Source organism: Marmota flaviventris, chromosome 2, assembly GCF_047511675.1.
Source record: "Marmota flaviventris isolate mMarFla1 chromosome 2, mMarFla1.hap1, whole genome shotgun sequence".
NCBI classification, from domain to species: domain Eukaryota; kingdom Metazoa; phylum Chordata; class Mammalia; order Rodentia; family Sciuridae; genus Marmota; species Marmota flaviventris.
In genome coordinates, this window is record NC_092499.1 from 37,856,372 (window position 1) to 38,000,550 (window position 144,179).

At 40.4% G+C, this 144,179-nt stretch overlaps 5 protein-coding genes and 3 pseudogenes across 5 annotated transcripts; 2 read left to right on the top strand and 6 right to left on the bottom strand.

Annotated features, from left to right (window-relative positions):
- Window positions 1-21,139: 21,139 nt before the first annotated feature.
- Window positions 21,140-22,760, bottom strand: LOC139704612 (mast cell protease 3-like). The gene is made up of 4 exons (XM_071607401.1): window positions 22,699-22,760; window positions 22,106-22,244; window positions 21,680-21,937; window positions 21,140-21,311 (listed from the first exon to the last, which is right to left on the bottom strand). The coding sequence occupies exons 1-4, from the start codon at window positions 22,758-22,760 to the stop codon at window positions 21,195-21,197; spliced, it is 576 nt and encodes a 191-aa protein (XP_071463502.1). The 3' UTR covers window positions 21,140-21,194.
- A 9,480-nt stretch (window positions 22,761-32,240) lies between these two features.
- LOC114079003 (granzyme B-like) lies at window positions 32,241-35,731 on the bottom strand (annotated as a pseudogene).
- Window positions 35,732-40,273: 4,542 nt separating this feature from the next.
- On the top strand, window positions 40,274-41,859 carry LOC114082946 (nuclear receptor subfamily 5 group A member 2 pseudogene; annotated as a pseudogene).
- Window positions 41,860-50,268: 8,409 nt separating this feature from the next.
- Window positions 50,269-53,800, bottom strand: LOC114082947 (granzyme B-like). The gene is made up of 5 exons (XM_027924072.2): window positions 53,676-53,800; window positions 51,928-52,075; window positions 51,367-51,505; window positions 50,923-51,180; window positions 50,269-50,545 (listed from the first exon to the last, which is right to left on the bottom strand). The coding sequence occupies exons 1-5, from the start codon at window positions 53,728-53,730 to the stop codon at window positions 50,384-50,386; spliced, it is 762 nt and encodes a 253-aa protein (XP_027779873.2). The 5' UTR covers window positions 53,731-53,800; the 3' UTR covers window positions 50,269-50,383.
- Window positions 53,801-58,143: 4,343 nt separating this feature from the next.
- On the bottom strand, window positions 58,144-61,901 carry LOC114080260 (granzyme B(G,H)-like). The gene is made up of 5 exons (XM_071607793.1): window positions 61,713-61,901; window positions 60,545-60,692; window positions 59,425-59,560; window positions 59,013-59,270; window positions 58,144-58,397 (listed from the first exon to the last, which is right to left on the bottom strand). Exons 1-5 carry the CDS (start codon window positions 61,882-61,884, stop codon window positions 58,236-58,238), a joined length of 876 nt encoding a protein of 291 aa, XP_071463894.1. The 5' UTR covers window positions 61,885-61,901; the 3' UTR covers window positions 58,144-58,235.
- Window positions 61,902-66,345: 4,444 nt separating this feature from the next.
- On the top strand, window positions 66,346-66,869 carry LOC117794635 (ragulator complex protein LAMTOR5 pseudogene; annotated as a pseudogene).
- Window positions 66,870-77,613: 10,744 nt separating this feature from the next.
- Window positions 77,614-80,869, bottom strand: LOC114081983 (granzyme B-like). Its single transcript, XM_071607794.1, has 5 exons — window positions 80,702-80,869; window positions 79,542-79,689; window positions 78,904-79,039; window positions 78,484-78,750; window positions 77,614-77,867 (listed from the first exon to the last, which is right to left on the bottom strand). Exons 1-5 carry the CDS (start codon window positions 80,754-80,756, stop codon window positions 77,706-77,708), a joined length of 768 nt encoding a protein of 255 aa, XP_071463895.1. The 5' UTR covers window positions 80,757-80,869; the 3' UTR covers window positions 77,614-77,705.
- A 13,966-nt stretch (window positions 80,870-94,835) lies between these two features.
- LOC114088030 (granzyme B-like) lies at window positions 94,836-98,084 on the bottom strand. The gene is made up of 5 exons (XM_027929583.2): window positions 97,918-98,084; window positions 96,750-96,897; window positions 96,113-96,248; window positions 95,694-95,960; window positions 94,836-95,077 (listed from the first exon to the last, which is right to left on the bottom strand). The coding sequence occupies exons 1-5, from the start codon at window positions 97,970-97,972 to the stop codon at window positions 94,916-94,918; spliced, it is 768 nt and encodes a 255-aa protein (XP_027785384.2). The 5' UTR covers window positions 97,973-98,084; the 3' UTR covers window positions 94,836-94,915.
- Window positions 98,085-144,179: the final 46,095 nt, after the last annotated feature.

A 144,179-nucleotide genomic window follows, 5' to 3' on the forward strand; every position in this document is an offset into this window, starting at 1 on the left:
ACCTCCATGCCCCGTCCATTTGCCTCTCACTCCTTTGCCCTTTCTTGAGTTTGTCTAATCTTCCGGTGCTCTCTCCCAACCCCACTATTAATCAGCCTCCTTATATCAGAGAAAATATTTGGCATTTGTTTTTTTTTGGGATTGGCTAACTTCACTTGGCATTATATTGTCCAACTCCATCCATTTACCTGCGAATGCCATGATTTTATTCTCTTTACCATATTTTTGTTACTACAACTCTGTAGTATATAGTTTAAGCTGGTATTGTGAAACCTCCAACTTCACTTTTCTGTGGAAGATTGCTTTGGCTATTTTTGTCCTCTTATTTTTTCAATGAATTTTATGTCTGCTTTTTCTATTTCTATGAAGAACATCATTGAAACCTTAATTGGAATTGCATTAAGTCTGTATTGTGCTTTTGGAAGTATGGCCATTTTGACAACATTAATTTCTTTCTTTAGTGTTCTGTAGTTTTCATTGTAGAAATCTTTCACCTGTTTTGCTAGATTTATTCCCAGATACTTTTAGTTTTTTTTTTTTTTTTTTTGTGTGGCAGTTGTGAATGTGATAGTTTTCTCAATTGATTTATCACTGATATATGTGAACATGTTTGATTTATGGGGTGTTAATCTGATGTCTTGCTACTTTGCTGAATTTATTGTGAGTTTTCGAAGTTTTCTGGTGGAGTTTTTTTGGTCTTCTAAATATAGAATCATGTTGTCAGCAAATGGGGATAGTTTGAGTGCTTCTTTTCCTATTTTTATCCCTTTATTTTCTTTTTTCTCTTTTATTCCTCTGGCTAGAGTTTCCAGGACTATGTTGAATAGAAATAGTGAAAGAGGGCATCTCTGCTTTGTTCCAGTTTTTGGAGGGAAGTGTCAATATTTTTTAAAATTTAGAATGATGTTGGCCTTGGGTTTAGTGCAGATAGCTTTCATAATGTTGAGGTGTGTCCTACTATTTCTAGTTTTTCTAGTGTTTGGAGCATGAATGGATGCTGTATTTTGTCAAATGCTTTTTCAGCATCAATTGAGAAAATCATGTTATTCTTTTTTTTAAGTCTATTGATGTGATTAATGATCTTTGTATTGATTTCCATATGTTGAACCAACCTTGCATCCCTGGGAGGAACCCCACTTGATAGTTGTGAACTAGCTTTTTAATATGTTCTTATATGTGATTTGCCAGTATTTCATTAAGAATTTTTGCATCTATGTTCATCAGGGGGATATCGATTTGAATTTTGTTTCCTTGATATGTCTTTGTCTGATTTTGGCATCAGGGTATTACTAGTTTCACAGAATCAGTTTGGAAGTGTTCCCTCCTTTTCTCTTTCATGGAATAATTTGAGGAGGATTGGTTTTAACTCTTCTTTGAGGGTCTTGTAGACCTCAGCTGAGAATCTGTCTGGTCCTGGGCTTGTCTTTCTTGGTAGGCTTTTGGTGGAACATTCAATTTTCTTGCTTGAAATGGATCTATTTAAAGTTCCTATGTCCTCCTGATTCAATCTGGGTAGATAATATGTCGCTATAGATTTTTCCATGTCTTCAAGATTTTCTATTTTATTAGAGTATAAATTTTTAAGATAGCTTGTGATTTTCATCTGTATTTCAGTAGTGTGTATTGTGATATTTCCATTTTCATGGTGAATTTTAGTAATTTGAGTTTTCTCTTTCTTTCTCTTTGTTAGCTTGGCTAAGGTTTATCAATGTTATTGATTTTTATTTGGTCTATTTTAGAGAAGAATCCATATGCTGCTGATAAGAAATTATATTCTCTCGTTGAAGGATGAAATATTCTTTATATGTCAGTTAAGTCTAAATTATTGATTGTATAATTGAGTTCTATAGTTTCTTTGTTCAGCTTTTGTTGGGAAAATCTATCTAACGATGAAAGAGGTGTGTTAAAGTCACCCAAAATTATTGTGTTGTGGTCTATTTAACTCTTGAACTTGAGAAGAGTTTGATCAATGCAGATGGTCCATTGTTTGGGGCATATATATTCATAATTGTTAAGTCTTGTTGGTGTATAGTTCCCTTGAGCAGTATGTAGTGTTTTTCTTTATCCTTTTTGATTGACTTTAGTTGGAAGTCTACTTTATTTTTTATGAGGATGGAAACCCCTGCTTGCTTCCACAGTCCATGTGAGTGGTATGATTTTTCCCAACCTTTCATCTTCAGTCTGTGAATGTCTTTTCCTATGAGATGAGTCTCTTGGAGGCAGCATATTGTTGGGTCTTTTTTTAAAATCCAATCTGCAAGTCTATTTCTTTTGATTGATGGGTTTAGGCCATTAACATTGAGGATTATTATTGAGACATGATTTGTATTCTCAGCCATTTTTGCTTATTTTTGGTATTTAACATGACTTGCTTTCTCCTCTGATTAGATTTTCCTTTTGTGTAATTCCTCCCTCTTCTGATTTTCATCATTGTTTTTCATTTCCTCTTTTTGGAATATGTTGCTGAGGATGTTCTGTAGTGCAGGCTTTCTAGTTGTAAAATCTTTTAACTTTTTTTTTTATCATGGAAGGTTTTTATTTCATTATCAAATCTAAAGCTTAGTTTTACTGGATATAAGATTCTTGTTTGGCATCCATTTTCTTTCAGAGCTTGATATATGTTTTTTCATGATCTCCTGGCTTTGAGGGTGTGTGTTGAAAAATCTCCTGAGATACGAATTGGTCTCCCCCTATATGTGATCTGATTCCTCTCTCTTGTGGCTTTTAAGATTCTATCCTTATTCTGTATGCTAGGCATTTTCATTATAATGTGCCTTGGTGTAGATCTGTTGTAATTTTGTACATTTAGTATCCTGTAAGCCTCTTATATTTGGTTTTCCAGTCATTCTTCATGCTTAGGAAATTTTCTGATATTATCTATTTGAAGAGGTTATGCATTCCTTCGGTTTGAAACTCTGTGCCTTCCTCTATCCCCATAACTCTTAGATTTGATCTTTTGATGCTGTCCCATAATTCTTAGATATTCTGTTCATGGTTTCTTACTATCTTCACTATATGATCAACTTTATTTTCCAGATTGTATACTTTGTCTTCATTATCTGATGTTCTTTTTTCCAAGTGATGTAATCTGTTGGTTATGCTTTCTATTGAGTTTTTTATTTGATTTATTGTATCCTTCATTTCAATGATTTCTGATTGTTTTTTTTTCAGAGTCTCTATCTCTCTCTTGAAGTAATCTTTTGCTACCTGTATTTGCTCTCTTATCTCTTTGTTTTAGTGATCAATTTTTGCCTATAATTGTTCCTTAAGGTCATTCTTTAATTCACAGGTCATTTTAAGTATGAACCTTCTGAACTTCTTCTCTGACATTGTATCAACTTTGCTGTTCATGGATTCTGTTATTATAGTATCCTGGTTTGTTTGGGGCACTTTCTGACCTTGTTTTTTATGTTGTCTATGTGTCTTCCTTTCTTGCAGTGTGGATCTGAGATGTTACAGTTTCTACCCTATATTCTTGTAGTACCCATGCAGATTTTCTGTATCTCCCTTGATGTTGGGCTTCCATACCCTACTGGTGTCCCTCAATGTATGCTACTGCATGTAAAGTTGGTGGTGGCAATAGCAGAGGTAACTTGAGATAATAGTTAAGGTGCCCCAAGATGGAAGCAATGTCTTACAGAGGTGGGGCTGAAAAAGTGGACCTCACACTTACTTTGGGATGCCTGCTCTGAGATGCAGCTGCTTCTAGGCTGTGTGTGTTGTCAAAAAGTTAGGGGCTATTCTATAGGAAAGGCTATGGTGATAACTTCAGTGTCCCAAGGTGGAAGTGGGTTAGGCTTAGGCTCCTAGGTGTGTGTGGGGAGGGCGAACTTGGACCTACCCTCGACTTGGATTCTTCACAAGCCAGTGTGGATGGATCTGGGCTGGGTCTGGACCCCTGTGGTAGTCTGCTGGTTTGAAGAGTTGGTCCTGTGCCAGAGTCTGGGCTCTGGTCGGTGCCTGCTGGTGGAGGGGTTGACACAGGCCACCTATGTGGGCACGTTTTCATATATTTGTTGGTGGATTGTATTTGTTCTCCTGTGAAGAGGCTGTTTAATTCCTTAGCCCATTTTGTAATTGGATTATTTGTTGTTTTGGTGTTAAGTTTTTTGAGTTCTTTATATATTCGAGGATTAATATTTTATCTGAGGTGCATGTGGTAAAGATTTTCTCCCAGTCTGTAGCCTCTCTTCTCACTTTACTGATTGTTCTTTTGCTGAGAAGAAGCTTTTTAATTTGAATCCATCCCATTTATTGATTCTTGATTTTACTTCATTCCCTTTAGGAGGATTGTTAAGGAAGTCAGATTCTAGGTTGACATAATAAAGATTTGGGCCTATTTTTTCTTCTATTAGGTGCAGAGTCTCTGTTCTAGTGCCTAAGTCTTTGATCAACTTTCAGTTGATTTTTGTGCAGGCTGAGAGAGAGGTTTAATTTCACTTTGCTACATATGGATTTCTGGTTTTGCCAGCACCATGTGTTGAAGAGGCTATGTTTTCTCCAGTGAATATTTTTGTCACCTTTTTCTAGTATGACATAATTTTATTTATGTGGGTTTGTCTCTGTGTCCTCTATTCTGTACCGGTGGTCTAATAATTTTTTAACATCTCCTCTCTGATGTCTTCTGGTATCCATTGTTCATTCAATAAGTTATTATGTATTCACCAGGTATTGGAGGAGCTTTTATTTTTTAATTTATCATTGATTTCTAGTTTCATTCCATTTTGATTAGATAGAATTCTGGTTAACATTGGTATTTTTTGTATTTGCTGAGAATTACTTTGTGGCATAATAAATGGTCTGATTTAGAGGCAGATCCATGTGCTGCTGAGAAGAAAGTATATTTAGTTTTTAATGGATGAAATATATAAGTGAAACAGGCTTGGAGTAGAATATACCCAAGAGGATTCAAATTGGCAGGGTGAAGGGGAGCCCAGTTCACTTCTCCTTTGTGTCTGGCAGCTCATGTGCCCAGTTGGTGTGGGATGGGAATCTGAGTGGCGGGGAATAAGTACACTTATAAAATAAGCCTGGGAAGACTGTGCCCCTGGTGTGCAGTGAGTGGAGGACCAGCCCCTTAACCCCACAGTTTTTTTCCTTTGGAGGTTCCTGAGAACCAAACTCATACAGAGATGGGCTACTGTCAAGCTCTAGGGAGAAGTGGAATAATCTCTTGAAAGCAAGCCTCACCCAACATAGGCCCTGAGGCCTGATTAGACCCCAATGCCACCTGCTGGAACTCCCCTCATAAAATGTGGCAGAAATTGTATCCTGGGAGGGGACTGAACAAGTCCAAATGGATGAAATGTTAACTGACAGAACATCCTAACCCATCTCAACTCACACTGGTGAGAAGGAAAGCTGAATCTTATATCAAACAGCTTCAATCTTAATCATCTCCATTTGGCAACCATAGAGCAATACAAAAATCTCCAACCCTTGCCATATCAGCACATAGCTCAAGAAGAAACAGAAACAAAGATTGTTGGAAATGGACAGTGACCACCCAATATGGTCAACTATTTTGACCATCTCAGTGGAGATATTTCCTTCATTCCTTTGAGATCATTATTTGTTTATTTCTAATACTTCTCATGTGTTTATGTGTGTGTGTGTGTGTGTGCACGTGCGCATAGGTATGTGTGAATTCTGGCTGTGCTGATGGTTAGGAACATAAGTATTTTTTCTTTCATTTTGAGTATTTTCAATTATAATTTTCTGTAATATTATCTTTAGAGGGTTTAGGCTTTTTATTATATATTTTGGTTTGGTTTGTATTATTTTCATGTTTATTTCTTTTTCTCTCTTACCTTGTCCTACTAATGGCCAAATTCTATTTTTCTCTCTCCCTCTCTCCCAATACTTTGCTTCTTCAATTTTCCCCTTGTCTCACTTAAATATCACATGCTACATCTCTTCTGCATTCTCTCTGTTCACTCTTTGAACTGGGCAGTCCTTTCTAATTTACCCATGTGTTTTCTTTCCCCCAAAGTGTATTTTTACCATCTTTCAAAACTAATTGTCTTACATAACTCTGGCCCCCTCCGTTAGTGCTGATATAATCATTACTGCTGTGGATGATATAGATGACACCTGTTGTTTTCTTTGAAGCAAAATATAGTTTGTGATTATTGTTTTAACAGTTAACAACTGCTGAACCCTCCATTTCTTAGATTAACATTGGAGACATCACAGTAGGAATTGGGCATTTATTTTAATGCTGTGTATCCTTTACAATTATCATTACTATTGCTTACTTTGACCATTCTGTGAGGTTTTGGGAACCTATAGGTATACATAAAGTTCACAAGTTAGAGGCTTTGTTGCTGAACTAAACTCTACCAAAGACAATAAACTTTACTCCACAAGTGGAATAATGCCACTTAATCTTCAGCTATCCTTTAATACAAAGAATAGAGAAGACTAAAACCAACAATAATAATTAGACTATGTGATTTCCACCACTTGAATTGGGGTGATCATCAATATACCAGATAAAATAGTAGATATTTTCAGTTAAATTCCTGATTTAGTTCATATATATATATATCTTAAATGTATACTTATTGTATGTATTTTAAAATTATAATCTTATATACGTATTTACTAAACACATAAACATATGTATTTAAATATATACTTAATACTTATATTTTAAAATATATTCTATATATATTTATTCAATAAATACATAAAATATATATTTATTAAGTAAATATATATATATTTAGTAAATATAAATGAACTAGATCTAGAGTTTATTAAACATATGTACATATATATATATATGTTAGATAATGAATATTTATATATTTATTGTTGGTATTATTGTTAAATGCAAAAAGTACCATTACTAATTAGGTGGCAAATAGTATTACAGACATTGAACAAGACACCAGATATTCATCATAAAGTTGTACATTTTCTCTTGACATTTGTGTCATTCCTAGATTCTTGTTCCTCTAAAGGAGCTGAAAAGAGATTGGGGCACTTCAATATCACAGAGTAGATATCTGGCAGCTGAGAAATACTCAGATGTCAACCAGCAACAGTGAATCTCCCTTCACACACAGTCTTCTCCACCTGAGCCCTGACATTACTTCAATTCAAAGAAGTGAAGACACAAAAGCCCCAAAACAAAAGCAAGGAACCTAGGAGGGGCTATCTGAGAGGGTACTGAGGTCTCACCCCTTGGCATCACACCAAAATTCACAATACCTCAACAAAAGGAGCCACTGATAGCATGGTGGATGAAAACCCCCCAAAAGATGATAAGAAATAGATTATTAAAATGTCCATTGAACTAAAAGAAGATCCAAGGAAGGAATCAGGGAGCAATTTCAGGAGATAAAAGAGAGCTTAAAAAGAAATAGAAATAGTAAAAATAAGCCAAGAAGAATGCTTAGACATGAAGGACACAATTCATCAAATTAAAAGCACAGTTAAAAGCATCACTAACAGATGGGATTGCATAGAGAACTGAACCTCAATCCTTGAAGACAGAACTTCAGGAATTGGAGGCAAACCTATATGATATTGAGCACACAGAAGTCAATAAAGGAAAAAGTATAGAAAATGTCCAGATATACAAGAATTCTGAGAAAACATTAAAAGACCAAACTTGAGAATCATTGGGATAGACGAAATATGTAGTTGCAAGCTAAAAGCATAAAGAGCATTTCCAGGAGATAGTTCCAGAAAAATTTTCCCATATCAGAAACAAGAAGGACATCCACATATAGTACACTTGAAGGACCCCAAAGAGACCTAGGCATATGAGGAGCTTGCCAAGACATATCATAATCATAATGTCTATGATAGAATAAGGGAAGAGTATTGCAACCCACAAGAGAGAAACACCACATCACATTTAGAAGCAAACCAATAATGCTCACTTCTGATTTCTCAATTCAGACTCTAAAATCAGGAGGAGTTATATATTCCAAGCCATAAAAGAAAACAATAGCCAGCCATGGTTAGTATACCAGGAAAGCTTCATTCCAAATTTGAGAGGGAAATAAAAACTGTCCATGACAGGAATAAGCTAAAAGAATTCATGAGCACGAAGCTAGCACTAAAAGAATATTCAAAGACAAATTGTGCATAGAGGAACTACAAAACAATCCCCAGAGCTCCAAATTAGAGGAAGTTCAGTTGAAGAATAATCCACTAAATGAGAATCAATACAAGAAAAATATAGCAATAAAAAAAGCAAAATGCAGGAAATCATAAACCCAAATCCATATGAATGCTGAATGTTAAGTGTCTCAACTCCCCTTTAAAAGACACAGATTAGCAGAATGGATAAACAACATGATCAAACAATAGTCTGTTTAAAAGAGACTCATCTTAGAGGTAAGACATCCAGAGGCAGAAAGTAAAAGCATGGCAAAACAGACTTCATTCACATGATCCAAAAAAGCAGGCTTGTGTAGCTATTCTCATATCTGACCAAGCTGATTTCAGCAAAAAGTAATCAGAAGAGACAAAAAAGGGTCACTACATTCTAGTAAAGATAACAATCCAACAGGAAAATATAACAATAATTAACATTAAAGCCCCAAATGTCAATACACACAATTGCATGGAAAAACCATTCTACGAGAGTAAGTCCCATATAGACCCCAACACAATAATACTGGATGATTTTAATGCACTCTTATCACCAATAGACAGGTCATCAAAGCACAAAATCAAGAAAGATATCTGTGAGCTGAACAACACTATAAATCAAATGGACCTAATGTACATCTACAGAATATTCCGTCAAAAACAAATGAGTTTACCTTTTTCTCAGTTGTGCATTAAACCTATTCCAAAATAGACCATTTTCTGATACACAAAGATAAAAATCTAGGTAAGTATGAAAAAGTTGATAAAATTGCATGTATCCTATCAGATCATAAAATCATAATGGAATGAGCCTAGAAATCAACATCAAGAAAAATCATGGAAACCCCATAAACACATGGAGATTGAACAATACTCTCTTATTTGGTGAATGAATCAAAGCAGAAATGAGAATAAATCTCAAAAAATTCTTAAGAGATTAACGAGAATAAAGACACAACATATCAAAATCTCTGAGATAGTATGAAAGTCGTTCTAAGAGGATAATTGATAGTATAGAGGCCTATGTTAAAATATTAGAAAAATCCCTAGTAAATATGTTTATGTTCCACCTCAGGGCCTTAAAAATAAAGGAGCAAACAAATTCCAAACCAGTAGAAGAGAAGAAATAATTAAGATTAGAACTTAAATCAATGAAATTGAGAATAAGAAAATAATACATAGGATTAATGCAATGACAAGTTGGTTCTTGCACAGCTAAATAAGAGTGACAAATCCTTAGCCAAACTAACCAAAGGAAAGATGGAGAAGAAGCAAATCAACAAGATCAGAGATGAAAAAAAGGAGATATTACTCTAGATCCTCTGAAATCCTGAGCATTAACAAAATGTAGTTCGAAAATTTATCCTTCAATGACCTGGAAAATCTGGAAGACATTGACAAATTTCTAGACACCTATGATCTGCCCAAATTGAAACAAGAATGTATAGAAAACCTAAGCATACCAATATTCAGTAATGAACTTGTAATTGAAAGCTTTCTGAAAACTAAAAATCCCAGGACCCAATGAAAACAGCAAATAAAAGCTTTAAGAAAAAGAAAATTCCAGGACCTGATGGATTCTCACCTGAGTTTTTCCAAATCTGTACAGGAGAATTAATATCATTTTTTTAAATAAAATTATTCCATGAAATTGAAAGAGGAGGACACTCCCAAATATATTTTACGCAGCCAATATCATCCAGATACTGACTGATAAATGTGCATAAAAGAAAGAAAACTAAAAAGCAATATCCGTGATGAATGTAGATGCAAAAATCCCTAATAAAATATTAGCAAACCACATTCAAAAACACATAAAAATTATACCATGATGAAATGGGTTTCTTTTCAGGGTGAAAGTTTGGTTGAACATATGAAAATCAATAAATGTAATTCACCACTTAATCAGAATTAAAGATAAGAGTGACATGATCATCTGAATAGATGCCAAAAAGGCCTTTGATAAAATCCAACACACATTCATGTTAAAAATGATGAAAAAATTAGGAATAGAAGGACATTACTTCAACATCATATAGGCCAAATAAAAATATATGAAAACTGTTCAACATCTGTAACAATCAGGGAAATCAAATGAAAACTATGCTAAAATTTTATCTGCATTTTGGATTTGGAAACAAGCCCAAAGCCAACATCATCCTGATATTGAATGGAGAAAAACTAAAAGCATTTCCTCTGAAATTAGGAACAAGGCAAATTTATCCATTCTACCACTTCTATTCAGTATAACACTTGAAACACTAACCATGGTGATCAGACATGAAAAGGAAATCAAAGGAATAAAATTAGGAAAGGAAGATGTTGAAGTATCTCTGTTTGCCTATAATATGATCCTATATGAAGAAGACTCAAAAAATACCATAAAAGACTTCTAGAACATAGAAATCAGTTTAACAATATAGCAAGATACAAGATCAATACCCATAAATCATTAGTTTTACTATATTCCAATAGTGATTCAGTTGAGGAAGAAATCATGAAAACAATCCCCTTCATAGTAACTTCAAAAAGTTAATCTAACTAAGTAGGAAAAAGAGGTTGGCAATACAAATTATAGAACACCAAAGCAAAGAATTGAAGATGACCTTAAAAGATGAAAAAACATGCTGAAATGTTAATAATCTTGAGAACTGTTTGCTAATCTTGTTCCCAGAATATGCTGTCCCCAACTGCCAAACTGCAGAATGTATTCCCTTACCCGGTTGCACGCAAACTTCCCACTCGCTCTGACCCATCAATGAACTTCCCTCCCTGCCCTCTCCAAGGAAAGTATATAGACTCTGCTTAAACTGTTCTTGGGGCTCTTTGCTCTATTTAAGTGAGCTCTGAGCCCCAGCATGCTGGACCCCCAATAAACCCCTTGCTGTTGCATGAGACAGTCTCTTGGTAGTCTCTTCCTCCGATGCTCGCCCGACATTTACATATGGAGGTTCCACCAAGATCCGGCAGCGGCGGACGAAAGACCCCCAAGGGACTCCTCTCGGGGTAAATAAGGCGCCTCTTTCTGGTTTCTGGTTTCAGGTTTCAGTTTAGGGCTTGGCAAAATGGCTGTCGGTGAAGAGCGTGAGCTCTCTCTGACGGTTGCTGACAGACGTGTCACAGAGCAACAGGCCACATCCCTGGGGGATGCCCCAGAGGACTCGGGAAATCGAGGAACAATAGTCTCCTCAACTCGGTGATATTTTATTTCGGATTCGGTATTGCCAGCCCATCGGGTTTTGCCGGCTACTCAGTCCTGGTCTCAGTGTTGGACGTCCATTGCCTGTCTTTATTTTTTTGTCTTGTCTGTGTCGTGTGTCGTTGCTTTCACTGTTTGTGTATCTTTCATTATGGAACAGAGCACTTTAACGCCTCTGTCCCTGACTCTTGATCACTGGACCAAAGTCCACTTAAGGGCTCGAAATCTTTCTTTTTCAGTAATACGCCAGACCTGGCAGACTCTCTGTGCCTCAGAATGGCCCACCTTTGGAGTCGGATGGCCCCCAAAAGGATCTTTCTACTTCCCACTAATTCTAAAAGTCAGAAATATTGTCTTTGTCTTTCAGCCGGGGCCACATAGCCATCCAGATCAACAGCCGTATATCTTAACTTGGCAGGACCTCTGTGAATCTCCTCCTCCATGGGTGAAGCCTTTCCTTGTCCCTGCCCCCGCTCCTACTCCTTCCCCCATGATTCTCTCTCTCAAACCCTCTGCTCCTCCTCCTCCTCCATCCTCTGTTCTCCCTGAGTCTCAAAATTTGACTCTACTGGACTCTCCTCCCCCTCCTTAGCCCCTGCCCTCGTCCCCCAACCCCCAACACCCTCTAAATGATTCCCCTGCTGCTGACTCAGCCTCTCCACCATTGGAGGAAGCTAAGCCGGCCAAGCGCCCTCCAGATGACTCCCCCACGGCACACACAGCCCCTCCTCCCCTGGAGGAAACTGGCCCGGCTAAAAGAACTCAAAGAACTCGCTGGCGTTTTCACACCAGCCTACTTGGGATGACTGCCAACAACTCCTAGGGACTCTCTTCATGACAGAGGAACAAAAGAGAATCCTCCTGGAAGCTAGGAAAAAAATATCCTCGGACCAGATGGGCAACTGACACAACTTCCCAACATAATTAAAGCCGGCTTCCCCTTGAACCGACCCAACTGGGACCCCAACACCTTTGAAGGTAAGGAGCATCTGTCCACTTATTGCTGGGCTCTAATAGCGGGTCTCCGAATGGCCGCTAGGTGACCAACTAATTTGGCCAAGGTAAGAGAGATTATTCAAGGGCCTGATGAATCTCCCTCTATGTTTCTAGAGAGAATTATGGAGGCATATAGGAGATATACTCCTTTTGATCCTCAGGCAGAGGATCAAAAGGCATCTGTCACGATGGCCTTTATTGGGCAAGCTGCCCTGGATATTAAAAGAAAGTTACAACACTTAGATGGATTACAAGATATGACTTTGAGAGATTTAGTCAGAGAAGCCGAGAAGGTATACTATAAGAGAGAAACTGAGGAAAAGAAGGAACAAAGGAGGGAGAAAGAAAGGGAGCAAAGGGAGGATGAGAGAAGCAAAAGACAGACTAAAACATTGACTAAGGTCCTGGTCACAACAACAAATAGGCAAGAAATTAAGAAACAGGGAGACAAGAAGAAATACCTGGGCCCACGCCAAAGGCCACCCCTGGCCTCAGATAAATGTGCCTACTGTAAAGAAAAAGGACACTGAGCCAAAGAGTGCAGCCAAAGAGACAGCCACGCCAGCCAGCCATTCTGACTCTGGAGGATGACTAAGAAAATCGAGGCTCAGATCCCCTCCCTGAGCTCAGGGTAACTTTTGAAGTGGAGGGAACCACAGTAAACTTTGAAGTGGATACAGGAGCAATATACTCAGCCCTTAAGGCCCCATTGGGCCCTATATCAAATAAAAGGTCTCTAGTTAAAGGGGCTAACAGCAGTAAATATCGGGCTTGGAAAACTAAGAGGACCATGGACCTGGGGAAAAGAAAAGTCCATCACTCCTTCCTAGTGATCCCAGAATGCCTGGCCCCATTGATAGGCAGAAATCTGCTCACCAAGCTCTGAGCCAAAATAACTTTTAACCCTAAAGGCCCCCAAATGAAATTTCTAAATCCTTCAGTAAAAACTCCTATAGTCATGGCTTTAACTGTGTCAGTAGAAGATGAACATCAACTCTTCACACCCCCCAAGACTGATCAAACAGGCAAGCTACCCCAGAAATGGATAACAGATTACCCAGATGCCTGGGCAAAAACTGCTGGGTTAAGCCTAGCCATAAAACAACCTCCAATAACAGTGGAGTTAAAAACCTCAGCCTCCCCAATCAATGTCAAACAATATCCTCTGAACAAAAAAAAACTAAAGATGGGATAAGGCCCCATATTCAGAAATATCTGGCCTTAAGGGTCCTAAGGCCCTGTCAATCGGCCTGAAACACTCCCCTGCTACCAGTAAAAAAGCCAGGAACCGGGGACTATCGCCCCATTCAAGACCTAAGAGAGATCAACAACAGAGTGCAGGACATTCACCCCACTGTACCTAATCCGTACAATCTGCTTAACACTCTAAACCCTGAGCAAAAATGGTATACTGTTCTAGACTTAAAAGATGCTTTCTTTTGCTTGCCTCTACATAAAGATAGTCAGTTGCTGTTTGCTTTCGAGTGGGTAAACCCAGAAACCGGAACGTCTGATCAACTAACTTGGACCAGACTCCCACAGGGGTTCAAAAACTCCCCCACTCTCTTTGATGAAGCCCTCCACAGAGATCTCAACAACTTCAGAACTACGCACCCCGAAGTCACCCTGCTTCAATATGTGGATGACCTGCTACTGGCAGCCGACACCAAGGAAAACTGTGAGTCTGGGACCCATGCACTATTATCTGAGAGCTTGGATATAAACTCGGATATAAAGCTTCTGCCAAAAAGGCCCAAATTTGCCAACAAAAAGTAATCTTCCTGGGGTATTCCCTTAAGAACGGTAAACGATGGCTTACTGAGCCCAGAAAACAAACCGTTGTGCAGATACCACCCCCATCTAACAGGAGGGCGGATGAAGAGGCTAAATTGGCAGCCCTAAACGGAGTAACCATGTTAACACTTTCCACACCGGGGGAACATAAGTCAGGAGATTTAACTACGTCGGAGCACCCCGGCAACTTAACATCTAAGGACACTGACACTAAACTCCTCAACTTCACTGAGCCCAGCCTGCAATTTCAGAAAGCACCTACGAGGAACCAGACCAGGACAATTCTGGGAAATGGACTTTACTGAAATTAAGCCAGCAAGGTATGGACTTAAATATCTCCTAGTCTTTGTAGATACATTTTCAGGATGGATTAAAGCCTTCCCCACACAAAAAGAAACTGCGCAAATGGTGGTCAAGAAGATCCTGAAACATATTTTTCCAAGATACGGCCTGCCTAAGGTAATAGGGTCTGATAATGGACCGGCATTCGTGGCCCAGGTAAGTCAGGGGTTAACCAGGACCCTGGAGATTAATTAGAAGTTACATTATGCTTATAGACCCCAGAGCTCAGGACAGGTAGAAAGAATGAATAGAACCATTAAAGAGACCTTAACGAAATTAAGCTTAGAGACCGGCATAAAAGATTGGACTATGCTCCTGACTTATGCACTGTTTCATGCAAGAAATACTCCCTCTGTTTCTTTGTGTAACCTTACCCCCTATGAAATTCTCTATGGTGCCCCTCCTCCAGTAAGGGACCTAACCCCAACTCTAAGACCTAACGATCCCTTCCACACCCCCTTGCTTGACAGACTTAAAGCTCTTGAAAGAACCTATGGAAACAGCTGGTCACTGCCTACCAACCTGGGGACGAAAGGACTCCACACCAATATCAAGTGGGAAACTTCGTCTACATAAGACGACATCAGGTGTCATCCCTGGAACCCCGCTAGAAAGGACCATACCAGGTGCTACTTATAACACCTACAGTGGTAAAGGTAGATGGAATCACTTCCTGGATCCATGCCTCTCATCTCAAGCCTGCGCCCTGTCCAGACTCTGGCTGGAAACTAAAAAAAACTGGTAACCCTTTCAAATTGGGTATTCACCATGTGGATAGGGCTATAGACTCTCCCCTTGACCACCAGTAGTCCTAACCCTCATCAGCCCGTTCAGCAGCGATGGCTGATCACAAATCCTACTGGACAAGAAGTATGGTCTATCTCACATACAGCCCCCTTAGGGAGCTAATGGCAATCTCTCCACCCAGACATTTGTCAGATGGCTATAGGTCTTTCCTATTGGGATATCCCTGATGAAGAGGATCCCACTAAAATTCCATTAAATCCCTTCCATACCATAGATAATGGAAACAAACATTATGGATGTAGGGACACGCGAGCCAGATGCAGGTTGGCTAGCCTAGATTACTATGTTTGCCCGGCAGACTATCAAAGCCACAAACAGTCACGGCTGTGTGGGGGAAAAGCCGACTTCTTCTGTAAGTCATAAGGATGTGAACATACAGGGGCTACCTAATGGAACCCAAACCTCCGCCGGTTCTCAGACCATTGCCCCCTTGCTGAGGTAGCAAGTACTGAGGTACCCCTCCACCCATTCACTCCTCTCTTCTCCTGTCAGTGCCCACACTGGGTCCCACCAGGTCCTCTTACCAGCTAACCCAAAGCTCAAACCAGTTGAGGAGAGCCCTCAGACCCCTATCCAAGATGTAATGAAAATGGCCTTTAAAGTTGCTTTGTTATCACTGAGAACAGGTTACTAAGAATTTAAAGTCCCTCACAGGCTTTTTGGGATACTCACTCCTGTCTTCCCCTCTGCTCTACCTGTTCTACTACTCAAGTTTTTGTTGCTAGGAAAATCCCAAACCCCTTTCCCATTATTCTTTTACATCTCTCCTTCCTCTTTCTCAGATCCACGGAGCTGCTCTCAGCCCCGCCTTTCCCATCTTCCCCCTCTGTACCAGGCCCACAGAAAAGTCTTAACTGACCTTATCCAGAAGTCTTCACCATGGCTAACTTTAAGACTTTCAGCAAAAGAGTCCCTATAAAAGAGTTCAATGTAGATAAACTTCCTCTTTTCATGTTGCCCTGTTCTACTTGGCCACTGGCTAAAAAAATCACTCTTAAGCTAGACACCCCCTTACTAGTTTTTCACAAAATATGTGAACAAGGCCTCTGGCCTTGAGCTGGGGCTTCACAGAGATGGCTACATTTCTAAGATAAAGAAGTTACCAACTGGGCTCCATGGTAACAGCTGGCAGGGAGAAAAGAAAAAGCCCTCCCCCTCCCAGATGTCCTTAAAAAGTTAACTTGCCCAGAACAGAGGAAAAAACAGAAACAAAAACTGCTTTTTATAAACTTCTGCAGACTGTGAACTTCTGAGTCCCTTCCCTTACATGTTGGGTACAAAATTCTGAAACAACCTAAACTTGGGGTTCAGGGGATTAATTGATTACAACAGAAGCAATGCCCTCTGAATCCGATTGCAACCAAATAGGACTGTTTCCCTGTCTTCGGTGCTATCTTAGGTACCTTGCCTTGTCCGTCCCTACAACAGTATAATTCTATATACTTAAACATTGTTTATGTTTTCATAAAATGGTCAATAGATGTAATTAATTATGTAATGGGGCAGATGTTTCCCAGAGTGCTCTATCATGACGCAGGTTCATTTGAAGATCAAATAGGGGGGCATACAACCCGGTTCCGCCGGGAACCTGTATCCCTCACTTTAGCCATCCTATTGGGAATAGGAGTTGCTGCAGGGGTGGGCACAGGAACCACTGCCCTAGTCCATGGGACACAACAAATGACCCAATTAAAAAAACAGCAATAGACCAAAACTTAAAGATATTAGAAACCTCCATCACAGCTTTGCAGGAATCTTTAACCTCTCTCTCTGAAGTTGTTTTACAGAACAGGCGAAGGTTGGACCTCCTCTTCATGAGAGAAGAGGGCCTTTGTGCTGCATTGAGAAAAAATGTTGTTTTTATGCCGACCATACTGGAGTTGTAAAAAAATCTATGAATAAATTAAAAAGACGCCTTTAAGAGCGTCAACGAGAGAGAGAAACCCAAAAAGGGTGGTTTGAGTCTTGGTTCACACAGTCCCCCTGGTTAACTACGCTTTTATCAGCCCTGGCCGGTCCATTAATAATCCTCATATTATTGCTAACTGTAGGACCCTGTTTGCTCAACCGTGTAGTTTCCTTTCTCCAAGCTCAAATTGGACAAGTCAAACTTATGGTAATCAGACAACAATATACCCCACTAGCAGACATAAAATGTGACACCCCCCAATGATCACTTTTATGATTAAAAGTAACCAGAAAAAGAAGTGGGGAATGAAAGGTTAATAATCTTGAGAACTGTTTGCTAATCTTGTTCCCAGAATGTGCTGTCCCCAACTGCCAAACTGCAGAATGTATTCCCTTACCCGGTTGCACGCAAACTGCCCACTCACTCTGACCCATCAATGAACTTCCCTCCCTGCCCTCTCCAAGGAAAGTATATAAGCTCTGTTTAAACTGTTCTCGGGGGCTCTTTGCTCTATTCAAGTGAGCTCTGAGTCCCAGCATGCTGGACCCCCAATAAACCCCTTGCTGTTGCATGAGACAGTCTCTTGGTGGCCTCTTCCTCCGACGCTCGCCTGACCTTTACAATGCCATCTTCAATAGCAGAATCAATCAATATGATAATCAATATTATCAAAATGGCCAAAATACCAAGAGCAATATACAGATGCATTTCAATCCTCCTCAAAATATCAATGACATTCTTCACAGAATTAGGAAAATAATTCTTCAATTCAATTGGAAAAATCAGAGACCCAGAATAGCCAAAGCAATACTAGGCAAGAAATGTGAAGCATGAGACATCACAATACCTGAAGTGTAATTACACCCAAAACTGTAGTAACAAAAACAGCATGGTATTGACATCAAAATAGATATGAAGACCAATGGAACAGAGTAGAAGACCCAGAGAGATATTCACATATCCATAGCTGTCTGATATTTGACAAAGGCACCAAAAATGCCTCTTGAAAAAAGACATGTTAAAAAAAATGTTAAAAGCATGTTAAAACAAATGGTGCTGGGGCAACTGGATAGGTATCTGTAGAAAAATGAAATTAGACTTTTCTCTCACACCATGCACAAAACCCACATTGAAAGGGATCAAAGACTAGGAATTAGACTAGAAACTGTACAACTTCTGGAAGAAAACATAGGTTTAATACTCCAGTAGGTAGTTGCTGACACCAACTTCCTTAATGAGACCCCCAGTGAATAAGAAAAAAAACAAAAAACCAAGTTTCAAGAAGTGGGATTCCATCCAACTGAAAAGCTTCTGTACAGCCAAGGAAATGATTAAGAGTGTGAAGAGAGAGGCTACAAAACAGGAGAAAGTCCTGGCCTGCTAATCTTACAATAGGTGATTAATATCCAGAATATAAAAAGAACTTAAAGCCTTAACACAATAAAACCCCACTCCCACAAAGCATCCAATCAATAAATGGACAAAAGAACAAATGGAAGTTTCTCAAAAGAAGAAACACAATGGGCAACAATATATGAAAAATGTTCACCATTTGTAGAATTAGGGAAATCAAATCAAAACTGTTCTATGATTTCATCTGACTCTAGTCAAGTTGGCAATGATCAAGAATATGAACAACAATAAATGCTGGCAAGGTTGTGGGCAGAAAGGAACACTTGTATATTGTTGGTTGCACTACAGACCAGTACAAGCACTCTGGAAAGCAGTATGGTGACTCCTCAAGGAACTAGGGATAGAACTACCATGTCATCCAGCTATCCTACTCGTGGGTATTCCCCCAAATATAAGAATTGACATACTACAATCACCTCAATGGTTATTGCAGGACAATGAACAGTAGCCAAATTATGGGATCAATCTAGATACCTGTCAGTAGATGAATGGAACAAGAAACTGTGGTACATATATTCAGTGGAGTTGACTCAGCCATAAAAAGAATCAAGTTATAGCCAGTAATGAATGGAAATGGAGAATACCATGCTAAGTGAAATAAGCCAACTCTGAAATCCAAATGTTGAATGTTTACCGTTTTATGCTGAAACTAGAGTAACATTAAGGAATGTGGAGGGAGGAATAAATATTACAAAGAACAAGCAAATATAATTAATTATGCCAACTAATAATTTTGCTAACTTTACTAATTAAATATAATTAATTAATAGATGAGCAAAAGGGAGTCAAGTAGAGTAGATGAAGGAGAATGGGAGAGAAGAGTTTAGATGGGAGGTAAAAGAGGGGAGTGAAAAGATTGGCATTATGAGCCGAATAGATTTTCATGTATTTGTAAGTTTGTCAGGATGAACCCAGTTACAATGTATCACTGTAAACTTGAAATAAAAAAATTAAAAACGATTAGAGAAGACTTCCATTTTCCAAGCATACCTAAGCCTGCCTATCTTGGTTCAATTGTGGGTGTGGCTAGGCCTCAGAAATAACTAGGGTTACTTTTCACATTGGCCCATGCTTAAAGTCAGACCCCAGATTTCAGAAAAATGTGAACTATGATTCGTGTCTGAGTTTGTGTACATGCCACAAAGTTAAATCAGGACAGACTTGCTCACACTGTGGTCCTTCTTCCCATCTTCCTCCTGCCTCCTGGGAGGGAATGCCCTTAAGCACTGACAGACTATAAAGTCTCTATTTCCTCTAGACCCCATAATCAGCACTTCTTGGATCTGCTGTGATAATATGCTCAAAAACTGTACCATGTAGCATCAGTACAATTCAAATAAGTTTTATTATCTTGAAAAGAAGATGCCTGTGATTCTTGTAAATTTCAAACTGAGATGCAGGCCAGGAAAGCCACAGAAACACCACATGGATTCCATGATGACTACTGCTTTGCAGAATGTTGCTTCTGTCCTGTTACAGAGGCAGGCTGTCTCACATAGATGGACATTATAGTCCAGGGTACTAATCAGTGAGTTCTTTCCCAGAGACCAGACTGTCAGTTGTGGCCAAAAGGAAGTGCCTGCAAGGGATCAGGCTGCTGAGTGTGACCTGTCTTTGTTGGGCTCTGAGCTCAGGAGCAAGACTCCTCTGCATGAGGAGGACTGATATGGCCTTGACCCAGGTGAAAGCTCTGGACTAGAGTTCTGAGGACTTTCTCTGCTTCCTGGTCCTTCATGAATGGGGCAGAAGTTGAGCTAGTGCTCAAGATGTATCAAGGATGAGAATCTTGATGAACAAAGATAGAAAGGGTGCTTGGATCCTCACAGGATTCCAGGGAACCTGGACATGGGAGGTGGAGAGAAGCTGGCTCAGACTAAGATGAAAATTTTTGGGGATTATGGGAGGATGGGTTCTCAGGAGACCAGACACTGCACTGGACTCTGGACCCACAACAGGGCTATGACAGAACTCAAGTTGCATCTGGGGACACTGAAAATTCTTCCTGAATGTCTTCATGCTTCCAAGCTGCCAGTTGTGCTGACTTGAAGAGGGAGCCCTGCATGAACCACAGCTTTCCAATAGGCTCCTACCGATTACCACTAGGGTGGGAATTATGTAATTTCCTTTCCAAATATGGGTTCTTTTGTATTGTGTTACTGGCCCTGATGTACGGTGGGGTAGGAATGTAGGTACAGAATGAGGTAAGATGGCACTGAAGGAATGAGTTTTGTCTAGAGAGGGTAGCTTAAACTCGACCTGTGGCAGGGAGCTGGCATTGGGACAGGTCATTTGGAGCTAGTATCAACACAGCATGGTTTTATATTCTAGAGGTGGAAGGTGGAGTTTGCCTGAGAGGAAGCGTGTAAGGAATCATAAATGTAAACAGTTCCTGCTGGACATGCAATCAGAACCTTACAGAATGTTATGCTGGCGAATAAAGGAGGAATCCATCACTTCTGTTGCAGAGATGAAAGTTTATTAAGTACCTGGCAGTCTCCCCTCGACTCATCCACCCAGTGCATTTTGGGCCTTTGTTCAAGAGAAAATGAATATCAATTCTGAAGGCCTCTCAGTCTTGTCCTTGGAGTTTGAATGATTTCATTGTTGTTTTAATCCAGGACCTTAATGCAGAAAGCTTGAGGTCCTCGTGTAGATATTTGGAGGTGTCTCCTCCATTTTCCCATAGGACACAATGCCTTGCGCCACGTTTTTACACACAAGAGGACTTCCTGAATCTCCCTGTGGACAGAGAAGGGCTGCCCTTAGCTAGTTTTTTCCAAATCCCACACCACCCACTCCCCAGGTGTGTGTGGGCACTGTTAGAGGGCTGTGTGTATGAAATCAGGACCAGGGCAGTCCTCATTCAGTTTGGGGGGCTCCAGCCTGACGCTGACTATTCTTCCCAGTTTTACTGATGCCTCTCCTCCTTCAGTAAGTCTCTTTCCATGAAATGACCAATGGCAGTCAGTCTCCACTGATTCCCAAGGACCAGAGACTGAATTGGTGAAAGGCTGAGTACATAGGGGCATAAGTAGTTCCCTTTGCCCTGATTCTCCTCAAACTCTGCTGTGCTCAAGGCAGGGAATAACCAATGCAGGTGAATTTACCTGAAGACCATTCTTCTTCTCTTTTGGGTTCTCCTCACAAATCTGGGTGGTGGAGTCATATGGTCTTTTGAAATGAGAGAGACGTTCTTCGTCTTTTTGGATTTCAAGCTGTACCTCATGCAGTTCTGTTGTGGATATGTTTTGGTCAATAGGTCCCCAGCCGGCTAAAGAGCACACCATCCCTGGTGTAACCTGGGAATGTACTGAGGGTAACTTGAGGAGGCTCACCTCAGCATTCAGCTTGGCCTTCTTTTCCAACTAAAGGCAGATAAAGGGAATTTTGATCAACCAACACTCCAGAAAATCCACACAGTCATGGGGACAAGTGAAGGGGTGAATTTGGAAATGAATAATGGAAACAAGGCCATGAGGATTTAACCCTCTAGGATTAACCTGTATAAGACTCAGTGGAATGGCATGCCTTACCTGAAGTAACATGATGTCATTGAATGAATTTCTTTTAAAATATGGATGGGGGATGGCTCTTCTTATAGGGATGACCTGCTGGGTCATCTCTTGCTCATCAATATCGTGGGCTCCCAGGATGACAGTGATGGATCTGTTCCTAGAGCAGACAGTGAAGTAGAGTCATAGGGGATACACTTCAGGATCCCTGAAGGAAAATGGTTTGCCCAGGGCAGGGCAGGTTGGAGTTGGGAGAAGCTACATGGGAAGACGACTCTGGGCTGAGTATATCTTCATTTTGATTCCTGGCAGCCAGGGTTGGTGCAGGTCCTGGAGCGTTGTAGTATGCTCAGTCATGTACAGAACATGCACAATCATGTACAGAGACTCTCTCCAGGTGAGACTCTGAATTTCACACAATTGCACTCTGGGATCTGGGGCAAAACCTGCCTCCTTCCCATCTAGCCTTGATCCATGTTCTCCTTTTGTATAACAAGCCACCTGCACTGACCTGCTCCTCTCTCCCCAGAGCTTTCCTGCCACCATGGTCTTCATGTATTCAGCCCCAAAGGAGAGGATTCCCTGTGGGGTTTTCTCTAGATGTGTGAACTTGCCTTCTCCAGCAGTGGGCTGCTGTCAGGACAAAGTCCTCACACACACAAGGAAACCCCCACATTTTTTTTGTTTTCTCTGTGGTATTGATCCAAAGATATGCTATGTAGGGATGAGAATGAGGCACGGCTTCCCGGCCCCCGATGATTTTGCCTGAAAGAAAAGTTCTGTCCTGCCCTTGGTGCTCATGGAGTCATAGGCTGAAGAAAGGAGACTGGATCAACTCCAGGGAGGGAAGGATTGAGTGTGGTGGTATTACCATCTAGGGGTGCGGGTTTCATTGGCCTTGATAAGCAAAGAATTGACAAACAGGATGCAGAGAGAGCAAGCAAGCAACAGGTTTATTGCAAGAGCAACAGGCAGATTTCTCTGAAGAGAATGTCCCCAGAGCTGGGAATCTGGTGGTAGAGTTTCTCTTGTTCTTTTATGGTCTCTGAAGTTTACCTTCTCCTCACTATTACTGATTGGTGTCCCATTGGTACACACATCTCTTTTAGTTTTTCTATTGGATCCCCCACTTCGGAGCATAAGCACAGAAGTGTCTGTCTGATAGGTCCCCTCCATTTGCCCAAAATAACTTTCATCAAGCAGGAAGTTGACCTCACCAGAAGATCCTCTCCATGCTCCTTTGTTCTGGCCCTGCCCCTGGTCTCCTCACGTGCCATGTAGCCCTGGATGCTCAAGCCCTTATACATGTCCCTAAGGGCAGGGTCTAAGTAGCCAGCAGCAGCAAACATGGGGCCCTGAGTGTTTGTCAGGCAGCATTTCTGGCTTGAAGAGTGACCCACAAGACTCAGATACTCCCTCTGACCAAGAGCAGGGCAGTCCTTGCTCTGTAATTCCTGCTTCAGACGTCAATGTTGACTGACAGGATTTGAGTTTGGAACAAGCAGCAAAGTCCCTACAGATCCTGGTCAGTCCTTTCTCTGAAGTGTCCCAGTCTTCTTTCCCCCTTAGTTCCCACTGAGCTCCTACTGGGTTCTGCACATAAAGTCAGGATGCTGAGTCATGTTTTATATTTGTCTGCTGGAGCCAGACACCAAGTAGGTGCCCAGTAAAGATCTTGACTGTGTGAGGGAATAGCTCCTGAGAATCCTGTGGCTTATGTTTGGAGGGCAGTGCTAGTGAGATTGTGAGCACCAGGGATGATGGGGTCTGACAAAGCCATTGTACCCATCTGTAACTGAAAATGACCTGAGAGAACACGGGGCTGAACCAAGGCACATGTAAGTGTTAAGGGATGAGAATGCCTACAATTCTGAGATCAAATGGGTCCTTGGCTGTATTCCTGTGCAGTGTGAGAATGACAGAGTTTGGAAGAGCAAGTGGAGATTGAGGGTAGATTTTAAGTAATTTAGAAAATTAGTGAACTTTACCTTGATTACAGAAGCTATCCATTTGCATTTCTGTAATTGCTATCATTCAGTAGCATACTTTTTAGTCTACAAGTATTAGAGTGGCTGGTATTTTTATTATATATTTGATTTCTAATTTCATTTCATTATGATCTGATAGGATGTAAGTTATTATCTGTATTTTTTTTTGTATTTGTTAAGAGTTGCTTTCTGGCATAAGATACCTTCTATTTTAGACTAGGATCCATCTACTGCTGAAAATAAAGTGTATTTAGTCTTTGATGGACAAAATATTCTCTATATGTCTGTTAAGTCTAAATATTAATTTATTTTTTAGTTCTATGTTTTTCTTGTTTTTAGTATTTGTTTGGAGGATCTATCCTGTGGTGAGAGAGATGAGTTAAAGTCACCCAGTATTATAATGTTGTGATCTCTTTGCTTCTTGAAATTGAGAAGGATTTGTTGGATGTACATAAATGTTTCATTGTTTGGGGTATAGATATTTACAAATGTTATGTCTTGTTGATGTATTATCCCTTAAGCAGTATGAAAAGTGCTTCTTTATGCTTCTGATTAAGTTTGGCTTGAAGTCCAATTTACCTAATATGGGGATAGAAACCCCTGCTTGTGTAGGTGATCCATGTGAGTGATATGTTTTATTCCCATACTTTCACCTTCAGTCTATGGATTTTTTTTTTTTTTTTGCTTATGAGGTGAGTCTCTTGGAGACAGCATACTGTTGGGTCTTTTTTTTCCAGTCCAATCTCTCTATGTCTTTTGATTGATGAGCTTAGGCCATTTGCATTCAAGGTTATCATTGAGATGTGATTTGTATTCCCATTCATTTCTTGTTTTTATCTGAATTAGTTTCTCCTTTGATTGACTATTCCTGTAATGTAATTCCTCTGTTTGCTAGTCTCCCCCCACAGTTTTTTTTTCCATTTCTCTTTCATGGAGTATTTTGTTGAGATTGTTTTATTGTGCAGGCTTTCTAGTTGTGAGTTCCTTTAACTTTGGTTTTTCATGGAAAGTTTTTTTTTGTCTTCAAACTGAAGCTTAATTTTGTTGGATATGGGGTTCTTTGTTGGCATTCATGTTCTTTCAGATTTTTGTATGCATTATTCTAAGACCTGGCTTTGAGGTGCTGGGTTGAGAGATCAGCTGGGATCCATGTTGGTTTTCCTCTAAATATTACCTATAATATTTATCTTGCAGCCTTTAGATTCTATCTTTAATCTGTATGTTAGTGTTTTCATAGTCATGGTAACATTATTGGTATGTTGGAATTTTGTATATTTGGAGTCCTATTTGCCTTCTGTACTTGATTTTCCATTTCACTTTTTAGGTTTGGAAAATTTTCTGATATTATTCCATTGAAAAGATTGTGTTTGTGTCTTTCATTCGTGTCTCTGTGTGTTCACCTTTCCCTATAAATCTTAAATTTGGTCTTTTCAGGTTATCCCATATTTTTGAAAGTTCTGTTCATGGCCTCTTAACATATTTTCTCCACAGTTTACTTTGTTTTTTAGAGTATATATTTTGTCTTTGTCTCAAACTCTGTCTTCCAAGTGATCTAGTCTTTTTCAATTAAAGATTTCTTCAATTAAATTCTCTTTAAATTAATGATTTTTTTTCAGTTAAAATTTTTAATTTTTTAATTGATTTCTTTATTTTTAGAATTACTGCTTTGTTGTTTTTCAGAATGTTCATCTCTTTATTCAAGTTATCTTTCACTTCCTGTATTTTCCTGCTTTCATTCCTTATACTGTCATTTACTTCAAATTCTAAACTCCTTCTCTAACATTCCTTCCACTGTGGTGTTGCTGGATTCTGTTATGGGAGTATTTTGGTTTGTCTGGAACAATTTTCCATTGATTTTTCATGTTTTTATGTGTCTATCTTTCTAGTAGTATGGATCTTAGGCTAGAGTTTCTACACTGTGGACTTACAATGTCCCTGATACTTACCATTTCCTTACTTGCTGAGAAGCTAGCTGCCTGTCTGCTTTCTTGATTTCGTGCCACGAAGCAGCCAGGAATGTGCTGGCCTCTATTCTGCCATTGTGAAAAACTCCCAGTTTGGAACATCTTGATCTCAAGTCTCTCAAAAAGTATGTGTGTGTGTGTGTGTGTGTGTGTGTGTGTGTGTATATATATATATATATATATATATATAAAATTTAATTTAATTCTACTATCTTTCCTATTTCCACATATCCTCCCCTTCCCTCCCTTCACTTCCCTCTACCTAGTCTAAGGTAACACTAGTCTTCTCTAGTGGCCCCCGCCTTATTGTGTATTAGTATCTCCATATTAGAGAAAACATTTGGCCTTTTTTTGGTGGGGGATTGGCTTCTTTCACTTAGCATGATATTTTCCAACTCCATTAATTTACTGACAAATGCCATAATTTCACTCTTCTTTAAAGCTGAGTAATATTCTATTGAGTATACAGACCACATTTTCTTTATCCATTCATCTATTGAGGGACACTTAGGTTGGTTCCATAGTTTAGCTATTGTGAATTGAGCTGCTATAAACATTGATGTGGCTGTATCACTGTTACTACAGCTGATTTTAAGTCCTTTGTGTATAAACCGAGGAGTAGAATAACTGATCAAATGGTGGTTGCATTCTAAGTTTTCTGAGGAATCTCCATAGTGCTTTCCATTATGGTTGCACCAATTTGCAGTCCTGCCAGCAATGTATAAGTGTACCTTTTCTCCCACATCCTCGCCAACATTTATTGTTGCCTGAATTCTTGATGAATACCATTCTGATTGGAGTGAGATGAAATCTTAGAGTAGTTTTGAGTTATATTTCTCTAATTTCTAGATGTGTTGAACACTTTTTCCCATATTTCTTGATCATTTTTACTTCTTCTTTTGTGAAGTGTCTGTTCTTTTTCTTAGCCCATTAATTGGGTTATTTGTTTTTTTTTTGGTGTTTTATTTTTTGAGTTCTTTATATATTCTAGAGAATAATGCTTTATCAGAGGTTCATGTAGTAGGGTTTTTCTCCCATTACATAGGCTCTCTCTTCACATTATTGATTGTTTACTTTGCTGAGAAGAAGCTTTTTAATTGGAATCCATTCCATTTATTGTTTATTGATTTTACTTCTTATGCTTTAGGAGTATTGTTAAGGAAGTTCAGATCCTAGGCCAACATAATGAAGATTTAGATCTATTTTTTTTCTTCTATTAGGCACGGGTTTCTAGTGGAGTGGACTGAACTGGTTCAAATGGACACAATGGCAACTGACAGTACATCCTAACCCATCTCAACTCACACTGGTGAGAAGGGAAGCTGAATATTATATCAAACAGCTTCAATCTTAATCTGCTCCAATCGGCAACCATAGAGCAACACAAAAATCTCCAACCCTTGCCATATCAGCACATAGCTCAAGAAGAAACAGAAACAAAGATTGTTGGAAAGGGGCAGTGACCACCCAATATGGTCAACTATTTTGACCATCTCAGTGGAGATATTTCCTTCATTCCTTTTGGGATTATTATTTATTTATTTATAATATGTCTCATGTGTTTACGTGTGTGTGTTTATGTGTTTGCATGCATACATGTGAATTCTGGCTGATGGTGAGGAACATAAGTACATACACTTATTTTTTTCTTTATTTTGAGTATTTTCAAATATAATTTTCTGTAATATTATCTTTTGAGGGTTTAGGATTTTTATTATATATTTTGGCTTGGTTTGTATTATTTTCATATCTTCGATTCTCTTTCTCTCGTACCTTCTCCTGCTAATGGCCAAATTCTATTTTTCTCTCTCCCTCTCTCCCAATACTTTGCTGCTTCAATTTTTCCTCTTTGTCTTACATAAACATCACATGCTACATCTCTTCTGCATTCTCTCTGTTCACTTTTTGAAACTGGGCACTCATTCTAATTTCCCAATGTATTTTCTTCCCCCCAAAGTGTATTTTTACCATCTTTCAGAACTAATTGTCTTATATAACTCTGGCCACCTCCATTAGTGCTGATATAATCATTACTGCTGTGGATGATATAGTTGACACCTGCTGTTTTCTTTAAAACAAAATAAAGTTTATGATTATTTTAACAGTTGACAATTGCTGAACCCCCCATCACTTCAACATCACTCCAACAGTGATTCAGTTGAGGAAGAAATCATGAAAATAATCCCATTCATAGTAACTTCAAAAAATTAATCTAACTAAAAGCACATATAAGGAGGGAAAAGAGCCTGGCAATAAAAAATACAGAACACCAAAGCAAGGAATTGAAGATGACCTTAAAAGATGAAAAAACATGCCATCTTCAATATGCAGAATCAATATTATCAAAATGGCCAAAATACCAAGAGCAATATACAGATTCATTTCAATCATCATCAAAATATTAATACTTCAGCATGTAGTTGCTGGCACCAACTTCCTTAATAAGACCCCCAGTGAATAATTCTTCACAGTATTAGAAAAACAATTCTTAAATTCAATTGGAACAATCAGAGACCCAGAATAGCCAAAGCAATAGTACGCAAGAAAAATAAAGCATGAGGTATCACAATACCTGATCTGTAATTAAATCCAAAACTGTAGTAACAAAAACAGCTTGGTATTGGCATAAAATAGACATGAAGACCAATGGAGCAGAATAGAAGACCCAGAGAGATATTCACATACCCATAGCGGTCTGATATTTTACAAAGGCACCTAAAATGCCTCTTGGAGAAAAGACAGCCTGTTAAAAATGGAAACCCTATGTTGTGCAGAAGCTTTTCAGTTTGCTGGCATCCCATCAGATATTGTGTTCAACTACAGCTAAAAAGAAAAAAAAATGGATACACTATAGTGATACAATCACCTCAAAGGTTACAGCGGCACAATGCAAAATAGCCAAATATTGGGATCAACACAAAACCTGTCAGTAGATGAATGGATTCAGAAATTCTGGTATATATATATTCAGTGGAGTTTGACTCAGCCATAACTATCTGAAGAAAAATGAGATTAGATTTTTTCTCACACCATGCACAAAGCTCACATTGTAATTGATCAAAGACTAGGAATTAGACCAGAAACTGTACAACTGCTGGAAAAAAACATAGGGTCAATACTTCAGCATGTAGTTGCTGGCACCAACTTCCTTAATAAGACCCCCAGTGAATAAGAAAAAAAATCAAGTTTCAAAAGTGAGATGCCATCAAACTGAAAAGCTTCTGCACAGAATAGGAAATGATTAAGAGTGTGAAGAGTGAGCTTACAGAATAGGAGAAAATCCTGGCCCACTAATCCTCCAATAGGGGATTAATATCCAGAATATAAAAAGAACTCAGAGCCTTAACACACAATGTCCCCACCCCCATAACATATCTAATCAATAAATGGGCAAAAGAACACATGGAAGTTTCTCAAAAAAAGAAAAACAAATGGACAACAAATATATGAAAAAATGTTCCCAATTTTTAGACTCAGGGAAATCAAATCCAAACTATTCTATGATTTCATCTGACTCTAGTGAGGTTGGCAATGATCAAGAATATGAACAACAATAAATGTTGGCAAGGTTATGGGCAGAAAGGAACACTTGTATGTTGTTGGTGGCATGGCAGACCAGTACAACCACTCTGGAAAGCAGTATGGTGACTCCTCAAGAAACTAGGGATAGAACCCAATCCTAGGGATAGATCCAGCTATCCTGCTTCTTGCTATTTTCCCAAAGAAAAGAATAGATATACTGGGGCCGGAATTGTGGCTAGTGATCAAGCACTCACCTAGTATGTGTGAGGCGCTGGGTTTGATCTTCAGCACCATATAAAAAGATAAATAAATAAAGCAAAGGTATTGTGTTCAACTACAACTAAAAAAAGAAAAAAGAAAAAAATGGATACACTATAGCGATACAATCACCTCAAAGGTTATAGCAGCACAATTCAAAATAGCCAAATATTGGGATCAACACAAATACCTGTCAGTAGATGAATGGATTGTGAAATTATGGTATATATATTCAGTATAGTTTGACTCAGCCATAAAAAAGAATAAAATTATGGTCAGTAATGGATGGAAATGGAGAATATTATGCTAAGTGGAAATAAGCCAAACTTTGAATCCAAATGTTGAATGTTTTCTCTCTTGTGCTGAAACTAGAGTAAAATTAAGGAAAACAGAGGGAGGAATAGCTATTATAAAGAACCAATCAAATATAATAAGCACATCAATTATACCAATTAATAATTTAGTTAATTATACTAATTAATCAAATATAACCATTACTAATTAAATTTAATTAATTAATAGATGAACAAAAGGAAATCAAATAGAATAGAAGAAGGCAAATGGGAGAGGAGAGAATGGGAAGAAAAAGATGGGAGTGACAGGGTTGGCACTATGAACCAAAATTGATTTTCAGGTATGTGTGAGTTTGTCAGATGAACCCACATACTATGTATAAAGCTGCAATAAAATATATTAAAAAAAGATTAGAGGAAGCTTACATTTTTTTAAGCATACCTAAGCCTGCCTATCTTGGTTCAATTTTGGGTGTGGCCAGGTCTTAGTAATAACTAGGGTAACTTTTCATACTGGCCCAGGCTTAAAGTTAGACCCCAGACTTCAGAAAAAGATAGAATATGTTCCATGTTTGAGTTTCTGTACAAGCTCCTTTTCCATGCCATAGTTAAATCAAGATAGGCATGTTCCACTCTAGTACTCCTCCCTAACTTCCTCCTGCCTCCTGGGAGGGATGCTCTTTTTTTTAATATTTATTTTTTTGTTTTAGTGGACACAATATCTTTATTTTATATTTATGTGGTGCTGAGGATCAAACCTAGCGCCTCATGCATACTAGGTGAGTACTCTACCACTGAGCCACAACCCCAACCCCAGGGTAGTACTCTTAAGCACTGACAAACTAGAAAATCTCTATTTCCTCTAAACCTCATAAACAGCAGTTCTTAGGTCTGCTGTGATAATGTGCTCAAAAAGTGTACCATGTAACGTCAGGACAATTCAAATGAGTTTTATTATCTTGACAAGCACATGCCTTTGATTTTTGTAAATTAAACTTAGATCCAGGCCTGGAAAGCCACAGAAGGAAGTGACATGCAAATCAGATAAACCACATGGATTCCATGATGACTGCTGATTTGCAGGGATCCTGTTGCCTGGCACGAAGTATTTGCCCAATTAGCACTGATGTATTGGTTGATGGCAGAATACTGCTTCTGTCCTGCTACAGAGGCAGACTTTCTCACATTGATGGACAATATAGTCCAGGGTACCAATCAGTGAGTTCGGTCCAGAGGCCAGGCTTTCAGTGGTACCCAAAGGAAGAGCCTGCAAGGGATCAGGCTGCTGAGTGTGACCTGTCTTTGGCTCTGAGCTCAGGAGCAAGAATCCTCTGCATGGGAGGACTGACATGGCCTTGACCAGGTGAAAGCTCTGGACTAGAGTTCTGAGGACATTCCCAGGTTCCTGGTCCTTCATGAATGGGGCAGAAGGTGAGCTAGTGCTCAAGATCCATTAAGGATGAGAATCTTGGTGAACACAGATAGAAAGGGTTCCATGGAACCTGGACATGGGAGGTGGAGAGAAGCTGGCTCAGACTAAGATGGAAGATCTTTTGGGATTGTGGGAGGATGGGCTGACGGGAGACCAGACACTGCACTGGGCTCTGGCCCCATGACAGGGCCATGACAGACACTTAAGGTGCATCTGGGGACACTGAATATTTTTCTTGAAAGTCTTCATGCTTCCAAGCTGCCAGGTGTGCTGATTTGGAGAGGGAGCCCTGCATGAATCACACCTTTCCAAAAGGGTCCTACCCTTTTCTACCAGGTGGGAAATACAATTCCCGTTATAAATCTGGGGTCTTTTGTGTTTTAATAGTGGCCCAAGCAAGGTAGGGTTAGGGTGTAGGGACAGAATGATGTAAGATGGCATTGTAGGAATGAGTTTTGTCTAGAGAAGGTCCTTTTTTTTTTCCTGGATAGCTTAAACTCAACCTGTGGCAGGGAGCTGGCATTGAACAGTTATTTGGAGCCAGTATCAACACAGCAAGGTTTTATATTCTAGAGGTGGAAGGTGGAGTGTGCTTGAGGGGAAGCATGTAAGAAATCATAAATGTGAAGAGATCCTGCTGGACATGCAATCAGAACCTTACAAAATGTTATGCTGGTGAAGAAAGGAGGAATCTAGCACTTCTGTTCTAGAGATGAAAGTTTATTAAGCACCTGGAAGTGTCCCCTCTACTCCTCTACCCAGTGTACTTTGGGCCTTTGTACAAGAGAAGATGAAGATCAATTCTGGAGGCCTCTCAGTCTTGCCCCTGGAGTTTGAAGGATTTCATTGTTTTTTCAATCCAGAGCCTAAAGCTTGAGATTCTGGTGTAGACATGTGGAGGTATCCCCTTCTTTTCCCCAAAGGACACAATGCCCTGGGCCACGTTTTTACACACAAGGGGGCCCCCAGAGTCTCCCTGTGGGCAGAGAAAACACCATTAGCTGGCCTCCTCCAATTCTCACACCCCGGCCTCTCCACTGGGGGTGGACACTTTGTTTGTGAATTCAGAAATAGGGCAGTCCTCATTCAGTCCGGGGGCGGGGGTCCTCAGACTGATCCTGACTACTCCTTCCAGTTGACTAAGGCCTCTCCTCCCCCAGTAAGTCTATTTCCATGAAGTGACCAATGACATTCAGTTTCCACTGACCCCAGGACCAGAGACTGAATTGGTGAAAGGCTGAGTACATAGGGGCATGAGTTGTTCCCTTTGCCCTGGTTCTCCTCAAACTCTGCTGTGCCCAAGGCAGGGAATGGTTAAAGCCGGTGACTTACCTTAAAAGAAGTCTTGTTCTCCTTTGGATTCCCCACACACATCAGGATGGTGGAGTTGTATACTTTTTTGAAATGAGAGACACATTCCTTGTCCTTTTGGATTTCAATCTGTACCTCATGCAGTTTTGTTGTGGATATATTTTGGCCAATGAGTCCCCATCCAGCCACAGTGCACACCATCCCTGGTGTAGCCTGGGATTTTCTTGAGGGTAATTTGAGGAGGCTCACCTCAGCAGTCAGCTTGGCCTTCTTTTCCAACTGAAGGTAGATAAAGGCAATTTTTTCAACAAATAGTCCACAAATCTCCAGACAGTAATGGGGTTGCCTTCTTCATGGCATTGGGACAAGTGAAGCCTTCATTTTAGGAAGGATGGTTGGACAGAAGGACAGCAGATTTAATCCTCCAGGATTAAAGTGTGCAAGACCCATTGGAATGGCATTCCTCACCTGCAGTAACATGATGTCATTGAAATAGTTGCTGTTGTAATCTGGGTGGGGGAAAGCTTTTTTTTACAGGGATGATCTGCTGGGTCCTCTCATTGTCTTTGATGTCGTGGGCCCCCAGGATGACAGTGATGGATCTGCTCCTAGAGCAGACAGGGAGGTAGAGTCACAGGGGATAAAGCTCAGGATCCCTGAAGGAAATGGTTACTCAGGGCAGGGCAGGGTGGAGTTGGGAGGACGTGTAGGGGAACAGGACTCTGGGCTGAGTGTCTCTGGCAGCCAGGGCTGGTGCAGTTCCTGGAGCAGATGGAGTGTGCTCAGTCATGCACAGAGCTCAGGTGTCTCCAGGTGAGACTCTGAAATTCTCACATGTGCACTCTGGGCTCTTGGGAAAAAGCTGCGTCCTTCCATCCAGCCTTGATCCACATTCTCCTTTTGTATAACAAGCCACCTGCACTGACCTGCTCCTCTCTCCCCATAGCTTACCTGCCCTCCACAGAGTCTTGTCTTCAGGCCCAAAGGAGAGGATTCCCTGTGGCGTTTTCTTTAGATGTGTGAACTCACCTTCTCCAGCAGTGGGCTGCTGTCAGAACAAAGTCCTCACGCACAAGGAAACCCCCACATCGTTTTGTTTTAGTTGGAGTCTTGATCCGAAGAAATGCCATGTAGGGATGAGAATGAGGCACGGCTTCACGGCCCCCGATGATTTTCCCTGAAAGAAAGGTTCTGTCCTGCCCTTGGTGCTCATGGAGCCAAAGGCTGAAGAAGAGGAGACTGGGATCAACTCCAGGGAGGGAAGGATTGAGTGTGGTGGTGTTACCATCTAGGGGTGCGGGGTTCATTGTCCTTGTTCATCAAAGAATTGAAGAAAAGGACACAGATATATGAAGCAAGCAGCAGGTTTATGGACAAAGGGACAGAGAGATGGCTCTGAAGAGAAATGCCCCAGTGCTGGTATCTGGTGTGGGAGTTTTGGTTTGTTCTTTTTATGGTCTCTGGAATTTCCTCCTGTCTTTATCATGTCCACTGTTCACCCTCTGCTCACTATTATTGATTGGTGTCTTCTCTGTCGTTGCTTCTGTTTTAGTTTTTCTACTGGATCCTCCTTTAGGAGCATTAATATAAAGTGTCTGATTGGGTGCCTGGCTTGTGTCCTCAAGCACTTTCATCAAGCAGAAAGTTGACCTTACCAAAGACCCTCTCCATGCTCCCTTCTTCTGGCCCTGCCCCTGATCTCCTTGCTTGCCATGTAACCCTGGCTCTTAAGCCCTAGAGGCAGGGTCTAAGTAGCCAGCAGCAACAAACATGGGTCCCTGAGTGTGTACCTGGCAGCATTCCTGGCTTGAAGAGTGACCCAAAGACTCAGATACTCCCTCTGATGAACAGCAGGGTAGTCCTAGCTCTGTAATTCCTGCTTCAGCCATCAATGTTGACTGACAGGATTTAAGTTTGGAACAAGTAGCAAAGTCCCTACAGATCCTGGTCAGTCCTTTCTCTGAATTGTCCCAGTCTTCTTTCCCCTCTTGTTTCCCCCTTAGGTCCCACTGAGCTCCTACTGGGTAATGCGCATAAAGTCAGAATGTTGAGTTGTGTTTGATGTTTGTCTGCTGGAGCCAGACACCAAGTAGGTGCCCAGTAAAGGTCTTGGCTATGTGAGGGAATGGCTCCTGAGAATCCTGTGGCTGAGGTTTGGAGGGGCAGTGCTGGTGAGATTGTGAGCACCAGGGAAGATGGGGTCTGACAAAGTCATTGTACCCATCTGTAACTGAAAATGACCTGAGAGAACACGGGGCTGAACCAAGGCACATGTAAGTGTTAAGGGATGAGAATGCCCATGACTCTGAGATCAAATGGGTCCTTGGCTGCATTCCTGTGCAGTGTGAGAATGATAAAGTTTGGATAAGCAGGTGGATATTGAGGGTAGATATTAAAATATTTGGTTAAAAAATTAATGGGCTTTACCTTGATTACAGAAGCCAGCCCCTTTCTATAAATTTCCCTTTCTTGGGGAATTAGTTATTTATTCTTTCCTGTTGGTAATTGTACTGTCATGTGTTCGTGAATGGACCTGCTTTCCAGATGGTAAAGGTAGGGCTGGGGAAGTGGAAGGTTCCCAGTGGCTCTCAGGGAGACCAGCCTTCTGCCCTGCTCCTCCCCTGTGCTTCCATCCCCATGAGACCTGCTAGTCTTTGGGTGAGGTTTACCTTACTATGCAGAAATTTGCTGGAGGTGCACCTGAGCCGGGACGGTGGGGTGCAGCATCTGAGCAGGGCTGAGCTTGGGGTTGGGCCTCAGTTCTTAGGGATAGTCACTCACCTGCCTCTGCCCTTGGGCACAGAAGAAAGACCAACAGGAGCAGGAGTGGCTTCATCTTCCCAGAAAGTCCTCTCTGGTCAAAGAGGTTGGTGCGTCCTCCTGGTCTTTAAACTCCCAGTGTTCTCTTCTGGTGTGGTGGGGGCTTTTTCCTCTGAGATGATCTCACCCTTCCATCACTGCCTGATCAAGATCTGATGGTTGAGTAATAATTTGGCCAAGCCTAACCACCCATCACTCTTGATTCAGTGCTGACCACAAAAGCAAAAAACTGGAACCTGTGGTCAGAAGTTAGGGTTGCTAGAAGTGTTACATTGGCCATAGTGGGTCCTGGGACTCAGGAATCTGCACGTCATTGTGATAGATCCAGGAAAGTATTTATTTCTTGGGCTTTCATTGACCTTCAGGATGATCATTTGTTGAAACCCTTTCCTGTGTAAGAGTTGGATAAATGGAGATGAGCCTCTTTGGCTATGGCAGAGGATACAAAAACGTTAGTAAATAGAGAAGATGGAGAGGCTGTGGTTAGAGGGATGGGCAGAGTGGGGTGCGAGCAATGCTGAAGATGGTGTGCCTCAGTTGCCCAAGAGCTCAGTGGTTCAAAACCACAATGACAGGGTGAAAGCCAGCAATAGGTTGGTCTCAGCTGGATTGTGACAGCAGGGAGCCTGGTAATTTTAAGAATTTTTCCTCTCTTGGGAGTTCTCTAAGAAGAAGTTTTAGGGTCCATGGCCATGAAGGCTGGAAAGCCATTATGAGAAGGGGTCTTATGTGATTTCTAAGAAGCTGTTCAGAAGACTCTTACCTCAGATATCCTCCCTGGTAGGATTCTTCACCTGATGCAGTGATTTTGACCCTAATTGCTGAAGAGTCTCAGTGGTTTTCCATCCTTGTGCTTTATTCATCTTTTCTGACCTCACTTATTTTGAATCCCTTTCTCCTGGAAGTCAGTCCCAATCACCCAGGTACCATAGGAATCCACTTATTTCTCAGAGATTAAGACCTCTAGGTCCACAAAGACCAAGATTGTGGAGATAGACGCAAAATTGCTTGAGTGTGAGCCATTACATGTGAGAGTCAAAGGGGCAACTCTTACCAGCACCCCTTTGTTTTTGGAACCATGTATTCTAGCTGTGGGGAAACACAAGCATACCTTTACTGCTGGCTTAAAGCATACACTACCTCCCAGAGTACAGCATCCCAATCTCACAGGTGGTGGTCTGGTGTCATCTGTCCTTGTTATCTTCCATGGACTCTTTCACAATTTTCTCAGTCTAGCTGCTTCTGGGTGATATGGCACATGAACCTACTTCTGTACTTCTCTTATGGTGAAATATGTTTGTTGGTAAAAAGTAGTGTTGGATGAAAGACAGTACACCAAAGAAGTCCTGTAAGTTCTGTAGCTGAGTCAAGACTGGTGCTGGCAGCAGTATGGCGTTGGGCTGGGAAACAGAATTACACCAACACACAATCCCCAAACACATGAGCAGACCTTGTATTCCATTGGATCTGTGTGCTACTGGGACCAAGTTGCACATCTTTCCTTGGCTGTGCTGGGATTTGACTTCCAGTGGGCCTGGAGGAAAGGAGGAATGGGGAAGTGGGGAAGCATTTCCTATCTTAGAGTTTAACCCATTGAGTCCCAAGTTTTCAGTTCTGTGACTATTTCAATGAACGCATCATGGGTATATTAAAATAGGTTGTAAATAATAATCTAGAGCTTATATATGCTCTCTATGTGTGCATGTGCATTTATATGTGTGTATTAGAATGCCCTAAGCATTTACTTGTGACTTTTCATGAAAGAATAGACTTGTAAAAACATAAAATCCATTTCAAAGTTACCATAATTGCTACATTTGTTGCTCAATTGTTTTCAATAGCTGTTCCATATTTTGGATATAATGGGTGAGACAATGGAAGGTGTTCTCCTCAAATGGAGAGGATTGGGATTCTTTCTCAGACTAAGGAGAGGGGAAGGAATCAGCCAGTTTAAGGTTCTAATCTGCCTCGGATTCCACTCACTTATGCCTCTGGGTGGTTTCTACTACTAGAGGAAGGTGCTGTGAAATCCTGTTACTGAGCAGCTGCAGGAGGGCGCAGAGACTTTCTCTCTAGGGAGGTTTCTGAGCAGAAAGCAACTCATCTCATGCCTAGAGATGCTGGGAAGCCACCCCAGGCTGGGCGTTAGAAGACACTTAAGGTCCCTTTCTGCCATGGTGGTGAGGGCACCTGGGCTTGGTCCAGGTCTATCCCACCTTTTGTGACAACTTTGGTCAGTCATTACCCTTGGACATTCCTTTCTTCTTCCTCTCCCTGAGGAGGATGAAGGCTTACAACAATGGTTTTCAAAGTTATTGAAACCACAGAACCATTTCCTCAATGTAGATATAACTCCTAAATTGGATATGTAGGCATATGACCAAGTCGCTTTTCTAAATACTATTTTTTATTTACTTTTCCTTCTGTGTTTCCCTTTTTGTTTTTCCAGTGCAGGAGCCTGGTCCTAGCATGTCTTAGATGCAGGAATTTTTTTTCAGCCCCAAATATGAGTTTGTGTGACATTCATTGCTCTTTCCTTATAGAAGATCATTATGTGCTTGTGTGGCAGCATGATTTGTACACAATGGGATGGAAAAGGGCATACTTTTGAGAGTTACATAACTGAAGAGAGATATTTTACTCCATGTCTAAAAAGAGTGTAGTGTGGTGTGTGTTTGGGACAAGGGGGCATTAGTCTAGAGCTAGAACTTGTGCTGAACTTCCAGTGCCCCATATTAATGGACAGACCCTGATCCAGGGCTGTGGGGTTAGCCCCACATAGGCATACCTTTATTTAACAAAAAGTTACACACACCATATCCAAGAAGGAACTTCCCACCAAAGACATTCCCAGGTGGCACTGGGGACATGGATGGGAATAGTAACCATAATGGCCTGAATATTAGAGCCATGTTTCCATTTTCCCAGGCCCCAGGAGCCTCCCTGATTCATGTTGTTCTGTATGGTAGGGGTGCAGTAATGACGGGGATTATGTTTCTGAGCAGTCCAACTGGATGTGTGTGACTCCTTCAGTGTGAATCTGTATACTGGCATTTATACTTGTTACTCTTGTTTTTAAAATTTGTTCTAATTAGTTACACATGACAGTAGAATGTATTTTGACATACATGTATGGAGCATAACTTCTCATTCTTCTTGTTATACATGATGTAGAATTACATTAGTCACGTAATCATATATGAGCACTGTCTAGTGTGGGGGGCCATTGCGCTGAGTAACCAGCATTTTCCTTCCCTGATTGGTAGAGGCTCTGTTGGTCACTACTGTAGTGATCTGGGCACATTCAAAGTGGCCCCAGATGGCTGCCCCGATCTTGGAAGTAGCAGAATGTGTCTTCATGCATAGGCGTGGCCTCTTACAGCCCCAGGGTTCGAATTACCTTACCTGTCCTTGTAAACCCTGCCTATCTAGACCTTTTTTGGATGGCATTTCGAAAAAATGAGGGTCCCCCCAATAAAAATTCACTTCCAAATGTGCCAGCTCTCTCTCGCCAGTCTCTCATGACATTCCTCACTTTCCCGTTTGGGGGGCTTGAGGCTGAGAGTTGAGGAGCTGTCCTGAATGAAGCTTGAATTAAAGGTAAAGTGTGAGTCTGTGTTTTATTTGGTATCCTAGGAATTTCACTCTAACGACCTTTAGTTTAGTCACCCTTGCTGGTCGGGGATGGCAGTCTAGTAAAGTCTGATTCCTTCTACCATCTTTCCTATTTGCTTCCCACTTCTTTCACATCATTCCCCCTTTTCTAATCTGAAGTACTTATATTCTTCCTTGACCATAGCTGTCCCCACCCACTTTGTTTGTGAAATTAGCATCTGCATATCAAAGAAAATATTTGGCCTTTGATTTTTTGAGATTAGCTTATTTCTTTTACCATGATAACTTCCAGTTCCATCCAATACTGGTAAATGCCACAATTTTGTTCTTTTTTTATGGCTGAGTAATATTTCATTGTGTTTATGTACTACAGATTCTTTATCCATTCATCTGTTGAAGGGCACCTAGATTGGTTCCATAGTTTAGCTATTGTAAATTGAGCAGCTGTTACTGAGCAGCTGCAGGAGGGCTGCATCGCTGTCACATCGCTGTCATATGCTGCTTTTCGTTCTTTTGTGTATAAACCAAGGGAGAGCTGGGTCTCATAGTGGATTCATTTCAAGTTTTCTGAGATATCTCCATACTGCTTTCCATAGTGGCTGCACCAATTTGTAATCCCACCAAGAATGCATGAGTGTACCATTTTCCCCACGTGCTTGCCAACACTTGTTATTGCTTGTATTCTTGATAATGGCTATTCTGACTGGAGTGAGATGAAATCTTAGAGTAGTTTTGATTTGCATTTCTCTAATTTCTAGAGATGATGAAAATGTTTTCATATATTTGTTGATCAATTATAATTCTTTTTCTGTAAAGTGTTCAGTCCCTTAGCCCATTTATTGATTTTTTTAAAAATTTGTTTTGAGTTCTTTATATATCCTGGAGATCAGTGCTCATCTGAGGTATGTGTGGTAAAGATTTTTCTCCCTCCTTCCCAGCACCGTCACCCTTGGGGCTGGAAGGGGCTGCTCTCTGATACACGAGAGAAGTCAACCAGGCAGGAGAGGGAGGTTGCTGGGCTTCAGGACTGATACTGACTCCCCATTCCGGCCCTCGGCTGCCTTGTCATGCTGCTCAAAGCAGAGATGGAAGCCCTGGGACTGGCTTGATTGCATGGGGAACAGGGGCAGATGCTGGAAAACATGCAAGTGTCTCAATTTAAAATGGTGAATTACTCCTCTGATGAAGATCTCCAAGAGCTTTGTCCTGTGTGTGGAGATAAAGTGTCTGGGTACCATTGCAGGCTTCTCACTTGTGAGAGTTGCAAGGATTTTTAAGCGAACAGTCCAAAATAATAAAAGGTACATATGTATAGAAAACCAGAACTGCCAAATTGACAAAACACAGAGAAAACGTCCTTGCTGTGGATTTCAAAAATGTCTAAGTGTTGGAATGAAGCTAGAAGCGGTAAGGGCTGATCGAATGTGTGGAGGAAGGAATAAGTTTGGACCAATGTACAAGAGAGACAGGGCCCTGAAGCAACAGAAAAAAGCCTTCATCCAAGCCAAAGGAGTTCAACTGGAAGTCATGTCTCAGATGATCCAAGCGATGCCCTCTGACCTGACCATCTCTTCTGCCATTCAGAACATCCATTCTGACTCCAAAGGCCTACCTCTGAACCATGCTGCCTTGCCTCCTACAGACTATGACAGAAGTCCCTTTGTAACATCTCCCATTAGCATGACAATGCCACCTCATGGCAGCCTGCAAGGCTACCAAGCATATGGCCACCTTTCTAGCCGGGCCATCAAGTCTGAATACCCAGACCTGTACACCAGCTTACCTGAGTCAATAATGGGCTATTCCTATATGGATAGATACCAGACAAGCTCCCCAGCAAGCACTCCACATCTGATACTGGAAACTTTGAAGTGTGAGCCTGATGAGCCTCAAGTTCAAGCCCAAATCATGACCTATTTGCAGCAAGAGAAGGCTAACCGAAAGCAAGCACGAAAAGCTGAGCACATTTGGGCTGGTGTGCAAAATGGCAGATCAAACCCTCTTCTCCATTGTTGAGTGGGCCAGGAGTAGTATCTTTGTCAGAGAATTTAAGATTGATGACCAAATGAAGGAAGCTGCTTCAGAATTGCTGGAGTAAGCTCTTAATCCTCGACCACATTTACCGACAAATGGTGCATGGAAAGGAAGGATCCATTTTCCTGGTTACTGGGCAACAAGTGGACTATTCTATAATCGCATCACAAGCTGGGGCCACCCTCAACAACCTCATGAGTCATGCACAGGACCTAGTGGCAAAACTTCGCTCCCTACAGTTTGATCAGTGAGAGTTTGTGTATCTGAAATTCTTGGTGCTCTTTAGTTTGGATGTCAAAAACCTTGAGAACTTCCAGCTGGTAAAAGGTGTTCAGGAACAAGTCAACTCCGCCCTGCTGTACTACACCATGTGCAACTACCCCCATCAAACAGAGAAGTTTGGGCAGCTACTTCTGCGACCACCTGAAATCTGGGCGATCACCATGCAGGCTAAGGAATACCTCTACTATAAGCACCTGAACGGGATGTGCCCTACAATAACCTTCTCATAGAAATGTTGCATGCAAAAAGAGCCTAAGTTATCACACCTAGGAGTTCTGCTTCCTGAACACAAAGAGATTTGAGGGGTGGGGGAAAGAATAGGAAGAGAAAAAAAAAATACTCTGAACTGCTCCAAGCAAGACAAATTAAAAAACTTGGTTAAAAATACTGAATTTAAAAAGGCATAATAATCAAATACTTAATAGCAAATAAATGATGTATCAGGGTATTTTTATTGCAAACTGTGAATCAAAGCTTCATGTCCCCAAAGGATTCATGTGAAAGACATTGTAACAGAGTGGATTGAACTCAAGATGGATTCTAAAACTATGTCAGAATAAAAATGGGCAGACCAATTCTTGTATATTTAAACTGATCTCCACTATGAAGAAATTTAGGAACTAATGTGTGTTATTAATTAGGCTTATACAGTGGGGAATTGAGCTTACAGAATTCCTCCCTGTTGAAGCTGAACTGAAACAATTCTCAAGAATGCATCAGCTGAAACTGAAACAGCCCCTCTCTCTTCCTTGGAAGGCCTCGCACCTTCTGCCCTGTGATCACCAAGTCTGTACAAAGGGATCTATGCTCAGCCACGCCCAGTAGTAGCTCTACTAAATCATGAATTCCAAATGTCTATGTCTTAGACCTGCAAACAGCTAATAAGAACAGTCTATAAATATATCAGCTTGCGATTTTAAATATGTTCTCAAGTTTGTTTTGTCATGTGTTCATGTTTTTAAAAAGAGCAGGCAGTATCCCTCTTCTATCTTATATAAGCATTCATGAATATTAAGGGAAATGACTACAATTTTTTAAAGCAAATGCTCCATAGCTAAAGCAAGTTAGATCTTATTTCTGCTACTGAAATTTGCTGAAATTTCACATTTGCTGAAATGTGGCTTTGGCACTGTTGGACTTCATAAGAATTTCTGGCTGAAAGGCTTGTTAGGCCATATCCATCCTTTTAATCATAAATGTTTGTAGTTCATTAAAAAATACAGCATTAATCTTTTGCTGGAATGTCAAATAGTCACAGTCTGAAGTAGTTGAAAATAAAAACTGAAGTATGTCAAGCTATGGAAAATGAAAAGGAAGGAGAAGCGGATAGATTGATTGACACAAGGTTCATTCTAGTTGCCACTGAGCATTCCCTATCTTGAGATGGGAATGGTAATTTTTGAATCCAGCCTGGAAAAATACTACAGTCATTTAAACCTTCCTCAAAGGGGAAAGGAAGAGAGTGATACTGACCTTTCTAAGTCATAGACCAAAGTCTGCTGTAGAACAAATATTGGAGGACAAAGAATTGCAAACAAACTCTCCAAACAATGCCGTCGGTAATATTAACATGCGATGCCTCAAAGTCTTGCCTTATTGCACAATTCTGAAAGTAACTGTGCAGATGTGGATCAACTTTAAAATAAAGTATTACTACTTTAAAGTCAGATAAAATATAGTGTTTACATTCTTTAGGTCCTTTAGGTTGGGGGGGGATCATGATATTGCAGGATAACAGAAATAGTAATTTCTTTAATGTTATTTTTCTGATTCCTAACTATTTTTAACAGTACTTAATTATTGTATGTTGTGAGACACTAAAATCAAAAACGGGAATCTTATTTAGACTTTAACTTTTTTGAGATTATGGGCAGCACAATCACTTGTAGAAACTGTAAAAAAAAAGTATCTCCTAGTCTTTTAATTTTTTTTCATAAATGTTTCTGGCTTTTGAATAGTTTATATTGTATATCGTAGTTTCAACTGTAGACAATCATGATGCTAATTTATTGTTCTCGGTTTCACCTTTGTATAAGATATAGCCAAGACTGAAGAAACCAAATACATGTGTTTACTGTAGCATGTCTTCAAGTTAGTGGGACATAGGTCAGGGACATAGAAGGGTCTTAATGAATTAAAATCATCCACTTGATTAATGTCTGTAAATCTTTCTAATTCTCACTGTAGTTATTTAATATCTATTATAAATTATGTGATCTGTAACTTCCTCTGTTTTCAAGTAAATTTAACAAGGTGGAATCTTACCCGGTTTTCCTTTCAAGAATTGTAAGTCATATACCAAAGATATTAGTTATTACTTCAGCGTGTAAAAAGATAATTATTTTATTACTTTTATTAATCACTTCTAATGCCCACCCACCCAAAGGGTACGGGCTAGCAAAGACCAGCCTTGACTTGTGCCGTGTCTGTCACCTGTGTTATCTTCATGGCCCAAAGAGCAGTGAAGAATCGCTGGTCAGAGCTCACAGCCAAAGCACCCCAGAGCTCGGCAGCATCACTGCTACCCCCATTAAAAACCAAGTCAATTAGAAGACACATGGAGGGGAACAGTGATGTGGACAGTCAAGAAGTCGGTTCCATCCCATGTGTGTGACATGAGCAGAGGTGATCATGAGATCAGGAGAGCTGTAAGGAGGGTCTTTAACATTACAAAAATGTCAAATACAGCCAGGAGCGGTGGTGCACGCCTGTAATCCCAGCGGCTCAGGAGGCTGAGGCAGGAGGATTGCAAGTTCAAAGCCAGCCTCAGCCACTTAGCAAGGCCCTAAACAACTCAAAGAGACCCTATCTCTAAATAAAATACAAAATAGGGCTGGGGATGTGGCTCAGTGGTCCAGTGCCCTTGAGTTTAATCCATATTCAAAAGTACATAAAAAAGGTAATACACTATGATGAAGTGGGTTTCATTGCAGGGTGCAAGGTTGGTTCAACATATGAAAATCAATAAATGTAATTCACCACTTAAACAGAATTAAGACAAGAGTGACATGATCATCTGAATAGATGCCAAAAAGGCCTTTGATAAAATCCATTCATGTTAAAAGTGATGGAGAAACTAGGAGTAGAAGGAACTTACCTCAAATCATAAAGGCCATATAAAAATATATGAAAACTGTGCATCATCTGTAACAATCAGGGAAATCAAATGAAAACTATGCTACAGTTTTAGGGTATTTTGGATTTGGAAAGAAGCCCAAAGCCAACATCATCCTCATGTTGAATGGAGAAAAACTAAAAGCATTTTCTTTGAAATTAGGAATAAGGCAAATTTATCTACTCTACCACTCCTATTCAATATAAAACTTGAAACATTAGCCGTGATGATCAGACATGAAAAATAAATTAAAGGATAGAATTCAGAAAGAAAGAAGTTGAAGTATCTCTGTTTGCCTACAATATGATCCTATATCTAGAAGACTCAATATACTGACAAGAAGATTTCTAGAGCATAGAAATGAATTTAGCAATGTAGCAGGATACAAGTTCAACACCCATAAATCATTAGCTTTCCTATACTCCAACAGTGATTCCGTTGAGGAAGAAATCATGAAAATAATCCCATTCATAATAACTTCAAAAAATTAATCTATCTAAGTAGGGAAAGAGCTTGGCACACAAATTATAGAACCCCAAAGAAAGGAATTGAAGGTGACCTTAAAAGATGAAAAAACATGCCATCTTCAATAGACAGAATCGATATTATCAAAATGGCCAAAATACCAAAAGCAATATACAGATGCATTTCAATCCTCATCAAAATATTAATGACTTTTACAATATTGAGGTATGTTCCTGTTATCCCTAGTTTTTCTAGAGTTTTGAACATAAAGGGATGCTGTACTTTGTCGAATGCTTTTTCCGCATCTATCGAGATGATCATATGGTTCTTATTTTTAAGTCTATTGATGTGGTGAATAACATTTATTGATTTCCGTATATTGAACCAGCCTTGCATCCCAGGGATGAATCCTACTTGATCATGGTGCACAATTTTTTTGATATGTTTTTGTATCTGAGTGGCCAGAATTTTATTGAGGATTTTTGCATCTAGGTTCATTAGAGATATTGGTCTGTAGTTTTCTTTCTTTGAAGTGTCTTTGTCTGGTTTAGGTATCAGGGTGATGTTGGCCTCGTAGAATGAATTTGGAAGTTCTCCCTCTTTTTCTATTTCCCGAAGTAGCTTGAAAAGTATTGGTATTAGTTCCTCTTTAAAGGTTTTGTAAAACTCTGCTGTATACCCATCCGGTCCTGGGCTTTTCTTAGTTGGTAGTCTTTTGATGGTTTCTTCTATTTCCTCAATTGATATTGGTCTGTTTAGGTTGTCTATATCCTCCTGACTCAATCTGGGCAGATCATATGACTTAAGAAATTTATCTATGCCTTCACTATCTTCTAATTTATTGGAGTATAAGGATTCAAAATAATTTTTGATTATCTTCTGTATTTCTGAAGTGTCTGTTGTGATATTGCCTCTTTCATCCCGTATGTTAGTGATTTGAGTTCTCTCTCTTCTTCTCTTCGCTAGCATGGCTAAGGGTCTGTCGATTTTGTTTATTTTTTCAAAGAACCAACTTTTAGTTTTGTCAATTTTTTCAATTGTTTCTTTTGTTTCGATTTCATTAATTAAAAAATGACAAAATCATAGAATTTACAGGGAAATGGATGGCATTAGAGCAGATTATGCTAAGTGAAGCTAGCCAATCCCTAAAAAACAAATGCCAAATGTCTTCTTTGATATAAGGAGAGTAACTAAGAACAGAGTAGGGTCGAAGAGCATGAGAAGAAGATTAACATTAAACAGGGATGAGAGGTGGGAGGGAAAGGGAGAGAGAAGGGAAAATGCATGGAAATGGAAGGAGACCCTCAGAGTTATACAAAAGTACATACAAGAGGAAGTGAGGGGAAGGGGTAAAATAATACAAGGGGGACAAACGAATGTCAGTAGAGGGGGCAGAGAGAGAAGAGGGGAGGGGAGGGGAGGGGAGGGGGGATAGTAGAGGATAGGAAAGGCAGCAGAATACAACAGACACTAGTATGGCAATATGTAAATCAATGGATGTGTAACTGATGTGATTCTGCAATCTGTATATGGGGTAAAAATGGGAGCTCATAACCCACTTGAATCAAATTGTGAAATATGATATATCAAGTACTATGTAATGTTTTGAACAGCCAACAATAAAAAATTTAAAAAAAATCATAAAAAAAAATATTAATGACATTCTTCACAGAATTAGAAAAACAATTCTTAAATTTAACTGGAAGAATCAGAGACCCAGAATAGCCAAAGCAATACTAAGCAAGAAAAGTGAAGCATGAGACCTCACAATACCTGATCTGTAATTACATCTAAAACGGTAGTAACAAAACCAGCATGGTATTAGCATCAAAATAGACATGAAGAAAAATGGAACAGAATAGAAGACCCAGAGAGATATTCACATATCCATAGCTGTCTGATATTGACAAAGGCACCTCTTAGAGATAAGACAGCCTGTTAAAACAAATGGTGCTGGGGCAACTGGATAGCTATCTGTAGAAAAATGAAATTAGATTTTCTCTCACACCATGCACAAAGCTCAGATTGAAATGGATCAAAGACTAGGAATTAGACCAGAAACTGTACAACTGCTGGAAGAAAACATAGGTTCAATACTCCAGCAGGTAGTTGCTGGTACCAACTTCCTTAATGAGACCCCCAGTGAATAAGAAAACAAACAAACAAACAAAAAACAAACACCAAGTTTCAATAAGCGGGATGCCATCAAACTGAAAAGCTTCTGTACAGCATGGGAAATGATTAAGAGTGTGAATAGTTTGCTCACAGAACAGGAGAAAATTCTGGCCTGCTAATCCTCCAATAGGGGATTAATATTTAGAATATACAAAGAACTCAAAGCCTTAACACAAAACACCCCCACCCCCACAACATAGCCAATTAATAAATGAACAAAAGAACAAAACAGAAGTTTCTCAAAAAAAAAAAAAAAAAAAAAAAGAAAGAAAGAAAAGAAAAGAAAGAAATTAACACAAATGGACAAGATATATATGAAAAAATGTTCTGGGCTGGGACTGTGGCTCAGTGGTAGAGTGCTCGCCTAGCACGGGCGGAACCCGGGTTCGATCCTCAGCACCACATACAAATAAAAGCATTGTGTTCTGTCCATCTACACCTAAAAAATAAATGTTAAAAAAGGGTTCACCATTTGTAGACTCAGGGAAATCAAATCAAAACTAACCTATGATTTCATCTAACTCTAGTCAGATTGGCAACGATCAAGAATATGAACAATAATAAATGTTGGCAATATTGTGGCCAGTAAAGGAACACTTGTATATTGTTGTTGGTATGGCAGACCAGTACAAGCACTCTGGAAAGCAGTATGGTGACCTCAAGGAACTAGGGATAGAACCACCATATGATCCAGCTATCTCACTTCTTGCTATTTTCCCAAAGGAAAGATGGACATACTATAGCAATACGACCACCTCAATGGTTTTTGCAGCACAATGCACAATAGCCAAATTATGGGATCAACCCAGGTGCCTGTCAGTAGATGAATGGATTAAGAAATTATGGTATATATTTATTCAGTGAAATTTGACTCACCCATAAAAAGAATGACATTATGGCCAGTAAATGGATGGAAATGGAGAATATCATGCTTATAAGCCAAACTCTGAAATCCATATGTTGAATGTTTTCTGTCTTATGCCAAAAACTAGAGTAACATTAAGGAAAGTGGAGGGAAGAATAAATATTACAAATAATCAAGCAAATATAATTAATTATACCAATTAATAATCTGGTTAATTATGCTGATTATAATTAATTAGTAGATATACTAAAGGAAGTCAAGTAGAACAAATGAAGGAGAATGGGAGTGGAGAAGTTAGATGGGAGGGAAAAGCTGGGAGTGAAAAAGTTGGCATTATGAACTGAAATTGATTTTCAGGTATGTGTGAGCTTGTCAGATGAACCCACATACTATGTATAAAGCTGCAATAAAATATATTAAAAAAAGATTAGAGGAAGGTTACATTTTTTTAAGCACACGTAAGCCTGCCTATCTTGGTTCAATTGTGGGTGTGGCCAGGCCTTAGTAATAACTAGGGAAACTTTTTACACTGGCCCAGGCTTAAAGTCAGACTACAGACTTCAGGAAAATGTGGAATATGTTTAAAGTCTGAGTTTCTGTACAAGGGCCTTTTTCATGCCATAAAGTTAAATCAGGACAGGCCTGATCACACTCTAGTCCTCCTCACCATCTTCCTTGAGCCTCATGGGAGGCTCTTAAACACTGACAGGTAGACCGGTACACTTACAGGACTAGAAAGTCTCTATTTCCTCTAAACCCCATAATCAGCAGTTCTTAGGTCTTCTGTGATAATGCTCTCAAAAGTGTACCATGTAACACCAAGACAATTCAAATGAGTTTTATTATCTTGACAAGAAGATGACTCTGATTCTTGTGGCCTTAAAACCCAGATCCAGATGAGAAAAGCCACTCAAGCAAAGTGACATGCAAATCAGATAAACCACATGGATTCCATGATGACTGCTGTTTTGCAGGGACCCTACTGCCTGGCACACAGTATTTGCCCAATGAACATTGCTGTATTGGTTGATGGCAGATGTTGCTTCCTTCCTGCTACAGAGGCAGGCAGTCTCACATAGATGGGCATTTTGGTCCAGGGTACCAATCAGTGAATTCTGTCCCAGAGGCCAGGCTGTCAGTGGTGCCCAAATGGAAGAGCCTGCAAGAGTTCAGGCTGTTGAGTGTGACCTGTATTTGTTGGGCTCTGAGCTCAGGAGCAAAACTCTGCATGAGGAGGACTGATGTGGGCTTGACCCAAGTGAAAGCTCTGGACTAGGGTTTTGAGGTCATTCCCTGCTTCCTGGTCCTTCATGAATGGGGCATAAGATAAGCTAGGGCTCAAGATCCATCAAGGATGAGAATCTTGATGAACACAGGATAGAAAGTTTGCTCCCATCCTCACAGGTTTCCAGGGAACCTGGACATGGGAGGTGGAAAGAAGCTGGCTCAGACTAAGATGGAAGATCATTTGGGGTTGTGGGAGGATGGGCTGACGGGAGAACAGACACTGCACTGGCTCTGGCCCTAAGACAGGGCCGTGACAGCCACTTAAGAAGCATTTGAGGGCACTGAAAATTCTTCCTGAAAGTCTTCATGCTTCCAAGCTGCCAGTTGTGCTGATTTGGAGAGGGAGCCCTGCATGAACCACACCTTTCCAAAAGCCACATATCCCATTTCCACTAGGTGGGAAATATAATTCCCTTTACAAATCTGGGGTCTTTTATGTTTTCACAGTAGCACAGAATCAAGGTGGAGTCAGGGTGTAGGTACAGAATGAGGTAAGATGGCACTGTAGGAATGAGTTTTGTCTAGAGAGGGTCCTTATTCCCGGGTAGCTTAAACTCAACCTGTGGCAGGGAGCTGGCATTGGCACAGGTCATTTGGAGCTACTATCAACAAAGCATGGTTTCATATTCTAGAGGTGGAAGGTGGAGTGTGCCTGAGGGGAAGCTTGTAAGGAATCATAAATGTAAACAGATCCTGCTGGACATGCAATCAGAACCTTACAAAATGTTATGCTGGTGAAGAAAGGAGGAATCTAGCACTTCTGTTCTAGAGATGAAAGTTTATTAAGCACCTGGAAGTGTCCCCTCTACTCCTCTACCCAGTGTACTTTGGGCCTGTGTACAAGAGAAGATGAAGATCAATTCAGGAGGCCTCTCAGTCTTGTCCCTGGAGTTTGAAGGATTTCATTGTTTTTTCAATCCAGCGCTGAAAGCTTGAGATCCTGGTGTAGATACTTGGAGGTGTCCCTTTCTCTTTCCCAAAGGACACAATGCCCTGGGCCACGTTTTTACACACTAGAGGACCCCTAGAGTCTCCCTGTGGGTAGAGAAATCAACCCTGAGCTGGCTTGCTCCAATTCTCACACCATCCCCTTCCCATAGGTGGTTGGAACTGTTAGAGGGTTGTGTTTGTGAATTCACAAACAGGGCAGTCCTTGTTCCCTCATTCAGTCCGGGGGGCTCCAGCCTGACTGTGACTATTCCCTCCAGTTGACTGATGCCTCTCTTTCTCCAGTAAGTCTCTGTCTATGAAGTGACCAATGGGCATTTAGTCTCCACTGACCCTCAGGACCAGAGACTGAATTGATGAAAGGCAATTTGAGGAGAAACAGGGGCATGAGTATTTCCCTTTGCCCTGTTTCTCCTCAAACTGCTGTGCCCAAGGCGGGGAATAGCCAAAGCAGGTGAACTCACCTGAAAAGAATTCTTCTTCTCTTTTGGGTTCCCCACACAAATCTGGATGGTGGAGTTGTATGGTTTTGTGTAACGAGAGGGACATTCCTTGTCTTTCTGGATTTCAAGCTGTACCTCATGCAGTTTTGTTGTGGATATGTTTTGGCCAATGAGTCCCCAACCGGCCAGAGTACACACCATCCCTGGTGTAACCTGGGATTTTCCTGAGGGTAACTTGAGGAGGCTCACCTCAGCAGTCAGCTTGGCCTTCTTTTCCAACTAAAGGCAGATAAAGGGAATTCAGATCAACCAACAGCCCACAAAACTCCAGTCATGGGGTTGCCTTCTTCATGGCACTGGGACAAGTGAAGCCTTCATTTTAGGAAGGATGGTTGGACAGAAGGACAGCAGATTTAATCCTCCAGGATTGAAGTGTGCAAGACCCATTGGAATGGCATTCCTCACCTGCAGTAACATGATGTCATTGAAATAGTTGCTGTTGTAATCTGGGTGGGGGAAGGCTTTTTTTACAGGGATGATCTGCTGGGTCCTCTCATTGTCTTTGATGTTGTGGGCCCCCAGGATGACAGTGATGGATCTGCTCCTAGAGCAGACAGGGAGGTAGAGTCACAGGGGATACAGCTCAGGATCCCTGAAGGAAAATGGTTACTCAGGGCAGGGCAGGGTGGAGTTGGGAGGACGTGTAGGGGAACAGGACTCTGGGCTGAGTGTCTCTGGCAGCCAGGGCTGGTGCAGTTCCTGGAGCAGATGGAGTGTGCTCAGTCATGCACAGAGCTCAGGTGTCTCCAGGTGAGACTCTGAGATTCTCACATGTGCACTCTGGGCTCTTGGGAAAAACCTGCCTCCTTCCATCCAGCCTTGATCCACATTCTCCTTTTGTATAACAAGCCACTTGCACTGACCTGCTCCTCTCTCCCCATAGCTTACCTGCCCTCCACAGAGTCTTGTCTTCAGGCCCAAAGGAGAGGATTCCCTGTGGGGTTTTCTTTAGATGTGTGAACTCACCTTCTCCAGCAGTGGGCTGCTGTCATGACAAAGTCCTCACGTACAAGGAAACCCCCACATCGTTTTGTTTTAGTTGGAGTCTTGATCCAAAGAAATGCCATGTAGGGATGAGAATGAGGCACGGCTTCACGGCCCCCGATGATTTTCCCTGAAAGAAAGGTTCTGTCCTGCCCTTGATGCTCATGGAGCCAAAGGCTGAAGAGAGGAGACTGGGATCAACTCCAGGGAGGGAAGGATTGAGTGTGGTGGTGTTACCATTTAGGGTTGTGGGGTTCATTGTCCTTGTTCAGCAAAGAATTGATGAATAGGATATAGAGAAAGCAAGCAAGCAGCAGGTTTATTGCCAAAGGGACAGAAAAATGGTTCTGAATAGAAGGGTCCCCAGAACTGATATCAAGTGGGGGAAGTTTTGGTTTGTTCTTTTTATGGTCTCTGGAATTTCCTCCTTTCTTTATCTTATCCCTGTTCACCCTCTACTCACTATTATTGATTGGTGCCTGTCTGTGCATACTTCTGTTTTACTTATTCTATTGGATCCCCCACTTAGGAGCACAAACAGAGAAGTCTCTGTCTGATTGGATGCCTGGCTTGTGTCCTCAACCACTTTCATCAAGCAGGAAGTTGACCTCACCAGAAGACCCTCTCCATGCTCCTTTGTTCTGGCCCTGCCCCTGGTCTGCTCACGTGCCATGTAGCCCTGGCTGCTCAAGCCCTTATACATGTCCCTAGGGGCAGGGTCTAAGTAGCCAGCAGCAGCAAACATGGGCCCTGAGTGTTTGCCAGGCAGCATTCCTGGATTGAAGAGTGACCCACAAGACTCAGATACTCCCTCTGGTGAAGAGCAGGGAAGTCCTTGCTCTGTAATTCCTGCTTCAGGATTTGACTGACAGGATTTGAGTTGACTGACAGGATTTGAGTTTGGAACAAGCAGCAAAGTCCCTAAAGATCCTGGTCAGTCCTTTGTCTGAAGTGTCCCAGTCTTCTTTCCTCTCTTGTTTCCCCCTTAGTTCCCACTGAGTTCCTACTGGTTCTGCACATAAAGTCAGGATGCTGAGTCGTGTTTGATGTTTGTCTGCTGGAGGCAGACACCAAGTAGGTGCCCAGTAAATGTCTTGGCTGTGTGAGGGAATGGCTCCTGATTAGCCTGTGGCTGAGGGCTAGAGGGGAGTGCTAGTGAGATTGTGAGCATCAGGGATGATGGGGTCTGGCAAAGCCATTGCACCCACTTGTAACCGAAAAAAAGACCTAAAAGAAACTGAGGCTGAACCAAGGCACATGTAACTGTTAAGGAGACAAAGATGCCAAGGATTCTGAGGTCAAATGGTTTCCAGGTTTTTTCCTGTGCACCGTGAGAATGACAAACCTTGTAGAAGCAGATGGACATTGTTAGAATATTACTGGGCTTTACCTTGATCACAGAAGCCAGCCCTTTTCTCTAAGCTGCCCTTATTCATTCTTTCCTGTTTGTAAATATACTTTCAAATGTCTTTGTGGTAGGACCTGCTTTCCAGATGGAAAGGGTAGAGCTAGGGAAGGGATAATTGCCAATTGGCTCTCATGGAGACCAGCCTTCTAACCTGCTCCTTCCTTGTGCTCCCATCCCCATGAGGCCCGCCAGTCTTTGGGTGAGGTTTACCTTGCTCTTCAGAAAGTTGCTGGAGGTGCACCTGAGTCAGGATGGTGGGGTGCAGCGTCTGAGCAGGGCTGAGCTTGGGGCTGGGCTTCAGTTGTTGGGGATAGTCACTCACCTGCCTCTGTCCTTCGGCACAGAAGAAAGACCAACAAGAGCAGGAGTGGCTTCATCTTCCCAGGAAGGCCTCTCTGTTCAAAGAGGTTGGTGCGTCCTCCTGGTCTTTAAACTCCCAGTGTTCTCTTCTGGTGTGGTGGGGGCTTTTTCCTCTGAGATGATCTCACCCTTCCATCACTGTCTGATCAAGATCTGATGGTTGAGTAATAATTTGGCCAAGCCTAACCACCCATCACTCTTGATTTAGTGCTGACCACAAAAGCAAAAAACTGGAACCTGTGGTCAGAAGTTAGGGTTGCTAGAAGTGTTACATTGGCCATAGTGGGTCCTGGGACTCAGGAATCTGCATGTCATTGTGATAGATCCAGGAAAGTATTTATTTCCTTGGCTTTCATTGACCTTCAGGATGATCATTTGTTGAAACCCTTTCCTGTGTAAGAGTTGGATAAATGGAGATGAGCCTCTTTGGCTATGGCAGAGGATACAAAAATGTTAGTAAATAGAGAAGATGGAGAGGCTGTGGTTAGAGGGATGGGCAGAGTGGGGTGCGAGCAATGCTGAAGATGTTGTGCCTCAGTTGCCCAAGAGCTCAGTGGTTCAAAACCACAATGACAGGGTGAAAGCCAGCAATAGGTTGGTCTCAGCTGGATTGTGTCAGCAGGGAGCCTGGTAATCCCAAGATTTTTTCCTTTCTCGGGAGTTCTCTAAGGAGAATTTTTAGGGTCCATGGCCAAGAAAGCTGGAAAGCCATTATGAGAAGGGGTCCTATGTGATTTCTGAGAAGCTGTTCAGAAGACTCTTACCTCAGATATCCTCCCTGGTAGGATTCTTCACCTATAGCGACTTCAACCCTATTCTTGAAGATTCTCAACAGTATCCATTTCTGTGCTGCAATTGTCTTTCACTGATGTTCACTTATTTTGAATGCCCTTTCTCCTGGAAGTCAGTCCCAATCACCCAGAACCATAGGAATCCACTTATTTTACAGTTGATTAATTTCTCAAGGATTAAGACCTCTAGGCCAACAAAGACCAAGATTGTGGAGATAGACGCAAAATTGCTTGAGTGTGAGCCATTACATGTGATAGTCAAAGGGAAAACTGTTACCAACACCCCTTTGTTTCTGGAACCAGGTATTCTTCCTGTGGGGAAACACAAGCATACCTTTACTGCTGGCTTAAAGCCACTGCAGTATCCCAATCTCACAGGTGGTGGTCTGTCATCTGTCCTTGTTATCTTCCATGGACTCTTTCACAAGTTTATCAGTTTAGCTGCTTCTGAGTGATATGGCACATGAACCTACTTCAGCACTTCTCTTATGGTGAAATATGTTTGTTGGTAAAAAGCAGTGTTGGGTGAGAGACAGTACACCAAAGAAATCCTGTAAGTTCTGTAGCTGATCCAAGACTGGTGCTGGCAGCAGTATGGCGTTGGGCTGGGAAACAGAATTATACCAACACACAATCCCCAAACACATGAGCAGACCTTGTATTCCATTTGTTCTGTGTCCTACTGGGACCATGTTGCAGCTCTCTCCCTGGCTGTGCTGGGATTTGACTTCCAGTGGCCCTGGAGGAAAGGAGTGATGGGGAAGTGGGTCGTGGTGAGTCCAAGCATTTCCTGTCTTAGAGATTAACCCATTGAGTCCCAAGTTCAGTTCTGTGACTATTTCAATGAAAGCATCATGGGTGTATTAAAATAGGTTGTAAATAATAATCTGGAGCTTATATATATATGCTCCCTATGTATGTATGTGTATGTATATGTGTGTATTCAAATGCCCTAGAATTTACCTGTGGTTTACCATGAATGAATAGACTTCTAAAAACATGAAAAAGATTTCAAAGTTACTATAAGTGCTACATTTGTTGCTTAATTGTGTTCAGTTTCTGGGACTATGGGGAAAATGGGTGAGATAAAGAAAGGGGTTCCCCTCAAATGGGGAAGACTGGGGGTTCTTTCTCAGAGCAGGAAGAGGGGAAGGAGTCAGCCTGTTTAAGGTGCTAACCTGCCTCGGAGTCCATTCATTTGTGCCTCTGGGTGGTTTCAGCACAGAGACTTTCTCTCTAGCGAGGTTTCTGAGCAGAAAGCAACTCATCTCATGTTTGTAGATGCTGGGAAGCCATCCTAGGCTGTGTGTTAGAAGACATGTAAGGTCCCTTTCTGGCATGGTAGTGCGGGGAACTTCCAGGTCTATCCCACATTTTGTGATACCTTTGATCAGTCATTACCCTTGGACATTCCTTTCTTCTTTCTCTTCCCGAGGAGGGTAAAGGCCTACAACAATAGTTTTCAAAGTTATTGAAACCACAGAACCTTTTCCTCAAAGGAGATGTAACTCGTAAATTGGATATGTAGGCATATGACCAAGTCGCTTTTCTAAATACTATTTTTTGTTTGCTTTTCCTTCTGTGTTTTCCTTTTTTTTTTCCAGTGCAGGAGCCTGGTCCTAGCATGTCTTAGACGCAGGAATTTCTTTCAGCCCCAAGTGCAAAGCTGTGTGACATCCATTGCTCTTTCCTTATAGAAGATCATTATGAGATTGTGTGGCAGCATGATTTGTACACAAAGAGATGGAAAAGGGCAAACTTTTGTGAGTTGCATAACTGAAGAGAGAGATTTTTCTCCATGTCTAAAAAGAATATAGTGCGGTGTGTGTTTGGGACAAGGGGGCATTAATCTAGAGCTAGAACTTGTGCTAAACTTCCAGTGCCCCATATTAATGAGCAGACCCTGATCCAGGGCTGCGGGGTTAGCCACACATAGGCATACCTTTATTTAACAAAAAGTTACACACCATATCCAAGAAGGAACTTCCCACCAAAGACATTCCCAGGTGGCACTGGGGACATGGATGGGAATAGTAACCATAATGGCCTGAATATTAGAGCCATGTTTCCATTTTCCCAGGCCCCAGGAGCCTCCCTGATTCATGTTGTTCTGTATGGTAGGGGTGCATTAATGACGGGGATTATGTTTCTGAGCAGTCCGACTGGATGTGTGTGTGTGTCTCCTTCAGTGTGAATCTGTACACTTGCGTTTATATCTGCTACTTTGAAAACAAATGAAAGTAAGGTTGCCCTGGTAATCTTCTTTCCTATTTGTTGCCCTCTCTCATAAAAAGGAAGCTCTGGTGAATGGTTCAGCAGCTTCACATCCACAAACCAAATGATGAAAGTCACTTCCAAATTTCATAGTCTTTGTCCTAGAGCATCATGCAATATCATATTCATATTGCCTTTAACTGGAAATAAAACGAAGATATGAATTCTGAATTCTAATGGATTTCTCACATAGGTCTATGCCTTATGGACTGATAGGGAGTTTGGAGCAGGAAAATTTGGAAAGTCTCCAACACTGTCCATTCCACTTGGGTCTGTTATTGTGTTAACGTATATCCCCAAGTTCTGGGCATTATGAAGTGCTCAATGAGTGTGATTGATGGAAAAAGCAGTGTTTCAGAGTCCTTCTGCAGAAAGACACTCTTTTCTGGAACTTTCACAACTGATAAAGCCTAGTTGATTAGCAGGGAGTCTCAGGCTGCAAGCCAGCTGTGACCAAGAGGAACAAGCTGAAAGAGGCTTAGGCTGCTGAGTGATCAGGTGGCCAGTGGACCCTGAGCACAAGGGAGGACATCAAGCTGAAAGTGAGAGGTTGCTTTAGCTGTGCCCAAGTGAAAGAAGGACCAAGTGTTCTGGAGAGAGATCCTGCCAGCCAGGTCCTCCATGAACCCTGCAAGATGCCAGCACTGCCCTGGTTCTTATGATGTCCCCTCTCTGCCAGGGCATGAGCTGGGCTGGCACCCCAATGGAAAGGCCTGATGGAACCTAGGATCTGGGAGTCCTAGGTGGAGGGATTTGAGTGAGGGAACAGCCCAGATCAGTGTGGCCTGGAGTGGAGTTGATAGAATATGAGCAGGGATGGAGAAGAATGGGCAGCCATGAAGTTGGAGGTCAAGGTGGACCCTGAACTCAGAGGAGGGCAGGGAAGGAATGTAATTACATGTGAGAATGAGGGGCTATTTAAGGACTGTCCCTCTTAAGGATAAACCTGGGGAAGAGAAATATTCTGTTTAGGAGGGCCCTTCCTGTGCCCAGGGTGTAGGACCATGTCTTTGAGCAGTGACCTTAGCTGTGCCTACCTGACCTCCAGGACCCATGGTGCTCTCCCCTTCCTTTCTGTCCCCTCATACATGGAAGGAGGTAGAAAACTCACCATGAGACCCAGGACAAGAGCCATCCAAAATTTCTCCTGGTGGTGCCCAGCTCCAACACTGGCAGAAAGGCAAGCCCTAGAGATACTAGAGGGGTGGGAAGGAGCTGGGTCACAGCTTTGTGTGGGGTTTAGGCAGGTGTTGAGGGGAGAAAGAGGAGGGAAAATCAGAAAATAGCAGAACTGTGTCATTGGCTGCCTGGCACACAGACCCTGTGAATGAAGGCCAGTGAATAAAGAAGAAACCAGCCTTCCCACATGGCTAAGAGACATTTATTCAGTTCTGGGCACCTCCTCCAGGGTGATTCTAGACTCAGTTCTGGGAAAGGAGGTTAGTTACAGAGGTGGTTTAGTCTGTCTTCTGTTCTTGGTGGCTTTTCATGGTTTCCTTTAACCACTGTAGGAATCTGGAGACTTTGGTGTAGACGCCTGGAGGTGTCCCATTTTTTTTTCCATAAGAGACAATTCCTTGGGCCACACGGTTACAAACAAGAGGGCCTCCAGAGTCCCCCTGTGAAGAGAGAAGAGGGAGGACTGAGCCTGTATCCTCCTGGTTGGATCCTCCCTGCCATCTCAGGCTACCTCTCAGACAAGGACAACCTGTAAAGTCTGCGTTCAGAGGACTCTGCAGGACTCTAAGGGCCCTCAGCTGATATGTTCTGACTGTGGACATTGTTATTACTTCACCTCCCTCCCAGGGTCAGCCTCTGTCCTGCTCCCCAGGTTCTGGGATCGTCTCCCTTTGAAAGTGTGAGGGACCACTGTTGCATTGTTCAAGGTTGTGGAAGCAGGTGAGGAGCACAGACACCAGCATGAAGGATGAGCCCAGGGACCAGGGTGGGTGCCAGCACCGAGGAGCCACTTAGTGAGAGCAACTGCACACATAGGTGCACAGGTCTCTAATGCCTGTGAGCTGAGGCAGTGTGCAGCACTGCAAGCTCAGCTTTCAAGGCAGGCATCATTCAATGCAGGCCCTAGGTACTCCCAGCTGCACCCTTCTTCTCTTTCCAGGGAGAAATCACAGCCAACTGGGTGAAGGAGGCTCATGCTGCCTGGTCTCCAGGCCCAGATCTTCCCCCAAATATCTCTCTCCTCAGAGCCAAGAGAGACAGACACTCAATCTTACCTGAAAAGAAGCATTTTTCTTCTTTGGATCCCCCACACATGTCTCTATGTTACTATTGTAATTGCTGAAGTGGTTCTTGCACACATGGTCCTCCTGCAATGTCAGTTCCACTTCCTGCAGTGTGTTGGAGTATCTGCCATTTTGTGCCACTCTCCCCCAGCCAGCCACAAGGCACACCTTCCCAGGCTTCACCTTGTCCTTGCCCCTGGGCAGCTTGATAAGCTTCACAGCTGGATTCAACTTGGCTTTTTTCTCTAGCTATGGGGGAGAAGAAAAAGAGTCCAGTTCAGACAAGGGCCTCTGGGCCTAGACACCATGATGGCCAGGATGGAAGTGAGTAAAGGGGCAGAGTCATGGTGGGAGGGTAGCACCTGTACTAGGGAGGGCAGAGGCAGCTGGGAGGGGGACATACCTGCAATAACATGATGTCATTGTAGAAGTAATGATCATCATAGTCTGGATGGGGGATGGTTCTTTTCACTGGGATGACCTGCTGGGTCTTCTCCTGCTTCTTAATGTTGTGTGCCCCCAGGGTGACGTTCATTGGCCTGCATAGAGAGTGCAGTGGTCATGGGTGATGTGGAGTCATAAAGAATACATCTAGGAGCTGTGAAGAGCAGGCTATAGCAGGGCCAGGGTAGAGCTGTAGCTGAGGAGGGGCAGAGAGGAGAGGAGACCTTGGGCTGAGTGACAGTGCCCTCTGCTTCTTAGCATTGAGGTAGTTTTCTGAGGCCATTGATATCTGAACCATAGGTTCTCAGGATTCAATCATGCCCAGGAAAACACATGCAATTTTTTTTAGTTTCCATTTCATGGCAAAGCATGCTCCTAGCTCTTTATATGGCAGGGTTGGCCACCCCGGTCTTTCTTATTCAGTAGTGCCTCTGGAGTCGGCCTGCCTACTCCTCATAAGACTTTTCCCACCCTCTTTTCCATCCCTGAAGTTATCTTGTGTACATATTCTCTCAGGGATCTGTGTGTCTACTGCGTACTGAATATGGAAAACAACAAACTGCAAAATTGTATGGCCTGGGAAATGAGAATGAGGATGGAGGCAATATATTGATCCCTTCCCAGTACATTCTTTCTCAGGGAGGAGATATTTATCAAGCATGGAATGGCAGGCTCTGGAAAGAGGGAAAACATTGATCCTTCTCAAAACAAATCCTAGCCCAGTCCCTCCATCTGGCCCAATAAAGATAAACCCTAAATACTGTCCACTGACCCAGAACCCTCCCCTTGGCCCAGGTAATAACAGATCTCAAATTCCTGAGTGCCCAAACTGATACGCTTATTAATTAAAATCACCTCTCAGGGTAACCTATATAAGCGTAAGCTCTCACTTTGGCCAGTAGCTCATTTTCTACCAGGAAAGTGTGTCCATCAGAGGTGTGACTCTGTTCCTGAATATAGGCTTTTGCTGATCTGTGAAGTTTGTGTCTAGCCCAGTCCTTTTGTGCTAACATTGAGAAGGAGTCAGGGATATCTCTGGAATGTCTCCAGGAGGGTCTGGGTTGTTTCCTGTTCCTCACCTCCCTAAGCAGTGAGCGGCCGTCAGCACAAAGTCTTCTCGTATCAGGAAGCCACCACAAGTGCGCAATGAATTCTGACTCAAGAACTGAAGATAAGCCATGTAGGGGCGGGAGTGGGGCTTGGCCTCATGTCCCCCGATGATCTCCCCTGAAGAAAAAGTCACCTCACTTGTGTGCACCCCGTGAATCCAGCAGATGGGCATCCGTTCCATGCCTCCAGAACTGTGGGGCATTTGGGAACCTTGGATGACCTGAGTCTGGGCAGGGGCTGAGGGATAGGGCCTCACCTTCCTTTTCTGAAAAAGGTAAAGAAAGCAGGTGTTGGTCTACAAATTTTTCTTCCTTACATAGGTGGAGTTGAGCATACATTTTTAGGGGCAATGAAATCCCAGAGGAGCCTTCTGTTTCCAGAAATTTCTGAGGCCCTCCTGAGTGCTGTGCTGCCTAGGACACTGGCTACTTGCTAATGGCCAGGATTTCAGTTCACTCTAGATGTTGTTCTGTCCTATTTTCTAGGCCTGACGTGTAGTCCATGGGATGCACAAAAGAATGGCTCCAGTTTGTCTCTGGATGAGGGTTGGTAGGGCAGTGCTGCTGGGGTTCTGGAAAGCAGAGAAGTTAGTGTCTGCCACAGTGGCTCCCACTAGAAAACAAGGAGTCACCAGAGGTCTAGGAAGAGAAACAGTTGGCGAAAGGGATGGAGTGGCTTGGGACTGAGAAAAGAAACTTTTCTGGGGACTGTGATTCCAGCATTTCTGGGGTCACCTGGGCTCTAGAATTCTCTGCTAAGCAGTTGGAAGGGGTGCACCTGTCTCACCCCAGACACAGGTGCCAGACCCACTTTGCCCCTTTCCAGGAGAATTGAACATTTCCTCCCTTCCACCCTCTGGGGTGCACTTGTAGCCAAGCCCCAATTTCCAGATGACCAGGATGAGGTCTAGGCAGGGGACTGAATCCACTGGCTCTTCTCCCAAACAGACTTCTGCCCCTTATGTTCCTGTTGCTAGCTTACCCAGTGTCTCTCTTAGGGTTCTGCAGTGGGGCTGGAACTGGGATTCAGAAGGCTCTGGGTAGAAGGCTGTATCAGGGGGTGTGCAGAAGGGATATAGGAGTTCTGTGCCCCCTGTGGGTTAGGGTTGGACCTCTGAGGGAGGGAATGGTCACTCACCTGCCCTTGCTTTGGGAGGCAGAAAGAAGGCCAACAGCAGCAGGCGCAAATGCATCTTCCTAGGAGGGCTTGTGGAGCTTCGTTCTTGATTTCTTTTAGTCCCCAGGGGCAGAAGAAGGTGGAGGGGCTCCTTGATCTTGTGTTTCTGTCTGTTTTTAAGGCAATTAATCATAGAGGGCTTTATATGAGAGCTCCCTACCCCCAATGCCTGGTCTGATGACGTCTTCTGAGTGGTTGTGTGAGAATCAGGCAGTGACCACATCAGTACCGGGTGCTGATGATTCAGAGTGCACCACCTGTTCCAGCTCAGAATGAGAACCCAAGAGCATAAGGTGGAGACTGTAGGATGTGGTGTTAGCCAGTGAAGCATTCTGGGTTCCCAGTGATACAACCATCCATGGCCTCCATGCCCCGCTGCTAAGCTCATTAGGGTAATTTCTGTAGCAGACATGCGTTTAGCAGATGTGCCTCCATCTCTTGTGCTAGGACCAGCATGTTGGAGATTTGTCTCCTTCCCTTGGAGAGCTGACCCTCTGGTAGAAAATGAGCAGGGCACAGTTTGGGGAGGGGAAGGTCATGACCGGAGTGATGGACAGGCAGTAACAAGGCACATCTACCACCCTCTAATCCTACCTGGCAAATCGTTCATCATCATGGCTTCTTCCCAGGGAGATTTTATACATCTCTCACTTAATTACCAAAACTCAGTGTGATAGAGTCCACCTCTCATCTCAATGTTTCAAGCAAAATTCTCACACTGAACATTCACTGGCCTAAATTAACAAGTTGCTGAGGCTCCAGGAGTTGAATCCTCTGATTGAGCTGAGCCAGGTCACTTCTACTTCTCAGTGCAGACTGGGGTAGGTCCCACCCAAACCACTTGAACTAAGGATGGGAGAGGGTTGATATTCTAAAGGATAGTCAGGTCACTAATACCATGTGACATGAGAAAGCATGCTGGGCAGCCAAAGGACAATAATCGTCCTTTTAATCTTTCCTATGTTTGGTCAGAGAGGCACGCTCTTGACAGAAGGCTCACAGTAGACACTGGTATGCTGATGTTCATACTACACTGGAAGTGAAGGATTGCTTCTAGCTGATCCCATGCTCAGGTCTTTTATAAGAACAACTAAATATGGTCCACCTTTGAAAGTATGGAGCTCACCTGGTGATGATCAGCATCACAAGGGCTTTTAAAGAGTCACAACACGGGAGCTCATTGCAATAGCAACAGGAGGTGGCTATGAAATTACTGCAGTGGATGAGGATGTGCTGCAGTTCATTCATGCAGTCAAGATTTAATGCAGCCTCTTCACTTTTTTTTTTTTTGCCTTTCTCTCCACTGAGTGGCATCGTGTATAATCTGAGTTTGTGTGTGTGAGTTTTGATAAGTTTTAACTTTTATAATAGATGCATGCACACTGAATGGTAGCAAATGGTAAAATAGAGTCTTACATACATATATTTTATGCATTTATGACATATCCTTTTAAAAATTTTTCTCAATATTCTAGGCTATGAGGTTCCTTTTACTTTTTCAAAATTTTCACAAATCCACCTGACTGCCAAATCCACATACAAGCTGACCTATCCAGTTCAAACCTGTGTTGTTCAAAAGTCAACTATGTCTCGAAATTGTTAGATTCTGGTGATTTAAGTTTTCATCTTTGTGTTCTCTGTATTTTACAATCTTTCTAGGCGAACATTAAGTTTCAAAATGAGTAATTCCAGTGTAGGCGTCCTCCTTATTAATAGCAAATCATCTACATTTATTAAAGTTTTGCTTTTAAAAGAAACTTAATGTACCCAACAGCAAGCATTTAAAAAATAAATTACTTGTCTAATTGTGGTTATTATGTGTCATTAAGAAAATATAGAAAATAGAAAGCAAAAGTAACACGTTTGCCTGTCTCCCACACAGATGTTTAAAGTTAAGCAGTGTATTGTTCTTGGGACAATACTGTACATGCAATGCAATTTCCTTTTATTCTCAACCCTACAGCTTAAACATCCTCTAAATGCTTTAAAAAATCTATTATTCTCAGGTACATGGGAGGCTGAGGCAGGAGAATTACAAGTATTGAGGACAACCTGGGCAACTTAGTGAGACTCTGTCTCAAAAGAAACAGGGCTAGAGATGTAGCTCAATGGTAGAATCTGTGCAAATGCAGGGCCCTGATTTCAATCCCTAGTACTGAAAGAAAACAAATCAGTTAATATTTCCATAGTTTCTTTTTCTTAGTTGTTAAAAATTAATATACATTTAATTCTTAATGTTGTAAGATTTATACAATAACTTAAGCAAATTAATTAAAATTAGCTGATTTCTTACCATGCATTGATAATTACCTTTAATGTCTTCTGTGATCTATCACATTTTTACTCATGTAATACCTTCATTTTTTAAATTAAAAAGAAATTATACTAAGCATTGTGTATGGCCTATTTAAAAACTATTTGGGATTGGTCCTGGAGGTATAGCTGAGTGGTAAAGTGCTTGCCTACCATGTGTGAAGCCCTGACTTTGATTCCCAGCACTGCAGAAAAATAAATAAATATTGAGGTAAAATTCATATAATATACAATTAATTGCTTCAACATGTACAATTTCAATCTGCACATTACAAGCAACAATGAATGTTGGCGAGGATGTGGGGAAAAAGGTACACTCATACATTACTGGTAGGACTGCAAAAAGGTACAACCATTATAGAAAGTGGTATGGAGATTCCTCAGAAAACTTAAAATGGAATCACCATTTGACCTGGCTATCCCCCTCCTTGGTTTATACCCAAAGGGCTTAAAATCAGAATACTACAGTGATGCAGCCACATCAGTGTTTATAGCAGCTCAACTAACAATAGCCAAAGTATGTAACCAACCTAAATGTCCTTCAAAGATGAATGGATAAAGAAAATGTGGTATACTTATCCAGTAGAATATTACTCAGCCTTCAAGAAGAATGAAATGATGGCATTTGCTGGTAAATGGGTGGAGCTGGAGAAAATCAAGCTAAGTGAAATAAGCCAATTCTAAAAGACCAAAACCAGAATGTTTTCTCTGATATGTAGATGATATTTCACAATAAGTGTGTATCAGGGGGAGCTAGGGAAAAACAGAGTTATTTTGTATAAGGCAGAGTGGAGTGCAGGGAGGGGGTAGGTATGGGGCTAGGAAGGATAGTAGAATGAACTAGACATTATTACCCTATGTGCATATAGGTCTACATGACCAGTGAGATTTTACATCATGTAAATCAGAAGATTGAGAAGTTATACTCCATTTATGTATTATGTGCATTCTGTTGTCACGTATAACTAATTAGAACAAAAAAGAAAAAAATGTGTACAATTTCAGTGACATTTCATGCATTCAAAATGTGCAAACACAACCTCTCTGTAATTCCAAGTTTTTCATCATCCCAGGACACTCTGTAGCCTGTCAGTCACTCTACTTTCCCCTTTATACTACCATCCCCCACACTGCCCCTGGCAACCACTATTCTTTCAGTCTTTATGGATTCACATATTCTGGATATTTCATAGAATTGGAATCATGTATGTATCTATTGGGCCTGGCTTCTTTCACTTAGAATAGTGTGCTGAGATCCATCTAAGCCACAGCATGTATTGGTATTTATTCTGTCCTATGACTATTGTGTTACACCACAATTTATTCATTCATCTCTTGATGAGCATTCATATTGTTTCTACATTCTGACTGTTATGGTTAATTCAGAGATAAACATTTGTTTACAAATTTCTGTTGCCCAATATGTTTTTCTTTCTTTCTCTTGGATACATATCTAGGAATGGAATTTTCTGGGTCATATGGTAATCCAATGTTGAACATTTTGAGGAACCAAAGCATTATCCACAGTAGCTTCACCATTTTACATTCCAACCCACAATGTATGAGGGTTCCTATTTCTCCACGTGCTTGCCAATACTTACTTTTTTGTGATTTGTTATTGTACTTGTAGTGGTGTGAAGTGGGGTGATACTTCGGTTTTGATTTGCATTTCCTTCATGACTAATAATGTTTTGCATTTTTTTGAGTATTCATTTGCATAACTTCTTTGGAAAGATGTTAACTCAAGCCCTAGGCCCATTTAAAAAATTACGTTGTTTGGTGTTTCATTGTTGAGTTATCAGAGTTCTTCATATGTCATGGATACCAAACTATTTTAAGATATGTGATTTTAAGCATTTTCTCCCCTTCTACTCGTTGTCTTTTCATTTTCTCAACACTGACATTTAATACACAAGATTTTTGTGAAGTCCAACTTATTTATTTCATGGTTTGTTTGTTCTTTTGGTGTCAGACCCAAGTATCCATTGTCAAATCAGAAGAGCATGAAGATTTCCCTGAGGATTTCTTCTAAGAGTTTTATGTTTTAAACTATTACATAGGCTGTTGATCTATTTTGATTTGATTATGAAGCACGGAATGAGATGGAGGTCCACCATATTCTTTTGCCTGTGGTGTCCATGTGTCTCAGTTCTATTTGTCGAAGATATTATTCTTTCTTCATGAATGGTGAAGACTTCCTTGACCACTTTTATTAAAAATCAATTGGCGGCCGAAGACCGGATGCACTGCGGTGTCCTGCGCCGACGTGGGCTTCTAGCGGATGGAGGCGACTTTGGAGCAACACTTGGAGGATCCGTCCATTGTTGGAGTCCTGTGCACAGATTCACAAGGACTTAATCTGGGCTGTCAGTGGGACTCTGTCAGATGAACATGCTGGGGTTATATCTGTTCTTGCCCAACAAGCAGCTAAGCTAACCTCTGACCCCACTGATATTCCTGTGGTTTGCCTAGAATCAGATAATGGGAACATTATGATCCAAAATCATAATGGCATCACTGTGGCAGTGCACAAAATGGCCTCTTGATGTCTCTCATCAGTTTTCCAGCAGCCTGTCACAGGGACTCAATCCTACTATGTTAATCATCTTACAAAACTAGTTAAGTTGCACTGATTAAGCCATTCATTGAATATGCATTGGGTACTTTTCTATTTATTTTAGATTAAGTTGCTTTTTAACCAATGTATCAGGATATTAATAAGGATCATGTTTTGAAGCAGCATGTCCAGATCACTTTGTATATAAAATTTTGTTAGGTTAAATAAATCTGCTTGGAGGAAAAAAATCAATTGGCTATAAACTGGTTATTTCTGAACTCTCAATTCCATTCCATTGGTCCATGTGTCTCTCTTTATGCCAGTACCACCATGTTTTGATTACTATAATTTGTAAGTTTTGAAATTGAGAAATGGAAGTCTTTTAACTTTTTTCATTGTCAATATGGTTTTTGCCTCTTGGGATTAATTTTTATTTTATTTTTTGTAGTTGTAGTTTGTAGATTGACAAAATGACTTTATTTTATTTGTTTATTTTTATGTGGTCCTGAGGATCAAACCCAGTGCCTCACACATGCTAGGCAAGTGCTCTGCCACTGAGCTACAGCCTTAGCGCTTTTTGGGGATTCTTGCAATTCCATTGCATTGTCTTTTCCATTTGAGAAAACAAAAAGCCACTGGAATTTTCATAGTGTATTGCCATTTACCAATATTGTCTTTCAGTCTGTGAACATAGATGTGTCTGTCCTTTTAATTAGATCTTCTTTACTTTATTTCAGCAATGCGCTGTAGTTTTCAGTGTACATTTTTTCATTTATTTGGTGAAATTTAGTTTTAGGTGTTTTGTTCTTTTGTATGTTCTCATCAATAGAATTGTTTTCCAAATTTCCTTTTTCTATCATACACATTGCTGGTATATAGAAACACAACTAATCTTGTATCTTTCAAATTGCTGAATTCATTTACTAAACTATGTCTGTTTTTGGTTTGGATCTTTGATGTTTTCTTTATATATAGTCTTTTTAAAAACTTTTAAAAATTTGTTCTAATTAGTTATACATGACAGCTGAATGCATTTCAATTCATTGTACACAAATAGAGCATAGTTTTTCATTTCTCCGATTGTACACGATGTAGAGTTGCACCATTTGTGCAATTGTATGTGTACTTAGGGTAATAGGTCTCATTCTACCATCTTTCCTGCACTATATCCTCTCTCCTCCTAATCCTCTCCTTTGCCCAGTCCAAAGTTTCTCCATTTTTCCCATCCCCCCCCATTATGGATCAGCATCCACTTATCAGAGAAAACATTTGGCCTTTGGTTTTTTTGAGATTGGCTTATTTTGCTTAGCATGACATTCTCCATCTTCATCCATTTACCTGCAAATAACTTTATTCCCTTTTAATGCTGAGTAATAATTCATTATATATATATATATATATATATATATATATATATATATATATATATATATATATATATAACACATTATCTTTATCCATTCTTCTATTGGTGGGCATCTAGGTTGGTTCCACAGTTTAGCTGTTGGGAATTCACCTGCTATAAACTTTGATGTGGCTGTGTCACTATAGTATGCTGATTTTAAATCCTTTGGGTATAGACCAAGGAGTATAGACCAAGGGTATAGACCAAGCTGGGTCAAATGGTGGTTCCATTCCAAGTTTTCTAATGAATCTCCATACTGCTTTCTGGATGGTTACACCAAGTTGCAGTCCCACCAGAAATGTATGAGTGTACCTTTCCCCTCACATCCTTATCAACACTTATCATTGCTTGTATTTTTTCTTTTTTTAAATTTATTTTATTTTTTTTAGATACACAACAGTGGGATGTATTACAATTTTTATTACACTGCAGATCACAATTTTTCATATCTTTGCATGAAGTATGTTCATGCCAATTCATGTCTTTATACATGCACTTGTTTTTTTTTCATTACAATTCTTATTACACATATATACCACAATTTTTCATATCTCTGTTTGTATATAAAGTAGGTTGACATCCATCTGTCTTCATACATGTACTTTGGATAGTGATGTCCATCACGTTCAACCATCCTTGTTCAGCACCTACCTCTTCCTTTACCCTTCCTCCCCTCTTCCCTATGTAGAATTCATTTATTTGTCCCATGTTCCCCATCCCTACTCCACTATGAGTCAGCTTCCTTATATCAGAGAAATCATTAAGTATTTGTTTTTTTGGAATTGGCTAACTTCACTTAGAATTATCTTCTCCAACACCATCCATTTACCTGAAAATGCCATGATTTTATTCTCTTTTACTGCTGAGTAAAATTCCATTGTATATATATATATATATATATATATATATATATATATGCCACATTTTTTTATCCATTCATCCACTGAAGGGCATATAGGTTGGCTCCACAGTTTAGCTATTATGAATTGTGCTGCTATAAACATTGATGTGACTGTGTCCCTGTAGTATGCTGTTTTTAAGTCCTTTGTGTAGAGTCGGAGGAGAGGGATAGCTGGGTCAAAAAGTGGTTCCATTCCCAGATTTCTAAGGAATCTCCATACTGCTTTCGATATTGGCTGCACCAATTTGCATTCCCACCAGCAATGTATGAATGTACCTTTTTCCCCACATCCTTGCCAATACTTATTGTTGTTTGTATTCTTGATAACTACCATCTGTCTGGAGTGAGATGAAATCGTAATTTTGTTTTGCATTTCTCTAATTATTAAAGATGTTGAACATTTTTTTTCATATACTTGTTGGTCCCTTGTACATGTTCTGTGAAGTGTCTGTTCAATTTCTTAGCCCATTTATTGATTGGGTTATTGTGTGTGTGTGTGTGTGTGTGTGTGTGTGTGTGTGTGTTAAGCTTTTTGAGTTCTTTATATATCCTGGAGATTAGTGCTCTATCTGATTTGCATGTGGTTAAGATATTCTTCCACTCTCTAGGCTCTCTTTTCACCTCATTGTTTCTTTTGCTGAGAAGAAGCTTTTTAGTTTGAATCCATCCTATTTATTGATTCTTTATTTTATTTTTTGTACTTTAGGAGTCTTGTTAAGGAAGTCATTGCCTAATCTAACAAGATGAAGATTGGGGCCTGCTTTTTCTTCTCTTAGACGCAGGGTCTCTGGTCTAATTCCTAGGTCCTTGATCCACATACAGTTGAGTCTTATGCATGATGAGAGATAAGAATTTTTATTTTGGTGCATATGGATCTCCAGTTTTCCCAGCACCATATGTTTTTTCCAATGTACGTTTTTGGCACCTTTGTCTAGTATGGCATAACTGTATTTATATGGGTTTGTCTCTGTGTCTTCTATTCTGTACCATTAGTCTACATGTCTATTTTGTGCCAATAGTATCCATTTTTGTTACTATAGCTTTGTAGTATAGGTTAAGTTCTGGTATTGTGATGCCTCCTGCTTCACTCTTCTTGCTAAGAATTGCTTTAGCTATTTAAGGTTTCTTATTTTTCCAGATGAATTTCATGATTGCCTTTCTATTTCTATAAGGCATGTCATTGGTATTTTAATTGGAATTGCATTGAATCTGTATAGTTCTTTTGGTAGTATGGCCATTTTGACAATATGAATTCTGCCTATCCAAGAACATGGGAGATCTTTCCATCTTCTAAGGTCTTATTCAATTTCTTTCTTTAGTGTTCCGTAGTTTTCATTGTAGATATCTTTCACCTCTTTTGTTAAGTTGATTCCCAAGTATTTTATTTTTTTAGTTTTTGAGGCTATTATGAATGGGGTAGTTTTCCTAATTTCTCTTTCAGTGACTTCATCATTGATATATGGAAATGCATTTGATTTGTGGGTATTGATTTCATATCTTTCTACTTTGCTGAATTAATTTACTAGTTCTAGAAGTTTTCTGATGGAATTTTTTGGGTCTTCTAGTTATAGAATCATATCATTGGTAAATAGTGCTAATTTGAGTTTTTCTTTTTCCTATCTGTTTCCCTTTCATTTCTTTCATCTGTCTAATTGCTCTGGCTAGAGGTTCAAGGATTATGTAGAAGTGGTCAAAGAGGATTATGTAATAGAAGTGGTGAAAGAGGGCATCCCTGTCTTGTTCCAGTTTTTAGAGAGGGAATGCTTACTTTTTTTTTCCATTTAGAATGTTTTTGGGTTTGGGTTTAGCATAGATAGCTTTTACAATGTTGAGGTAAGTTCCTACTGTGCCTGGTTTTCCTAGTGTTTTATATATACATCTTGTGGTAAAGCTAGGGGGAAGCTTTCAGTCTTCCAACACTCTGGATGATGATAGCTTTGAGTTTTTGATAAACATCCTTCATTATGTTAAGGAATTTCTCTTTTTCCTAGTTTGTTGAATTTTGTAAATCATGAAGGAGTTTTGAATTTTTTCTAATGTGTTTTTCTGCATCTGTTTTGATGATTGTATGGCCTTTCTTCTCCATTGTCTCAATATAGTGTATCACCTTGATTATTTCCTTATGTTGAATCACACCCTGCTTTCCTGGAACAAATCTCACTTAGTCATGGATATGTAATCCTTTTATTGTGCAGTAAGTTTTGATTTACTATAATTTTGTTAGGATTTGTGCATGTATATTCATAAAGAATATTGGTGTGTGATTTTCTTTGGACATAATTACTTGACTTTTGTATCTGTGTTTTGGTCTCTTTGAATGTCAGGAAATGTTACCTCCTCTTCAATTTTTTTCAATATTTATTTTTAATTTGCATTTGGACACAATAGTTTTATTTATTTATTTTTATGTGGTGCTCAGGTTTGAACCCAGGTCCTTGCACGTGCAAGGCAAGTGCTCTTCTGCTGAGCCACTACCCCAGCCCCTATTAGATTTTTTTAAAAGAAGAATTTGGTGACATTCTTAGGTAAATGTTTGGTAGAAATTGCCAGTGATGCTCTCTAGTCCTGAGGTTTTCTTTATTGGAAATTTTAAAATTATTGACTCAAACTCTTTTGTGGTTATAGGTCTAGTCAGTTTTCTTATTTTTCTGAATCAGTTGTGATGATTTCTGGATTTCTAGGAGTTTATCCATTACATGTAAATTATCTAGTTTTACTGAGTTCAATTGTTCTTTTATAATCTGTTTCATGGTTAGAAGTCTGTACTTTCAATTCTGCCTTTCGTAATATAAATATTTTGTTCTGAGTTGATCTAGCTGAAAGCTTGTCGATTTTGTTATCTTTTGAAAGAAACCACTTGTGATTTTGTTTCTTTCCATTTTGCTGATTTCTTTATAATCTTTATAATTTTCTTTCTTTGGCTGGGTTGAGTTATTTATTTGATTTTTTTATTAGTTCTTTTTTTTGATAGTGACAAAGTGACAATTATATAACAATTATAATTATGTTGGTACCCAACATTAGACCCTCTGTAAAATACATGTAAAAAGTAGAGAAAGATTGCAATACAGTACTAGTAGAGTACTTCAATACCACAAGTTGACCATGGACAGATTATCTAGATAGAAAACTAATAAGGAAACATTAGACTTGAACTACAATTTTGAAGAAATGGGTCCAGGCATGAAGTATACATTTAAAATGCCAGCTACATGGAAGATAATGGGAGGAGGATGGTGAGCTTTACAAGTCTAGGTAGCTCAGATTCTGTCTCAAAAAAATAAAAAAAATCACTTGCCTCATATATCACATGGACCTAACAAACTTATGGAACATTTCAAAATGCAGCAGATGAGTACACATTATTCTCAAGTGTACATAGAACATTCTCCTGGATAGTATGAGATCATACCAAGTATCTATTCTATACACAATAGTATGAAACTAAAAATTAATAATGGAAGAAATTTTGAAAAATCCACAAGTAGTTGAATATTAAACAACATGATCCCAACCAATGGATCAATGAAAAATTTAAAATAAATAGTGTCATTAGACAAAAATCAAACTGCAGCATAACAAAAATTATTGCATACATGAAAAACAGTACTAATAAAAAAGCTCATAGCAATAAATGCAAACATCAAAAGGAAGAAGTTCTTCCAGTGATAAAGTTATGATGTTGAGTTGAGATCTTTCATTTTATGTACATGTTTCCAGTTATATATGTCCCTCTGAGCACCGATTTGTCTGTATCCCATCCATTTTGTTATGTTTTATTTCCTTTCATCTCAAAGAGTTTTCTAATTTCTCTTGTGATTTCTTCTTTGACCCATTGATTATTTAAGTGGCTATTTCAGTTTCCAAGTTTCTGAACTTTTATTTTCCTTCTGTTATTGATTTCTAGCTTTCTTCTATTGTGACTAGAGAACAGAATTTGAATTATTTCAATATTTTTTGAACATACTGAAAATTGGTTTATGGCATAATGTATTGTTTATTCTGAAGAACGTTATATATGCACTTGAGAGAGATGTGCATTATTTTGCTATCAGAGAGTCTGGATGATTTATGTGTTGTTCAAGAATTCTGTATCCTGTTGAACTTCTGTCTAGATGTTCTATCTACTATTACAGCAAGGTATTGAAGCTCCCAAGGATTTTTATGGAACTGTTAATTTCTCCCTTCAGCTCTGCCAATGTTTGCTTCATCTTTCTGGAGAGCTGATGTTGGGTGCCTATATTTCTGTGAAGGTTACACTATATTGTCTTCTTGAGGTATTGATTTTTATTCAATATGCAATGTTCTTTGTGTCTTTTAATATGATTTATTTTACAGTCTATTTTGTCTGATGTTAACATAGCCAACCCAGCTCTCTTTAGATTACTTTTGCATGGAATATCTTCCCCTGTTATTTCATTTTCACCCTTGTTATATAGTAGCATCTAAGATAAGTCTCAAAAGCAGCATACAGTTAGATCACAGTTTTAATCCATTTTTTCAATTCCTGACATAATTGGTATAAGAGTAGTCCATTTACACTGAAGTGATTATTGATAACAAGAAACATTTTTCTGCCATTTTGCTGTGTGTTTTTTATGTTGTATATTTTTTGCTCCTCAATTCATCCAATATTGCTGTCTTTTATGGTGGATTTTTTTCTAAAGTTCAATTTTGAATGATTAGTTTACTTTTCTGAGTATATTTTAAAGTTATTTTCTTAATGATCACTATATAATATACAGTAAATATCCTACAAGTATACTGATGTTGCTTGAATTAATACCAATGTAGCTTCAACAACACAACTTAACTCTGCTCCTATCCAGATCCATACTGCTCTTTGTTATCATCACAAATTATGTCCTAGTATACTGTGTGCCAATTAATGCCGCAGTCTGGCTGGGCACAATCAGGAGCCACTTGTCAAAAGAAACTAACTTTATTTTTAGAACCACACACGCCAAACAAAACAGCCTCTCAGGAAAAACCCTCAGAGACCAAACTGCCACCACCGGCTTTCCACAAGCCTCTCTCTCCAACCACACAAGCCTCTCTCTCCAACAAGCCTCTCTCCCGAACAACACAAGCCTCTCTCCACCTCCCACAATCCTCCTGCTCTTGAGGCCGATTGGCTGGGTCACGTGGGCGGAGCCAAAAAAGTCCCCCAATGAGCAGCTCCGTGGTCTGAAAGGGCAGGGAAACAGCCCAATGAGCATCACCGCAGAGGAGCCAATCAGCTAGATGTTGCTGGGGCCGCTGTGAGCCAATCATCAGCCGGCAGCTGGAAGTTTGCTGGCAGCTGGAAGTTTGCTGGGGCCCCTTCGGCTGTGGCTCTCAACAAATTAACATTATTTTATGCATTTTTCTTTTAAATCATTTAGGAGAAAAAGAGGATCTAGAGACTAAAAAATACAACAATACTAGCTTTCATATTTATCCATGTAGTTAACTTTACCAGAGAGATTTTCAATTGACATTTGAATCCACCCACTTGTGCCCCTGGGTGGTTTCTACTACTAGAGGAAGGTGCTATGAAATCCAGTCACTGAGCAACTGCAGGAGGGCGCAGAGACTTTCTCTCTAGGGAGGTTTCTGAGCAGAAAGCAGCTCATCTCCTGCCTGGAGATGCTGGGAAGCCACCCCAGGCTGAGTGTTAGAGACACTTAAGGTCCCTTTCTGGCATGGTGGTGGGGGGACCTGGGCTTGGTGTGAACACCTTTGGACACACCTTTCCTGGACATTCCTTTCTTTTTCCTCTTCCTGAGGATGATAAAGGCCTATAACAATGGTTTTTAACGTTATTTTAAACCACAAAACCTTTTCCTCAAAGGAGATGTAACTCCTAAATTGAATATGTAGGCACATGACCAAGTCACTTTTTTAAATACTATTTTTTTTTGTTTGACTTTCTTTCTGTATATTCTTCTTCTTCTTCTTTCTTTCCCTAATGCAGAAGCCTGCTCCTAGCATGTCTTCGATGCAGGAATTTCTTTCAGCCACAAATGTGAAGCTGTGTGACATCCATTGCTTTTTCCTTATAGAAGATCATCATGATTGTGTGGAAGCATGATTTGTACACAAAGGATGGAAAAGGGCATACCTTTGAGAGTTACATAATTGAAGGGGTAGATTTGACTTCATGTCACAAAGGAGTATAAAGTGGTATGTGTTTGGGACAAGGGGGCATTAATCTAGAGTTAGAACTTGTGCTAAACTTCCAGTGCCCCATATAAATGAACAGACCCTGATCCAGGGCTGTGGGGTTAGCCCCACATAGGCATACCTTTATTTAACAAAAAGTTACACACTATCTGTGATCTCTAAGACAGGAACTTCCCACCAAAGAGACTCCCAGGTGGCACTGGGGACATGGATGGGAGCAGTAACCATGATGGCCTGAATATTAGAGCCATATTTCCATTTTCCCAGGCCCCAGGAGCCTCCCTGATTCATGTTGTTCTGTATGGCAGGGGTAAAGTAATGACAGGGATTATGTTTCTGAGCAGTCCAACTGCATGTGTGTGTCTCCTTCAATGTGAATCTGTACACTGGCATTTATATCTGCTACTTTGAAAACAAATAAAGTAAGGTTCCCCTGGTAATCTTCTTCCCTATTTGTTGCCCTCTTTCCTAAGAAGGAAGCTCTGGTGAATAGTTCAGCAGCTTCACATCCACAAACTAAATGATGGACGTCACTTCCAAATTTCATAGTCTTTGTCCTAGAGCATCATGCAATATTGTATTCATATTGCCTGTAACTAGAAATAAAACGAAGATATGAATTCTGAATTCTAATGTATTTCTCCCATAGGTCTATACCTTATGGACTGATAGGGAGGATGTGAGAAAATGATATGACTCCATTTTTGAAAACAGCCTGTCTCAAAGCCTGTCCAAGGAAGGGGATGTGACCCTTGTCCTTGGAAAAACCAACAGAGCACTCCTAAGTACATATCCACCCTGCTGAGTTGTTTTTCTACAAATAACATGAGAGATCTGCAGGTCCAGGTGTCCCTGACTCAGTTAGGCTAGGTGAGGATCCATAGCAACCCCCTAGCAACCTCCAATCAGCATGAGACAGGGAAAATACCTGGGATGCCAGATGACCCCCCAGTAGTTTATGGTGGCTGATAACATGTTGGGAAACCATGTAGATTAGCACGTACACCCCACGTGGATTAAACCAATCAGTTCAAAGGAATCCCCCTCTTGTACTTAACTAATCACCCCTACCCAACTTGTTCCCGCCAGTGAATGTGCTAATCAATGTTAAGAGTTGTTGTTTGATTTTCCCGCAGTATGGAATGATTTGCTGTGTGATGTTGTGATGCATAGAGTACCCCCCAAAACCTACAAAATCTCACTGAACAAAGGACCGGGACTCACTCCCTAGGACTGCTGCGTTGGAAACGGTTGTGAGTCCAGGCTGGAGCTTGCAATAAAGACTCTTGTGTGATTATATTGGATTCAGCTCCTGGAGGTCTATTTGGGTCCCAGGAATCTGGCATTACAGATGGAGCAGGACAATTTGGAAAGTCTCCAACACTGTCCATTCCACTTAGGTCAGTTTCTGTGTTAACTGCATCTCCCCAAGTTCTGGCCATTATGAAGTGCTCATTGAGTGTGATTGCTGGAAAAAGCTGTGTTTCACAGTCCTTCTGCAGAAAGGCAGTCTTTTATGGAACTTATACAACTGATATAGCCTAGAAGGCTAACAGGAAGTCTCAGGCTACAGGCTGGCAGTGACCAAGAGGGAAAGGCTGAAAGTGGCTTAGGCTGCTGAGTGATCAGGTGGCCAGTGGACCCTGAGCACATGGGAGAACACCAATCTGAAAGTGAGGGGTTGCTTTAGCTGTGCCCAAGTGAAAGAAGGACCAAGTGTTCTGGAGAGAGATCCTGCCAGCCAGGTCCTCCATGGACTCTGCATGATGCCAGCACTGCCCTGGTTCTTATGATGTCCCCTCTCTGCCAGGGCATGAGCTGGGCTGGCACCCCAATGGAAAGGCCTGATGGAACCCCACGGGGATCTGGGAGTCCTAGGTGGAGGGATTTGAGTAAGGGAGCAGCCCAGATCAGTGTGGTCTGGAGAGGAGTTGATAGAATATGAGCAGGGATGGAGAAGAATGGGCAGCCATGAAGTTGGAGGTCAGGGTGGACCCTGAACTCAGAGGAGGGCAGGGAAGAAATGTAATTCCATGTGAGAATGAGGGGCTATTCAAGGACTGTCCATCTTAAGGATGAACCTGGGGGAGAGAAATATCCTGTTTTGGAGGGCCCTTCCTGTGCCCAGGGGGTAGGACCATGTCCTTGAGCAGTGACCTCAGCTATGCCTACCTGGCCTCCAGGACCCATGGTGCTCTCCTCTTTGTTTTCCTTTGGATCCCCCACACATATCTTCCACCTCAACAAGCAAGGGGGTAGAAAACTCACCATAAGACCCAGGCAAGAGCCATTCAAAATTTCTCCTGGTGGTGCCCAGCTCCAACACTGGCAGAAAGGCAAGCCCTAGAGATACTGGAGGGGTGGGAAGGAGCTGGGTCACAGCTTTGTGTGGGACTTAGGCAGGTGTTGAGGGGAGAAAGAGGAGGGAAAAGCAGAAAATAGCAGAGCTGTGTCAATGGCTGCCTGGCACACAGACGGTGTGAATGAAGGCCAGTGAATAAAGAAAAAACCAGTCTTCCCACATGGCTAAGAGACATTTATTCAGTTGTGAGCATCTCCTCCAGGGTGATTCTAGACTCAGTTTCTGGAGAGAAGATTAGTCTTATAGGTGCTTTAGTCTGTCTCCTGCAGTTGGTGGCTTTTCATGGTTTCCTTTATCCATTGTAGGAATCTGGAGACTTTGGTGTAGACACGGGGAGGTTTCCCATTTTTATTTCCATAAGAGACAATTCCTTGGGCCACATGGTTACACACAAGAGGGCCTCCGGAGTCCCCCTGTGAAGAGAGAAGAGGGAGGACTGAGCCTGTATCCTCCTGGTTGGATCCTCCCTGCCATCTCAGACTACCTCTCAGACAAGGATGAAATGTAGGGTCTATTTTCAGAGGACTCTGCAGGACTCTGAGGGCTCTCAGCTGATATGTTCTGACTGTGGATATTGTTATTACTTCACCTCCTTCCTGGGGTCAGCCTCTGTCCTGCTCCCCAGGTTCTGGGATCGTCTCCCTATGAAAGTGTGAGGATCTACTGTTGCATTGTTCAAGGTTTTGGAAGCAGGTGAGTGGCACAGACACCAGCATGGAGGATGAGCCCAGAGACCAGGGTGGGTGCCAGCACTGATAAGCCACTTAGTGAGAGCAACTGCACACATAGGTGCACAGGTCTCTAATGCCTGTGAGCTGAGGCAGTGTGGAGCATTGCAAGCTCAGCTTTCCAGGCAGGCATCATTCAATGCAGGCCCTAGGTACTCCCAGCTGCACCCTTCTTCTCTTTCCAGGGAGAAATCACAGCCAACTGGGTGAAGGAGGCTCATGCTGCCTGGTCTCCAGGCCCCAGATCTTCCCCCAAACACCCCTCTCCTCAGAGCCAAGAGAGACAGATACTTAGTCTTACCTGAAAGGAAGCTTTGTTTTCCTTTGGATCCCCCACACATATCTGGATGCTACTCTTGTAGTACTCTTTTAATAATTCCTCACGCTCGCACACCTGGTGCTTCTGCACTTTCAGCTTTACCTCCTGCAGTGTGTTGGGGTATTTGCCATTTCGGGCCATTCTGCCCCAGCCAGCCACAAGGCACACCTTCCCAGGCTTCACCTTGTCCTTGCCCCTGGGCAGCTTGATAGGCTGCACAGCTGGATTAAGGTTGGCTTTTTTCTCTAGCTATGGGGGCGAAGAAAAAGAGTCCAGTTCAGACAAGGGCTTCTGGGCCTGGAGACCATCAAGACCATGATGGAAGTGAGTAAAGGGGCAGGGTCAGTGTGGGAGGGTAGCACCTGTACTAGGGAGTCAGAGGTAGCTGGGAGAGGGACCTACCTCCAATAACATGATGTCATTGTAGAAATAATGAGCATCATAGTCTGGGTGGGGGATGGTTCTTTTCACTGAGATGACCTGCTGGGTCTTCTCCAGATTCTCAATGTTGTGTGCCCCCAGAGTGACGTTCATTGGCCTGCATAGAGAGTGCAGTGGTCATGGGTGATGTGGAGTCATAAAGAATCCATCTAGGAGCTGTGAAGAGCAGGCTACAGCAGAGCAGGGTAGAGCTGTAGCTGAGGGGGAACAGAGAGGAGAGGAACCTTGGGCTGAGTGATAGTGCCGTCTGGTTCTTACCAGCTGAGGAGATTTCTGAAGCCATTGATATCTGAACCATATGTTCTCAGGACTCAATCATGCCCAGGAAAACACATGCAAATATTTTTAGTTTGCATTGTCATAGCAAAGCACGCTCCCAGCTCTTGATATGGCAGGCTTGGCCACCCTGGTCTTTCTTGCACAGTAGTGCCTCTTGAGTCACCTGCCTTGCCCCCCATAAGACTTGTCTCACCCTCTTTCCCACCTGTAAAGGCTTCTCCTGCACATATTCTCCCAGGTGTCTGTGTGTCTACTGAGAAGGAGTTAGAGGTCTCTGTGTAATGTTTGCAGATGGGTCTGAGTTGTTTCCTGCTCCTCACCTTCCTAAGCAGTGAGCAGCCGTCAGCACAAAGTCTTGTCTTATCAGGAACCCACCACACTTCTTCTGTACACCCTGAGCAACAAACTGAAGATAGGCCATGTAGGGCCGGGAGTGGGGCTTGGATTCATGTCCCCCGATGATCTCCCCTGAAGGAAAAGTCACCCTGCTTGTGTGCACCCACTGAATACAGCAGGTGGGCATCTGTTTCATGCCTCCAGAACTGTGGGGCATTTGGGAACCTTGGATGACCTGCATCTGAGCATGGGCTGAGAAATGGGGCCTCAACTTCCTCTTCTGAAAAAGGAAAGGAAAGAAGGTGTTGGTCTATGAGTTTTTCTTCCTTACATAGGTGGAGTTGAGCATACATTTTCAGGGACACTGAAATCCCAGGGGAGCTTTCTGCTTCCAGAAATTTCTGAGGCCCTCCTGAGTACTGTGATGCCAAGGACACTGGCTACTTGCCACTGGCCAGGACTGCAGTTTACTCTAGATGTTGTTCTTTCCTGTTTCCTAGGCCTGACGTAGTCCATGGGATGCACAAGGAATGGCTCCAGTTTGTCTCTGGGTGAGGGTTGGTAGGGCAGTGCTGCTGGGGTTCTGGAAAGCAGAGAAGTTAGTGTCTGCCACAGTGGCTTCCACTGGAAAACAGGAGAGTCACCAGAGTTCTGGGAAGAAAAACAGAGTTGGCGAAAGGGATAGAGTGGCTTGGGACAGAGCAAAGGAAGTATTCTGGGGACAGTGATTCCAGCATTTCTGAGGTCACCTGGGCTCCAGAGTTCTCTGAAGCAGCTGGCAAGGGTGCCTGTCTCACCCCAAACATAGGTGCCAGACCCACTCTGCTCCTTTCCAGGAGAATTGAACATTTCCTCCCTTTCACCCTCTGGGGTGTGCACTTGTAGCTAAGCCCCAGTTTCCAGATGACCAGAATGGGGTCTAGGCAGGGGTCTGCATCCACTGGCTCTTCTTCCAAACAGACTTCTCCCCGCTCTGTTCCTGTTAGCTTAATCAGTGTCTCTCTTGGGGTTCTGCAGTGGGGCTGGAACTGGGATTCAGAAGACTCTGGGCAGAAGGATGGATCGGGGGTATGCAGAAGGGACAGGAGTTCTGTGCCAGCTGTGGGTCAGGGTTGAACCTCTGAGAGAGGGGATGGTCACTCACCTGCCTGTGCCTTGGGAGGCAGAAAGAAGGCCAACAAGAGCAGGAGCAAATGCATCTTCCTAGGAGGGCTTGTGGAGCTTCGTTCTTGTTTTCTTTTAGTCCCCAGGGGCAGAAGAAGGTGGAGTGGGCTCTGAGATCTTGTGTTTCTGTCTGTTTTTAAGGTGCTTCATCATAGAAGGCTTTCTATGAAAGCTCCTTACCCCCACTGCCTGGCCTGATGACGTCTTCTGAGTGGTTGTGTGAGAGAATTAGGCAGTGACCACATCAGTACCGGGTGCTGATGATTCAGAGTGCACCACCTGTTCCACCTCAGAACGGGAACCCAGAGCATAAGGTGGAGACTGTAGGATGTGGTATTGGTCAGTGAAGTGTTCTGGGTTCCCAGTGATACAACTATGCATAGTCTCCATGCCTTGCTGCTGAGCTCAGTAGGGTAATTTCTGTAGCAGACGTGCATTTAGCAGATGTGCCTCCATCTCTTGTGCTAGGACCAAGCATATTGGAGATGTGTCTCCTTCCCTTAGAGAGCTGATCTTCTGGTAGAAGATGAACAGGCATGGTTTAGGGAGGGATAAGGTAGAGCGATGTATAGACAGTAACAAGGTACATCTACTATCCTGTAATCCTACCTGGCAAACCGTTCATCACCATGCCTTCTTCACAGGGGTATTTTATACATCTCTCATTAAATTACCAAAACTCAGTGTGACAGAGTCCACCTCTCATCTCAATGTTTTAAGAAAAACTCTCAGACCAAATATTCACTGGACTAAATTAATGAGTTGCTGAGGCTCCTGGAGTTGAATCCTCTGAGTAACCTGAGCCAGGTCACTCCTACTTCTCAGTGTAGACTGGGGTAGTTCCCACCCACCCAAACCACTTGAACTAAGGATGGGAGACGGCTGATGTCCTAAAGGCTAGTCAGGTCACTAATACCATGTGAAATGAGAAAGCATATCGGGCAGCCAAAGGAAAATAATGTCCTTTTAGTCCTCTCTATCTTTGGCCAGAGAGGCACACTCTTGACAGGAAGGCTCACAATAGACACTGGTAATGCTGATGTTCATACTACACTGGAAGTCAAGGATTGCTTCTAGCTGAGCCCATGCTCAGGTTTTTTTACAAGAACAACTAGTTATGGTCTGACTTTTGAAAGTGTGGAGCTCACCTGGGGATGATCAGCATCACAGGGGCTTTTAAAGAGTCACAACACGGGAGCTCACTGCAACAGCAACAGGAGATGGCTATGAAATTACTGCAGTGGATGAGGATGTGCTGCAGTTCATTCATGCAGTAAGATTTAATGCAGCCTCTTCACTTTTTTTTTTTTTTTTGCCTTTCTCTCCACTGAGTGGCATCGTGTATGATCTGAGTTTGTGTGTGTGAGTTTTGATAAGTTTTAACTTTTATAATAGATGAATGCATACTGAATGGTAGCAAGTGGTGAAATAGACCCTTACATATATATATTTTATGTATTTATGACATACCATTTTCTTTATTTTTCTCAATATTTTAGGCTATGAGGTTCCTTTTTTTCTCCAAAACTTTTATAAATCCACCTCACCACCAAAATCCGCATATAAGCGGACCTATCCAGTTCAAACCCATGTTTTTCAAAGGTCAACTATGTCTCGAAATTGTTAGATTCTGGTGATTTAAGTTTCCATCTTTGTGTTCTCTATATATTACTATCTTTCTAGGCAGAACATTAAGTTTCAAAATGAATAATTCCAGTGTAGGCATCCTCCTTGTCAATAGCAAATATAAATATAGCATCTATATTTATTAAAGCCTTACTTTTAAAAGAAACTTAATATGCCCGACAGCAAGCATTTAAAAAATAAATTACTTGTCTGATTGTGGTTATTCTGTGTCATTAAGAAAATTTAGAAAGTAGAAAGGAAAAGTAACACATATTTTCCTGACTCCCACAGACAGATGTTTAAACTTAAGCAGTGTATTGTACTTGGGACAATACTGTACATGTAATACAATTTCCTTTTATTCTTAACCCTACAGCTTAAACATTCTCTTAATACTTTAAAAAAATCTATTATTCTCAGGTACATGCGTGGCTGAGGCAGGAGGATTACAAGTATTGAGGACAACCTGGGCAACTTAGTGAGACCTTGTCTCAAAATAAACAGGGCTAGAGAGGTAGCTCAATGGTAGAGTCTGTGCAAATGCAGGGCCCTGAGTTCAATCCCTAGTACTGAAAAAAAAACAGTTAATATTTCCATAGTGTCTTTTTCCTAGTTGTTAAAATTAATATGCATTTGGGCTGGGGATGTGGCTCAAGCAATAGCGTGCTCACCTGACATGCGTGGAGCGCTAGGTTCAATCCTCAGCACCACATAAAAATAAAATAAAGATGTTGTGTCCACCGAAAACTCAAAACATAAATAAATATTAAAAAATTCTTTCTCAAAAAAGATAAAAAATTAATATGCATTTAATTCTTAATGTTGTAAGATTTATAAAATAACTTAAGCAAATGAATTAAAATTACCTGATTTCTTACCATACATTGATAATTACCTTTAATGTCTTCTATGATCTAACACATTTTTTCTCATGTAATATCTTCATTTTTTAATTCAAAAAGGTATTATGCTAAGCATTGGGTATGGCCTATTTAAAAACCATTTAGGTTTGGATCTGGAAGTGTATCTTAGTGGTCAGTGCTTGCCTAGCATGTATGAAGCCCTGACTTTGATTCCCAGCACTGCAGAAAAAATAAATAAATATTGAGGTGAAATTAATATAATATACAAATTAATCACTTAAAAGTGTACAATTTCAACCTGAACATTACAAGCAACAATGAATGTTGGCGAAGATGTGGGGGAAAAGGTACACTCATACATTACTGGTGGGACTGCAAACTGGTGCAACCATTATGGAAAGTGGTGTGAATATTTCTCAGAAAACTGGAAATGGAATCACCTTTGACTCGGCCATCCTTGGTTTATACAAAGGGCTTAAAATCAGAATACTACAGCAATGCAGCCACATCAGTATTTATAGCAGCTCAACTCACAATAGCTAAACTATGAAACCAACCTAGATGTCTTTCAACAGGTGAATGGATAAAGAAAATGTGGTGTATATATCCAGTAGAATTTTACTCGACCTTCAAGAAGAATGAAATGATGGCATTTGCTGGTAAATGGATAGAGCTGGAGAATATTGTGCTAAGTGAAATAAGCCAAACCTAAAAGACCAAAACCAGAGTGTTTTCTCTGATATGTAGATGATAATTCACAATAAGTGTGTGTTAGGGGAACCTAGGGAAGAACAGAGTTATTTCCTATAAGGCAGAGTGGACTAAAGGGAGTGGGTAGGTATGGCACGAGGAAGGATAGTAGAATGAACCAGACATTATTACCCTAGGTACATATAGGTCTACATGACCAGTGAGATTTTACATTATGTACAATCAGAAGAATGAGAAGTTATACTACATTTATGTATCATGTGTTAAAGTGCATTCTTTGTCATATTAACTAATTAGAACAAAGAAGAAAATGTGTATAATTTCAGTGACATTTCATGGTTTCAAAATGTGCAAACACAACCTCTCTGTAATTCCATGTTTTTCATCAGTCCAGAACACTCTTAGCCTGTCAGTCACTCCATTTTCCCCTTTACACTACCATCCCCCACATTGCCCCTGGCAACCACTACTCTTTCAGTCTCTATGAATTTGCATATTCTGGATATTTCATAGAATTGAAATCATGTATGTATCTATTGGACCTGGCTTCTTTCACTTAGAATAGTGTGCTGAGATCCATCCAAGCCATAACATGTATTGGTATTTATTCTGTCCTATGACAATTGTGTTACACACAATCTATTCACTCATTTCTTGATGAGATTCATATTGTTTCTACATTTTGGCTGTTTTGGTTAATTCAGAGATAAACATTTGTTTACAAATTTCTGTTGCCTAATATGTTTTTCTTTCTATCTCTTGGATACATTTCTAGGAATGGAATTTCTGGGTCATATGGTAATCCAATGTTGAAACTCTTTAGGAACCAATGCATTATCCACAGTAGCTGCACCATTTTACATTCCAACCCAAAATGTATGAGGGTTCCTATTTCTCCACATGCTTTCCAACACTTACTTTTTTGTTATTGTTATTATACTTGTTGTAGTGGTGTGAAGTGGGGTGACACTTTGGTTTTGATTTGCATTTCCTTTATGACTAATAATGTTGTGCCCCTTTTTGAGTGTTCATTTGCATATCTTCTTTGGAAAGATGTTAACTCAAGCCCTATCCCCATTTCAAAAATTATATTGTTTGATTTTTCCATTGTTGAGTTATTGGAGTTCTTCATATGTCATGGATACCAAACTATTTTAAGATATGTGATTTTTAAGCATTTTCTCCCTTTCTGCTGGTTGTCTTTTCATTTTCTCAACACTGATATTTAATACACAAGACTTTTGGGAAGTCCAACTTATTTATTTCATGGTTTGTTTGTTCTTTTGGTGTCAGACCCAAGAATCCATTGTCAAATCAGAAGGGCATGAAGATTTCCCTGAGGATTTCTTCTAAGAGTTTTATGTTTTTAACTATTACATAGGCTCTTGATGTATTCTGAGTTGATTATGAAGCATGGAATGAGATAGAGGTCCACCATATTCTTTTGCCTGTGGTTGACCACGTGTCCAGGTTCCATTCGTTGAAGATATTATTCTTTCTTCACTGAATGGTGAAGAGTTCATTGACCACTTTTATTAAAAATGAATTGGCTATAAACATTGTGTTATTTCTGAACCCTCAATTCCATTCCATTGGTTCATGTGTATCTCTTTATGCCAGTACCACAATGGTTTGATTACTCTAACTTGTAGTAAGTTTTGAAATTGAGAAATTGAAGTCTTTTAACATTTTTCATTTTCAATATGTTTTTTTCTTCTTCGGATTTATTTTTATTTTATTTTTTGTAGTTGTAGTTTGTAGATGGACAGAATGCCTTTATTTTATTTGTTTATTTTTATGTGGTCCTGAGGATTGAACCCAGTGCCTCACATATGCTAGGTAAGTGCTCTGCCACTCAGCTACAGCCTTAGCACTTCTTGGGGATTCTTGCAATTCCATTGCATTGTCTTTTCCATTTGAGAAAACAAAAAGCTACTGGAATCTTCATAGTGTATTGAATCTGGAAAGTATTGCCGTATACCAATATCATCTTCCAGTCTGTGAACATAGATGTGTCTGTCCTTTTAATTATGTCTTCTTTACTTTATTTCAGTGGTGCATTGTAGTTTTCAGTGCACAATTATTCATTTCCTTGGTGAAATTTAGTTTTAGGTATTTTTTTCTTTTGTATGTTCTAATCAAAAATTGTTTTCCTAATTTCCTTTTTCTGTCATACACATTGCTAGTATATGGAAAAACAACCAATCTTGCATCTTTCAAATTGCTGAATTCATTTACTAAACTATGTCTGGTTTTGGTTTGGATCTTTGATATTTTCTTTATATGCAGTCTTTTTTAAACTTTTAAATTTTGTTCTAATTAGTTATACATGATAGCTGAATGCATTTCAATTCATTGTACACAAATAGAGCACAGCGTTTCATTTCTCTGATTGTACACGATGTAGAATTGCACCATTTGTGCAATTGTATGTATACCTGGGTAATAATGTCCGTCTCATTCCACCATCTTTCCTGCACCATACTCCCTCCCTTCCCAATCCTCTCCTTTGCCCAGTCCAAAGTTTCTCCATTCTTCTCATTCCCCCATTAAGGATCAGCATCCACTTACCAGAGAAAACATTTGGCCTTTGGTTTTTTTGAGATTGGCTTATTTGTCTTACCATTATATTCTCCATCTCCATCCATTTACCTGAAAATGCCATAACTTTATTCCCTTTTAATGCTGAGTAATAATTCATTATGTATATATACTACAGTTTATTTATCCATTCTTCTATTGGTGGGCATCTAGGTTGGTTCCACAGTTTAGCTGTTGTGAATTCACCTGCTATAAACTTTGTTGTGGCTGTGTCACTATAGTATGTGATTTTAAGTCCTTTGGATATAGACCAAGAAGTGGGATGGCTGGGTAAAATGGTGGTTCCATTCCAAGTTTTCTAATGAATCTCTATACTGCTTTCTGGATGATTACACCAAGTTGCAGTCCCACCAGAAATGTATGAGTGTACCTTTTCCCCCACATCCTTATCAACAGTCATCATAGCTTGTATTTTTTATTTTTTTAATTTATTTTATTTTTTAAATATATGACAGCGGAATGCATTACAATTTTTATTATACCTAGAGAGCACAATTTTTCATATCTTTGTATGAAATATGTTCACGCCAATTCATGTCTTTATACATGAACTTGGTTTTTTTTTGCATTACAATTCTTGTTACACATATATACCACAATTTTTCATATCTCTGTTTGTATATAAAGTAGGTTGACACCTAATTTGTGTCTTCATACATGTACTTTGGATAATGATGTCCATCACATTCCACCATTCTTGCTCATCCCCTGCATCTTCCCTTTCCCTCCTTCCCCTCTTCCCTATCTAGAATGTCATTGGTATTTTAAATGGAATTACATTGAATCTTTATAGTGCTTTTGGTAGTATGGCCATTTCCCTCTCATCCCATGTTCCCCCTCCCTACCCCATTATGAGTCAGCCTCCTTATATCAGAGAAAACATTGGGCATTTGTTTTTTTGGAATTAGATAACTTCACTTAGCATTATCTTCTCCAACACCATCCATTTACCCGCAAATGCCATGATTTTATTCTCTTTTATTGCTGAGTAAAATTCCATTGTGTATATATGCCACATTTTTTTTTTATCCATTCATCCACTGAAGGACATCTAGGTTGGCTCCACAGTTTAGCTATTGTGAATTGTGCTGCTATAAACATTGATGTGGCTGTGTCCCTGTAGTATGCTGTTTTTAAGTCCTTTGGGTAGAGTCGGAGGAGAGAGATAGCTGGGTCAAATGGTGGTGCCATTTCCAGATTTCCAAGGAATCTCCATACTGCTTTCCATATTGGCTACACCAATTTGCAGTCCTATCAGCAATATATGAGTGTATCTTATTCCCCACATTCTCTCCAACATTTATTGTTGTTTTTATTCTTGATAACTACCATTTGTCTGGAGTGAGATGAAATCGTAGAGTAGTTTTTATTTACATTTCTCTAATTACTAGAGATGTGGAACATTTTTTCGTGTATTTGTTGGTCACTTGTGCGTGTTCTGTGAAGTGTCTGTTCAGTCCCTTAGCCCATTTATTGATTGGGTTATTATTTTTTTTGTGTGTGTGTGAGTGGTGGGGGGTGGTTGTATGTTAAGCTTTATATATATCTTTATATATCCTGGAGATTAGTGCTCTATCTGATTTGCATGTGGTTAAGATATTCTTCCACTCTCTAGGCTCTCTTTTCACCTCATTGTTTCTTTTGCTGAGAAGAAGCTTTTTAGTTTGAATCCATCCTATTTATTGATTTTTTATTTTATTTTTTGCACTTTAAGAGTCTTGTTAAGGAAGTCAGTGCCTAATCTGACATGATGAAGATTTGGGCCTGCTTTTTCTTCTCTTAGACGCAGGGTCTCTGGTCTAATTCCTAGGTCCTTGATCCACATACAGTTGAGTCTTACGCATGGTGAGAGATAACATTTTTATTCTGGTGCATATGGATCTCCGTTTTCCCAGCACCATTTTTTTTTCTTTTTTATTGGTTGTTCAAAACATTACAAAGCTCTTGACATATCATATTTCATACATTAGATTCAAGTGGGTTATGAACTCCCATTTTTACCCTGTATACAGATTGCAGTATCACATTGGTTACACATCCACGTTTTTACATATTGCCATACTAGTGACTGTTGTATTCTGCTACCTTTCCTATCCTTTACTATCCCCCCTCCCCTCCCCTCCCATCTTCTCTCTCTACCCCATCTACTGTAATTCATTTCTCTCCCTTGTTTTGTTTTTTTTCCCTTTCCTCTCACATCCTCTTATATGTAATTTTGTATAACAATGAGTGTCTCCTTCCATTTCCATGCAATTTCCCTTCTCTCTCCCTTTCCCTCCCACCTCTCATCCCTGTTTAATGTTAATCTTTTTCTCATGCTCTTCCTCTCTGCTCTGTTCTTAGTTCCAGCACCATTTGTTAAAGAGGCTATCTTTTTTCCAATGTACGTTTTTGGCACCTTTGTCTAGTATGGCATAACTGTATTTATATGGGTTTGTCTTTGTGTCTTCTATTTTGCACCATTGCATCTACAGTCTATTTTGGTAACAATACCATGCTGTTTTGTTACTATTGATCTGTAGTAAAATTTAAGTCCTGGTATATTGATGCCACCTGCTTCACTCTTCTTGCTAAGGATTGCTTTAGCTATTCTGGGTCTCTTATTTTCCAGATGAATTTTATGACTGCTTTTTCTATTTCTATAAGGAATGTCACTGGTATTTTAATTGGAATTGCATTGAATCTTTATAGTGCTCTTGGTAGTATGGCCATTTTGACAATATTAATTCTGCCTATTCAAGAACGTGGGAGATCTTTCCATCTTCTAAGGTCTTCTTCAATTTCTTTCTTTAGTGTTCTGTAGTTTTCATTGTAGATGTCTTTTCACCTCTTTTGTTGATTCCCAAGTATTTTATTTTTTTGAGTATTGTGAATGGGGTAATTTTCCTAATTTCTCTTTCAGGGACTTCATCATTGATATTGATGGAAATGCATTTGATTTACGGGTATTGATTTTATATCTTTCTACTTTGCTGAATTAATTTACTAGTTCTAGAAGTTTCCTGATGGAATTTTTTGGGTCTTCTAGTTATGGAATCATATCATTGGTAAATAGTGCTAATTTGAGTTCTTCTTTTTCCTTTCTGTTTCCCTTTAATTTCTTTCATCTATCTAATTGCTCTGACTAGAGGTTTGAGGATTATGTAGAAGTGGTCAAAGAGGATTATGTAATAGAAGTGGTGAAAGAGGGCATCCCTGTCTTGTTCCAATTTTTAGAGGGAATGCTTCCAATTTTTCAGAATACAAAACATGTTATGTATTTATTCCATTTAGAATGATGTTGGTCTGGGTTTAGCATAGATAGCTTTTACAATGTTGAGGTAAGTTCCTGCTGTGCCTGGTTTTTCTAGTGTTTTATATATACATCTTGTGGTAAAGCTAGGGGGAAGCTTTCAGTCTTCCAGCACTCTGGATGATGATAGCTTTGGGTTTTTGATAAACATCCTTTATAATGTTAAGGAATTTCTCTTTTCCCTAGTTTGCTGAATTTTGTAAATCATGAAGGAGTTTTGAATTTTTCTAATTTTTTTTCTTCATCTGTTGTGATGATCATATGGCCTTGCTTCTCCATTCTCTCAATATAGTGTATCACCTTGATTATTCCCTTATGTTGAACCACATCCAGCTTTCCTGGAATAAATCTCACTTAGTCATGGATGTGTGATCCTTTTATTGTGCAGTTAGCTTTGATCTACTATAATTTTGTTAGAATTTCTGCATGTATATTTATAAGGAATATTGGTGTGTAATTTTCTTTTTTTTGACATAATTACTTGACTTTTGTATCTGTGTTTTGGTCTCTTTGAATGTCAGGAAGTGCTACCTCCTCTTCAATTTTTTCAATGTTTATTTTTTAATTGCATGTGGACACAATACCTATATTTTATTTATTTATTTTTATGTGGTGCTGAGGCTGGAACCCAGGGCCTCACACTTGCGAGGCGAGCGCTCGACTGCTGAGCCACAACCCCAGCCCCTCTTTGATTTTTTTAAAAAGAAGAATTTGGTGATATTCTTAGGAAATGTTTGGTAGTAATTGCCAGTGAAGCTCTCGGTTCCTGAGGTTTTATTTATTAGGAGATTTTTAAATTACTGATTCAAAGTCTTTACTGTTTACAGGTCTGGTCAATTTTCTTATTTTTCTTGAGTCAGTTGTGATAATTTCTAGATTTCTAGGAGTTTGTCCATTCCATGTATATTATCAAATTTTACTGGGTTCAATTGTTCTTTTATAATCTGTTTCATGAGTAGAATGTCTCTACTTTCATTTCTGCCTTTAGTAATATGAATCATCTTGTTCTAAGTTGATCTAGCTAAAACTTTGTCAGTTTTGTTATCTTTTTAAAGAAACCACCTGTGGTTTGATTTTTTTTTCCATTTTACGGATTTCTTTCTAATCTTTATCATTTTCTTCCTTTGGCTGGGCTGAGTTATTTCATCTTTTCTTAGTTCTTTCATGTGTAAACTTATGATATTGACTTGAGATCGTTCCTTTTTTATGTACATGTTCCGAGTTATTTATTTCCCTCTGAGCACTGATTTGTCTATATCCCATCTATTTTGTTAAGTTTCATTTCCTTTCATCTCAATGTATTTTCTAATTTCTCTTGTGATTTCTTCTTTGACCCATTGATTATTTAAGTGAGTAATTAATTTCCATATTTGTGAACTTTTATTTTCCTTTTGTTATTGATTTCTAGCTTTCTTCTATTGTGACTAGAGAAAAGAATTTGAATTATTTCAGTCTTTTTTGAATATTCTGATAATTGGTTTATGGCATAACATGTTGTGTATTCTTAAAATGTTTTATTTGTACTTGAGAGAAATGTGCATTTTGTTGCTTTCACAGAGTCTAGATGGTTTATAGTGTTGTTCTAGAATCTGTATTCTGTCTAGATATTCTATCCACTATTATAGCAAAGTATTGAAGCTCCCAAGGATTTTTATGGAACTGTCAATTTTTTCCTTCAGCTCTGCCAATATTTGCTTTATCTTTCTGGATAGCTGATGTTTGGTGCATATATGTCTGTGAAGTTACATATATATTATCTTCTTGAGGTATTGACTTTTATTCTATATTCAGTGTTCTTTGTGTCTTTTAATATGATTTATTTTACAGTCTATTTTGTCTGATGTTAACATAGCCACCCAGCTCTTTTTAGATTACTTTTGCATGGAATATCTTTTCCTGTTCTTTCATTTTCACCCTTGTTATATAGTAGCATTTAAGGTAAGTCTCAAAAGCAGCATATAGTTAGATCATAGTTTTAATCCATTTTTCCAATCCCTGATTTTGAATTGGTGAGTTTAGTCCATTTACACTGAAGTGATTATTGATAATGAGAAACTTTTTCTGCCATTTTGCTGTGTGTTTTTTATGTCATATATTTTTTGCTCCTCAATTCATCCAATATTGCTGTCTTTTATGGTGGATTTTTTCTAATGTACAATTTGAATGATTTGTTTACTTTTCTGAGTATATTTTTAAGTTACTTTCTTAATGGTTACTATAGAATGTACAGTGAATATCCTACAGGTATACTGATGTTGTTTGAATTAATACCAATGTACCTTCAACAACACACCTTAACTCTGCTCCTATCCAGATCCATACCGCTCTTTGTTAACATCACAAATTATGTCCTAATATACTGTGTGCCAATTAACATTATTTTATGCATTTTTCTTTAAATCATATAGGAGAAAAAGAGGATCTAGAAACCAAAAATACAACCATACTAGCTTTCATATTTATCTATGTAGTTAACTTTACCAGAGAGATTTTCAATTGACATTTGAATCCACCCACTTGTGCCTCTGGGTGGTTTCTACTACTAGAGGATGGTGCTGTGAAATCCTGTCACTGAGCAACTGCAGGAGGGTGCAGAGTTTCTCTCTAGGGAGGTTTCTGAGCAGAAAGCAGCTCATCTCATGCCTAGAGATGCTGGGAAGCCACCCTAGGCTGAGTGTTAGAGATACTTAAGGACCCTTTCTGGCATGGTGGTGAGGGGACCTGGGCTTGGTGTGAACACTTTTGGTCAGTCATTACCCTTTCCTGGACATTCCTTTCTTCTTCCTCTTCCTGAGGAGGATAAAGGCCTACAACAATGGTTTTTAAAGTTATTTTAAACCACAGAACCTTTTTCTCAAAGGAGATGTAATTTCTAAATTGAGTATGTAGGCACATGACCAAGTCACTTTTTTAAATACTATGGGTTTTTTTTTGTTTGACTTTCTTTCTGTATATTCTTCTTCTTCTTTTTTTTTTCCTGATGCAGAAGCCTATTCCTAGCATGTCTTAGATGCAGGAATTTCTTTCACCGCAAATGTGAAGCTATGTGACATCCATTGCTTTTTCCTTATAGAAGATCATTATGATTGTGTGGAAGCATGATTTGTACACAAAGGGATGGAAAAGGGAATACCTTTGAGAGTTACATAATTGAAGGGGTAGATTTGACTTCATGTCACAAAGGAGTATAAAGTGGTATCTGTGATTGGTACAAGGGGGCATTAATCTAGAGTTAGAACTTGTGCTAAACTTCCAGTGCCCTATATCAGTGGACAGACCTTGATCCAGGGCTGCGGGGTTAGCCCCACATAGGCATACTTTTATTTAACAAAAAGTTACACACTATCTGTGACCTCCAAGACAGGAACTTCCCACCAAAGAGATTCCCAGGTGGCACTGGGGACATGGATGGGAGCAGTAACCATGATGGCCTGAATATTATAGTCATGTTTCCATTTTCCTAGGCCCCAGGAGCCTCCCCGATTCATGTTGTTCTGTATGGCAGGGGTAAAGTAATGACAGGGATTATGTTTCTGAGCAGTCCAACTGGATGTGTGTGTGTCTCCTTCAATGTGAATCTGTACACTGGTGTTTATATCCACTACTTTGAAAACAAATGAAAGTCAGGATGCCCTGGTAATCTTCTTCCCTATTTGTTGCCCTCTCTCCTAAGAAGGATCCTCTGGTGAATAGTTCAGAAGCTTCACATCCACAAACTAAATGATGAAAGCCACTTCCTAATTTCATAGTCTTTGTCCTAGAGTATCATGTGATATCTTTTTCATATTGCCTGTAACTAGAAATAAAACTAAGATATGAATTCTGAATTCTAATGGATTTCTCACATAGGTCTATGCCTTATGGACTGATAGGAAGGGTGGAGAAGGACAATTTGGAAAGTCTCCAACACTGTCCATTCCACTTGGGTCTGTTTCTGTGTTAATGGTGTATCCCCATGTTCTGGCCATTATGAAGTGCTCAATGAGTGTGATTGATGGAAAACGCTGTGTTTCACAGTCCTTCTGCAGAAAGGCACTCTTTTATGGACACAACTGATATAGCCTAGCAGGGAGTCTCAGGCTGCAGGCTAGCCATGACCAAGAGGGATGAGCTGAAAGTAGCTTAGGCTGCTGAGTGATCAGGTGGCCAGTGGACCCTGAGCACAAGGGAGGACATCAAGCTGAAAGTGAGGGGTTGCTTTAGCTGTGCCCAAGTGAAAGAAGGACCAAGTGTTCTGCAGAGAGATCCTGCCAGCCAGATCCTCCATGGGCCCTGCCTGGTGCCAGCACTGCCCTGGTCCTAATGAGGTCCCCTCTCTGCCAGGGCATGAGCTGGGTTGGCACCCCAATGATGAGACCTGATGGAACCCCACGGGGATCTGGGAGTCCTAGGTGGAGGGATTTGAGTAAGGGAGCAACCCAGATCAGTGTGTTCTGGAGAGGAGTTGATAGAATATGAGCAGGGATGGAGAAGAATGGGCAGCCATGAGGTTGGAGGTCAGGGTGGACCCTGAACTCAGAGGAGGGCAGGGAAGGGATGTAATTCCATGTGAGAATGAGGGGCTATTCAAGGACTGTCCCTCTTAAGGATAAACCTGGAGGAGAGAAATATCCTGTTTAGGAGGGCCCTTCCTGTGCCTGGGGGTAGGACCATGTCCTTGAGCAGTGACCTCAGGTGTGCTAACCTGGCCTCCAGGACCCATGGTGCTCTCCCCTTCCTCTCTGTCCCCTCATACATGGAAGGAGGTGGAAACCTCACCATGAGACCCAGGACAAGAGCTATCCAAAATTTCTCCTGGTGGTGCCCAGCTCCAACATTGGCAGAAGGGCAAGCCCCAGAGAAGGTGGAGTGGGAAAGGAGCTGGGTCACAGCTTTGTGTGGGATTTAGGCAGGTGTTGAGGGGAGAAAGAGAAGAGAGAAGCAGAAAACAGTAGAATTTCGTCATTGGCTGCGTGGCACACAGACCCTGTGAATGAAGGCCCGTGAACAAAGAAGAAACCAGCCTTCCTACATGGCTAAGAGACATTTATTCAGTTGTTGGCACCTCCTCCAGGGTGATTCTAGACTCATTCTGGGAAAACAGGTTAGTTACAGAGGTGGTTTAGTCTGTCTCTTGCAGTTGGTGGCTTTTCATGGTTTCCTTAATCCATTGTACAAATCTGGAGACTTTGGTGTAGACGCCTGGAGGTTTCCTGTTTGATTTTCCAGAAGAGACAATTCCTTGGGCCACATGGTTACACACAAGAGGGCCTCCAGAGTCCCCCTGTGAAGAGAGAAGAGGGAGGACTGAGCCTGTATCCTCCTAGTTGGATCCTCCCTGCCATCTCAGACTACCTCTCAGACAAGGACGAAATTTAGGGTCTGCTTTCAGAGGACTATGCAGGACCCTGGGGGCCCTCAGCTGATATGTTCTGACTGTGGACATTGTTATTACTTCACCTCCCTCCCAGGGTCAGCCTCTGTCCTGATCCCCAGGATCTGGGATCATCTCCCTATGAAAATGTGTGGGACCACTGTTGCATTGTTCAAGGTTGTGGAAGCACTTTAGTGGCACAGACACCAGCATGGAGGATGAGCCCAGGGACCAGGGTGGGTGCCAGCACCGAGGAGCCACTTAGTGAGAGCAACTGCACACATAGGTGCACAGGTCTCTAATGCCTGTGAGCTGAGGCAGTGTGGAGCATTGCTAGCTCAGCTTTCCAGGCAGGCATCATTCAATGCAGGCCCTAGGTACTCCCAGCTGCTCCCTTCTTCTCTTTCCAGGGAGAAATCACAGCCAACTGGGTGAAGGAGGCTCATGCTGCCTGGTCTCCAGGCCCCAGATATTCTCCCAAACACCCCTCTCCTCAGATCCAAGAGAGACAGATACTTAGTCTCACCTTAAAGGAAGTTTTGTTTTCCTTTGGATCCCCCACACATATCTGGATGCTACTCTTGTAGTACTCTTTTAATAATTCCTCGCGCTCGCACACCTGGTGCTTCTGCACTTTCAGCTTTACCTCCTGCAGTGTGTTGGAGCATTTGCCATTTGGGGACACTCTCCCCCAGCCAGCCACAAGACACACCTTCCCAGGCTTCACCTTGTCCTTGCTCCTGGGCAGCTTGATAGGCTGCACAGCTGGATTAAGGTTGGCTTTTTTCTCTAGCTATGGGGGAGAAAAAAGAGTTCAGTTCAGATAAGGGCCTCTGTTCCTGGACACCATGATGGCCAGGGTGCAAGTCAGTAAAAGGGCAGGGTCATGGTGGGAGGGTAGCACCTGCACTAGGGAGGGCAGAGGCAGCAGAGAACGGGACATACCTGCAATAACATGATGTCATTGTACAAGTAATTATCATCGTAATCTGGGTGGGGGATGGTTCTTTTCACTGGGATGACCTGCTGGGTCTTCTCCTGCTTTTCAATGTTGTGTGCTCCCAGGGTGACGTTCATTGGCCTGCATAGAGAGTGCAGTGGTCATGGGTGATGTGGAGTCATAAAGAATACATCTAGGAGCTGTGAAGAGCAGGCTACAGCAGAGCAGGGTAGAGCTGTAGCTGAAGGGGATCAGAGAGGACAGGAGGCCTTGGCTGAGTGACAGTGCCCTCTGCTTCTTACCAGTTGAGGAGATTTCTGAAGCCATTGGTATGTGAACCATAGGTTTTCAGGACTCAATCATGCCCAGGAAAACACATGCAAATATTTTTAGTTTGCATTGTCATAGCAAAGCACACTCCCAGCTCTTGATATGGCAGGCTTGGCCACCTCGGTCTTTCTGGCACAGTAGTGCCTCTTGAGTCACCTGCCTTGCCCCCCATAAGACTTGTCTCACCCTCTTTCCCACCCGTAAAGGCTTCTCCTGCACATATTCTCCCAGGTGTCTATGTGTCTACTGAGAAGGAGGCAGAGGTCTCTGTGTAATGTTTTTAGGTGGGTCTGGGCTGTTCCTGCTCCTCACCTCCCTAAGCAGTGAGCGGCCGTCAGCACAAAGTCTTCTCTTATCAGGAACCCACCACACTTATTCTGTACACCCTGAGCAACAAACTGAAGATAGGCCATGTAGGGCCGGGAGTGGGGCTTGGATTCATGTCCCCCGATGATCTCCCCTGAAGAAAAAATCACCCTGTTTGTTTGCACCCACTGAATCCAGCAGGTGGCCATCCGTTCCATGCCTCCAGAACTGTGGGGCATTTGGGAACCTTGGATGACCTGAGTCTGGGCAGGGGCTGAGTAAGGGGGCCTCAACTTCCTCTTCTGAGAACGGGAAGGAAAGCAGGTGTTGGTCTATGAATTCTTCTTCCTTACATAGGTGGAGTTGAGCATACATTTCTAGGGACAATCAAATCCCAGAGGAGCTTTCTGCTTCCAGAAATTTCTGAGGCCCTCCTGAGTGCTGTGATGCCAAGGACACTGGCTGCTTGCTACTGACCAGGACTGCAGTTTACTCTAGATGTTGTTCTGTCCTATTTCCTAGTGCCTGACATGTAGCCCATGGGATGCACAAAGGAATGGCTCTAGATTGTCTCTGGGTGAGGGTTGGTAGGGCAGTGCTGCTGGGGTTCTGGAAAGCAGAGAAGTTAGTATCTGCCACAGTGGCTCTCACTAGAAAACAGGGGAGTCACCAGAGGTCTGGGAAGAGAAACAGAGTTGGCGAAAGGGATGGAGTGCCTTGGGATTGAGCAAAGGAAGTGTTCTGGAGACAGTTATTCCACCATTTCTGAGGTCACCTGGGCTCTAGAGTTCTCTTAAGCAGTTGGCAAGGGGTGCACCTGTCTCACCTCAGACACAGTTGCCAGACCCACTTTGCCCCTTTCCAGGAGAATTGAACATTTCCTCCCTTTCACCCTCTGGGGTGCACTTGTAGCTAAGCCCCAGTTTCCAGATGACCAGAATGGGGTCTAAGCAGGGGTCTGCATCCACTGGCTCTTCTTCCAAACAGACTTCTGCCCACTATGTTCCTATTGCTAGCTTTCCCAGTGTCTCCCTTGGGGTTCTGCAGTGGGGCTGATACTGGGATTCAGAAGGCTCTGGGTAGAAGGATGGATCTGGGATGTGAAAAAGGGACAGGAATTCTCTGCCAGCTGTGGGTTAGGGTTAGACCTCTGAGAGTGGGGATGGTAACTCACCTGCCCTTGCCTTGGGAGGCAGAAAGAAGGCTAATAGGAGCAGGCGCAAATGCATCTTCCTAGAAGGACTTATGAAGCTTCCTCCTTGTTGTCTTTTAGTCCCCAGGGGCAGAAGAAGGTGGAATGGGCTCCTTGATCTTGTGTTTCTGTCTGTTTTTAAGGTGCTTCATCATAGAAGGCTTTCTATGAGAGCTCCCTACCCCCACTGCCTGGCCTGATGACGTCTTCTGAGTGGTTGTGTGAGAATCAGGCTGTGACCACATCAGAGTGCACCACCTGTTCCAGCTCAGAACGGGAACCCAAGAGCATAAGGTGGAGACTGTAGGATGTGGTATTGGCCACTGGGTTCCCAGTGATACAACCATCTATGGTCTCTATTCCCTGCTGCTAAGCTCAATAGGGTAATTTCTGTAGCAGACATGCATTTAGCAGATGTGCCTCCATCTCTTGTGCTAGGACCAAGCATGTTGGAGATGTGTCTTCTTTCCCTGACCTTCTGGTAGAAGATGAGAAGGGCACGCTTTGGGAAGGGCTAAGGTAGAGCGAAGTATAGACCGTAACAAGGCAAGTCAACCACCCTCTAATCCTACCTGGCAAACTGTTCATCATCATGGCTTCTTCCCAGGGTGATTTTATACATCTCTCATTTAATTACCAAAACTCAGTGTGATAAAGTCAACCTCTCATCTTAATGTTTTAAGCAAAATCTTCACACTGAACATTCACTTGCTTAAATTAACAAGTTGCTGAGGCTCCAGGAGTTGAATCCTCTGATTGACCTGAGCCAAGTCACTCCTACTTCTTAGTGTAGACTAGGCTAGGCCCCACCCAAACCAATTGATCTAAGGATGAAAGACAGCTGGTATCCTAAAGGATAGTCAGGTTACTAATACCATGTGACATGAAAAAGCATGCTGGGCAGCCAAAGACAATAATTGTCCTTTTAATACCCCCTATGTTTGGCCAGAAAGGCAAGCTCTTGACAGAATGTTCACAGTGGACACTGGTAATGCTGATGTTCATACTCCACTGGAAGTGAAGGATTGCTTCTAGCTGAGCCCATGCTCAGGTCTGTTACAAGAACAACTAAATATAATCTACCTTTGAAAGTGTGGAGCTCACCTGGAGATGACCAGCATTAAGGGGGCTTTTAAAGAGTTACAACATGGGAGCTCAATGCAACAGCAACAGGAGATGGCTATGAAATTACTGCAGTGGTCCAGGATGTGTTGCAGTTCATTTATGCAGTCAAGATTTAATGTAGCCTCTTCACTTTTTTTGCCTTTCCCTCCACTGAGCAGCATCGTGTATGATCCAAGTTTGTGTGTATGAGTTTTGATGAATTTTAACCTTTATAATAGATTCATGCATATTGAATGGTAGCAAATGCTAAAATAGACTATTATGTACATTTTTATGCATTCATCATACACTCTTTTCTTAAATTTTTTCAATATTCTAGGCTATGAGTTTCCTTTTTTTTGTTTTCCAGATTTTCACAAATCCACCTGCCTACCATAGTCCACATATATGCAGACTTCTCCAATTGAAATCCATGTTGTTCTAATGTCAACTACATCCAGAAATAGTTGGATCCTGATGATTTTCATCTTTGTTTTCTCTTTATTTTACAATCTTTCTAGGAGGAACATATGTTTCAACATAAATTATTCTACATCCTCCTTGTCAATAGCCAACCATCTACATTTATAAAAGCTCTACTTAAAAAAAAAAATTAATGGGGCTGGGGTTGTGACTCAGTGGTAGCATGTGGAGGCACTGGGCTGGATTCTCAGCATTGCAAATAAATAAGTAAAATAAATAAAGGTCCATGAACAACTAAAAAATGATACAAAAAAATTAATGGGTCCAACAGTAAAATTTTAAAAATGAATTGCCTTTCTGATTGTGGTTATTATGGGTCATCAAGAAAATTTAGGAAGTAGAAAGGAAGGGCCTAGGTTGTGGCTCAGAGGTTGAACACTTGCTGACCATGTGTGAGACACTGGGTTCGATCCTCAACACTACATAAATATAAAATAAAGATATTGTGTCCACCTATAACTAAAAAGTAAATATTAAAAAAAAGAAAGTGGAAAGGAAAAGTAACACATATTTTTCTGTCTCCCACAGACAGATGTTTAAACTAAAGCAGTATATTCTAAATACTTGGGACAATTCTGTACATGTAATGCAATTTCCTTTTATCCTCAACCCTACAGTATAAACACTGTCTTTATGCTTTTTTAAAAAATCGATTAGTCCCTTCTACACAGGAGGTTGAGGCAGGAAGATTACAAGGATTGAGGACAGCCTGGGCAACTTAGTGAGACCCTGTCTCAGGGCTAGAGATGTAGCTCAATGAATCTGTGCAAATGCAGGGCCCTGCGTTTAATCCCTAATACTGAAAAAAATCAGTTAATATTTCCATAGTATCTTTTTCCTAGTTATTAAAAATTAATATGCATTTAATTCTTAAAGTTGTACAATTTAAAAAACAGTTTGAGCAAAAAGAATTAAAATTACCTGATTTCTCGCCATGCATGGTAATTACCTTTAATGTCTTACATGATCTAACACTTTTTTTTCATATAATATCTGCATTTTTAAAATTAAAAAGAGATCATGATAAGCATTGGATATGGCCTATTTATAAAGACATGGAAGTTGGACTAGAGGTGTAGTGTAGTTCAGTACGTGTGAAGCCCTGGCTTTGATTTGCCATACTGCAGAAAAATAAATTAATATTGAGGTGGAATTCACAGAATACACAATTAATTACCTTAAAGTGTACAATTTCAGTGGCATTTCATGAATTCAAAATGTGCAAGAACAACTTCTCTTTAATTCCAAGTTTTTCATCTCCCCAGGACACTCTGTAGCTTCTCAGTAACTCCACTTTCCCCTTTACACTACCATTCCGCACACCACCCCTGGCAACCACTACTTTTTCAGTCTCTATAGATTTGCATATTCTGGATATTTCATAGAATTGAAATCATGTATGTATCTGTTGGGCCTGGCTTCTTTCACTTAGATAAATGTTCTGAGATCCATCCAAGCCATAGCATGTATTGGTATTTCATTATGTCCTATGACAATTGTGTTACACACAATTCATTCACTCATCTCTTGATGAGCATTCGTATTGTTTCTACATTTTGGCTGTTATGGTTAATTCAGCGATAAACATTTGTTTACAAATTTCTGTTGCCCAATGTTTTTCTTTCTTTCTCTTGGATACATATCTAGGAACGGAATTTCTGGGTCATATGGTAATCCAATGTTGAAATTCTTGAGGAACCAAAGCATTATCCACAGTAGCTGTGCCATTTTACATTCCAACCCACAATGTATGAGGGTTCCTATTTCTCCACTTGCTTGCCAACGCTTACTTTTTTGTTATTGTTATTATACTTTTTGTAGTGGTGTGAAGTGGGGTGACACTTTGGTTTTGATTTGCATTTCCTTCATGACTAATAATGTTGTGCCCCTTTTTGAGTGTTCATTTGCATATCTTCTTTGGAAAGATGTTAACTCAAGCCCTATGCCCATTTAAAAAATTACATTGTTTGGTGTTTCTCTGTTGAGTTATCAGAGTTCTTCACATGTCATGGATACCAAACTCTTTTAAAAGTCTTTATTCTAGAAAGTACTGTAAATGATTTTATTACTTTCAGGTGTTATTTTTCTTAATTATTCAAGGCTATTTCCCAGGGTAGGAATAACACACCAGTGTTTCTTCTTGTATAGATGGAGTATGCAACCATCCTGATTTTTCTGTGATTTTAAAGCATTTTTTCCCTTTCTGCTGGTTGACTTTTCATTTTCTCAATGCTGTCATTTAATACACAAGATTTTTGTGAAGTCCAACTTATTTATTTCATGGTTTGTTTGTTCTGTTGGTGTCAGACCCAAGAATCCATTGTCAAATCAGAAGGGCAAGAAGATTTCCCTGAGGATTTCTTCTAAGAGTTTTATGTTTTTAACTATTACATAGTCTGTTGATCTATTCTGAGTTAATTATGAAGCATGGAGTGAGATGGAGGTTCATCATATTCTTTTGCCTGTGGTTGTCCCATTGTCCCAGTTCCATTTATTGAAGATATTATTCTTTCTTCACTGAATGGTGAAAACTTCCTTGACCACTTTTATTAAAGATCAATTGGCTATAAATGTTGGGTTATTTCTGAACCTCAATTCCATTTCATTGGCCCATGTGTCTCTTTATACCAGTACCACCGTATTTTGATTATTATAACTTATAGTAAGCTTTGAGAATTGGAAGTCCTTAAACTTTTTTCTTTTTCAATACTGTTTTTGCTTTTTTGGGATTCTTGCAATTCCATTGCATTATCTTTTTGATTTCAGAAGCAAAAGCCACTGGAATTTTGATAGATGATATATTGAATCTGAGGAGCACTGCCATTTACCAATAATCTATTACCAATAATCTATTAATTCTAATCTATTAACATGGAATGTCTTTCCATTTAATTAGGCCTTCTGTACTTTATTTCATCTATGCATTGTAGTTTTCAGTGCACAATTTTCCATTTCCTTTGTGAAATTTAGTTTTAGATATTTTATTCTTTTGGATATTCTCTTAAATGGAATTTTTTCTTAATCTTCTTTTCTGTCATACACATTGCTGGTTTACAGAAACACAACTAATCTTGTATCTTTCAAATTGCTGAATTCATTTACTAAACTATGTCTGTTTTTTGTTTGGATATTCTATATATTCTTTATAATACAGTAAGCATCTGCAAATAAAAATAGTTTTACTTTTTTCTTCCAAGTTAAATGTCTTTTTTAAATCATTGTCTTGCCTAATTGCTTGTATAGAAAATCTTGTACAATGTTGAATAACAGTGGATATGCAGTGAAAGTGGGCATTGTTATCTTGTTCCTAAAGCTAGGGGGAAGTTTTTAGTCTTCCAACACTGTGTATGATGGTAGCTTTTGGTTTTTGATAAACATCCTTTATGATGTTAAGGAATTTTTCCTTTTCCTAGTTTGCTGAATTTTGTAAATCATGAAGGAGTTTTGAATTTTTTCTAATGTTTTTTTTTTTCTGTATCTATTGAGTTGACTGTATGGCCTTGCCTCTCTATACTATCAATATAGTATATCACCTTGATTGTTTCCTTATGTTGAACTACCCATTGCATTCCTGGAATAAATCTCACTTAGTCATTGAGGTAAAATCCTCTTATTGTGCAGTCAGCTTTGATTTACTATAATTTTGTTAGGATTTTTGTATGTATATTCATAAAGAATATTGGTGTGTAATTTTCTTTTCTTTGGACATTTTCACTTTAGTATCCTGGTGTTTGCCTCTGAATGTCAGGAAGTTTACCTCCTCTTCTGTTTTTTTGAGAGAAGAATTTGGTGTTAATCTTATGTAAATGTTTGTTATAATTTGCCAGTGAAGCTCTCTGGTCCTGAGGTTTTCTTTATTAGGAGATTTTTTGATTACTGACTCAAACTCTTTACTGGTTATAGGTCAGTTTTCTCATTTTTCTTGAGTCAGTTGTGACAATTTCTGGATTTCTAGGTATTTGTCCATTTCATATAGATTATCCAATTTTGCTGGGTACAAATGTTCTTTTGTAACCTTTTCTTCATGGGTAGAATGTCTCTACTTTCATTTCTGCCTTTAGTAATATGAATCATTTTGTTCTGAGTTGATATAGCTAAATGTTTGTCAATTTTGTTATCTTTTGAAAGAAACCACCTGTGGTTTTATTTCTTTTCATTTTGCTGATTTCTTTCTAATGTTCATAATTTTCTTCCTGTGGCTGGGTTGAGTTATTTGATCTTTTGTTAATTCTTTCAAGTGTACAAAGTTGTGGTGTTGACTTGAGATCTTTCCTTTTTTATGTACATGTTTCCAGTTATATATTTCCCTCTGAGCACTGATTTTTCTGTATCCCATCCATTCTGTTATGTTATATTTCCTTTTATCTCAATAAATTGTCTAGTTTCTCTTGTGATTTCTTCTTTGACCCATTGATTACTTATGTGGGTATTTCAATTTCTTAAGTTTGTGAACTTTTATTTCCCTTCTGTTATTGATTTCTAGCTTTCTTTTATTGTGACTAGAGAAAAGAATTTGAATTATTTCAATCTTTTTTGAACATACTAAAAATTGGTTTGTGGCACAGCATATTGTGTATTCTGGAGAATGATTCATATGCACTTGAGAGAAATGTGCATTCTGTTGCTGTCAGAGAGGTATGGAAGTTCCCAAAGATTTTTATATAACTGTCAATTTCTCCCTTCAACTCTGCCAATGTTTGCTTCATCTTTCTGGAGAGCTGATGTTTGGAGCATATAAGTCTGTGAAGGTTACGTATATATTGTCTTCTTGAGGTATTGGCTTTTATTCAATATGCAATGTTCTTTGTGTCTTTTAATATGATTTATTTTACAGTCTATTTTGTCTGATGTTAAATAGCCACTTTAGCTCTCTTTAGATTACTATTTGCATGGAATATCTTTTCATGTTCTTTCATTGTCACCCTTTTTATATAGTAGGATCTAAGGTAAGTCTCAAAAGCAGCATATAGTTAGATCATAGTTTTAATCCATTTTTCCAATCCCTGCCTTTGAATTGGTGAGTTTAGTCCATCACACTGAAGTGATTATTGATAATGAGAAACTTTTTCTGCTGTTTTGCTATGTGTTTTTGTCATATATTTTTTGCTCTTCAATCTATCCAATATTTCTGACTTTTGTGTTTTTCTTTTTCTAATGTACTATTTTGAACCATTTATTTTCTTTTCTGAGTATATTTTTAAGTTACTTTCTTAATGGTTACTATAGGGAGTACAGTTAATATCCTAAATTTATATTGATTTTGTGTGAATTAATAAACTTTGTCTTCAACATCACACATTAACTCTGCTCCTATCCAGATCCATCTCCCTCTTCGTTATTATCATATATTACATCCTAATATATTGTGTGCAAATTAACATTGTTTTATGCATTTTTAAAAAATCATGTAGGATCCAAAAGAGGATCTACATTCAAAAATACAATATTTTCATATTTACCTATGTAGTTGACTTTACTGGAGATCCTTATTTTTTTCACTTGACATTTGACTTCAAGTTAATACCTAGTGTCCTTTTGTTCAGCCGAAAGGACTCCCTTCAGCATTTCTTGGAGGCTGGTACCCTACATTTTTTCCCCTCTAATCTGTGGATATCTTCATTTATCCCTCAATTTTGAATGACAGTTTTTCCAGATATAGAAATCTGACCTCAAAGGTTTTTTTTTTTCTTTCTGCACTTTGAATATATCCTCTCACTTCTTTTTGGTTTCCGATGAAAAATCAACTATTAACCTTACTGAGGATCACTCATCTGTTTTATGTAGTTTTCTCTTTTTGAAATTGGATTATACTTTACTATTTCTTTGGGGTTTTTTGGTAATTTTTTGTTGATAACTGGACGTTGTGGATATTGTAATGTGGTTACTTTAGCAACTGTGCCACTAAGGCCACTTCCTTCCCCCAAAGCTTCCTGTTTCCACGGGACCTAAAGGTAATATTTTAACTTTCTAGAGTGATGGATTCTTTCTGTTATCATCTTTCTCAGGCTCTCATGCTGTGTATGTTCTTACCATGTCTGCATAGGATGTGGCAAATAGTCTGGTTTGGGGTAAGTCAGAGGAATGCTGCTGAATCATTTACCAGAACCTCCCATATGTGATTGCAAAACTGATTATTCTTTCTCTTTATCTAATTCATGCCCAATAATCTCATGTCACATCCCCTTTCTATCATCTAATCTCATCCTGGTTGTATTTAGTTTTTTCTGCTTAAGACCAATATCTCTGGAACAATACAAGAAACGCATGAACAGAGTAGAATATCTGGACCATTGCAGGTGATCCTTCAAGGTCTTCCTTATGAGAAATCAGGTATTGCAGAAACCTCTGCATCTCCGAGAGCATTATACCATGGTACAGTGGCAGGGTGACTTACTGAGGAACCAACTCCAACATTCCAACTGCATTCCTTATGTTCATTTATGAGAACTTCCAACTATGACTGGAAACTAGACATTTTTATTGTTCTCTTGTCTCAGGTTTCTAAGCATGGGAGACTCAGGACCATGCTAAAATCACCAAAGTATTGAATCTATCCTTGAGGCTTAGAGGAGTCAGATATCCAATTCCCCCTGGAACTATATGCTAAGACTTTGGCTTTGCAGCTATGAGCATCTTAAATGCCTACACACTGGTCATAAATGGCACTCACTAACTCTTGAGAACAAAATGGGGACAGAATCACCAGGATAAGTATCAGTCCATGTCCTTTGGATTAGCTTCTTTCTCTCCAAAAATCTCACCTTTGCCCCAGTCCTTATAGCAACAGAGAAATCATGTTTTTCCCTCTTGTCTCCATAGTGGTTGTAACAGATTATAAAAGGGAGGAAAGTCTTATCCCAAGAGGATTTCCAGACAGGGCTCTGCTAAGTGTCCCAGAAGAAAGGGTCTTTACTGTGAAATTAACTCCTCGCTGACTCATGTAGGGAAAAGATGAACTGAGGTAAGGGGTACACCATAGCTATCCTGAAATAGTTAAGGATGTCATTTAATAGCAGAATTTGTTGTTTTAAACAAGAATATAATGAAAAGGAAATTGAGGAAGAGAGAAGGCAGAGCACATTAATATTAGTTCATACCTTACCATGTCTTGAAGCATGCCTAAAGAGATTTATATGTTACCTCACTGAATTCTTCACATTATGCATGGGAGTTATCTTTTATCACATTTAAAGATGAAACAGACTCAGAAAGGTCACACTGCTTCAGAAAGTGTACATGCACAGCTTGCCACATTGAAAACTTCTCTCTCTACCACTCTGAGAAACAGTGGAAGCCACAGTGGGCAGATTTCAGCTCACCAAAGGAAAGTGATCTTATAATGAGTCTTCCCTGGGGAGTGGCTGCTCTGGTGAGCCTAAGTGCTTTCCCTCCAGGGAAGACAGAGGCTGAAGAGCACCTTATTGGACTGGGAAGTTGTCACTAATGGGGGGATAAGATCACTTGTTGGACCTCTTTTACCTTTGAGTCTGTCTCTCACCTGGAAAAGACCTGACCTGGGTTAGGAACCTCTTCAGCTATGTGGCTCAGTTGCCTTTCTGGGATTCATGATCCTCATCTATCAAAAGGCATTACAGGCTACAATATAAGTTTTTAAATGTTATATAGTTAAATGTTTTTAACTATAGATTCCTTTCCTCATGTGGATTATGTATGTGTCAAGGTAGCTCTTTGAAATAATTCCTTCTATATTTATATCTGTACCTCTTTGTGCTTCTTTAATTCTCTTTTACTTCATTCTGTATTTATAGCTTTATGTATGTATTTCCACACATTTTAAAATACACATAGCTTTATATATTATTACATACATACATATATATTTGTGTGTGTGTCTGTGTGCATAGTCCGTGTATGATTTTATTTGTTTGTATTTCTTCATCTTCCCTTTCTAAGCATAATCTTGGTACGTTTTCATCTCAGAAATAATTTCAGCACTCAAATAGAGTGTCTGAAGTCAACTGCTCTCGCCTCATTATGAGGGTGGCCAAGATCATTAAGATATTCTGCTACAGAGGTCTTTGTGGGCCACAAGATGTGATGAGTTATAGGAACCTAGAAGAAGATATACCCCCCATGTAAAAATGAGTTTGATATTGAGGATGTGTGTGTTTTGGTCAGGGGATATTTGTCCACAACTGTAACTAGACTTAACTTCAAAGCAGCAATCTAGATTGGCATCAAGACTGGTAGGAAATGACTGCTGGTCGTGCCTGACTAGACTGGTCTAGGAACTGGGGGACCCAGTGTCAATAGAGTCTCATACTACAAGTGTGGCTTCCAAGTTAAGAGGTGGCTGACTTTAAAGAGTCACTGTGGGCTTGGAAAGTAGGGCTGTAACAGTAGGCCATGATGTCCATCAGTTTTTCTGTTTCCTCATGGAGCCTCCTTGAATCTGGTATCATTTAAAGAAGGATATTGGGTATCTCATCCATGTCAGAGTTTGTACTGAACTCTATACCCCACAGGGTACCCTAGATGTAAACAATAAAGAGATGGCATTCCTGGTATGTTTTCCTCCCAGCATTACTCCCACACTGGGGGAAGGGCTCCACTGAGTACCAAACTGGAGCCTCCAATATCATTTCCAATCCCACACTCTATGATTCTAGGCTCATGTTATAACACGTGTAAAAACTGCAAATCTTAAAACAGATTTATGTTATTCTTAAACAAGAAGGCAGCCACTTGTGTGGATTTTCCATATAGACTCAGACCAGTCTGACAAGGAACAAGACTTTCTGATAAAAGCCCTATGACTTCACGTTTCATGAAGGCATAGAAAGCACCTACTGTCCTCCCTTTTGAAACTCCAGCATTTAGTGGACATTCAATATCTATTTGTTTGCTGATTAATCACAAAAGTAGTGCTTTTCAGTCCTGCTGGAGATGATTCCTTTCTTCCTCAACAGGAAGCTAGAGCCTGAGTGGACAGCAAGACAAAGACATTTATAAAGATGGGTAGGGTCATTCTCCAAGGATGAACAGTGCAATTTATCAGGAAGACATAACAATTTAAAATTTTAATGCATCTAATCACATGGCCAGAAAACATAAAACAAAAATTGAAAGAACTGCAAGGAGATACATAAATCCCCAATCATCTCAGGAATTCACATAGTAAAGATGATGTGAATAGAACATTTAACACACTAGACCTAGCAGCTCTAGACCTCTGCACCTACCCACTACAGGATGTGTATTTTGTGAATGTACACACAAAAATATTTGCCAGAATTGATCATATGCTGGGCCACAAAGTAGATCTTGAGAAATTCCAAATATGAAATCTTTAAAATGTTTCCTGGACACAATATAAGTAAGCTATAAATCAATAAAATGAATACTAGAAAAATCTTTATTATATTAGAAAAGAAGAAATACCTGTAAATCAAAATAAAATTTATAAAAATATTTAATGTTTTTCATGGAATAATAATAAGAACAATACTTAGTAAAAATTGTGGAATATAACTAAAATAGGTCTAGAAAATTTTATTCTTAAAAATCATATACCACAAAAACTGAAATTATTGTGCCAATTATTTGTTAAGAAAATAGAAATTCATAAGTGAGATGAAGTAGGAAGAAGGAATAAGAGGCAGCAGAGTTTGATGAAATAACAAGAAAACATACAACAGAGAGATTTAATAAAGCAAAGATTAACTATTTGAAAAACTAATAAAGTTGACAAACCTCTAGAGAAATTAATCTAGGGAAAAAAAGAGAAGGCACAGATATTTAATATCAGAAATTAAAAAGGGAATATTTTTATAAATATTACAGAGTTTTATAAAAGAAGTAAAAATATTATTTAAAATTTAAAGTTTTAGACAATACAGAAATATCACTGCCTATCACTGATTCAAAGAGAATCTGCCAACTTGAGTAATACTAGAAAATCAAAGAAATTGCATCAACAGTCAAAACATTTTCCACATGAAGAACCAACCTGGATGACTTTACTCTTAATTTCTGCTGAAGTTCAAAGAAGAAAAACTTAGAACATTCTACAAACTCTTCTAGAAAAATGAAAGAGAAAGTGCACTAATCCATCCTATGTTATAAAGCTGGCATAAACAGGGTACAAAAAAAAACAGAACAGGAAAGGAGATTTACAGGTCAGCCTCACTGATGACTCATAGACATAAAACTCCCACACAAAGCATCAGCTTTCAAAATTAGTCCAACAATATATAAAAAGGTTAATGAATCATGGGCCAGTTAGGTCACTCCAGGACTGCAGAACTCATTTAACCTTAGATCAATTAATGTGGGTTGTTATACACACTGACTTAAGAGAAAATCATAAAATCATTTCAATAAACATAAAAACATTTGATAAATGTCAATATCCACTCATGATAACAAAAGTAACTTAGCAGACCAAAATGAAAATTTCATTATTCTAATTAATACTACCTGTAAAACCTATAGAAGCCTAATCAATCCCTCATCTAGTCCAAAGTTCCCATCTCTCCCACTAGGGCATAAGACAGCCCTTCTGTCCAGGCTGCTTTTCAGTCAGAGATGCTGGGACTCTCCTGCCAGCTCTCTTCCTTGAGTGAGATCCTTTCAGTGAAGACTATGGATACCAGAGAGGGAAATGCAAAGAGCAGATCCAAGAGCAGCTCTGGGGCACAGATGGGGAGAGTTTGCAGGGTCTCTTTTCCCCAGTTCCCTAATCCCAGTTTCCTGGACCCAATGGTCAGCTCTGATGAGTTCCCGGGGCTATCTTGTCGATGGGAGATTATCAGGTTACCGAGGCCATGCTCACTCACTCTTTCCTCCATAAGGCACTCCTGCAAATTTCTGCTATATAGTGAGACCAGTGAGGTCAGTTCCATGTGAGAGGAGTCCTTGTGATGGTCTCTCACTGAGCTGGGCAGTGAAAAGCCTTTGGCATCTTCTCTGTGTTATGGGCAATCAGAATCAGAAGTTTATGGGGGCAAGTGTGGGCTCAAGTGTGCTGTTCATTTTTGAAGAAAAACAGAAGGAAGAACAGAGATTCCTGGTGTTTGCAGGATATTATCCCCTGTGGCTCACCCCTTCCTGATCCTCTCTCCAGGAAGGGCTGTGCCTTAGTCCTCATCACCCAGGGCCCGGCTCTCTAAGTCCCCCACTACCTTAATGATAAGGCCTTCTTCCCAAGACTAAACTATCTGTGTGCTCTCTTATCCTTTGGCTTATTTTTTCTTCTTCCCTCTCCCACATTCCTTTTCTTTCTCCTCTCATTCTCCTCCTCCTCACCCTCTCTCTTTCTCCTTCCTTTCTTCCTCAGATGATGCCCCACCTATACTCTGTTGCCTCTCCAGGTTGAGGTTTGAGTAAAGCTGTGCACTGTAAGGCCTGAAACTTGGCTTCCTGAATGGCAAAGTCTTTGTTAAGCCAACCAGCTGCAGTCTCACCCCCTTGCTGGTGCTTCCATGGCTAAAACTCAGCCAATCCCCAAGCAGCCTCACTTCTGAAGCCTGCTAATCTCTGGATTTCATGTTTCCCAAATCCTAGAAAAGATGAGCTCTTGCTTGATTCAGAGGCATTGTTCTTTACAAGCACAGCTCTCCTTTGCATAGTAAGCAATCAGTTTGATTTTTTATTTTGGACATTGAATGCTAGTCTCTTCCTGTGACACTTCTTACGATTTTTCTGAAGTCCTGGTGCTGAGCAACCAAGCTCGCTGAGAAACACCATGTCTCTCAACATTTCTTAGAAGTGGTGGCCAGCTGGGGTAACAGGACATATCACGTCCTAATGTGTCTTGTCTTGGCTCAACTCTTTTTTCCTCACTGACACTGCTCCAGGTTTTCATCTCCTGAGTGAACTGTTATCACCTCATCTGCTTCCGGCTCTGCTTTCTATAGGAGCTTAGTTAGGACAGAGTGGGAAAGTGCAATTTGGGGCATTTTATCCTTTATCTCAAGTAAAGTTAAAGCTCAGAGGAAGCTCTCTCATAAATTACAAACAAGATAAAGCCCCTGGATGTCCTTCCATTAAAACATTTCTCCTTATAGTATCTTTTTCTAGTAGTCTTTGAATATGGCTCATTCCTGTTGAACCAAGATTATAATGGAGAACATTTTCTTGTTATCTCTTATAATGATTTTCTGGGGGACTGAGCAGGAATTTCCCCTATGTACTTTCTATTGGCCGAGTGAAGCCAGCATTGCAACCTTAGACGATTTGGAGATTGTCAGCCCCACTGAGAGAAGGAAGTATGTTCTGTGTCTTCTGCAGGCAAAACAGCTCCCCAAGAAAATTAGATGCCTGATCTGGAAAATGCTTCAATAACAAAGGAAGAGTTGGCACTCAGTCCTCCATAGTCAAAGAATAACCGAATGGGCCCTACAGGGTGCTCAGTAACAGCCTTGAAGTGATGTACATGTTGAGCTTCTCTGTTGGAACAATGGGATGATGGGAAATGAGGCAGAATAGAAAAGCTGTGATATTGAGGAGAGGTGTGAGAAGTGAAATGATAGTTTGTAAGTTACTTAGATAATCTAAAGATGGTTGAAGAATGAGTAATAGAAAAGAGAAATTTTCTAGAACCTTCTCAGGATCCCCAGGGAATCAGGCTTGGAATGATCTTTCAGAAATAATTCATTGTCTACAAAGTGTATTTTAGCATTTTTTCTCAGTCATGCAACAAAAACATCATCTCTCACGTATTCTGTCTCTCTGTAGATTATTTGATTTCGCCCCCTTTGTCTTTTTAAGTTAATTTTAACCTGTGTGATGTTTGACCCCATTTGGGCATGTCTCGACCTTTTACCAGTAGGTTTCCTATTAAGGAACATGGCATTCTAAAATTATGTATTCTCAATGTTACCTTTTCATATGAAAATTAATTTTTATTTTTAGGAATTCCACCAAATACTTCTTTTCTATGTGATATTCACCTGACTTTTCCTTCATTATATAAAACGACTGTATACCACAGGCCTGATATTTAATTTCAATGTCATCTTGCTTCCAAAATGGACTCTGGCCAGACTGATGATGTTCACTCGGAAACCTGTAACAGGCAGATGATGGGAGCATAGTGGGTGGGGTCTGTGCAGGAAGATCACCTAGGCTGTGACTTCCAGGTGGATAGTAAACATTCCAACATGGTCTGAATTTGTCATAATAATAAGCATTGACACCCCTCTTGGTTTCTAAGTTTAATAAGACATAAAGTAATTCCTTGAAAATGTGTCATAGAAAAAATGCGAAATACTGGGGGATGAGTTGAGGCTGAGAATTCATGGTGATTAGTCAATAACCACAAACTTGCAATTAACTGCTCTAACCATAAATCACCCTTCTAGGGTTCACTCTGTTGAAAGAACCGTTGGCTATTTACAGTCATTGTAGCCACAGCTGGAACCTCAGAAATAGAAGATCACTGTGGGTCTTAGATCACAGATAGAGATACTATTTCTTGTGAATTTTAAAACTTTCCATTGTATGAGCTGATCTGGAGGAAGCCAAATTGCAGCAACACTGGAGAATCAGTCCCCAGGGAAACACTTTTGTATAACACAGATGGAGATGGAATGTACAACTCTGGGCAATTCTTTCATTCAAAAAAGAATATATTAATTTCTTAGTGGTACTTTAAAAGGCACTGTGAATCAAGTGGTGAGCACTAACAAATTTTGTTTCTTATCTTGAGGAACAGGGCATTTGTATATGATTATAAATGGTGGCAAGTCCAAGGGAAAAAAATTACAAGAGAATATAGCAGCTTAATCTGACCTTTTAATAGGGGTCAGAAAAGACCTTCCCAAGCAATTGATATTTGCCAGTCATACAAACAGACAGTTGAAAATGAAGTGTTCTCTGATCTGTTCAAGTAATTATCTTGAAGCTCACACATCAGATGTTCTGTAGTGCCCAAGTATTTTAAAAAAATAATGAGGAATTATGCCAAAATTAACTCCTATTTTTATCAAATATGTGAATCAAAGGCAATAGGCAGAAATAGATAAACTGGAGTCTTTGAAAATTTAAATTTTCTGTTCAACCAATGACATCATTAAGAGCAAAAGAAATTTTGCATTGGGAGACAAGGTATTTAATGACCTACCTCATGGAATATGACTTATCTATTGGAATATATAAAGCAAAATTAAATAAATCATTAAGGGAAACAATCAACTCAAATGTAAATGAGCAAGGTCTATGACAAACATTTCCTGGAAGAATAAATGCAAATGGATAGTAAGTATTTGAAAAAATGATGGTCTATACCCAACAGGGAAGTGGTAGTAATAACTGCTGTACCTTACCGTTACATACCTCTTATAGCAACAAAAATTATTATGTTTTATAATACTAAACTGGTTGCTGAGGCATTAAAATAATAATTTTGTAAAGCAATCAAATAGTATTGGAGACAAGTGAGTATGTCCTCTGTAAGCCAGGGATTCCACTTTAAAATTACATGCTGGAAAGGGACAGGGCAGGGGATTAGCAAAGATGGTGGAGTGTGATGGACATCATATACAAAGTACATGTATGAAGACTTGAATTGGGCATCAACATACGTTATATACAAATAGAGATACAAAAATTGTGGTATATATGTGTATTAAGAATTGTAATGCAAAAAAAATAATGTTACCTTAAATTAGGTAGAGGGAAGTGAAAGGAGGGAAAGGCAGGGGATGTGGGGATAAGAAAGATAGTAGAATGAAACAGACATTATTACTTGATGTATGTATGTGACTGTATGACCAATGTGATTCTACAATATATATATATCCCATCTATGTATGATATATCAAAGTATATAAGTGCATTCTACTGTCATGTATAGCTAATTAAAACAAATAAAAAATTAAGAAAAAAGATGAAGGCAGCAGTCAGAGAACAATAAAATGGTTGTATCTAAATAAAAAAAAATACATGCTGGAAATTGGTGCAGCCAATATGGAAAGCAGTATGGAGATTCCTTGGAAATCTGGGAATGGAACCACCATTTGACCCAGCTATCCCTCTCCTTGGTCTATACCTCAAAGACTTAAAAACAGCATACTACAGGACACAGCCACATCAATGTTTATAGCAGCACAATTTACTATAGCTAAACTGTGGAGCCAACCTATATGCGCTTCAGTAGATGAATGGATAAAAAACAAATGTAGCATATATACACAATGGAATATTACTCAGCAATAAAAGAGAATAAAATCATGACATTTGCAGGTAAATGGATAGAGTTAGAGAAGATAATGCTAAGTGAAGTTAGCCAATCTCCCCAAACCACATGCCCAAATGTTTTCTCTGATATAAGGAGGCTGACTTATAGTGGGGTAGGGAGGAGGAACATGAGAGGAATAGATGAACTCTAGATAGAGCAGAGGGGTAGGAGGGAAAGGGAGGGGGCAGGGGATTAACAAGAATGGTGGAATATGATAGATATCATTATCCAAATTACATGTATTGGTATCAACATACTTTATATACAACCAGAGATATGAAGAATTATGCTGAATATGTGCAGTAAGAATTGTAATGCATTCTGCTGTCACTTATTTTTTAAAAAATAAAAAAGTTAAAAAAATTCTCAAATTGATAACTAAAAACCATTGTATTATATACTTTAAATGAATTATATAGCATGTGAGTTATATTTCAATAAAGATACTTTTTAAAAACTTAAAAAAATAAAGATACATGCTGGAGAAATGCTTGCACATGTGACAGAGAGAGAATGCTCTTTGTAATATTTTTATTAGCAAAATGGAAACAAAATAAATGTCCTAAGAATGGGTACTTAGTTTTTCATGCATGGAGACATTGTGCATCAGTTAAAATGAATGAACTATACTTACTTGTGTGGACAGGAATAAAAATACATTATGGATTTGTTTCTCCCAGGGTTGGAAACAGGATGACTACAAATCAGAGGTGCGGGAAGTATTTTTATGTTTTAATGCTTTGGAAACTTTCACAATGTGAACATATTTCTTTTAAAAGTGCAATTAATTAAAAACATTGGGTGAAAATAAGGTTTCCAAGGGCTAACACAGGATAAACCACTTTTAAAAACTTGAAGAACAAAGAAAGAAAATCTGGGTCACTTCTGCACCCTTTCTTGTCTCAACAGCATTCCACTGGTTGAACTCATAGTTTAATTGGGAGTCCAATCTTCCCACTTGGTTTCTGAACCTAAGCCACTGCACTAGCTGGGAACCAAAGCTCTTGATTTTCTTCCACCATTGGCTTCTGACAATAAGGACAGCAGGGGAAGAAAATGTACCAAGGAGCAGCAAGATGTCAGAACCTATAGGAACAGGGAGAGAGAAGCAAGAGTTCCCTCTCCTTCCACATTGCATGGAAGACACCTGCCCTGCAGAGCTGCTCCTGCCCTACACAGCCCTCCTGGAGAGGTCAGCTCCTCTGGCTGGTCTTGGTAGCTATTCTTCCTCCTTCCAGGATTCTGTTTCACAGGGTCCCCAAGTATACAGGAGTTTGTGGGCATTTGGGGACTTTGTGGCATTTCTATTAGGGACAATGTCATCATTTATTTACTGTCTTCTTTCCTTAGGTTTCTTCTCAGACATTTTGCCTGGAAGGGCCCCATCACTTTCCGGGAAGTCTAGGGAGTTAGATGGTTTCCAAATTTACAGCTCCTAAAAAATTCTCTACTGGGGCCCAGATATCATACTGGTCACTGAGCTTTTAAATGAAGATATCTCAGAGGCATTTAAAATTCAAAGTGTAGAAACAGAGCTCATCGTTTTTTGTCCATCAATATGATCATCTCTCCTTTTTCCTTCACTTGGAGAGTAGCACTACCATCCATCCTGCCACCCTTCCTCACTACCCACATCAAATCCATTACTAAACCTGGCTCATCTTTTCTCCCAAGGATGGCTCAGAATGTCCCAGCCTGCCTCTTTTGACAGCTGCAGTGTTGGAGTGGACACTCATCAAGTCATAACTGGACTCTCCTTGTGGGCTTCCTTGCCTCTGGTATTCTCAACCATCTAGCTATCCTTCACAGGCTGAGATTTTCATTTTAAAGTCTGAGTACATGTATCTTCTTTTAAAAAAGGCTATTTAATAACTTCAAAATTCCCTTCAGACAAAAATGAAGCTGCTTATAATGCAAAATGTGGGTGAGGGTGAGATGACTTCTATGTGCGAAGTCTGATCCTATCACTAACTTTTCCACTTGATATTAGAACAATGTAAAGCCACTTGAAGTTACTGGAAAATGCTGTTTAGATTCCTCAAGCTGCAATTCCATGTGCTGTTTGATGCACTCAGGATGCCTTGAGCCTGTTTTTCTTTCTTTGGTCAGGTCTGTACTCAAAAGCTACCACCTCTAGAACCTCCCCCCTTCTCTCCCCCTGAAAGTTTAGAGACAGTTTTCTCTATAGTCTTGTGTCATTATTACCTTTTATTACACAATTTATCAGGCAGCATTGTCAAAATTTGGTAGCAGACGGTACATCTCCTTCAGATTACAAACACTTTAAGGCAGGAGTTGTGTAGTTTAACCTTTTGTTCCTGAACCCCAAGCCTATGCTCCAGATAGTAGAAGTTTAGTCTGTTTTGGGGGTCTTTGCCTCCAAGGCTGAGAATTTATGAGCTTCCAGGAAATAGAAAGTCTTAGGACCATTTCACTAAAAACAGGGTACTCAGCAGGGTACTCAGGTGCAGCACTAAAGGGCACAATTCTAGTCCCCTAGTCTTGCAAAGACTACTACACCAGGTCAGTCAGGGCACAGACAGTGGCAGGGGAAACCTAAGCAACTTAATCTCTGAACTGAGGGATGGGCAGATCTGTCTGTTTGCAGAGAGATCAGAAACCCATGGTGGAGGTACGAACTAGTGAAGAAAAAAAAAGTACATAAACTGTATTTCATATTTTGACATTTTTATTAGTTCTTCAAATTAATCAGAATCCAGAAAAGTGTTTATGCCTAGAAGAATAAAAAGCAAAAGAATAAATAATAACTATTTAACATGGCCAACATGTTAGACCATGACACGCAGTAGAAAAGTCATTTGTTTCTCAAGATCCTTTACGTTCTTTTATCAGAAAACAATCACAATATACTGACTGAGTTAGAACAAGGTACTTTGCCGAACTATGTTGTCAATTTTGGTCTAATAAAAACAAAAAAACTCAAGTGTACAATGTGAATGAGCACTCACTCAGGTGTCTAGGTCCTGGTGTCTCTTAGTTTGGCTGTCTACTGAAGGAGAGCAGACTTCATGGATCCCTCCAGCTCGGGACCAGGTCTTAGCTTTATGCTCACTTAACAGGGTCCCAGATCACTAGCTCAGCCTCTTCCCTCATTAAGTCCTTCTTCTCTGCCTCCCACTAATCTAGGCTGAACCAGTTTTCAAATTTCTTGGAGGAGCTCATGGAGACGAAAATATTTCCTTTCTTACAGGGATCATCAAGTGTCCTGACCTGTCCCTGATGTCTCATGATCCCCAAGATCTGGTCTCCCAGACTCCCAGGTCATGGCTTGAGCATGGCCTGCTCACAGGTTCTGCTCTGGTTCTGCCAAGGCCTCTCTGCCTTCTGACTGGATTAGTGTCCATGTTTCCTGAGTGTCTGAGTCTTGAGATGCTTTTGAAACTGACCAGAGAAGGTCTAATGTCTGGAGAGGCAGGTATTCCAAACTCCACACCTTACATGACCCCAAAGAACCCGTCTCCCCATTTCTCTCCCTTGTTTCATCTGAAAGCTTTGTCATCGTCACTCCTGGAGTTTGTGGCATTTGTGGTTTATAGCATTTGTGATAGGCTGAATCCCATTAACCCTATAATCCCCTTCTCTTTGAGCATGGATGAAACCTGTGAACATGATGAGATGTACTTCCATGATTATGTCACATTCTACAGCAAAAGGGAAGTCGTCCCAGTGGGTGAAGCCCTAGGAACCCTTGGAGAGCAAGAGAGATCTTTCTCCATCTAATTGCAGGAAAAAAAAAAAGTCATAGAGGTTCCAGGGTTGAGAAGAACTTGAGGTAACACTGCGAGGTAAAGACCAGGGTTCCAGGTGACAAGGACAGAGGGCAGCCTCCAAAAGCTGAGCACTGCCCCCTACTAGTGGCAGCTAGAAAACAGGCCCTAGTCCTACAACTCAAGGAATTGAATCCTGTATGACTTGATTGAGCTTGGAAAGTGATGCTTCCCCAGAGCTCCTGAGGAGAGCCTGGCGACACCTTGATTTGGCCCTTGAGCCTGGCTGAGCTCACCCAGGCCTCTAACCTACAGAACTATGAAACATTTTTGCTAGTTTAAGCAGCTAAGTTTCTGGTAATTTGTTATGCAGTAATAGAACATGAATACAGCATTAATTGGAAATAATCTACCCGAAAGAAACTTGATATCTTTCAGGTATAGTAAGACAGAGAAAAAAGAGAATAAAAAACAAAACAAAACCACAACCACCTCGCCTGGAATATGATCTTGAAGAATTAAAAAATTCCTCTCTTTTCAGTTTTTCTCTTGTGTTCCTTACTCTGCTTCACTGGGATTTTCTCTTTTTCATTCTCTCCTTTCCTCTCATCCTGAATTTCCTCTTGCACCTAAATTGAAATCTTGTGTGTGGGAGTGTGTAAAGGAGAGCTGTGGTTGTTTGATTGGGAGCGACACCTTCTGAAGCAAACAGGATCTCCCTCCTCTTTAAGGTCCAGCCCAGCTTTCCCTTCCCAGAGAAGCCAGGACGGGTCCAGCAAACCAGTGAGCTACTGTGTGCTCCCTGCAGTAGGAATGGGATGATAAGGAACACGCAATATTTACCTAGTCCCTGTTCTGTATCATCTATGATATTAAGTGCTTTATATTAATTCATTTAATCCTGTAAGGGTCCCAAGAGGTATACTCTTATTTTCACCATTTTACAGTGGAGGAACAAGGCATAGCCAGGGGAAATAGCTTTGCCAGGATTCACACTTGGGCAGTCCGACTGTAATGCATCCTTATCCAAGACAAAGTTCCTTTAGTGAAAACTTAATATAACCCGTGTATCTTGCTGAATTCCAACCCTCCTGAGCATTCTCTGCACTATGCACCTGGTGAGTATCTCCCTGGTGTTTTTAAAGCTCCCCTGACAGCCAGGACAAAGTAAGATCTCCTACACTTCTTGGGGGAGGTGAGGGCAAGAAGTCATCTTAAGTGATTTTCTTCCATTGGGAGTACCCTTGAGCCTCTTTTGGAGTTCAATTGAGAAGGGAAAGTCTCAGATAAAAAAGGTTTTATATCTCACTCTGATCCTGGTAGTGACCAGGCTGCATCAATAAAGAGAAGCATCAGGTCAGGAAATGAAGGAGAGAGTCTGAGGTGTTAGGGTCTGAGGGTCACGAAGGCCTGGGCCTGCTTGGCCCTGCTGCCTGAGTTTCTAGAGAAGTGTGTTCCCTCCTCGGTCAGTGAGCTCACAGTCAGCTTTGCCCAGGCAAGTACTGCACAGAGATCTCAGCCCCACCTCCTCAAACCTCCTCATGGTCCCAGAACAGGTTTCCCATCACTGGCTGGGAGACATCGGAAGACCATAGATGTTTAGAAAACCCCAGTTAAGAAGAAAAATGACAGACTTGTGGTTTTCTCCACTAACTCTTCAGCTGCTACCACCTGAGGACTTGGTGGGGTGGGGTGGGAAGATTTCTTCCTGTGCACTACCACAGGTCTGGTTGCAGGAGTCTCCTTCCTGGTAACTGAGCAACCACATCAAAATGTCTTTTACAGCCCCAAGTTCCACTAGGTCTCTTTATATTTAGTTGCAAATCTGAAGCACACGTTTTCATTACAGTGTTCATGTGTGACTACCTTACAAGATAAGTTTATTAATGTCCTTCCAAACATCTGTAAAGATTTCCTGTTTATGGAGAAGGCTATAAGGTTTAGTATTCTGATTTTTTTTTAAATGGGGGTGTTATTTCTGGCTGACATTGATGCCCAGTATCCATTTTCTCCTTTTCCTTATTAAAGAACCCTAATTCTTCTTAGAGTAGAAATATGCCCAGATAAATATTCACACCCTCCCAGACTCCTTTGCATGTGACACAATTGTAGACAATTCAACTTGGATAAGGATGCTCTGTGGTGGTGAAGTGCGCACATGGCAGCCAGACTGCCAGGTGTGAATCCCGGATCCACCCTGGCAAATCTACTTAACCTGGCTGTGCCTTATTCCTCCACTGTGAAATAATGACAATCAGAGTACAACCTTCTGGGACCCTTACCACCAAGACTTGTTAAATATGAAAACTTAAAATAGTTTATTTTTCTTCCTCCTTTCTCCTGACCTAGAAAGATAAAAAGGAATTGTTTCTCCTCCACCATTCTTTATTAGGGGTTGAAAAATTAAGCCTGGGTTCTGGGCCTGACAACTTGAGAATGTCTATGGGGAATGGGAAACGGAAGTTAGAGTTTGAGGCGTGGGGAGGAATGTGACCTAAAGAATCAAGAGGTGGGAATGGACTTTCCTCAGCCTAGAAGAAGATTTCCTTTGCTTGGAGATAGGGGGAAGGCTATGCATCCTGAGACCTCTGAGACTGTCATACTCCTTGGGGGGAGAGACAGATAAGATAACTAGCTTTCATGGGAATGGAAGAAAAATGGGGCACTGGGATTGGGGCTCTTAGTCTCCATTGAGATTCCTGTTGTCCTAGTGAGCATGAAGGTGGCAGAGAGCCAGAGGATGGGAGGAGACCCTGCGCAGAGAGAGCAGGTGTATTAGCAATAAGCCTCCTGGTCCGATGGCATGTGACCAGGGACAGCTCATACTAGCTCCTCTGCCTTGTTGTTTAGACTTTGAAACTATGACTTGACCCTAGAGTAAAACAGATCTCAAGAATAGCTAACCAAGTTGGTTGTGGGTGTGCATACTTGTAATATGAGGATTGCAAGTTTGAGGCCAGCCTGGACAACTTAGTAAGATCCCGTCTCACCAAAAAAAAAAAAAAAAAAAAAGACTAGAGAAGTAGCTCAGTTGTAAAGCACTGCTAGGTTAAATCCCTAGCACCCCTTCTTCCCCCCTCCACACACAAAAGGCTAATCATACACCAGTTCAAATGCATGGCATGCTGGAGTCAAAATTTCACCAATTTATAGAAAATAAGAGATGTACTATATTTCAAATTCTGAGTTGAAAACTTTATGTGTGTATGTCAATAATTTTGAGTGTGTAGCTATGTTTTATATAAATACAATGTTATATCATTCTCATCAAAAGTCCAATAGAGTTTTTCAAGGAACTTCAGTTTTTTTTAATTTAAGTTGAAAACCAAAATATCTAGAATAATCAAGAAGAAACTGGAGAAGAATTTAGATAAGGCATATTTTGGCAAATATCAATATTTAATTATTAAAACAATGTAATATTTATATAGGATTTTTTAAAAAACTGGTGAAAGAGAATACAGAAAATTCAGAAATCAATTCCTCATCTACAGACTTCATAGATGATAAAGCACGAGGAAACAAGTGGAAAAAAGGTGGATTCTGATTGATGGTGCAGGATAATTGGTTATTCATGTGGGGAAAATTAAATTATATCCTTGTTTCATACCATCATCAACTATAAATTAAAAAGTTAGGAACCTGAATGTAAAAAAAAATGATTCTTTACAAGTTTAAAAGAAAGTATAGAATATCTTTATGACTTTAGAGTGAGTGGTGTTTCCTTAACAAGTTAAAAAAAGCACAGACCATAAAAGAAAATATTACTACATTTTCCTAGTGAAAAAATATGCACACTAAAAGAAACCATAAACAAAATTAAAAGATATGAATTTTAGAGTGATCTATGCCCTGAAACAACATGTTCTATTGCCAAGCAAGCAATAAGTTTACGTATCAAATCAAGTACTAGTGTGACTATTTTTTAACTTGTGACTTAAGGCAGGTTATTTAAACTCCATGAGCTCTTTCTGAATATTAACAATGTTGGTAGCAGGACTCTAAAAATGATTGGATGAGTGACTTTATCCCAGCTCCTGGCACACAGTGGATACCTCTCCTAGATGACTTTGCAGTAGTGACTGTAGGCTACCTGTGATGCAGTCTCACCTGGGCAGGTACTGTTGAGCTTTCTATCTTCATTGTGAGCCAAACAAGTATAGTTGACCTATTTTGCAGATTTGTATCCTATAATTTCCCTTCCAAATGCCAGCTATTCAGAAATGTTTGGACAACTCTTGTGTTGCCCTTAATCCTTTTATTTTTTGAAGGAGAGCACTATCTGTCTCCAATTTTCTATTTCTCTTATGAGATTATTTACAATATTATTATCTATGTCAAATTTTATCTTGACTTCTTTTTTACCTATGGAATAATTGGTAACCATCTTCCTCCTCTATAGCATTATTTATTGTAATGTAAGGCTTAGGCTACTATTTGGAATAAGAAGCAGCCACCAAACTTTTCCAACGTATAGACACTAGGTTGTCTGTGAAACTTCCTAGCTTAGTTCCTGGAACAAAACTTATGTGGAAACTAAATTGCCATAGTGTTTAAGATTCTATTAAAATTTTAATAACTATTTCAACATATAAATCACCGAGAAAATAGTACAGAAAATACCCATACACCCCTCATTCAGACTAAACTTTTATAAAATTTTGCCATATTTTCTTTTTAAAATACCATTTTAATAATTAAATCATGCAAAGTAGCAAAATACAAAAATCAATACCTATCTTATAACTCAATAATGAATCTACTGAGAAAGAAATCAAGAAAACTACCCCATTCACAATAACCTCAGAGATATTTATAAATAAATCTAATTAAGGAAGTGAAAGACCTCTACAATGAAAACTATAAAATACTAAGGAAAGAAATTGAAGAAGACATTAGAAGATGGAAAGAGCTACCATGCTCATGAATAGATAGAATAAATGTTGTCAAAATGGCCATATTACCAAATCTACAGATTCAATTCAATCCCCATTGAAACACCAATGACATTCTTCACAGAACTAAAAAAAAATAGTCTTAAGATTTATCTGGAAGAATAAAAGACCCAGAATAACCAAAGCAATCCTGAGCAACAATAGTGAGTCTGGAGGCATCACAATACCTGACTTCAAATACATTACAGAGCTTGAGTAACAAAAACAGCATGATATTGGCATAAAAATAGAAATGGATACCAATGGAATAGATTAGAAGACAAAGAGACAAACCCACATAAATACAATCATCTGATCCTCAACAAAGCTGCCAAAAGCATACATTGGAGAAAAGATATGCTTTTTAAAAAATGGTGTTGGGAAAACTGAAAATCCACATGTACTGGAATGAAATTAGACCCCTACTTCTCACCCTGCACAAAGACCACTCAATGCAGATCAAACACCTAGGAATTAGACCAGAAACTGTGAAACTGCTTGAAGAAAACATAGGGTAACACTCTAACACATTGGTGCAGGCACCAACTTCCTTAATAGGATTCCTAAAGCTCAATAAATAAAACCAAGAATCAATAGATAAGATAGCACTAAATTAAAAAGCTTCTACACAGCAAAGAAAACAATTAAGAGCATAAAGAGAGCCTACAGAATGGGAGAAATTCTTTGTCAGCAACTGCTCTGATAGGGGATTCTCCAGAATATATAAAGAATTTAAAAAACTGAACACCAAAAATACCAATAATAAACCAATAATTAGGTAAAAGATGAGAAACATTTCTCAAAAGTACAAATTCAAATGGCCAAGAAAAATGGGAAAAAATGTTCAATATCCTTAGCAACGAGGCAAATTGCAAATCAAAACTACAGTGAGTTTTTTTTTTAAAATCTCACTGTAGTTGGCAATCATCAAGAATACAAATAATGATAATTGCTGAAGAGGTTGTGAGGCAAAAAGGTACACTTATACATTGCTGGTGGGACTGCAAATTGGTACAACCACTTTGGAAAGCAGTATGGAGATTCCTCAAAAGACTAGAAATGGAACCACCTATGACCAAGCTATATCACTCATTTGTATTTATCCAAAAGAACTAAAATTAGCATACTGTAGTGAAATGTGCATATTAATGTTTATAGCAGCACCATTCACAATATCCAAGTTATGGAACCAGCCCAGGTGCCCATCAATAGAAAAATGGATAAAGAAAATGTGGTACATACATACTATGGAATTCCACTCAGTCATAAGAAGAATGGAATTATGTTATTTGCTGCAAAGTAGAGGGGACTGGAGAACATCATGCTAAGTGAAATAAGGCAGACTCAGAAAGTCAAGGGTTGAATGCTTTCTATGATATGCAGAAGCTAAAGAGGAAAAAGAAAGAAAGAAAGGCGATCACGTGAAAATAGTAGGGAGATTATAGTAGCGTAGAAGTGGGGGACCAAGAGAGGGAGGAGGAAGACAGGGGAAGAACTGGGGAATGAAGTTGGCCAAATTATACCAGGTGCATGTATGAATACACCACAAAGCTTTCAATTTTATGTATAACTATAATGCATAGATTAAACAAAGAAATAGAAAGCAGACCAGTAGAGGGGAAGGAGATTGGGGAAGAAGGAGAGGGAAAGAAGTAGTACCTGGGACCGAAATGGAGAAAACTATTATATGCATTTGTGAATATGTCCAAATGAACCCAACTATAATGTATAATTATAACACACTAACAATAAAAATTTTTAAAAGACACTTTAAATATTAATTGTGCCTCAACATTTTAAGTCAAACATTAGAAAAAAGTTAGAGAAGGGCATGACCTGGGTTTATTTCAGCCACAGCATCACTTCTCTTCTTGTGACATGTCCCGTCACATTTTCTCTCCCGTAAGCCCACACAAACCTCATGAATGAAATTCTGGGAAAGGTAAGGGAGGCCCCTTCTTCACACTTCATCAGGCACAGAGAGATGAAAGCTGATGGGGACGTGTCTGTGAGTGGTTTTTGGTAATGTGCAAACCATAGGTGAGATATTTCCATTACGAACTCCACTTTCATTAGAAATGATGAACGTGCCGGGATGGATGTGCTGGGCACAGTGTTGGACTCGAGACGCTGAGGTAGGAGGAACATAAATTTGAGGCTAGCCTCATCAACTTAGTGAGGCCCTAAGCAACTCAGTGAGACCCTGTCTCAAAATAAAATACAAAAAGGGATGGGGATGTGGCTCAGTGATTGAGTGTCCCTGGGTTCAATTCCTGGTACCAAGGAAAAGAGAGGGGAAAAAAAATGAAAGTAAAGCTCACTCTGTTGAGAAGACTGCCAGGTTCAGTGATAGGGTTTCTCTACCAGGACCTATATTCCACTCTATTTATGCTAAGGAGCTTTGAGAAGAACCCAAATCTACAAAGGCACATTAAACTTCTACCACCAGCCTGATACTCTTTGGATACTCCATGGTCATATCAAATTCAAGGACACAAAGATAAATTATTTTCATTCCTTTTCCAAACAGAATCTGTATTCTCAGATTTCACTTTTACAAACTATGCATAAATGAGCGTAGTGACATGTACCTGCAATCCCAGCCACTAAGGAGGCTGAGGAGGCTGAGGAGGATCAGAAATTCAAGGTCAACCCTCAACAACTTAGCAAAACCCTGTGCCAAAATAAAAAAATAAAAATGGCTAGGGATGTGGGGATATAGCTCAGTGGTAGAGCATCCCTGGTTCAAGTACAAACAAACAAACAAAACAAAACAAACAAGCAAACAAACAAAAACAAGAGAGAGAAAAGGAAAAAAGAGAAAAAGAAAAAAAAAAAGCAAAGCATAGAAAAAAGGCATAAGTGCCTGGAAGTCTCTGACTTTTTTTTTTAATTGAAGTAAAATTCATGTGTCATAAAATTAGCCGTTAATCATCGAAAGTGCACAATTGAGTGGCATTTAGTACGTTCATGACATTTTGGAACCTTCTCGTCTTTCTAATTGCAAGACATTGTCATCATACTGAAAGGAACACTCTTTACCTGGGAAGCAATCTCACTCTATTTCAAATCCTCCCCACCCCACTGTCCTACTGACACCAGCTCTCCTGGAAAACACAAGTGGCTTTCTGTCTCTATTTTTATCCTTAGTGGCTGGGATTACAGGTACATGTCACCACGCTCATTTATGGATGTTTAAAATAAATGGAATCATGCAATATGTAATCTTTGAGTCTGGCTTCTTTAACCCAGGAAAATGTATTAAAGGTTCATCCACATTGAAGCATAAATCAGTTCTTCCTCTCTTTTTATGGCTGTATAACATTCCATTGCGTGGAAATACTATTTTTTAAAATCTTTTGGGGGCTATTATGTATGGGGCTGCTATGAACATTTTATATACAAATATGTTTGAATGCCTGTTTTACATTCATTGGATAATGCACTAGGAGTAGAATTGCTGGGTCCTATGGAAATTCTGTTTAACTTGTTGAACAACTGTGAAACTGTCTTCTGAGGCAGTTACATCATTTTACACAAGACACTGTGCATTTGACCTTCCATAGCAACGTGCCTGGGTTCTAATTTCTTCCACTCTTGCCAACACATGATATTTCCTTTTTTAAAAAATTTAGGTACAGTGGTTGTGAAATGGCATTTCATTGTGGTTTTGATTTGAGTTTCCTTACTGACTAACTACGTTGAATGTTTTTTTCAGATGCTTGTTGGCCATTTGCAAATCTTCTCGGAAGAAGAGTTCATTCAACTGCTTTCCTCATTTTACCATCAAGTCCCTGACTTGGTGTGAAAACATGGGTTGACTTTCAGACTATGAGCCTACCACATGGGACAGTCATTTAACTGAGGGCCAAGCAGTTGCAAAACCAGGAACTTTCTCCTCTGTAGTTGTTTTCTTGTACTCTCCTTTTGAGTGGGCAATTATAAAGAAAATTAACCAAGGCTTGAGGGAATCTTTTGTCTTGGTTAAGGGCATTACACTCCACCGTGGTCTGAGTCACTCCTTCCTCTCCCCATCTTCCAGTCTGCCTAGCTATAATATGACATCAGGAAGAGCCCAATTTATAGATCGCTTTAGAAACAATACTAAAGTTTAGAGTAATATACTCTTGCATACTAACATTACTGCCAGCTTCATATTATATTCTTACCTGTATTTCCTTTTTAATTCTTCATTTTAAAATTTTATGCTATGTAGTATGAAATTTTTATAAGCTGCCTTAAGTTTATTTTTTTTAAATTGAGAGTATGAGTAAATAAAAAACTCTGTATCATTTATCTCATAAACTTCTTTTTGTAAAAAAAACCCAGTTTGTTGTTTTCCTAAGCACACATGAAATATATGCTTATTTTGAAATGTATACTTACTTTGGGATTTTAGAAATTACAATAAGCAAACAAGAAAAATGAATAAAGTAAAACTCTTCTGTAAACTCAAGAGTAACCATTGTTAATATTTTGGCATGTATCTCTTCAGTATTTATTGATCTATCATCTATTTAGGCAAACTATTTAAAAATAGAATTGTGTTATAAATCCTTTTTTATAACTTAACTATTTTCACCTAACAAAGTATCAAGATCATTTTTCTTCAAAATGAACTACACTTCCATAGCTGTACGTTCTTAAACTTTAATGTGTGTTAAGTTCACTGGAGGAACCTGTTCAAATAAAGATGCCAGCCTTACTCCTGGAGCTTGGACTCCAGGAATTGGGATCCGTGCCCAGAAATGGGTGTTTTTAACAAGCCTCTGAGTGACTCTGATGCAGGCCAGCCTTCCTACATCCACAATTATAACAATTGCCTAATTTTTCATTGTGTGGATGTGTCATTATGTATCACTTATTTGGCATCATTTAGACTTATTTGCATTTTCACAATTTCATTAATACATCTGCTTTAAACCTTCTGAAACCTGCCCCCATTTCTGCTTCTTGATTCTACTCTGATGTGTCCCCACTGAGTACAATGGTGCTTTACCAAACTCCTGAGATGGCTGAAGGGAGGGGGAAGCGTGGAGGCTGCAGAGAGCCCTGAAGGAGAAGGTTTAGAGGAACTGGGGTTTCCCAGGGGAAAAGGGAAGGAGAAGCAGCCGGAGTCCACCTCCATGCTGTTAAAGCTAGAGGCCCAAAGAGGTGACACACCTGGGCCCAGCCAGCAGGGTGTCTTCCTTCTCTAGAAACCAGGAGAGGACTGGAGACACCCCTTTTGCTGAAAGAAGCTTCAAAGTGGATAAACAGCCTCAGGTCAAAAAAGGGAGAGAGGGACAAGGACCATACACTTTCTGCCCCACATGGAAGAGAGGACATGGGCAGAGAAAAAAAAAAAGAATGCTTTCTTTTCACTGAGAATTTCTAAGAGATACCAAAGCACAAATAGAATGGCTTGGCTGCTGGAATATCAGGTTTACTCCTAGGAAAAGGGGAGGTGTCACACTAACCAGGCTTGTGAACACAGTGAGGTGGGTGCTGTGAGAACTTCAAAGAAAACAGCATCCTCTGGGGTCTCTGTGGCCTGTGACCAACCCAGGACATGAGAGGAGGTGATGGCTCTGTGGTGTCACCACAGACAGTGCTGAGGGGCTTCAATGCAGCTTCTCAGGCACGTCTAGCTCGTTCTGCATGTCTAAGAGCATTATACCATGGCAACTATGACTGGAAACTAGAAATTTTTATCTTCCCTTGTCTCAGGTTTCTAAGCAAGGAAGACTCAGGACCATGCTAAAGTCACCAAAATATTCAATCTATCCTTGAGGCTTTGAGGAGTCCGACATTCAGTTCCCCCAGGGACCATATACTCAGACTTTGGCTTTGCAGCTATAAGCCTCTTAAATGCCTACACATTGGTCATAAATGTCCTCTCTCTTGAGGACATAAGTCTGCAAGGTGCGCTGTAGACTTACTTGGGAGCACTTATGGGGAATCTCCTGGGGCTTCCAGGAATTATGTGGCAGAAGAAGCAGGCTGAGGACAACAGTGTGGTGCCCGGAACATGGAACTTCTGCATTAGGAAGGGAGACAGAAGGCAGGGCCCAGGCCCTGGCAGGACTTGCTCATACTTGTGTGGTGTGTGATCACAGCAGGGGGTGGGGAAAAGGGACCTGCTGAGTCACTTATCAGAAGCCCCTCACAAGTGACCCAAATTGGGAGCTCTTTCTTAGAAAGGTCAGCCTCTTTTATCACCTGGAAGTAGATAAGAGTCTTTTCTTCTACACCTCTTTCCCTTGCTCCCCACCCTAAGCACACTGATATTGGATACCCAACTCTGAAGCAGAGCCAGCTCTAGTGAGTCCCCAGCATCCTGCTCCACCTCAAACAAGTGGGTAGGTGGAAGAAGTGCCTGAGTGTGAGGATGGGCTGTCCCTGCAGTCTACACACATGCAAAGGGAGCCTTGGGAGGGACTGGGGTGGAAGGAGGGGGTATATAGTGAATAAAGCATGCAACCTCTAGGTGTCTGGGTTGGACCCCCAAAGCCTAAGAGAGCCCAGAACAGGATGTGGTGGCTTCCTGTTTGTCATTTCATACAACCCCACAAAGAGCAGCAATATTTTTGGCCAGATCAAGATCACCACCCCTGTCTACTTGAATTAATGAATTACTTTGGGGGAGAATTGCCCTCTTTGAAATATCGAGTGTTCCTATTTATAACATTTAGCAATATTTTAGATTAAACCAAGAGAAACCTGACTTATAATAGTGCAAACAATAAGGGTTTAAATTACCCATAACAAGATTCTGGAGGTAGAAAGTCCAGGGCTTCTGCTGTGACTTTATGCTGTTGCTCATCAGTGTCCTGGACTTCTCTTGGTACATGTTTATTTCCATCCTTATCTTATTGCATCTTTGTCATAAGATAGCTGCAGCTGATTTCTACCAAGAGAAAGGAAGATGGAATGTGATGCCTCATTCAGAAAGCAAAACAAAGAAATAAAATAACAACAAAATAGAAACTATCTCAGACATCTCTTTGCCTCTTAGTAGTCAAAACTTTGTCAAAATTTATGAATATCTGCAAGAAAAACATATTCATTCATATACAAAACATATTCATTCTCTTCTCTTCCCAAATTTTGAAATTTTAGCAAAAAAAAGGGCACATGATAAATAAATTTCATGTAGGTAATTTGTAGATTCTCTACACCACCCATTGATATTATATATCTTTTCAATTTATTTAGATATGTTTTATATTTTTATAAGTTTTTATTATTTTAATCTGTACATGTTTTATGTTTTTAAAAGATAGATTTGCTTCTAGGAAAGCTGTACTTTTTATTTTATTTTATTTTTTGATACTGGGGATTGAACCCAGGGAGACCTTACCACTAGGCTATATCCTCAGTCATTTTTAATTTTTAAATTTTGAGACAAGGTGTCCCTACGTTGCTGAGGCTAACCTTGAACTTATCATCTTCCTGCCTCAGTCTCTCAAGTCACTAGGCTTACAATCATGTGCTACCATGCCCAGCAGAACCCTATAATTTTATCACTATCACGTTATCTTTAAAAATACATATCCTAGTTGGCTGTCGTAGAGGGATTGATTTTTGCATGTTGGTCTTGTGTGGTATAGTTAGTTGTGATAGTCTGTATGTTCTTCAGGGTCATCTATGTAGAGGTAGACAGATCTGTGAAAAGTCACTATTTCATTTGTGTTGCCATTCCCGTTGCATTTCTTTTAACATTTTACTTTTCTTTTTCTTAATGATAGACTAGGCCTTAAATACTGTGTTGATTTAAAACAATACTGGAAAAGTAGGTTTTCTAAGATCTGGCCATTTGCTTTGTTGTGGTTATTTGTGGTTGTGGTCCAGGCAAGAGGGGTGGTTTGTATTAGGATAGTGTCAATGGAGACAAAAAAGAGAAGTGGCTGTACTGTCAAGATATTTAGCCGATAGAAAAATTGCAAGAATAATACAATGAATTTTTGTACACTCTTTACCAGAATTTCAAATGCTAATATTCTCTCTCTCTCTTCCCTGGTCTTGTCCTCTGCTTTTTTCCTCTCTCCATTCCTGCTTTCTTTCTTTTTTTTCTGGAGGGTGCAGGGGTGGGACTGCAGATTGAACCCAGGGATGCTTAACCACTGAGCTACATCATCAGTCCTTTTAATTTTAATTTTAATTTTTTTTTGAGACAGGATCTTCCTAAGTTGCCGAAGCTGGGCTCAAAGTTGCCCTCCTCCTGCCTCAGCCTATCAAATCTCTGAGACTGCAGGTGTGCACCACCATGCCCAGCTCCTTTCCTGCTCTTTCTCCTCTCTCCTTTCATTCCTATCCTCTTTCCATTACAGTTGCCTTGTTATGCCTAAATTCTTCAGTGTGTCTTTTTTTCCCCCAAACGAAATTCTCTTTTAAAACCCGGTACCATTATTTACATCAGAAATCAACATTATGATGTTAGGGGACAGAGAGATGTGAATGGTGGGAACATGAGGTAAAGACAATAATTCTATAAAATAGGCCAACAGTGTGCTGACCCCCACATGCTTTCTTTTCCAAGAAGTAATGTACCTGCCGCCATACCCAGCCTAAGTGGACAGGATATGTTCTAGTCCTCAGTTAACTAGCTGTTCACTGCAGGGGAAATGCAGGCCCCCAAATAATGTTGATAAGAGGAAGCCAGGTTATGCTAAAGCAGGAGACTTTTGTGATCAGATCTTGAAACTCTGGGAGATAAGGATAAGATCTCAAAGAATTATGGTTAAGAATCCATTTAGAATCTGTCATCATGGGCCAAGGTGACCTAGAGTTGCCATGACAGTGGGGACTTGAAAGTCTGATGTTACCCTGCTGACAGTCAAAAGTGAAGATAGTCAAAAGTCAAGGTGTGGACCTGGGCAGGACTCTCTGGAAACCTCCCTGGGATCCCCAATAAAACTGGAGTGCAGGAGAGGCACATAGTTCCTCTTTTGAGAGGACCCATTCTCCCCTTGAGAGTGTCCCTTTCCCCTTTTCCTATCCCTTCAATAAACTTATTCCTGTTACACTGAGCAACATGTCTGAAATCTTTCTAGCTTGATCATAAGAATCGGGGTTTGAAGAGGGGGGTCTTCACACTGCCTCAGTTTCCTGGAAGACCTCAGCTCCATCACAATGATAATGCTATTATATAACCTACAGGAGACCTATTCATATTTCCCCAAATGTTCCAATAATATCCCCTATAGCAAAAAAAAAAAAAAAAAAATCAAGATCATGCATTATATTTCATTCTCTATTTCCCTTGAAGCTCTGACAGTTGGAGTTTTTGCATTTCGTGGCCTTCATGGTTTTAAAAAGTACAGGTCAGTTGTTTTGTAGAAGAGCTGTTATGATTCTTGAGGATCAGGTCCAGAGGACAGACTCTGGGCAGGATCCTCTGGAAGGGATGCTGAGCCCTCTGTGTACCAGGTCAGGAGCTGCGTGCTGTGAGAACCCCACTATGGGAGATACTACCTGTGATCACTAGGTTGAGGTTATAGCTACCAGTTTTCTCCAGTAAATACTACAGTTACTATTTCACCTTTTGTAATTAGCTAAGTATCTAATGGAGAGAAACTTTGCAACTACATAACATCCTGTTACTCCTCAAATATTCACCTAATAGAGGTAATGATTTTTGCCTAAAAGAATTACTAGTAATATGGCTACAAAATGGTGGTTTTCTAATTCTTCCATTCCTTCTACATTTACTACTAGTTGACTTCCTCTGTAAAGAAAAAAAAATACACTCCTTCTTTCTAAATTACTTGAACATTATCTTATTTATGTAGACTTACAAATTCTTATTGTATTTACTAGGTCATAATCCTTTATTGTCATTTATTTTTAATGCCCAATTTGTCCCATATTTGAGGCAGTCATCAATTTTAATGTCCAGGTGTTTGGATTAGACAATTAACAGGTGGGGAGCTGAAGAGGAGAAAATGTTTCTCATTGTTGCTTTACTTCCCATCCTTCGATTACTTTGTGAACTGTATTTTAATTTACCCATTTTGGTCTCTTTTTTGTGTTATTCATGCCCTGTGTCTGTTTCCCTTTATCTGACATAAACATTACAAATGGCTTATTTTGAGGATACAATGAACTAGAAACTTTACCAACGATATCTTATTTATTTTGCAACCTTCACAACAATCCCCTGACATAGCACTGATATTATTTTCATTTTATAGATGAGAAGGCAAGAGAGCCTAAAAACATTGCCCCAGGTCATGGACCAACAAGCAAGGAAAGCCAGCAGTGAAATCCACATTATGTGGTACCAAACCTTCTATTTTTCATTTATAATTCTGTGTGCTGGAAAAAATGTCTTAATTTTCATAAGTATCCTGGGAAAACTAATATAATCCCCAGAGCTCTTTTAAAGTTGCAATCACAAGGCCAATTACTGTAATTACATCTTAAATTCAGACTTCATGTACCCAGCATGGCAGCTAGAGATGTGCCATTGCACTTAGGATGTGATGACTGTCTGCATGTGCAACTCACACTGGGAACACTGAAAGATAAGTAAGTAAGGAGGTGAATGCTCAGACTAAGGCTTGCTGGGGATAAAACGTGGTCCTGTAGGTGCTGATAACAGTTACACAGCAGTCCCTTTATCCTGTGGTTTCAGTTGCCCACAGTCAACTGCTGTCTGAAAATATTAAATAGAAAATTCCATTAATAATTCATAAGATTTAAATAACTTTTGTTACAGGATATTGTTATAATGGTTCTATTTTATTATCATTGTTGATCTCTTACTATGCCTAAATTTATAAATCAAATTTCGGTGTGTGTGTGTGTGTGTGTGTGTGTGTGGTGCGCACACGCAGGGGAAGACAGTGTCTACAGGGTTGGTCCCTTGGGGCAGGCTTCTGCAGATGGGGGAGGATGCACACTTTGTGAAGATGGCATGGTGTGGCCATGAACAGAGGCTGGGGGAACAGTCACCTGGGAAGGCCTCTAACTTTAACCCCACGGAGCTGTCCATACTTCTTATCTAGGGAACAGAAAATTCAAAAAAGAATGGCTTCGGAGGCCCATATTTTAATCTGCACCCCATCCCCACTTTTCTATGTGTCACTTTTCTTAACTCACTTTTTCTCTTCTGGTGTGCATTAGGCCTGCCAGAGGCCCTCCTTGGAGGGAAGGGAGTCCTGTTTGGCCCTGCTACCTCCTGACACAATGGTCATATGCTAGTGACCTGGGAGCTGCCTCCTGGATTCATAGTTTCAGGAGTAGGGTTTCCGCACTAAGGAAGGAGGAAGGGGAGGGACCCTGGACCTGTGATTGCACGGGTTTGGTTCCTGCCTTCACCAACGTTTGCATGGCGCCCTCTACTGCCCAGACTGCATTCCTTCACCGTCTAGACCTGGCAGCGCAGAGCAGATGTTTTAGTTTTTTTCCACGTGAGGGAGCAATTCAATTATTAGTACAAGGTATTATTTTATTTTCAAATAATAATAGCTTTACTGACTTTCAAGAAAATATACATTGTTAAAACTTAGATTATCCAATTTGTTAAATAAAAGATCAATAAAAATATAGGAAGAGACAGTTACTGAAATAGTAATAAGCACATTTGAGACAGCAACCCAGAGGAGACATCTAGTGGTTTATTCCTTATGCTCACACAGTCCTTTAGAGATCTCCAAGACTATGAATATGTTTTATTTAATTTCAATCCCTAGGAAATTCCAAATGGCCAGCTCAACTCCCCGCATAGTGCAATAAATAGACTTAACACATGTAACTGTGTGCAAAACAGGACTTTTGATTCATCGCCTCCCAAACCTGTTCTTCTTTCTTCTCCTCTGCTTTGTCACCTCAACCCACCTAGTCCTACAGTCCCCAGATCATTCTTGACCCCTCCCTTTCACAGTCTTACCACCAAGTCACTGCTCTCCAGTTTATATGTGGGAAACAGAAACTTAAAGAATTAAATTGACTTCCCCAATTCAAACAAAGACAGAATGAGAGGCATCTTGTTCAATGCAGTGTTGACAGAACCCTTGTTGTTCTAGACACTGTGCCAGGTTCAGAGGCCATTGAGAAGATCTTGTCCCTTCTCTCAATTTTCTGCGTCCTCCAGCTGGTGGGAACAGGCAGGATGGTGTGTGAGCCCAGGGCATGTCTCTGGCAAGAGAGCCAGTGTCAGGATGATGAGGACTGTGCCCCACTGTTCTGAGACTTCTGGCACCCAGGGGCATGCCTAGTGGTCCATGAGCCTGTTCCTTCTAGTTACAGAGGAAATGTGGAACTGCCCTTCCATAGCATTGGCCCCTATGTCTGTTCCCATGTCTCTTTTCTACATTAAGAAGCTGGAAAGGCCACATACAAGCCACCCTGGGTATTGCTGACCCTAAGAGGATATAGATGGAAAATCACACTGGTCCACCACATCTTCTATGCCCAACAGACCTGTGATGTAGAAGGGTATTGGGCAGTGGGGAAGGAGCAGGACAATCTGTTTTGCCTTGATAGCAAAGGATGTATGGAGTAGGGGGTCACGTTCAGGGTAATTTAATATATATAAAACTATTCTTCCTCAGATGGCTACCCCTCCAAGTCTCAGTGTGATGGAAGGGGAGAGGAAAATGAAACAGCTGACTGATTATCTCTTCCTTTTAGCCCTTTCCAAAGCTCTTAAAATTTTAGCCTCTGTCCTTGGTCTTTTCCCCCCTTCCAATTCTTTGCTTTAGAATTAGCTGGAAAAGTTTTGTTTTGTTTTTTCTTCTTCAGCATTTTGCTTATCCTGTTGTTTATTGAGCCCCAGGGAATTTATGCCCTATAAATAAATAAAACTATTATTATTATGTAGCTCTACTCAGAGCATTAGTTGAAGGAGAGAAGTGACATTTTTCTTTATTTGCTTTAGAAATATGTTGCAGTCTCAACAGCTCTCCTCCTGCCTTGGATTAATGGCATAATTACTCACACTGGGCAACAGAGATGGAATGAGCTTGAACTTAGCATGAATTAATGCACCAAAATATGCCTCCTGCTCTCTCTCATTGTCTAATTAATTCTGAATTATGAAATTTCTTTTGAGCTACCCAAAAAGCTTGGTCACTGGATTTCAGTGCAATTACTCTTTCCTTGCAATAAAAATCAAGTAATTTGATAGTTATAGGCCATTTGAAAGAAAGACTGTCCATTTGAGCATCCTGGAAGGGAGATAGCAGATATCATACGGGATCTTTCTAGAGGTTTTACAGCAAAGAACTTATGCATGATGTATGTGTGGGTCCCCAAAAGACACTTGAACTTTGCAGGGACTCACTTTATCTTTAGGGAAAGTGGTGGGGGGTGGGTAGAAGAATTACTTTCAGTCTCTCCAAGCCCTGTACCTTGCTGTCTGAAAATTTCATATGAAAGGTTAGAACATTGTCTTCAGAGAGTCCCAGTTAAATACAAATGAGTGGTTCATGGAGAAGAGCATCATCTACTAACCACCAATGTTGGGGGAAGAGAACTTGCCATCCATCGCATGGCCACCTCTGCTGCCACCTTGGTAGCTACCTCTTCAAGGAAGGAAGAGTTACCAATGTGAATTACTAGAACCCATGGCTGGGCCATAACAGATAGTGGATGGCGGTTGTGATATGAGAAACTCAAACAGCCCATGCTCTCTTGCTTTCTCTTCTGCTCTGTGGGGATGTGTCAGTGGTTACTGTCTTCAATGAACCTTCTTCCTGCAGTTTTCTAGAGAGGATTCTTAACTTGGACAAAAGTCTGAACCATAGGATCTTAGTTAACCATTATTATAATTTTGACCTGGAGTATTGGGTACTTGAACAACATTAGTAGAGTGATATTTTTATTTTATTTGTTACTCCTTGTGGCCGTTCCCCTAAGGCCTTCAGGAAATTGGAGGAAAGAAAATAATCTCTGTTTGGATTCTTGGCAAGGGTAAGATCTAATACTATCAATACATAATTTCCAGGATAAAAGATGGCAGTAATCAATACTCATCTGAGCATCAGTTTACCAAATTGCCTTAAAATGAAGATTTTCTCCTGGATTTTTTTTCCATTAACAAATAAATACTCTATATTAGTTTTCACTTGGAACACCAGACAAAATTTCCTAAACCTCCTAACTCACTTTGGTTGTTTCTCCACATTTCTGCCTCCCTTTGCATAAAATTTATTAGAAATGTTGTCTGCACTTTTGTCACCATGTTCTCAACTCATGGCCGTTCCAATTCTTGCCAATCTGTTTTCCTACCAACTCACTGAAATTATCTTTGTTAAAGTCATAAATAGCCTCTTTCTGGTTAAATTTATTATCATTTCTGCCTTTTTCTTTCCTGTGCCCTTAGCTGTATTTGACATCCTGTTCCTCAGATGACTTCAGTCTCCATTTCATGCAGGTACCTATCCAGATGTCACTCCTCAATGGGGACTTTTAGTCACCCATCCAAAATAGCCCAACTCCCATTCACATCATTTTATACTGCCTTTTTACATGTAATATTGACCACTAATTACTTGACAGAATGTAATACATTCATCTGTTTGGTCTTTGTCTCCCTCACCTAGGGAGAAGGACAGTCACAGTCCCTGTCCCCATGCTCCCACAAACCAGGACAGTAGTTAAAGTGTAAATAACACTCAGTAAACATTGGTAGACTAAGTAATTCTACACTTGCACAAGTGAGTAAATGAATGTTGTGATTCAGATGTAAGGTGTCCCCCAAAAGCTCAGGTATGAGACAATGCAATCCTGTTCAGAGGTGAAATGATCAGACTTTGCACTGCAGCCTAATCAGTGGATGAATCCACTGGTGGATTGACTGGGTGGTAACTGTAGGCAGGTAGGGTGTGGCTACAGGAGGTAGGTCACAGGAGGTGTGAGGGTGGGGTAGCTATTGTTTCTGGTTAGAAGAGCTCTCCTTCCACTTCTTGGTGGCCGTATTCTGAGTTGCTTTCCTGTGCCACACCCTTCTGCAATGATATTCTGCCTCACCTCATGCCCAGAGCTATGGAGTCAGCTGATTGTGAACTGAACCTCTGACACTGTGAACCAAAAATAAACTTTCCCTTCTCTACATTACTATTGTCAGACATTTTGGTCACAGCAACAAAAAAAGCTTACTAAAACAATGAGACAGAATTAAAAAAAAATTGCAGGACAATAAGGAAAATGTCTAGATGATTAAAAGTTATGATAAAACCACAGGAAATATATTATTATCTTATAGAGAAGAAAACCAGGGCTTAGCTATTTGTCCACAGGTGGTAAGGGGTAGTTAAGGCTTGGGCCAAAATCAATCTAATGTTAATGCACAAATGTAAACCTTATGCCACATGAGTAGCCAAGGGGACCCATGATGAAATTCTGGGGTGTGGCAGGAAAATTAAAATGTCTATTTGTGTTCCTTTATAAGCATGTGATTTTTGTCTAGGCTTTAAAACATAAGCAATGATTTAATGTGAGATTACTACATGGCATACTTTGTGCTACATAGGTATTCAGAGAAAGGGAATATATGCTCCCCAAATGTTTAGAGACCACTTATCTGGATTGCCATTCAATTCTGGGTAGTTCTGAGCAGGGTGGGGTATTGTGTTTTGGTGGGGGTGTGGGCAGGAAGGGAGTGGGAGTGGAAGTACATTAAATATGACACTGAATATGTGGGTGGGGCAAATATGTAGGAGTGACTGAAATAGGTCAGTCTTTTCAGACTTGTTCCTGGTGAGACACCCCCAGGCCCCACCCCCACCCTAGAAAATAGTGGTCTGAATTAGTTTTAGAGTAGGATTGGGCTCATAACCAGAGGAGGCTAAAGCCTTGAAGGATGTTCTTACCCATTCAAATTCAGGAGAAGTTCAGATTTGGAATGCTCCCCAATTCCTTCCTCCTACCTAAATGCTTCCACCTATTTGCCATGGTGGCGCATGCATACACATACAGCACAGATACACACTTCCATACTTAGAACTCTCTGTCAGCTGGGGTGGAGACCTGGCTTGAAATGCAGAACTTGAGAGGTTAAAGGAACATAAGAAATGATCCAGTCTAGATCTCTCATTCTATAGAATAGGACAGTGTGTTAAGTAAAGGGTTATTTCGGTATGTGGTTTTGGAGGTTCCGGTTTGCAATGGGACGGTCAGCCTGGTTGGTTTGGTCTGTGATGAGTAAGCTTACCTAACGGCCAGAACACAAAAGGAAGAGAAAGGGGCTAAGTGCCCAAGTCCCTTCAAAGGCACCCCCACCATGACCTATGAGTGTCCTATGAGGCCCCAACTCCTAAAGGTTCCACAGTCTTCCAATTTCTCCACCCTGGAAATCAAGTCTTTAACATATGGGCCTTCAGGGGACATCTGAAATCCCAAGTACAGGAGCTGGGGAGGTGACTCAGTGGTAGAACACTTGCCTTGTACATGGGAGGCACTGAGTTCGATCCCCAGCACCACATAAAAATAAATAAACAAAATAAAGGTATTGTGTCCATCTACAACTAAAAAAAAATAAAAATATTTAAAATAAAATCCAAATTACAGAAGACATAAGAGGTTCTAGATTTGAGACATAGCTAGTTTCTAGCAGAACCAGGACTAGGGTCCCTCAGTCTCCTAAAGGAGTCTTTCATCTGTGCAAGCCACTTCACCTCACTCGTGCCCATTTTCTCACAGGGCAGCTTCTCCCAAGGGCCCCTCAGTAAGGAGGATGCACATGGATGTGCCACCCCCTTCTCCTCGCTTCAGTATGACATGATCCTCAGGGGGTGAAGCCTGTGAAAGTCTCACACCCTCACTCACTGGCTCTGTCATCTTTATTTCCAGACCTCCTCAGTGAGTACGCCCAGCCCCTGTCCTCTCTGAAGCAATTCGTCACTGCCATACAGAGCAGGAACCCAAGCAAGCACTTGAAGCCTAATTGATCTGGATGTTTAGAATCAAACTTCATTAGCTCAAATTACTTCAGTTTGCCTAATTTGTTTCTCTGTGTGAGCTCTGATAAGCTTGGTTTAACATCCTCCAAACGAAGGTGTTTATCATCATCAATGCATACTCAAATCGCCCCTACAGAGTAATGGACCAGGAGAAAAATGGTTTAAAAGGTACAGCTATTTCCTGTGCATATGTCTACACACATCACAATAATACATGGGTCTAAGGCACAGCGGAAATGCATTTATTTTCATAAGGCAACTCCACTTAAAAAAAAAATGAGACACAGCCAGAGAAATCCTTTCAATCATTAGTCTTCAAACATGTTTAGGTATTAGGAATTCCATAAACTTTGAGATTTTTATTTTTAACGGGCAAGGATAAATTCATTGTTTTGTTATTGTTCCAATCTGTTAAAGACTTTTGACTAACCTTCGTGTGTATATATGTTTACAGATATACTTACTTTTGTTTGTGGACAAAGTATCCACCGGAAAAGAGATGTGTCTCTAAGAATGGTCCTATTGACCCATCCAAGTACAAAGAAACTCTTACCATTATTGAAAGTCATACTCTGTCTCTGGAAGTACTTGGTAACAAAGAGGGGCACGAAGGGGGAGTTCTACTCTATACTTGTTTATCCAAGTTTAATTGCACATACAATCTTTTCCAAAAATTAAAAACAAAAGGTGCATTGTCAGTAATGATAATCCCAAATAACCAATTTCTCTGCAGTATTTAGGGCTGTTAGCTGTCCTACATGTATAGCTTATAGTATTGGGTAATTCCAAACACCTTCATTCAGGTGCATTAGGGCAATAGTCAGACAGGTTTTTCAAAGTTGTGTTGACAGTCCATTGTTGATTAAAATTCTAACATGGACATCCGATGAGAAAGCACAGCCAACACTGAGAATACGGAGGCCTACTTTAACACCACTGTGCTGGCCTGCCTCAGTCTCCCAGTCATGTTTGGGTTTTGCTGGGTGCAGCTCTGAGGAGGCTTGGCTTCAGTGCAGACCCCTGATGAATTTCAAAGAGGTAGTGGGGATGCAGTCAGAGTTCTGAAAGGACAATTCCATTGAGATTATCAAGTGGGGTGTGTGGAGACCCTAGAATGAGTCTTGGGAGATTTATGAGAAAGACATTGTGCTGAGAAAATCTTTCACCATGTCCTGGTAGAGAATCTCTCTCCTGACTGCCATCAAGAACATTTACACTGTGTCACATTTGCCTGTCCCAGCTGGCTTGGCCACCCCGACTTCTACAGCGCCTGGGGCCTGAGGGCAGTTGTGTGTTAACTTTCTCCACCAAGATGAGCTCTGATGATCTGCTAAACAGAGCATTGCTGGACACAGAGGCTTCTGAGCTCCTCTGACTTTACCAGTGTTTTGACCAGTATGAATCATTCCATTTGGATTAAATCTCTTGCCAAATAGCTCACGTAGATCAGAATTGGAAAACAGGTCTCCTGATTTCCAATCCAGTGTGTCACTCAGCATCTTTGGGATGATTTTTATTTTCCCCTTAAGTTCTTATTGCTGGGAAAGGTTTGCAAGACTTTCCCTTGGCTTGCAATCTCAACCTGGGACCTGTGAGCGCATAAGGGGAGCATCTTACCCATGTGGTGGGATGACACCATCTCAATTTGTCTCTGGTGCCTCACTCCACGGCTTCCTCCTGTTGAAGTCCTCACCCAGTTTGCCTTGGTCTGCCAGTGTCTTTTCTTGGTTCTAACCATGAACCGTGGCTGTATTTTCCCTACTGTACCACGCTCTCCTCCCCTGACTCAGAGTCCCACTAGGCAGATCTGTCAGGAGCTGTCTTCACATGGGCACAGCTGTTCTAAGGGACCCCACCTAGAAAGGGGCCAATGTGCATGGAATAGACTTTTGGGTTCAATGGCCCTAGAATCTCTCCTGACCCTCAGAACCCAGAGAATTTTAGAACTCAGGAATGTACCTTCTCATGTGACACTGAACTAAATAAGTGCATATGCACTGACTGTGGACAGGGTGGGGGTAGTTTGATTAATTAGGGGCCCTTGTCATGCATCACAGCATAACTTCAGTGCACCTGCTGTTGCTGCACATTAGCATTCAGCTGTTTCAGAGCTTTAAATAGTTCCTGTTCCCCTGCAAGAAGACTTCAGGATCCATTCATTTACTGAAGGTTACTGTTTTTCCCAGGGGCTCAAGTGCTAGACTGTCAGCCCCAGGGCCTGGGAGGCTATGCAGAGCCCAGGGAAGGTTCTTCAGTCCTGCTTTCTCTGCATGCTCCTGGGGAGGGAAACTTAGGCTTCCTATATTGTATGTTTTTGGTGAGAATAGACTTTGTTATCTTGGAAAACATTCTTTTCCATTTAAGACAATGGGACATACAGTTCATCTTCCACTTTCTCTTGTTTTTTTAAAAAAATTGAGGCTACTGCAATTTTTCAGTAAGCAAGATAAGGCTTAAGGCTGACAAATGCCAATGGCAATGGCAGGTCTCCACATTTGTAGAGTTAACACAAGTAGAAGAGCCTTTTCACACCCAGTAACCAATTTCATCTTAAGTGCATCCTGAGTGATTGACAGAACAACTGCTGTTATCTCCGTTTTATACAAAAAACATTCATTCTTTTGGCAAATAAGTATTCAGTACCCACTAAGGTCTCTTAGATAATATTTATTGAATGCTTATTATATGACAGGTGTGGGTCACATTCTAATCTAATGCTCCAGCGATGCCATGAAATAGATGCTATTATTAACATCATTTGGCAGATGAAGAAGCAGAAGCATAGAGCAATATGTGGTTTACCCAGGACACTTGAGGGTGGCAGACCTAGGATCTAACTCCAGAACCCATGCTGTGAACTGTTCCGCAGGACCAAGTGGTCTGTTAAACACAGGAGGAAATAATGATTCATTACAACTGTGGGGTGCTAGAAGGAAAAATACAGGTGCCATAAGAAAATGTAATTAGGGTCCTGACAGTCTGGGAAGCCAGAAAAGCCTTCTCCAAGGAATAACACTTAATTTGAGGCCTGAGGGAGGGGTAGAAGCAAGAGAGGAGTGGGGTGAGGGGAGAAGACCATTCTAGATGAATAGAATAGCACAGGAAGCTGGAGGCAGAGAAGCTGCACCTTGAAAGACCTTAAAGAGCCTTGTATTTGTGCTGTGTGGAGAGCACGGCAAAGCAGAGAGAGATGAAGCTGGAGAGATGGGCAGGGTAAGGCTTTATAGCTCATTTAAGACTTGCTTTGCCCTAAGAGCTCTGAGAACCCACTGATGGGAACGCCTGGGCTCCTAAAGGCCCACTGTGGCTGCTGTGAGGGGAGATTATTAGAGGAGAAGCAGAAATGGGGAGAATGGCTAGGCGACTATGCCAGGAGGTGGGGATGGAGAGAAATGGGCAGGTTGGAGGACTTTAGGAGGTAAAGATGATATGGCCTGGTGACCAATGTGGCTGGGAGGAAGGGAAAGCAAATGGCATCCAGATCTGTGGCAAACCATCTCAGCTGATGGTGCTACCATTTCTTCAGAGCAAACACCAAAACAAACAAACAAACAAAAAAACAGGTTGGTAGCTGGTGGAGTGACTATGGCATAGGCCCAATTTGGGACAGATAGGCTTTCAGAGATGGGGGAGGTATGCCGAGGAGGGAGTGAGCCTGGAGCCCACGAGGGAGGTCTGAGCCACAAAGGCATAAGTGTGTATAGGCCTGTGTGTTTCCCAGTGTGTGCATGTGAATGTGTTTGAAGCCAGTTTGTAAGTTCAGATTCCAGTACTTCTAAAGAAGTTCCAAGGCAGCGTTCCTAGATACTGCAACAACTCGTTTGAAAGGAAAACTAATTCAACTGTTTACTTGGACTTAAAGAGTTGTGCTTAAAATATTTACCAGTTGTTTTGTCATTGGTAG

Bases quoted from the DNA above. Each gene is read 5' to 3' on its own strand.
- LOC114082947 (XM_027924072.2), bottom strand. From the start codon at position 53,730: ATGAAGCCACTCCTGCTCTTGTTGGTCTTTCTTCTGTGCCGAAGGACA. The intron at 52,076-53,675 runs GTGAGTGACTAT...CCTTTCTTTCAG, and splicing joins GTGCCGAAGGACAGAGGCAG to GGAAAATCATCGGGGGCCGT. The intron at 50,546-50,922 runs GTGAGTTCACCT...CTCTACCCACAG, and splicing joins AGAAGAAGAATTCTTTTCAG to GGAGACTCTAGGGGTCCTCT.
- LOC114088030 (XM_027929583.2), bottom strand. From the start codon at position 97,972: ATGCATTTGCGCCTGCTCCTATTAGCCTTCTTTCTGCCTCCCAAGGCA. The intron at 96,898-97,917 runs GTGAGTTACCAT...TTTTTTCTTCAG, and splicing joins GCCTCCCAAGGCAAGGGCAG to GGGAGATCATCGGGGGACAT. The intron at 95,961-96,112 runs GTATGTCCCGTT...TCTCCCCCATAG, and splicing joins ATGACATCATGTTATTGCAG to CTAGAGAAAAAAGCCAACCT.
- LOC139704612 (XM_071607401.1), bottom strand. From the start codon at position 22,760: ATGTGGGGGTTTCCTTGTGTGTGTGAGGACTTTGTCCTGACAGCAGCC. The intron at 21,938-22,105 runs GTAAGGCATGCC...ATCTGCCTTTAG, and splicing joins ATGACATCATGTTACTTCAG to TTGGAAAAGAAGGCCAAGCT. The intron at 21,312-21,679 runs GTAAATTCACCT...CTCTGTCCACAG, and splicing joins AGAAGAAGAATGGTCTTCAG to GGAGATTCAGGAAGTCCTCT.
- LOC114081983 (XM_071607794.1), bottom strand. From the start codon at position 80,756: ATGCATTTGCTCCTGCTCTTGTTGGCCTTCTTTCTGCCTCCCAAGGCA. The intron at 79,040-79,541 runs GTGAGGAGCAGG...CTCTCTATGCAG, and splicing joins GCTGCTCACTGCTTAGGAAG to GCCAATGAACGTCACTCTGG. The intron at 77,868-78,483 runs GTAAGACTAAGT...CTCTCTTCACAG, and splicing joins AAAACAAAGCTTCCTTTCAG to GGGGACTCCGGAGGCCCTCT.
- LOC114080260 (XM_071607793.1), bottom strand. From the start codon at position 61,884: ATGATTAATTGCCTTAAAAACAGACAGAAACACAAGATCAAGGAGCCC. The intron at 60,693-61,712 runs GTGAGTGACCAT...CTTTTTCTTCAG, and splicing joins GCCTCCCAAAGCAAGGGCAG to GGGAGATCATCGGGGGACAT. The intron at 59,561-60,544 runs GTGAGGAACAGG...CTCTCTATGCAG, and splicing joins GCCGCTCACTGCTTAGGGAG to GCCAATGAACGTCACCCTGG.